This window comes from Macrotis lagotis, chromosome 1, assembly GCF_037893015.1.
Source record: "Macrotis lagotis isolate mMagLag1 chromosome 1, bilby.v1.9.chrom.fasta, whole genome shotgun sequence".
Taxonomy (NCBI): domain Eukaryota; kingdom Metazoa; phylum Chordata; class Mammalia; order Peramelemorphia; family Peramelidae; genus Macrotis; species Macrotis lagotis.
The window spans coordinates 163,925,412-164,069,590 of record NC_133658.1 but is presented as its reverse complement, the minus strand read 5'-3'; the positions used below and the strand labels follow the sequence as shown (position 1 = coordinate 164,069,590).

The following is a 144,179-nucleotide window of genomic DNA, read 5'->3' as shown; positions in this document are numbered from 1 at the left end:
ATTTACCTGCCTTAATCACTGAGAAACCCTGAGGGTTGTTGACCTCTTTGCTTCATCCCTTTCTTACTTAGCCTTAATCAGTGAATGGGTTTTGTCTCAAACTGTAACCTGGAAAAAAACTTTAGCTTTAAAAGGCCAAGGTCTCCCACTGCATCCAGAGCTGTCTCAAGTTTTCCTGATCCATATCTGGCCCAGATGGCTTTAGAGGAGAAAGTGAGCTTGGTGATTTTGCAAAGCACCCCTTCAGTTTTGTATTACAAAACAACCTTATTACTTAATATTAGCCCAGAAAAATGTGAAAGTTCTAGGGAATTTTCACAATTATTTTAATTACATTATTTCCTTTGGAAAAAATCTGGTCCCTACTCACTGGTTTCATTACTTGTCGAGTTTTGAAAGAATGATGAGTATTGAGAGGTACCACACTGTATTTGTTCCCATCCCCTAGACATAAAAAGAACTTCTGGTAAAACATCTAAGTGTTAAATTCATCTCTCTGGGAGATTCTCCCTTCTGTTGTCCTCCCAACTGTATCCCTAATAAATAAATAAATACATTGCTGAGACAAATGGTGAGATTAAAAATGTTTAAGAAAAAGTAAATGTCTCAAACAAAATTGGGTAAACAGATTTTTCTGTGCCCAGAGGAAAAAATGAGAGAAAGGAGGTCCAGGATTATTGCCTTATAGTGTGTGGTACAGCAGGAGTTTCAACAACAGAGCTTCTGCCCTGATACATTTTGTGCCAGTTGGCCCAAGCAGCCTCAGGCTGAATGTCACCTCTGCCGGTTTTTGCTGCCCTAGCTCCATGCATATTCAGCTTATCCTTTTAGAACCTGGTTTCCTCTTTAAAAGTCTGCTTTCTGGACTCAAAGAACTAGCTTTTAAATGTTACCCTATAGAGTTGTTTCCTTTCTGATTCACTGAAGAACCAATTTCCCATTTCCAAGGGATGCCTGGTGTGGCTGCATCATTTTATTGGGTCTATCACTTCAGTGTTAGTCCTTTTTTAAAATATGTGAATAGGTTCTGTGTGATAAAAATACAGTAAAGAAAAATTTCAGAGACTGGGTCTGAGCAAAGAAGAGTTATTTATTTACTTTTCTTAAGAAAAGGGCAGACTCACAATCCCACACCAAAGTGGTGAGAGTTTGAGAGCTGTACCCAAAGTACAGCAAGTTTGGTTTTTTAAAGATTCTAACTGCAGTTGCCCCCCTTCTCCTTAACTTCCTTTGCCTTCAGCCCATTAACTGGATTTTGAGGGACTACAGTCCATTCACAGAAATCTATCCTAGCAACACAAGCAAAGAAGAATATGTAATATTTTCAAAATATATTTCTCACTAATGATGACCTTCATACTATTTTGACTAGGAAAGATAGGGATTCTCCTGGTCAGTGCCTCAGTTAGCAAAACAGTCTTATGGCAAAAGCAGGATGTCCTGGGTCCCTTGGAATGCAAGGATTTTCTTGACAAAAAAAAAAAAAACACTCCTTTAACCCTCAGAGGACTTCACCAGAAATTTTCCACACAGTTCAGAACCTTTTATCCCTTCAGTAAAATATTTGCTGACTCTCACAAATCAGTCAGGATATGCTGTGCATATTTGTCCTCAGTCCTAAATTCTGTCATGCAGGACTTATTGTGGAAGTGAATGCTAAATAATACCAGGACAAGTATCTACAGTATTTATTCACAAAAAGGAATCCTTTAATAATTGGTTTACACAATAATAACATATATAAATAGTAATATGTACAAAAAGACAAACAAAATTATGTATAACAGATAAATTCTTCTAAGGTATGCAGATATACCACATGCATCAGTTGAAGCAGGGAAACTAGGCACAGAGAGATGCTGTAACCCTATAGTATTGAAAACAAATCTTGTAATTTTTTGTACTGTTGAAGTATTCTCATTTCTGTATTGGCTTTTGTAGATCCCATTTAGCAGTAAACTCTATGTCTAATCCTAAAGCACTCTGGATTTAACAAAAGGAGGCCTTGTGGGAGATCTGGGTCATGCCCTTGGGGGCAGGTGCAGCAAAAAATCACTCTTGCTCAGTAAATGCATCTTTACACTAGATGTTAATTAAGCCCCACCTTTGGAGTAGACTACCATTCATTCCCATACTAGGTGTTAACCACTCCTTAAACATTGCCCCTATTCTGCCTACCACAGAAGTATATTTAAAGGTTTGACTCTCTGGCCCACCTCTTATCCTATAGGACTTGTTTGGGCAGATCCTGCCCAGTTTCTTTTCCCTTTTCTTTCTCTAGTTTGGATCCATGTGGTCCCAGCTCTATGAACCTGAATTCTGTCTTTTTTATTTTCATTCATTGGAACATGCATATTTCCATGTTACAAAATTTCCCTCCACCCTTCCCCACTCCCATCCCCTCAGTAGGGAACAGTCAGGTTGGCATTTTACATACATATTTTGTTAAACATATTTACAAATTAGTAATTTTTGGCTTGAGGAATTAGGATTCAGGGGAAGAGATACATAAAAGATAATTTTTATAAAGTGTTCAGATGCAATAGGGGTGTTTTTTTTCCTATATGCTTTGTTTTGTTTTGTTTTTCTTCCTCTGGTTGGGGATAACATAGACTATTACCAGTCTAATACAGCTGTCCTACCAGTCCTATCTTCTTAAAAATTCATTTTATTTAACTTAACTTGTGCCTAACTAATTTCTGTGCTATTCTCCCTCAGCAGACTCTTCTATACTTAGCTTGACTGGAAACTCACCTTCTTTCCCAGCTTGTAACTGCCTATTTTTGTTTAACCTTACTGTGTTCTTAGAGACTCATCTTCTTTATCTCTAAAGAACCAAAACCATATAACTACTCTTCCTCATTAGAGATCAGTAGTTTCCTGTCTTCACTTTAGCCTTTCTTTCCCTCAGCTTTTGCTCATCCCTGTCTGCCTCTTAGTCTCTCCCTCCCTTTAACTCCCAGCAGTACTGAAACTTACCATCTTGTTGCTCCTCCAAAGAATCTAATTTGTGGACTTTTTTGTAGTAACTTGTATACCTTTTGTGCAACCTGTGAATTAAATTCTAAATCTTTTTTACCTCCCTTGAGAGTTTGGTGATTTCATCACCCAAAATAAACCACAGATCTAGGGCAACAAAGGAACATATATAATTGCACAAAAGGCACACTTTTCATAGGTAATTACTAGCATTATCTGACTACATAATGTAATTACTGGTTTCCCCTATAATATCAAGTTAGTCTCTTCATAATTTAAATAATTCTAAATCTCCTGTGACATGCTAATCTTTCTCTATTCTGCTAGTTGATGAAAATTCTTATCAGAATTATAGTTGTGCATCCTCAACCTCAATCTGTGGAGAGTACAGGGTAGCTGGACTCCACAGCTTATGTTCGATCAGAAAAGATACTCTCTCCGGAGTTACCCACCCCATTTCCATTCTCAAGGTCTCAGAACTCATCAAGGAAAAAGACAATTTTAACTATACATCAATAAAAATGGTGCAAATCCTCTGGTGTCATACCTCATTGAGTTGCATATGTTTACTAGGTATGCTTTGTGTTGACTTTACCAAGAACCCTAATCTGGTTTTGGTGTTCTGAATATGTTATAAAACTGAATAATATAGTTAAAATGCTAAGGGTATAGGATCCTCTTGAAGGATGGTTAAAATAAACTTTTGGCTGTCTAGGCAATTAAGTGAGTATAATATAATGGTGGTTAGAATGTGGGCTTTCCAAGCTCATATTATTCTGATCAGGCACAGTTGAACACATTGTACCTTAACCCCAACATAATGATGTTGTTTAGTCCTCTTCAGGTACAACAATTGATGACAACCATTGTTGAAGAGGGCATTATTTTGAGATGGACTAGATGGTCACTGAGCTTCATTTCAACTATAATACTTTGTGTTGTGGTTTGATTCATATAGAAATTGACTACATATTGACTTAGTATAAATAATATTATTATATAATTTTCTATCATATTTTTATTTACTTTGTTAAATACTTCCCAATTATATTTTAATGTGATTTTGCAAGTTTGCTATGGTTGATACCAAACCTAGCATTATCAATAAAATTTTTGAATTACAAAAGATTAAGTCATAAGATAACCCTCTATATAACATTATTGATATCACTGGCAATTTATCTAATTTATTCTCTTGTCTACATCAAATGAAGCATTTATATATAATTTGCTTAATTTGCTTTGTCATATAAATCTATATTTAATGATTCAGTAAATATACTAGCAGCTGCTACTCAGAAGGAAAAATTTTTGCCTGAAAAGTTTGTGAAGCTCTACAAAGATCTTGGATAATTTTTCTAAAGAATGCTAAGGTCACATCACTCTATATCAAGCAAATCCTATGTAAAAACCAAACTGACTGGCCAAAGTAGAGAATAAAAGCACATTTATATATCAGGTTAAATAACAGATATGTACAACCTTCTTCCAAATTTCCCTATTTCTGTTGATGGCATCATCATCATCATCATCATCATCATCCTTTTAGTCAACCAGGGTTGCAACCTCAGAGTCATCCTTGACTTTTCCCTCTCCTTTATTCTTATAGCCAATGAGTTTCTAAGAGTTGTCTATTCTACTTCCATCCCATTCTCTCTGTATACAAAGTCATCATTTGAAGATATTTATCACCTCCTGTGTAAATTATTACAATAGCCCCCTCTTTGATCTCTCTCTGCTTTGAGTTTCTCCTAAATATCAATTTGAACGAAACATAGATCTGATAGTTCTATTTTGTTTCCAGGATAAAATTAAAACCCTCAGTCTGGAGCTTAAAAATCCCACACCTTTTCAGTCACAGTGAGGAGTAAAATAAGAAACAAAATATCTAGGGTTGGTTTTGTTTTGTTTTATTGGTTATGAGAAGAGAAAAGGGGAGGAAAATGGGAATATATTATTACCTAAATCGATTTTGAAATTATTTAGTAGAATGTCTTGTATATATGCTCTCTATCACAACCATTCTGGTACAGTACCTCACACCTGGTCTATTGCCTTTTGATTGATATCCTTGTCTCAAGGTTTTCTCCAATCCAGTTCATTCTCCATCTGTCAAAGTGATTTTCCTAAAAATAAGAGCAAACTAAGAACAAGGTAGTTCTGCTTTCTCTCAATGCTGTTTGTTTATGATACTATCTACTATGAGCATTCCTTTGTCTTTTTTTTATCTTTTTCTCAACATCATTAAAAATAATAATAATAAATCAGAATTCACCTTTTTTGTTGTTTTTGGCTTTTTTTTGTCAACCATAGCTCATTCTGAGCTGTAGTGCTCGTGATAGCATTCTTTTAGGACTTTGCTACACTTTTGTATTCATAATAAGTAACTTGCCTTTCTGCTAAATGTGATTTTTAAAAATCCAAATTATTTTGAGTTCACTGTATAGCTGCTGTATTGATCTCTTTATATAACTTCCTTTCTTCCTTATGAGAATTTTCCCTTTGTGTTCTCAGAATTTTATTTATAAGAATTTCTTTTCCCGCTTAGGCTAATAAAATTTTAGGCCATGTAATACTACTAGTCCTTTTTCTAAACCCTCTGAAATTGGATCTTCCCAAACTAAAGTGCACATCAGATTATACCTGACTTTTCCCCCTAACCAAATTCTAAGACAGTGAACACTATCTCTAATTCTTTTTTTTTTCTTAATAAATCAATATTTATTTACAAACATATTTGCTATTCATTATCAAACAAGACTTGGGCCTGTGTTTCCTTAGTCATTTCTTTTTTTTTTTGTTAGGTTTTTGCAAGGCAAATGGGGTTAAGTGGCTTGCCCAAGGCCACACAGCTAGGTAATTATTAAGTGTCTGAGACCAGATTTCAACCCAGGTACTCCTGACTCCAGGGCCAGTGCTTTATTCACTGCACCACCTAGCCGCCCCCATTTCTTTTTTTTTAAAGAAGGATTTTATTTATTTTGAGTTTTATAATTCTCCCCCTAATCTTCCTTCCCTCCCCCCACCCCCCATAGAAGGCAGTCTTTTAGTCTTTACATTGTTTCCATGGTATACATTGATCTAAGTTGAATGGGATCAGAGATAAATCATATCCTTAAGGAAGAAAAATAAAGTATAAGAGATAGCAAAATTATATAACAAGATAATGGGTTTTTTCCCTAAATTAAAGATAATAGCCTTTGGTCTTTGTTCAAGCTCCATAATTCTTTCTGTGGATACAGATGGTATTCTCCATCACAGATAGCCCCACATTATCCCTATTGTTGCACTGATGGAATGAGGGAGTCCATCAAGGTTGACCATCACTCCCATGTTGCTGTTAGGGTGTGCAACGTTCATCTGCTGCTCATCTCCTCAGCATCAGTTCATGCATATCCCTCCAGGTTTCCCTGAATTCCAATCCCTCCTGGTTTCTAATAGAACAGTAGTGTCCCATGACATACATATACCACAGTTTGTTAAGCCATTCCCCAATTGAAGGACATTCACTTAATTTCCAATTCTTTGCCACCAAAAACAGAGCTGCTATGAATATTTTTGTGCAAGTGATGTTTTTACCCTTTTTCATAATCTCTTCAGGGTAGTGTAAATATACCCAGTAGTGAAAAGGGTATGCACATTTTTGTTGCCCTTTAGGCACTATCTCTAATTCTTAATTACTGGAAAAATCAGATCCAGAGTAGAAGTTCTACCTTTGGAAGATAAGATTATCATTGAGGCAAGTCAAGAATTCCATAAGCATTCTGATTTAACAAGCCTTTAAAAAGCATCTTTTAAATATCAGGAAATAAAAAGACAAAAATGAAATAATCCCTTTCTTCAAGAAGGGGGCAGGAGAGAGCAACATGTACACATAGACCTAACTAACTAAATAAGCTCCTCCTTTTACTCCACAGACTATTGATCTTCTCACCCTCCAAGGAAGTAACACCACTAAATTCATTTTAATGATTATTTTGGAATTTCATGACATGATGGGATTTGGTGATAGAAACATGAATCTCTGAACTTTGCTTGTTAAAAGTATTTTATTTATATTTCCTAATTACGTTTTCTACTTCAGCTCTGATAAATTAGGAACTAGATCGTGCTGGTGATTTTATTCACATTTTTCAGGTTGAGGAAACTGAAGTTTATATAGATTAGGTCCCATAATTAGGAAGTGACAGAACTGGGACTTAAATCCAGGTCTTCTTACCCCATTTCCAATTCTGTTACTCTGCATTATGTCTGTGTTAATGTAACCACTACACTCAGCAAATGAGTCCTAAAAGGAGTAATTAGATTTTTAGAAATAGTTAAGTCATAGAGGACAATCCTTTATTGTTTATTCTCAATTCTAGCTAGAAATCAACCTTATATAATAAATTTAACTGTCGGACATTTCCTCTACCGGTTATATCACCTTTTTGGTAGAGATTCACAGAAAGCAAACTGCCTAGCAAACATGCCTGTTCTTAGTATAGGCAAAGGACTGTTTATAGTAGATAGTATCATAAACAAACAGCATTGAGAGAAAGCAGAACTACCTTGTTCTTAGTTTGCTCTTATTTTTAGGAAAATCACCTTGACAGATGGAAAGTGAACTGGATTGGAGAAATACTTGAGGCAAGGAAATCAATCAAAAGGCAATAGACCAGGTGTAAGGTAATAAAGGACCTGCACCAGAATGGTTGTCATATAAAAGGAGAGAGAAGGGAGCTTATATCTAAGACATTCTGCCAAATAAAGGATTTTAAAACTTCTAAGACAAGTATGTAAACAATTGTTGGCCTTTTATTTTTGACAGGCCTTTATCTTCTTTCAAGTTGATTTGTGTTTCATGTTTCTCAAGAATTCTGTTTTGCTAAGAATATCACTAAGGTCATATCACAAGGCTGAGATTATCACAAAGGCAGCTGGGTGGCACAGTAAAAGTCTGGGCTTGAAGTCAAGAAGACTGATCTTCCTGAGTTCAAACCCAGCCTCAACCACTTCTAGCTTTGAGACTCCCTGGGCAAGTTACTTAAATCTACTTGTTTGTTTCCTTATGTGAAAAACAAACAAACAAATCAATAAATAAAATCAGATGAAGAAGAAAATAACAAACAACTCCAGAACAAAGTCAGAAACTACTGAAACTGAAAAAATTGCACTCTTTTTCTTGCTAGTTCTAAAATACTATAATACTTTTGATCTCTTTTCCCAGCTTTCATCTAATAACTTCTGTATTTCTTGTCATAGGTAGCAATTCTGGGCCTACTGTCAAGTTAATCTTTTTTATTCCATGTTCATTTTTATATTTAAACTTTGTTGTTGATCCAAGCTGGAACCTAATACTGAATTTTGATTACATTTGTGTGTATAGATATCTACTTATCTTTTATATGATGCCCAACATAGGATCATATATCTAGAAGTGTTTTATGGAATTCTTGACTTGCTCAATGATAATCTTATTTCCCAAAGGTGGAAATTCTACTCTGGATCTGATTTTCCCAGTAATTAATATCTAGAAACATATATCTAGATTATAGATAGAATCATATATCATAGATCTAGATTTTAAAAACTGTCCAACTCCCTCATATTACTAAGGAAACTGAAACTCAGAGAGAAGTGTGTAAGTTATGCCATCATTCATTTGATGGTATGGTCTTCAATTACAAAGGACAACAACAATTTTTCCAGAGTCACACAACGGTAATTAAGGCAATATTCAAACTTGGGTCTTCCTATCTTCCTAAGCCCAAGTCCATTATTTTCTCCACTATATCACTTAATAGCCTCAGTGTAGCATAGAAGCTTCATTAGATTTCAGAAGAAACTAAAGATTTAAAAAAAAGCAAAATTGCTTTTCAATTTATTGTTTGATATGTTTCAAATTTATACCAGGTAAATTTAGCTTTGTAATAGTTACTAACATTAGTAACTTCTATGAGGTATTTCTAGCAACAATTCGTATGACAAAATGGTGGAGTGATTTTTTTGGAAATAAATTTCCCCATTGTCAAAATTAAGCTTTTCCAAACTCTACTGAGCTAATTTTAAAAACAGATAACTGAAGAATTTGTTGACATGTATAGCAAGAGGTGGGAGTCATTTGTTTTTATTACATATAAATCTTGAAGAGCAAAGAAGCTTTCTGAATGGTGGGTCAAAGTATCGATTCTCTATATTCACTTTTGGGTGGGAGTTTTTGTTTTTGTTTTTTTATTAACACTTGTACATATGGATATAATGCTGCATTGAGCAAAACATCTGAATATGAAAATACATAAATCAATTAAAAGAGCATTTATTTATGTGATAGTTTAGACAAACAGTTTTAAAAGTTAGTAGTATATGATTAAGCAGCTTATGATAATCCTGACTTTTTATAAAAGTATATAGGACTTATTCTTAGCAAATATTGTTTTAGTATGCAATTATAGTATACTCTTTAAAAATGAATTATATTTAGGTATTTTTTATGGTGTGATCAGAGAGGGGTTTAAGGAGAGATCCCACCAACCTGGAAAGGCTGAATACTGTCCTGATTACGAACTATATCAATCCAACTAAAACGACCTAACTATGTTCAAATGGGTTCATTTCCAAACTGGGTACAGAGTAATTATTTTTTTGGCCATAGCAACTTGTGAAGATTGTATACTGAATTATATATGTTTCATTTAAGACATGTTAGTAGAGGGAGATATTGATGAAATCATAATTCCTTAAGTACTAAAATGATTGATATTGTATGTAGGCATTTTATTCAATGAACTTTTAAAATGATGCTGCCTAGAAATCTTTTGAATTAAAGGCAAAAAATTAATTTCTTTCTTGGTAGTGATAATTCTAGATAGTGGTAATAGATCACACCTCTTTGAATTTCAGAGTTTTTTTTTCCTTAAAGTATAAGGCATTAGACTAGATTATAAGGGCCTCTACACTATAAAATACAATGATTTGGTGAATACAATATTTACTTAATACATTGAACCATTATCTCAAATGAATATGAAATGGTATAATAAAGGAGTACTAGGCTTGGAGTCAGAAAGTCCTGAGTTCAAAGGCAGCTGTGGATAATGAAATCTCATTTTTCCCCCAGATTCTTTATTTGGGCAACAGCACTGTCAGACATGGCTTTAGAAGCTAAAACCTCCCTTCCTGTTATATTGGCACAATTATAGATAAAACAAGGTGCACTTAGTCATTCTCACCTTGTTTTTTTCTGAGCTCCAGCCCCAAAACACCAGCTGCCTATGATACATTTCTTCCTGCATATCCTCTAGTGTTTTCAAATTCATTATGTCTATAGGAACTAATTTTTCCTCCTCAAGCACAACCTTCATCTAAACCTAGCAATCTCTGTTGAGGTGTCTTACTTCTACCTCTTAGAATCCCTCATTCCTTTTAAGGCTCAGCTCAAGCACTACTTTTCTAGTCCCAAATCCTTTGATGTACTAAAATTATTGTGTAACTATTTTGTAAATACTTATGTGTGTTCATGGGTTTTTTCCTTGTTATAGGCTCCTCTTGTATTTCATTTACACCTGTGTAAGTACATTTGTAACTTAGGTAACAGTAACAGTAACAGTAGGTACTTAATAAATACTTGTCCAGTTAATGCTTTTATGTATTCCTTAATATCAACACCCCAAAATATGATCAACAGTAAATTTAGCTAATATTTGTAACACTGATAATCTTTATATAAAACTATTTCCTTCTAGAATTATACTAAAGCCTAGGTGTTTGTGAGTATATTTGACAATGGAAAAGTAACTAGTTTCAATCTCATGGTCATCTAGATGGCACCTCAAAAAGAACAGTGAAACAAATATCACTCTGGCAAATAGCTTCTTCTAATTGTTTTCTCTTTTTTCCTTAATAACAGAATGGAGAAAAAGAAAATCTTGGTGCGATCTAAAGTGGCTGCTTCAAATCTTCTGAGTGCCTTGCATTCTCTCTATCAGTTTGGTCATTTCTGTGATGTAGCTGTTCATACTGTACATCTTGGAATCCAGGAAGAATTTTTGGTACATAAAGCAGTGTTGGCTGCTTCAAGCAACTACTTTAAAGGCCTTTTTCTAAATGATGAAATGTCAGACATTAAGAGGTGCACTGTTGTTTTAGATGACATTTACACAGAAGAATTCACATCCTTTCTGGAATTTATCTATACTGCAAAAATTGAGATTGAACCAGAGAAATTGCATCGAATGAGAGAGGTAGCAGAGAGACTTGAATGCAAGGACCTACTTGACATTTGTGAGGAAATAAAGGCAGAAAATAAAATGGATGGCTTGGATATAAGTCTCCATTTGAAAACTCAGGTATGTGAAAATGGTAGGGCTTCTTGGGTCTGTGATCAACATGCTCATCAGACCAAACTGAATGATTCTCCACCAGTCATAGTGACTCCTGGGAAGAGAAAACTCTGGGATATGCAGAAACATAGAACACTACTAACAGACGGTTCAAATCAAACTTGCATGGTTGTAACTGATGTGAGAACTGGACTAACCAAGATAGTGAAGCAGCCCAGAAGAAAGTCCACAGAGAGCCACACCACAGATGTAATCAGTTCAGAAAGGAAAAAAAAACACTCTCCTCTCTGTGGATTGGAGGCCCAAGAAACTTGTCTAGTCATCAGAAGAAGTATGTTATCTGAGCAAGATGAGGATAAGAATTCTCATATTTCCCAGCCTCTGAGCTCAAATGAATCCAGCAACTTAAGGCAGGATTTGCCTCAGGTGTCTGCAGAAGCCTATGAGTGTGAAAAATGTGAACAGTCCTTCCCTTTCATCAAATCATATCAGTCACACATGGAGACTGAACATGGGATTAATGTTGTCATCAAATATAGCTGTAATGTGTGTGACCAGCTTTTTTCCAATCGCCAGAACCTACGGCAACACCAAGTCACAGTTCATAATGAAGATCGGTGCTTCCCGTGCCTGTTTTGTGACAAGAAGTTTAAACGTCAAAAGGATATAAAATGTCACATACAAAGAGTGCATGAAAAGAAAAGGAATCCTCAGGCTTGTCCCTACTGTGACAAGGTTATCAGCTCCAAATGTGGCCTGACTGTTCACATTAGAACTCACACAGGAGAAAAACCTTATAAATGTGGCTATTGCCTTGCAAGTTTTGCCCAGAGGTCTGCTTACAATACTCATGTAAGGTACATTTTGTGTATGTATGTCTGGACACAAGTGCTGAAAAGTGGACCCAAGATTATTTAGTGATCTTTATTTTCAATTTATGTATTATTTTACTTGATCATGAGAGATTTGGGGTGGGAAAGTTAATGATGATTTAAATATCAGACATACTTTTTTTGAGAGTTAGAGAAAAAGTCTTTATCTGTCCTTGATATAACTAGGTGATGGTTTTAGAGTCAGGAGGACAGGAGTTTGAATCCAGCCTCAGACACTTAACACTCACCTGCTGTGTGGCCTTGGGCAAGTCACTTAACCCTGTTTGCCTCAAATCCAGGGCCATCTCCAGTCATCCTGATTCATATCTGGTCACTGGACCCAGATAGCACTGAAGAAGAAAGTAAGGTTGGTGATTTAGCATAGCTCTCCCCCCACTCAAATTCCTTTCACATGCTTGTCATGGCATTATCATCCTGATGTCGTCATCATCATCATCATCATCAATCACAAAATCTCACAACTAGAAAGGACTTCAGATGTCATCTAGTTCCATTCCATAACAGAAGAATACTTCCTAAATCATACTCCATAAGTGCTCATTCAACTTTTTCTTGAACTGAAATGATGGATAATCCACTATTTCTCCATACTTTTGAATAACATTGTTAGAAAGACTAAATTTGCCTCATTATAACTGCTACCCATTATTTCAAGTTCTGCAGGGCTTAAGTAAAACGATTATAATCCTTTTCCACCTGATAGCATGTCAGAAACTTGAGGACAGTGATCATATCCTTACTAAGTCTTAATTTCAGGCCATATATCTTCAGTTTCTTCATCTTCAGATCTCTTGAACTCTGCTCCTTTTTCATTCTCCACCTGCATTTGTCTGTTTTTAAACTTATTCGCATCTATTATAAAATGCAGTTCTCAAGAGTTGAACAAAGCAATGGAGAAGTAATCTAATCATAGCGAAGTACATTGGATGTATCACTACTAGACTTGGACACTAAGCCTTTCTTAAATGTAGGCTGTCATCATGTCATACTCTTAATTCTTATTAAGTTTGTAATCCATAAATCCCTCTGACCTTTTTGAACAAACTATTTAAATATACCTCTCAATTTTTTGAACCAAGTGTTAGACTTTATGAAGATAGAAGGGTCTGGCATGCTATGGTACATGGAGTCATGAAGCGTCAGATATGACTGGATGACTGAACAACAAGAAGAAATTTTCATATATAATTATATTTGGCCCAGTGTTCTTTAGCCTTTCCAAATCTTTTGAATCTTGGCTTATCTAGTGTATTAGCTTTTCTTACTGACTTTAAGTAATCTATAGATCTGACAGATATGTATGCCTTTAATTTACTCAGAAAAGATGTTAACTAGTACAGGGTCAGGTATATATATGTGTACACACACACACACACACACACACACACACACAAACACACCTCAGACCCTCTAGTAGAGATCACAATCCAAATTGGATTGAACAATTGATAATTAATTTGGAAATGGTCAATAGATTCATTATAGTGAATCCATTTCACTATAATATTCATTTATTCCATAAGAATAGTGAAAGAGATTTTAGCAAATGCTTATTAAAAATAGGTAAACTATCTATAGCCCTCTTCTGATCAAAAGAAAACAAGGTAGTCTGGCATGATCTAGTATTTTATTAGGAATCAAAGTCAAGCCTATGTTTTGGAAAAATGGGAAAATAGTTGCCCTTCTCTAGTGTTCTGCATTGGTCACAGTACATCTGGAGTGCTGTGTTAAGTTTGGAAGACTAAATTTTAAGGACATTGGTGAGCTAGAGATTATCCAGAGAAAAGTGAACAGAATGGCAAATAGCCTTGGAATCTCAACATCAGCTGGATGATTATGTTAGGCATGTCATATAAAAGAGCTCTTGGATAACAGTTAGACCTTATCATTGCTGAGGTCCAGTCTAATTCTAAGATTCTATGATAGTTCACAGAACTTTTTACATGGCAAAAAAATATTGTGAGGAATGTAGTAAAAGTTTTATTCCCATTTTATAAGTGAAGAAACTGAGACTCAAAAAGATTAACTGCCCTATCCCAAGTCATATGGCTTGTAAATATCAGTGGTAGAACTCAAAATTATGTCAGACAACATATTACATCCACAATGTTGTCTTTATAATCCAACTATTCTACTAATGGATTTTGCTTTAACTTTTTCTTTACTTTCTCAGAAAAGTGTTTAAACCCTTTCCTTATCTGAATTGAATTAAAGGAAGGTGGGTTCAATGAACATCTGGCCCAAAGAGTCTAGGAGTTTTCATTCAGGCTTAGGTTACTAGCCTTAAGAGAGAGAAAAGGAAGTAAATCCCTCTCTCTAGAGTAATTATTTTCCTCATATAGGGTTATTATCACCATTTTTGTAAATGAATTCAGTAGATGATACCCTTGGCCCTGATACTTCAGAATTGTAGAGAGCAGAAGAATTTTATTCTCCTCACATACACTATATATCCTTCCAGAAGTTGAAAGCTATTGTAGTGCTAATTGATAGCTTTTCTTAGTTCCTATCCTGATACTGCCTACTAAGGTAGATAGCATATTAAAGGGCTCAAGATCCAAATGGATGGGGAAAGTGTGGTAGTACTGGAGGGTGTTATAACATGATTAGGAAGGTCAGAGGTGTAGGATGGAGGAATTATGAGGTAGATCAAGAAATCTACAGAGAATAAAAGCTTTAAGACTTGACAAAAGGATTTCTTTTTTCTTTATCTCTTGCCATATTCCCTTTTCTAGACCTTCTAAGAGGACTGTCTAGTCATTGCTTCTCATTCTGATCTTGTCTTATAGTACACTCCAAAACATAGTGTTCAGATGTGGTGTTAATAAATAAATAAATAATGAAACCAGCAGGTAACTAACATCTTTGTTAAATAGAATGAATTCTAATTTGGTGAGGATTTATAAACATGTGTATCATTCAGGATTTTTTGTTTAATAGAACTTGTGATACATAAATCAATAAAATAATTAGCTATAAGTTAGTATTATAGAATTTCAGTGATACTTGTTCTTTTAAAAAAAAATAGCATCCTGCCTCCATATTTCCAACCAATACAATATAATAACCCTGGAAGATAAGTACTGTTGTATCCCCATTTTACAGTTGAGGAAATTAAGACAAACAAAGGTTTAAAGTAACTTGCCTAAGATCATAAATCTGATGAGGCATATACAGATTTTCTTGTAAACAAGGAAAGAAATTCAATGTTGATATGGACTAGATTTCTTAAGGAAATTTTAGCAAAAGTTAAGAGAGAGTAAGTAAAGGTAGTTGCAAGGTCATTACAACTAGTAATCTATAGAGGATAAACAGCATAAAAAGAGAACAGCATAGAGAGAGAAAATAAAGGACAATTGCAAATGATTGCAACTGGACTGATCCTGGGGATAAGTAACTTAATTACTAAATCGAAAGATCTTTTCTCAATGCTATCAATTTTGAGCTCTTTGACACTGTTGATCACCTCTCCTCTTATAGATTCATTATTCTCTAGGTTTTCATGACACTGCTCTTTCCTGGTTCTTCTTTCACCTGTATAACCTCTCCTTAATCTCTTTTATTGAATTTTCATTCATGTTATATTTCTAACCATGGGTGACTCTTAAAACTCTGCCCTTCTTATTCTCTTTTTTCATTTATACTCTTTCACTTGCTGACTTCATCAGTTCTCATAGTTCAATTGTCATCTTTATGCTGATGATATCTACATTTCCACCCCAGTTTTTCTCCAAGAGTTCTAACCCAGTTGGAGGATCTATATATGGCTTAACCTTAACATGTCTAAAATAGAATGGTTTATCATTCCAAACCTTCCTCTTTCTGTTCTCTCTCCTAAGGAAAAAAGTCTAGCAAAATATGTTCAATCCTGGCTCTGACCCTCTGCAAGGGGAACTGGGCATCTGGCTGGCACAACTCCTACAACTCCCCTCCTGCCCCCCCCACTACTCCCAGACCCTTTGTCTAAGATACCTCCCCAGGGCTCGGGCTCTGACTACCTCCCTGGGGCTGAGGACAATGTAAATTATTGGGGATTTCAGTTTACTTTTGTAATAAACTATTTTTGTACCGTAAAAAATATATATATATATGTTCACATATTGAAAATATCTGACATGATAGAAAATGCTCCATACCTATGAACACCCCATCTCTGCAAAAAATTTTGTAGGAGAAAGATATCATTTCATTACTCTCTTGGGCCAAACTCATTTTTTATACTTTCATAATATTATGTTGTACTTTATATTTGCATTATTTTAGTCTTTGTATATAATCTTCCCTCAACATTAGGGTTTTATATTCATGGCTTGGGTTATTCAATGGATGGCTATCTAAATTAAATAGGAATTTTTTGAGATTTGTGGCTATTGGGGGGAAAATCACATACAATACAAGTATGTAAAGAAAACTAAAAAAATTTAGTAAGTCATAAATTTCATAAATAGTGCAAATTTTATCATTTATTTCTATAAGCAAAGATACATAAATTTATTTCAAACACTTGCTTCAGCATACTGGGAGCCACAAAGTCTGCATAATATATGAGAAAGTAATCTGTCCTGAAATAGTAGAAACTGCAAATTTTTCAATGAGTGCATTGTTGTTTTACTTGTTTTATGTTAAATAAATATGATCATAATTATTAAAAAATAAAGGTTTGGAGTGAGTCCTAAAGCTAACTCTCCTAACCCCTACAAATGTTGAGGGATGATTGATTGAATGTTGTTTTTCCTGGCTCTCCTTACTTTATTTTCCATTGTCATATTAATTTTCACATAAATCTCTGTGTTCATCATGTTAATTATTTCTTACAATACAATTATTTCTCATTTCATTAATGTACCACAATTTATTTAGCCATTCTCCAGCTGATGGGCATCTACTTTGTTTCTAGTTCTGTGTGTTACAAAAAATGCTGTTATAAATATTTTGGTATGCAGCCCTATTTTTGTCAGTGACCTCTATGGAGTATATGCTTAGCAGCAAAATCTCTGGGTCAAAGGCTATAGATATTGTAGCCACTTAATTTGCATAATCTCTCATTGCTTTCTAGAATGATTGTATCAATTGACAATTCCAAGAAGATGAGTCTTTCTGATTCCAAGCTCAGGGCTCTATCCACTGTACCACCTAGCTGTTCAAGATTACTAAGATTTGAACCCAGCTTGTATGATCCAAAATTCAATTCATACAACTAATCAATGTCAGAACCAGTATTTTAGAATCCATTTCACCAGATTTCTTGTCCATTCTTTTCACTATACCAAACTACTTCCTGAATCCAACCAAAGATTTCTTTAGAGGAATTATTGCCATACTTGCCCAATGATCCCTACTAGTTCTCTGAAGAGTACTGGTTTTTCTACTATGCCATTGTTATGTAGAAATAGAAGAATCTTAAGGCATGAGATAGTGTCTTTAAATTGGGAGAATCATAGTATACACACACACACACACACACACACACACACACACATATATACATAGTATATACATAGTGTATATATATGTATGTTTATTTAGGGGAAAGATTAGAATCAAAAAGTTTTGAACTCTTATGGTCTCCAGCTGCACTGAGTTAGAGAAAGCCTACTTCACAGGATGTATTTTAAATGTAAGTTCTTACTGACTACAAGCTGCATTTTGTTTTTCCCTACAGAAAAATACATGAATCAAAGCAAGATAGAAAAACTATGCCAATATACTGGATGGTTGTTCCACCTACTAGCAGAACAGAGACAACAGACTATGAAATAGATTTCACTAAAGAAACATGGGAACAGTCCTCAGAGAATAGTTTACCAAAGGAAAAAAGTAGTAAAGACACCCTCAATTATGAAGATGCTGGCAACTCATCTAATGCAGTTGACTCTAGTAATGAAGCAGAAGAAAAGGAAAATGAAAAAAATTATGTCAAAGAAACTGAAGTGAATAGAAAAGGGTATGAAGATGAAAAATCAAGTGTTAAAGGGGAAGAAGAAGGAGATTATGATGCTGGTTTTTCTGAAGTAGAAATGAATGATAGCAAAGATAATGAAGCTATCTACACAGATGAATATTTTTCAAATGAAAAAGATGTAGAAGATAATGAATCAGATGAAGATTTTAAGATAAAAAAAGTAAATAATATGACAGTGATGAAGAAATCAACTTATGTTATTACTTGTGATAAGTGTGATCAACAATTTGTATCACGGAAAAAATATGTGGATCACAGCAAAGATGTACATCAATCACGTCCTGGGAAGGTCTATCAATGTGAAATCTGTAGCAAGTCCTTTGCCAGTTACAACAGCTGTAAAGAACATCGAGCTTGTGTGCATACAGAAGAGAGGCAGTTTGCTTGTACTCTCTGTAATGCTACTTTCAAACGAAAGCGAGATGTAAGAACCCATTACATGCGGAAGCATGAAGGAAGAGTAAAACGACCACTTTGTTCTGTATGTGGAAAAATTTTGAGTTCTAGAACAGCACTAGTATTCCATATGAGAACTCACACAGGGGAGAAACCTTATGAATGTAGTGTCTGCCATGCTAAATTTGCTCAACCATCCCAACTTAAAATTCACACAAGGTTAGCTTTTGTTACCTCTTAATTCTCTCTAATCACCTATTCCTACCCCTTTTTTCACGATTGTCTTTCTTGAGTTAACTTTTAATAACAGAATAATATTTCTATTAGTGCTAAAAATAATTACCTTTGTTTGCCAAATGTAACTTTAAAGTAATTTATTGTTAATAAATTCTTTCCATCTCTAAAAGTGAATCATCTAAACATGTAATTTTAAATTGTTATTATATTTTCTTAAGTATTCCACTTTATAATGTAATTATAAAAAATTATGTTTAAAAGAAAAACTTTAGGAATGTTTTGCATCCCATATGTGCAAGGGAACTTTCTATGAAATGCAAAGATACGAATCACATGGTATTAAGATTGCATTTAATGTGGTAGAGCAGATTTGTTTCTTGGTATGCAATTAAAATTTGACATTCAGTATATCAGTCGATAGTTTTAATTTCTAGTCATTTAAAAAGAAGAGAAAGTATGCTTTTAATGAAGAAAATGAAAAAAAATACCCAAGAATTTGACTTTCTAATATAGGCATGTTGGGATTATGGTTATATTATCTTTAACCTTTGCCTGTGTTTAACACCTTCTTTTGATTCATCCTTGATTTCCTCAACCTGCAAAATCAAATGTAGGACCATGAAATTCTGAATTGCTTGTAAGATGGAGGTATACTTAGTCATAGGATTTAGATCTGTAAGGAATCTCTTATGTCAATCTAGCTCATCCCTTTTGTTGTTGTATACATGAGGAACTGAGGCCCAGAAAGGTGAAGAACACCTCCAAGGTGAGATAAGTAATGATCAGCAAAACCAGGATGTGAACCAAGGTCCTCCAGTTTCTCTTTACTGTATTAGCAATTATGCTGCTCTCCTTAAGAGTTTGGCTTAACAGTCTAAAGATGATGACTTATGGGTTGTCTTACTTTTATTTACTCATTTACTTTTATATTTTAGTAATTTTTTTCTTTTACATTAGCATCATATACAAATATGCAAATTCCTTCTCCTACTCAGGAAGCCATCATTTGTAGAAAGAAATCAATAAAGAAAAAATCAAATCAACAAAACTAATCAGTTTATTATCAACAAAATTTAATATGTGACATTCCACATAGTAGTCATTTATATCTACAGAGAAGGAAGGGTGAATATGTTAGTTTTATAACTCCCTTATGAGCTACTTCCACAAATAATACATATATTTTTCTCAATAAAATAAGCTCAAGATCAATTATCTATAGGTTTCTTTATGCTATTACTAAATCCACATGCTTACTGGATACAGGTCTCATACTGGAGAAAAGCCATATATTTGTGAGGACTGTGGAGCAAGCTTTGCAGATAAAGGAAAACTAAATGGCCACAAGAGGACTCACACAGGTTTGTATTTAACATCATCTTCATGTATAGAATAAATTCTTTTTTGATATTTTAAATTAAATTCTCTATATATTCAAGTGACTAGATTATAAATGATTTTTCCTATATAGAGATATAGATTGAGGTATTATAGTATACTTTGCCAAAAACAAGATGTTATTTACGATAAAAATTCTGTCTTCGGAGGAGCTGAAAATTCTTGGTCACAATTAAATACAATTTAGGACTGGAAACTAGATTTTCAAGATCCTTGAACCCTAATTTTAGGACTAAATCAAACAGTTTTGAGTGCTACTATGTGCAAGAGATAGTAGTAAGCACTCTGGAGAACAGAAAGAAGTAAAAGACAGGATCACATGGCATAGGATAATCTCCTTGAAGGCAGGGGTGTCTCTCTTTTGTATTTGTAGGCTTAGTACCTAAGTCTAGTACATAATAGGTATTTATTAAATACTTCTTGGTTGATTCAGGAAGTTTATAACAAAATTGGTGGAATATTGAAATTACCTTGGGTTTTCCATCCCTAGAGTTAAAGTGATGTTTTAGTGTAAAACATTATTAAAAATGAATAGAATTCACTTTAGATTCATCAAATATAAACCTTTTTAAATAACTTAAAACACTTTGTAAAAAGGCAAAAACATTTCAATTATGAAACCCCCCTCAAAAAAATTTTAAATGCAAGAAATCTCATTTTATAATGTAAACCAAGAGTTTAGTCAGATTCTATTTGGATGAATTGTCTTATTTTGCCTTCAAAAACTTTCAAAACTCCTATAATGACCTTAAAAATTCTTCCCTAAACAAAGACCTGCCTTCTTAATACCAATATTTTCCTAGTTTTACAAATTCACAATGATTATCACACAGAGGGCAAGAGAGAGGAGCATGTTGGATGTGAGCAGGGTATAACATATAACGAACTTTAAAGAAAAATAGAAGTAAAGAGTGTTATCAGGAAAATGTATGCTACTAAAAAGATTAATTAGTAACAAGATTAATAAGTAAAAAGGATGATGGATGACATGTGAATAGCCTGAGTGCTTTTATTATGAAAAGAAAATAAGAAAGGCTTCCAATATATTGATAAATTCCTGTGGTGAATTTATCTGGGGACCCAGCTGAAAAAAAAATAACATCTATAAGAACCACCTCTCTAGTTTCAGATACTTATTTCAAAGCTTTTAAGCTGGTGACTGACATGTGTCTCAATATTCCCTTCCTTTAAAAGTGATTAAAAAGTATGTGCCATTTATCTCCCTTACATATTTACTGCAATAAATACATTGTAATCACAAATAATGTCCTTGAGAAAGTGTTTATCTAATAAAGTATTAATGATTTGTAATGAAAAAAGGCAATTTTTATTGATGAATTAAAAGGTTGTGATTATACTAGGTAACTAGAATTCAATTTTATTTAATTAGAAAAATGGGTAGAAATGAATGTTTGCAGATGGCAAAATGATCATTCAATCAACCAGCACTTCTTATGCAACTGTTACACGCCAGGAATTGTGCTAAGCACCGAGGGTACAAAGAAAGGCCAAATATTGTCTCTTTTGTGATCCCCATTTTAATGAGGGAGACAAGGTGCAAGCAATCATGTACAAGCAGGACATATATAGGATTAATTAGAAATCATCAACAAAAAGAAGACACAACTATGAGGAGGGATCAGGGAGGGCTTCTGGCAGGTGAGTTTTTTTGCCAGGACTTGAAGGAAGCCAGGGAAACCAGGAAATGAAAATGAGGAGGGAGAGAATTCTAGGGATGAGGGACAACCTATGATAATTCCTGGAGTTGGGAGATGAAATGTCTTAAGGGAGGAGTTTAGTGTCACTGGTTCACATACTGTTGGAGTGAGAAAGGTCTAAGAAAACTGAAAAGCAGGAAGGGAGTAAGTTATGATTGAATTGATGCAAAAAGAGGATTTTATATTTGATCCTATTCAAGATAGGGAATCACTGGAATTTACTGCAGTGGATGACATGGTAGACCTATGCCTTAGGAAAGATCAATCTGACAACCAAGTAAAGGATGGACTGTGGTGGTGAGAAATGAAATGTGGTGACCAAGCAATAGCTTTTTTAGGCAGCAGGTAGGAATGAGTTGCTGAGTTTCTACACCAGGGTCATGGCAGGTGAGATGAGAGATAAGGGATGGGGGTTTATGCAAGAGATGGTAACAGATTTTGGTAAGAGATTGAACATGGACAGTGAGAACATGGAGTGAGGATGATGCCTGGATTTCAAGCTTGAGCAATTGGGAGGATGATGGTCTTGACAGTAACAGGGAAGTTAAGAAAAGGAGACAAGTTAAGGCATTTTGCTTCAAAGCATAGTATATTCTTTAAAATTTAAATATAAAACCCTTTGAGGAAATATTTTATAAATCAGTCTAATATTAAAAAATGATTTAAGAATACATATATAAAAGTAATGTCATCCTCATGACTGAATAGAGAATGAGATAGAGAAACATGGACAAAATGGCAGTGTGCAAATTTAACAATGAAGGGGACAGTGTTAACTTTCAATATAAGGCAAGAGAAATGTATCTAATATGTGAAGGTTAAAGATATTCACAATTGTAGTTCTTGAATTATGATGAAAACTACAATGAAAAAATTGACATTAACACATTTGCAAACCCTTTATGTTTTTAGGAGAACGGCTATTTAAATGTGATGTCTGTGGAAAACATTTTGCTACCAATGAATACTTAAAATGCCACAAACGATGTCATATGGGAGCTAAGCCTTATAAATGTGACGTATGTGGGAAAACATTTGGATTGAGGGCCTCATTAGCTCAACATAGCAATGTTCATGCAGGTAAAGATATACTTAAATAGAGCAAATAAGGCATTTATGTTGGAAATCAACAGACTGATATTGTGAAAGTTTTTGAAATTATTTATTTAAGATATTATTTGAGTTTTACAATTTCCCCCCCCCAATCTTACTCCGCCCCCCACAGAAAGCAATCTGTCAGTCTTTACTTTGTTTCCATGTTGTACATTGATCCAAATTGAGTGTTATGAGAGAGAAATCATATCCTTAAGGAAGAGACAAGAACAATAAGATACCTGTTGGGGTTTTTTTTATTTTTTTCAAAATTAAAGGGAATAGTCCTTGAACTTTGTTCAAACTCCACGGCTCTTTATCTGGATACAGATGGGATTCTCCTTTGCAGATAGCCCAAAATTGTTCCCGATTGTTGCACTGATGGAATGAGCAAGTCCTTCAGGGTTGAACATCAGCCCCATGTTACTGTTAGGGTATACAGTGTTTTTCTGGTTCTGCTCATCTCACTCAGCATCAATTCATGCAAATCCCTCCAGGCTTCCCTGAAATCCTGGTCCCTCCTAGTTTCTAATAGAACAATAGTGTTCCATGACATACCTATACCACAGTTTGCTAAGCCATTCCCCAATTGAAGGACATTTACTTGATTCCCAATTCTTTGCCACCACAAACAGGGCTGCTATAAATATTTTTGTACAAGTGATGTTTTTACCCTTTTTTATCATCTTTTCAGGATATAGACCCAGTAGTGGTATTGCTGGGTCAAAGGGTATACATATTTTTGTTGCCCTTTGGGCATAGTTCCAAATAGATCTCCAGAAAGGTTGGATGAGTTCACAGCTCCACCAACAGTGTAATAGTGTCCCAGATTTCCCACAACCCTTCCAACAATGATCATTATCCTTTCTGGTCATATTGGCCAATCTGAGAGGTATGAAGTGGTAACTCAAGAGAAGCTTTAATTTGCGTTTCTCTAATAATTAATGATTTAGAGCAATTTTTCATATGGCTATGGATTGCTTTGATCTGGTGAAAGTTTTGATATTCACTATTGCATTGAAATTTTTGTTATACAGGGGTCCTAAAAGTTTTTGTGCCTTTTTAAGTGTTAATAATTTAAAATTGGACTGATACTTTCTTTAATTAAAGTAATTTTTTAGTTAAGGTAACTTAAAAGTCCTAATAACTTAAGACTTCACTAAACCTTTGGAACACCTTATTTATCTTCCTTAACAGCAGCACACATTTATTTATTTGTTTGTTTGTTTGTTTGTTTGTTTTTACAAGGCAGTGGGGGTTAAGTGGCTTGCCCAAGGCCACACAGCTAGGTAATTATTAAGTGTCTGAGGCCAGATTTGAACTCAGGTACTCCTGACTCCAGGGCCGGTGTTCTATCCACTGTGCCACCTAGTCGCCCCAAAGTATGACTGGGGTTTTTTTTGCAAGACAATGGGGTTAAGCTACTTGTCAATGCAGCACACATTTTTATACATTTAAGTACCACATAAAGCATTTTCAAGTTCCTTTGTTTTGTTTACTAGATTATAATCTACATTAGATTAGGGACTGAGATTTATCTAAACTTGAAAATACTCCTACTGCCTAGTCTGACACTTTTTAACAAAGGATATGTTAAAAAAGTTTACCATATTGAATTATCATAATGACCCATGAGGTAGTTATTAGTACAACTATTATTCTCATTTTACAGGTCTGGGAAACAGAAGCTTTGAAAGGTTTTATGAGTTGCCCCAGTTTGTAATGGGGACTCCTAAACTAATTTTTTTTATTAGTTTTTGCAAGGCAATAAGGTTAAATGACTTATTTAAGGTCACAAAGCTGAGTGATTATTAAGTGTCTGAGGTTGTATTTGAACTCAGGACCTCCTGACTCCAGGACCAGTGCTCTATCCCCTGTGCCATCTAGCTATTCCATGAGCTAAATTTTCTGACTCAACTCCTATGATATTACTACTACTATACTGTATCACACAACACTATACTACCTAAATTTGTTGTTACTAGACTATTAAAACCAATATTAAAAAGGTAAAGTGTTTAACTTAGAGATTTTACCTTTTTTTTACTCTTGTTCTAAAGATGGAGACATACTTCAAGTACATCAAAAGTATTTACTGAATAAGTGAATATAAAAGAAATATAACACTTGGCCCCTGTCCTCTAAGAATTTGCAATCTTGTTATAGAGTCAAGATATAATCATATAAAACAGTCAACAATGCAAAATTCCATATGAATGGTATTTTAACACTTTACCACTTATATTCTACAAGAATTCAAATAGCAGTATCAATGAGGAGGCATTATAGCATTTTTCAGAAACTCAGGACACCTGGGTTTTTAGTTCTGGTTCATGACACTAACAAGTTGTGTAAGGCCCTAGGCAAGTTACAGAGCATTACACAGTTTAAATTCCTCATCTTAAAAATAAAGAGGATAAATTGACAAAATTATCTCCTAAAGCCCTACTACCTCTAAGATTCCATAACTGTCAATATATACTGAATCATATGTAGCAAGATCTTATTGATAAAGTTGTCTTAGTCAAAGTTATCTCAGTGTAGATTTAAACTTAACATACACACAAATATTTCTGTCAATAACATTTCCTAAGTTCCCATGATTTAATAATAAATTTTATATGCCTATAATTTAAAATTGTACCATATTTTCATTGTCTCCTAACAAAATATTTTTTAACAAAAAATATTGCATTAAACTTTAAAATAAGATGAAAAATAGTGGATAGTAAATGAGCTGTAAGCTACTCTAGCTGAGTTGATGATAATGACAGAAATTTAGTAAATATGGTTTAAATCAAAGCTGACAATTTCTTAGTTGTGTGCCAAAGTTTGAGGGTCTCAAATTATTTAAATTGAGAGTAATCTTTTGTCAACCTAATTCATAGGATTGTTGGGAGTAAAGGGTTTTATAAATTGTAGTCTAGTATACAGTTAAGAGTTGTTACCTTAATTTTTCTCTTAATTGCAGATTTTGAACAAGGCACAAGAAGAAAAATACCAAATTTTAAAATGTCCTGTCAATTTCTGTGCAGTTGATTCCTTGTCATCCATATCTCCATTCATAAAATAAAACTTAGTTACCTTTCCCGATCTGAGAAATAAATAATGAACTAGAAATCAGTTATTAAAATTGTTCAGTTGCATGCTACATTATTATTAACAAATACAATTATGGCACTATAGTACACTAGGAACAATGTATGATTTGGAATCAGAAGTTTAAAACAGAAATTATCTTTGACATTTTTATTTGGAAATAATTTTCCACTGGCTATTTTTGGGGGAAAGTACTTCTAGAATAAAAATTTTCCATAGTTCAGATCAATAAAAAATTTAATAACTTTGGTTTTACGTCAAAGTCATCAATTCCCTGTCTTGCCCTTCTTTCCTGAGGCTTCTCTTGACCAGGAAAAATAGTTAAAAGCAAAGACAAAATTCTGCACCAGACATGACCTGTAGTCTCCCACCTTTCTAATGAAAATATGGGATATGTTTCATTAACTACTAGAGGAACCATTATGCATCATTTTGTAAGAGCTTTCTCAGGTTTTAGTTTCTCATTGTAATAACAGTTTGATTAGCCATTCGGCAATTGATGGGCACCCAGCTTGCTGACAGTTTTTTTAGGGCAGTACCCAAGTGTTTCATTCACCTTCTAAAAATCTTGTTTTTAAAAATTGTGTTATGAAATAACTACACTGATTTTGACACATTTCCAGAGACTCGCCCATATTTCTGTGAACAATGTGGGAAAACTTTCACTCAGCAAGGAGCTCTTAGACGCCATCAGCGTATTCACACAGGAGAAAAACCATATAAGTGTCGTGCTTGTGAAAGAACCTTTACAGACATGTCGACATTGAGGAGGCATGTGTCGGTAGGTTGATTCTACATAGCTTGAATGTATATCCATTAGCTTGAAATTAGTATGAACAGACATTAAGAATTTCATCAATTTATTTTTCTTTTACCCCAAATATTTTTGGCTCTTGTTCTTAACAAAATATGAAGACAATAATATTGCAGTAATTATTTCTCCAATTGTGGCTAATAGAGTTTTACTCTTAGATCCAGTCATCCTTATGATGAATAGCACACATTTATGAGTTGGCTGGCTGAGAAGTAGCCTTTGTCAATTGAACAGAACAAAGTTAATCCTTTACTTGGCAATCATACTTCATTAGCACACACTGAATAACTAATGGGTGACTGGCCTTAGATTCTGGGAGAGCAGTGCTTCCTGATCATAATTCTAGTGGGTTTTTAAATAACTATGAAAAACCATTTTTTCCCTTTTCTGTCAGTTGGCTAAACTAGAACATGCTTAAATCAAGTATAAAGGATTAGTGCAGGGAAGCCAATAGATTTAGCTTATTTCTCTAATCTGTCATATGAGGTTGCCAGTTGTATAACTATTCAACTTTCCCTAATTTGCAAAATGATGGTATTTGAAGAAAATAAAATCCTGTCCCTTACATGCCACACAGGGATGTTTTAAGGAGAAAGAGATAATATTTGTACAAACATTTTGAAAATAAAGCTAATATTTGCACCTGACATTTACCTAGTATTTTATATACATTATCTCAATGAACTTGAAAATAATCATATGAGGTAGATATTACAGTTATCATCCCTGTCTTATACATGAAGAATTTGATGCGTAGATTTAGCTAGTAATTGTGAGAGATTTGTGATTTAAACCCAGGCTTTCCTGACTACATGCTGATCACACTATCCATTGCTTGATACTGTCTCTATATAAAAAATTATTTTCTTGCTTTACAGTCTTAATTATTTTTGATGTTTGATATTTTTTATTTAACAGTGAGTACATTTTACTATATAGACCTCAGTATTTAATTAACTCACATATCAATGGTCCTTCCTTGATATTGCTAAGTGTAAAAGAAACAAATATTTCTATTAGTCCAAAGCTAATTCTGGATTGCTGATTATATAGAATATAAGGGGTATTAATATTATTTGCACAATTATGTCCTAAATTTTTTTTATTTAAAACCTATGTGTGATATCATGAAGAATACTATTTAATCAAATATTTTTGAATAAGTAATATTACCGAATGGACTAATGTTTGTAGGAGGGCTTGGCAATATCAAATATTATTTTCATAACGTTCATTAGGATAGGATCATAGAAACATTTTTTAAAGTATAGGGAACATAATTTAAATCTATCATTTGACGGGATCATGTAACTGAGAAGAGTTACATGATTTACCAAAGTTATGGGGCTAACATCAGAGATGGAAACTAGAACTCCTTACTTTTACTCCAGTACTTTGTAATGAAACTTAATTTAAAAGATTTTTAAGAATATTTTAACTAAAATAAATTAAAAAATGAAGCTTTAGACTTTATTCAGTAAATTTCAAAACTTAACATTGGAGGCAACTGAAACGGGCCTTAGCTCATGAGAGTTAGCAGTAGTAAATAGTGAAATCAGTCTTCTTTTTATAGCATGGGTAGAATTTTAGTCAACATTTTGATATTAATAACTCACTGCTATTTAGAAATGTCCATTATCATGATTTAGGATACTTCTGATTTCTACACTGGTTTTTCTTGAGTATTTTTAACCAGTGCTCTTTTTTTCTCCTGTTCTATTAGATCCATGATCGAAATGCACATTGGAGAAGTTTCCTGATAGATCTTACTACCAAAAAAGACCACAACTGGTCAAAAATTGAGACCTTATCAGATGTATGTATGAGTGAGGAGCCAATACCTGAAATTTGGTCAGGTGACCAAGGCAGACTATAGAAACCAGAAAATGCAGTTGTGAAAACTGCTTGTCACAGCCACCATAGTACTAATAATCATTCGTGTGTTTGCGTGTATGTGTGTGTGTGTGTGTGTGTGTGTGTGTGTAAGTGAGACCTGAATTGACAAAGCTTTTTACATGGTAAAAAAAAAATCACATAATGAAACATGATCAGGAATTTTAAACTCCTAATTCAACTGAAGATGGCTCATTTTGATGCTATATATAGCCATTTAGTTTTGTTTTGGGTTTTTATTGTTTGGGAAGTGATATGACTCCCATCAGTAATAACAAATTTGTTTTAATAGATTTTATTTATTGGAAATTATATTCACATATTATAAATGTATTATGCCACTAATCCTTTTATATTCAATTCCACATACCATTTTTAAACTATTAAATTTATGTTTATATTAAGTTAATGCTATAGTATCCGTGACTAATTTGTGTTTGCTTATAGAATGGTTTTTAGAAGCTTTCTGAGTATAAAAATTTGAAAGAGTCAAGCAGTAGTTGGATTTAGAGATTTTTGAAATAAATAAAAATGGCAAGTGAAATTTTATCTTTTGCTTGATTGATATTGATGTGGTTGCTTTATATTTTGTAAACATCTTAGCTGAATCGTATGATATGTATTAACAGTTCTTATAATGCAAATTAATATTATATAATAGAAAGTTATTTGGGGATCTATATGGTTTTTAAAAACTTACCAGCAGTTTAGGAAATCACCAAAAAAAACCCAAAAGGAAACTACAATTTTAGTGTCATGTTTGTATTTTTAGTATTTCTTTAAAATAACAAAACCTAGATCATATCTCATTAAGATTTATCTTATTTAAGCAGAGAAACTGTGACTTAGAACCTTGCCAAAGGTCACAGAACCTTGAAACATATATGTAATCTATAAGCATTATGTTCTCAGTATTTGTGTTGATCATATTTAAAGACTGTTCTTTTATTTTTATAAAATCATTCTGCTCTGACTACCTGTTTTAAAACTTTTAGAATGACCCTTCTCTATTTTACTGAATAAGATATTTTTCTTTAAAGCTACAATCCAGTAGTATTCTTTATGCATAATAAGAAGTCTACCTTTAGGACAGTATGACAGTAGCAAATGCCTCCATTTTCTAGCTAGGTGATAAAACATTTCTTGAAATGTACTGCACTACCACTAGAGGCAAAGGATCAGACAAATGACAGTTTACTGCTTTTGTCCAGAGGAAAAACTTTAATCAAAATGAGTTTCATCCTTTTATACAAGTAAAACTTATTCACTGCATAAAAAAGTAACTTTTCTAAGCTATAATTAGTGTTCACTATGGGAATCAAGTGTTTAAAACAAATAAAACATCTAGGTAAGATGCAAAGCCATTGATAGTTTGTTGTTCGGTCATTTCAGTCATATCCCACTCTTCTGACCTCATTTGGGATTTTCTTAACAAAATGATTTACCATTTCCTTCTCATTTTTTACAGATGAGGAAACTGAGACAAGCAGGGTTAAGTGACTTACCCAGGAACACACAGCTAATATCTGAGGCCAGGTTTGAAGTCTATATCTATTATTACTGCCCCATCTAGCTGCTGCTCCTAATGACACAAACGGGGGACAAATTTATATACATTTTTTTAGATTGAAAAAAGTTTTGCCTGAAATATCACTACCTTAAATACTAAGGTACATGCCATTAGCACTGAAATAGCCAGGCATGTGGTTATGGGGAAGCAGGATGGATTAGGCCTCCTTCAGACTAGTGTGGATTCACGATCTCGGCCTGCCAACCATTTTGTCCTTGGTATTCCAAGAAGGAACCGCTCGGTGCAGACAATTTCCCCTCACGTCAGCCGGGTTCTGCCCCCGTGGCCCTGAGGCTTTTTGCTTAAAGGCCCCTTAAGGTCTTCCGGCATTTTCTGTTTTCACTGATCTTTCACGGATTTGCGTGTCCTTGTATCTAAACGCTTTGAGGCCCCGGCGGGGCAGGACTGGGCGCGCCGTGCGGAGAGGCAGGCCAGCCTGCAGGCCAGGCCCGGCGAGGCCCGCCGGACGCTGCCGCCGTGGAGGCTCGGAAGGAGGCCCGGCCCGCGCGCCCGCCCCAGGCTCCGGGGATGGAGCGGTGGGCCCGAGGGAACGGGAGCCCCGGCACCTGCGTCCGCCTGGCGGGAGGGGGCGCCCCCGGGCCGCTGCATCGGCTCGCGCCGGGCCCACGGAGCCGCCGCCGAGGGAGCGGCTCCGGCGAGCTCTCATGACGCACTCGCGAAGCGCCCGTCACGTGACCCCAGCGTGGTCGCGTCACGTGACCCAAGATGGCGTTCCCGGAGTCACTCTGGTAGTTACCGTGGGCGGGCGCCATAGAAAAGGAACTGTGTAAGCGCGTCCCCCAACCCCCTCCTCGGAGAGGGGAGTGGGGCGAGGGAAGAGGCCGGGGCAACGGTCGGGGAGGGCCGGGCGCGTGCCGCGGAGCGGGGGGAGGGGGCACCCCGGCGGCCAATGAGCTGCGAGCGCCAGGGGGCCGAGCTGCCGGGCGGCCGCCTCCGCCTCCTTCCCCTCGGCCTGCTCCCCGCGTCCCTGCTCCCCGGACCCTGTCCAGGCGGACGTGCGGCGCCGGGTGAGTGAGCCCCGGCCCGGGCCCGGCCTCGGCCTCTAGGGCAGCTGGCAGCCCCGCGGCCCCCGCGGCCCGCCTGGGTGGTGGGGACGCCCCCGCGGGCCCGGGCTCGGGCGTCGGGGGGCGGGCGAGGGCCCCGGAAGGACGCGCGGCCCCGCGTGGGGGGCGCAGGAGGGGGTTGGGGCAGTGCCCCGGGGCCCCTGCCGGGCTTCGTGCAGCCCGGGGTCTGAGCCCGGCAGCAGGTGCAGAGCCTGGGCAAACAAGCTGAGGAAATCTGGGGCCCTTCTTTCACCGGGTTCCCCAGCCGAGGGGACTTGAGCAGATCGGGAAGCCAGGAGGCAGGTTCCTTCGGGATGGATGCAGGCTGCTTTTCGAGGTTCTTCTAGCAGCCAACCGGCCAGCCAAGCCTTACCTAGGACTTTTTCTTGCCATTTGTTTTCCTGTTAGGGCCGCCCGGTTTCCAGGCTTCACATCCACAAATAACATTAATCTGAATATCTGCTCATGTGTAAGGTTTTAACAACGCTGGGTAAGATGAGGACCTCGCACTCCAGGAGCTTACAGCCTTCCTGGGGAAATGAAACACAAATATGTCTGTGGGCGTTTGTAAAGACACAAGTAACAAAGTCTCAGGCTAAACGAGCGTGTATGACGATCAGAATACGGCATTTAAGGTGTGAGATTGGAATTAGAATTGAGGGACTAATACCCCAGAAGTCTGGGAAAGAGTTGCATGAGCATTCTAGTAAGAGCAGAGAGGAATGTTGTGGAATGTTGTAGAAACACAACCACCTTGGGGGAAGTAGGGAGTGTCTCTTAGAGAACTAAGATAAATGTTGACCTATGATTTCCGAAGTACTGAGTTATGGAGGAACAGGAGTGCCTGGTTAAGGATTTTCATTGTATGCATTAGTGTTAGGAAACCAATGAAAGTTGTTTTAGGAAGATTAATCTGACATTGTTTGAAAAAGACTCGGGAGACAGAGTAGTGGAGGGTTGATGATGAAAGCCTGCAATTGAGTTGAGGCTAACTAGGAAAAATGATTTCTTGAATAATCTGAAGGTGGAAATTAGTTTGGAGAGAAAGATTGTATTTTCTTCAGGGTATTGGAAGTAGAAGTACCTAGCAAGCAAAGAGAAATATATAACTGGAATTCAAGTTTGGTGTGGGTGGTAGAGATGTACCAAAAGCATTATTAAGCACTTATTGTCAAACAGGGATGCTTAGTCCTACAAGAAGTTTGCCTTAAAGTAGGGAAAGACAAGGATAAAGCTGGAGCCCACTTATCAAGGCCCAATATAATTCCAGGGGTGGAGATGAAGTTTTCATGGAGTTGAATCTCACAGTAGTCATTCTACTTAGTCAATAATTAAAATACTTTAGAGCTCTCAGAGAGAATAGAAAGAATAAAGGGAGCTAGTGACCTGACTTTGAATTATGCCTACATTTAAGGGAGCAGCAGGAAGAAGAACCCTTGAACTTATATCCTCTAACTTTTTTATTTAAATTTATTTACTTTGTTAATATTTTAATGTTATAATGGATTCTATTAACTATTTTTTTTTTCCTTTTAAAGCTGTTTTCAGAAAAAAGAAAGATGGAAAGTGGTGCAGTTTTGCTACAGTCCAAATCATCTCCAATTAATCTTTTGAATGAAATGCATCAGTTACGTCTCCTTGGTCACTTATGTGATGTTACTGTCAGTGTGGAATATCAAGGTGTACGAGAAGAATTTGTGGCTCATAAAGCTGTACTGGCAGCCACAAGCAAGTTTTTTAAGGAGATGTTTCTTAATGAGACGACGATGGATGGAACAAGGACAAATGTATATTTAAATGAAGTACAGGTTGTTGACTTTGCTTCTTTTCTTGAGTTTGTCTACACTGCAAAGGTTCAGGTAGAAGAAGACCGTGTGCAGAGAATGTTGGAAATGGCTGAAAAACTAAAGTGTTTAGACTTATCTGAAACTTGTTTTCAGTTAAAGAAACAGATGTTAGAATCAGTACTTTTAGAGCTTCAGAACTTTTCAGAGTCTCAGGAGCCAGGAGAGAATAATAATTCTCAAACTAATGATGTTCTACTTGATTCTAAGGCAAGTATAGTAGTAGAAGTCCCTACTATTGATAGCCTTTCTGATTCTTCAGATTACCACGTAGAAAGAAATAGCAATGGTTTAATACCACAGACACCACTGAGAAAGTCAAAGGATAAAGTAGATAAGAAAAAAGAAATTATGAAACCTCCTTATCCTAAAATTAGAAGAGCTAGTGGAAGGCTGGCTGGCAGGAAGGTATTTGTAGAAATCCCTAAGAAGAAGTACACAAGGAGACTCAGAGAACAGCAGAAAAATGTTGCAGATGATGTTGGGGAGAACAAATCTCCAGAAGACCAAAGCATACTTGATGTGGAAATGTTAATAGAGCCAGTGACAAAAAATGTGGAGCCAAAGAATGAGGAATGTGAAGCCAGCTTTGAGTTAGAGGAAGCTTTGAAAAAAGCTGAGGAAGAGGATGATAAGAAAAAGAGCAACTTTAAGTGCACCACCTGTGAAAAGGAGTTTCTCTATGAGAAGAGTTTCCTGAAACATATCAAACATAACCATGGCATTGCTGCTGAAATAATTTATCGCTGTGATACATGCAGCCAGACATTTGCAAACCGATGTAATTTGAAGAGCCATCAGCGCCATGTACATAGCAGTGAACGCCACTTCCCCTGTGAACTCTGTGGGAAAAAATTCAAAAGGAAGAAAGATGTTAAAAGGCATATTCTTCAAGTTCATGAAGGTGGTGGGGAACGCCATCAGTGCCAGCAATGTGGCAAGGGCTTGAGCTCCAAAACAGCTCTGAGGCTTCATGAACGAACTCATACAGGGGATAAGCCATATGGGTGCACTGAGTGTGAAGCCAAGTTTTCCCAACCTTCTGCACTGAAAACACACATGAGGTATGAATAGACTTCATTGTACTTTTGGAAAGGTTAAGGGGTGGGTACTCGGACAACAAACACTTCTTGACTTCAGAAGGAAGCAACTTTTATAAATTGCAGTATTTTTTATTTCCAGGTTTTATGCTTGAAGAAAGCAAGACCGAATTATGACTTTGGCCAATTTTAACCTATTTGAATTCAAGTCCTAATAATGACTGAAAGAATGATTAATTTATGGTTTCTGGATTTGAGAGTCTGTGGGAGGACTACCTTTTTTCAACCTAGGGATTGCCAGAAGTAACTATCATTTCCACAGGTTTAATGTAAAGCAGAATTTCTTAACCTCAGATCTATGATTTTTTTAAAAAATATTTTGATAAAAATTTCAATGCAATTGATCTCCTTAGTTATTTTGTATATTTTGTTTTTTAAAAATATTATTCTGAGAAAGGTTCCATTGCCTTAACCAAACTGCCAAAGTATTCATGACACAAATAAAACTAAGAACATCTGATCTAATTGGTTACATTTATACTATCTTCTCCCATCCCAACTGGAAAACTTAATCAGTATTTTCAGGAGAGGGCACTTGTCCATAACCCTGCATTGCATAAAAAAAAAAAAATCTCTAGTGGTTTAAAGGGCTGATCTCTCTCTCTTTGTTGAACCTTAATTCTTCTATAATAATTAAATGGAATCAAGGTTTAGAGACAGCATTAGGCTTCTCAACCTTTAGGACACCAAGGTACCTAGGAGTTGGGATACCGAACAGTTTGAGTACACTTTTGCATTAATTCCTCCTTTGAATTTTAAAATACTATTAGTTCAAAGCTTGGCACTTAAAAAGGGTTAATAAACATTTGATGATCGCTTAATTATGTATTATCTATAACTGAGGGAGAATGAGATAGATTTTTGTTTATTTTTTGACTATCATCTAGTTGACCTTGCATTAAAGAATCTTAATAAATTTCTATGACAGTCTCTAAGCATTTTTTAAAAAATGATCTGGAGTCTTTTCTAATTTCTCATCCAAAAGTAAAATCAGTGACAAACAAAACCTTATAATTTCTCTGGTCTCTGTGTCTACTGCTGAAGCAGAAAGAACAGACTTTTAAAGAAGGTAGGCTGGGCAATATTATTTTTCTCAGCCTTTTCGGGATAGAGATGGTGGCAGGAGGTAAAAGTATGATAGTCTGAGTCTTAATGCAGACATCTTTATTTGCTTTCTAGTATTGGGTTCATATATCCTTTCGAGGACATTTTCCCAGTTTTGATTGGTGCTATAACATAAAAATGACATAATTTTCCATCATAAATTTCTTATATTGCAAAGTACATTGACAGTTTATCAAAAAATGGTTCCTTAGAAAATGAGATATACTGTCCTAATATTTTTTTTAGAATTAGAAAACTGGCAATTAAAAAATGGTTCCTTAGAAATTTATGGTTGGTTTTGCTATTTGGGGATTTTTAATGAATATAATTTGAGTTAGTGGTGATTATTTTGCACTTTATGAAAGTTTATTAAAACTTTGTTAAACTAGAAATATATGAAGATCTTTTAATATGAATCTGTAGATATAAATAAAAATTCATAGAGCAGTGTTCATACAATTATATCAGATAATCATTTTAGTATCTGAGGTTTTGTAGCATCTGAAAATTTAGTATCTGAAGATGATACCTCCATTTACTTGACCTTTTCATTGTCTGTTAAAAGATGGTTTTGAATTAAATTAATTTATTTCAAAAATATTGGAATGGGGGCACTGTAGTTGGAAAAAGACAAATAGGCATGAACTTTGAAGTAAAAAGCATTCTGAATTATGCTGGAATGTTGTAATTTCAGAATTCATACTGGTGAAAAACCTTTTGTCTGTGATGAATGTGGTGCAAGATTCACTCAAAACCACATGCTGATATATCATAAAAGGTGTCATACAGGTAAGTGCTGTCATCAAAGTCGCAGAATCACTTTGTAAAGGAATTTAGAAATGTGTATACATACACTCCTTAGTTTTACAGATGTCCAAATAGGGCAAAAAGAATTAAATGAATTGCCTAAAATTAGACAGATTAGCATCAAGATTCAAACCCAGATCTTCTGATTTCAAGTATTCTTTTTTTTATGCTATAGGCATCTCCACTTACTTAGGAGTTTACATCTTGATTATTTAAACTATAGTTGCAATTAATTTGGAACCTTTTCTAAAAAGGCAATTTGAAGTATACAAAATAGAGAATTTAATTAAAATGTTAAATGTCTCTAGGAATGGTCTATAATATTGCGCATTTCCTTGCTTATAAAATCACCTAAGTCTGATATAAAACCAAGTAAAATGAAATATAAAAAAGCTGAGATTTCTATTTAGTTTGTTTTTTTAAATAAAGGAACTCGATTATATAATTTCACAGCAAGATTCTCTAAAGTGTCAAAAATTCAGTTAGACATGGCTTATTAGGGGTAGGGATAAAGGACATGAGAGGAAAAAGTAGGTGGATAAGATCGTTTTGTTAAGAAAACGAAATGCCAAGTGTACGTGTTCCTATTTACTTTTTATTTAATGACAATTATAACTTAAAAAGCAATATTCATTTATAGACATGTTAGTTTGGTTACTGTTTTGGAATTTCATTTGTTTTATGAAATCTCAAATCTGACTTTATTTGAGTTGAAGGATGAACTTTTAGTTCTAAGTTTTCATATATAAATATATAAATATATATATATATATATATATATATCTTGCCTTACTTTTGAATATATGAATTTATTTAATAAATTCAATGTTTGACTACATTTCCTTCTAACTTTCTGTTCCCAATGAATTCCCAGATGTTTTAGGCATTCTAAAGTTATTTGTGATGAAATTTTTCTATCTCATCCAGCTAGGTTTTGTTGGTAAAATACAGAAATGCAGATGCTTATGTTTTAAAAATGTTTCTTTCCTCTTTTTTTCCTTTACTCTTGTTCCCTCTGACCCCACCCCCAAAATTTCCACTTTTTTTCTTTCCCTTCTTTCCTCTCAAGATTTTTCATTAACATATAAACCTATATATGTGTATATGTGTGTGTGTGTATGTGTGTGTGTGTGTGTGTATCTTCAACATAAACTAAAAATAATGTACATAATTATATAACAGTAAATAGAATAATAGCTAGCATTTTATAGTGCATGGAGATTTGCAGAGTGCTTTACACCTATTAAGTCATTTTATCCTCAGTCAAATGGAAGATCAGTGCTAATTAATAGAGCCTTCTTTTTACAGATGAGCAAACAGCTTAAGTGAATTGTTCATTCACCAATAGTAAGTTTCTGAAAAAGAATTTGAACTCAGGTCTTTCTTACTCTATGCTATCTATTGTACAGCCTAGCTCCTATGCTCATAATAATGTGTTGGACTGGTATTTTTGATTGATTTTTGAAGATTTCTCAGAATATGGTGTCTTTGACATTGCTACTGCTAATTCTTTTTTAATCACTTTTTTCCCCCTCAATCTGCTTCTGTTTTGTCCCTCCAATAAGAAAAAGGGGAGGTACCCTCAGTAGATACTTGCAAAACAAATCTCTATATTTTCCATGTCTGAAAAATTTATGTTTCTTTTTTGTTATTTTTAAATTCATAACTTTTCTGGCAGAAGAATGGTGTGTTTCTTTATTCTTTTGAATTTGTGATTTATCATTGTATTAATCAAGAGTTCTTTTAAAAAGTCTTCTATACTCGATTCTTTCTATAATGTTTTGTATAAATCACATTCTGCTTATTTTCTCTATATCAGTATTTAGAATTATTCCTGGTTTCCTCTTAAAACTTGACATTTCATCCTTTCGGCACAGTGATATTTCATTTTATTCATATACTCCAAATAATTTTAACCATTCTCAAATTTAATTTTCAATTTTTGTTAACAAAAAGCTCCTTTTTTTGTACAAGTAGATCTTTTTCTTTCTTTGATTTCTATGGAATATAGGCCTTGTAGTGCTATTTCTGAGTCTGATGGTGTTTTCATAATATAGTACATATATGATCATAGTTCCAAGTTAGTTTCTAGAAGGGCTTACCATTTCACAGCTCCACCAACATTGCCCCTCCCATGTTTTTCATTTTCCTCTTTTGTCATCTTTGCCAGTCCACTTAGGTTTATGGTGGAACCTTAAAGTTGCCTTAATTTGCATTTCTATAATCAATAGTGATTTGGAGTACTTTTTCAGGGCCTTGTTGATAGCTTGAATTTCTTCAAAAACTGCTTTTTTGACTAATGTCCTTTGGGAAATGGCTCTTGGGGTCTTATATTTGAACTTGTTCCTTGTATATGTTGAATATTTGACTTTTATCAGTTAAACTTATTGCAAGTAATTTTTCCTAGTTAACTGTTTGCCTTCTAATTTTAGTTATATTGATTTTGTTTGTGAAAAAAATTTGTTTTATATAATTGAAATTGTCTATTTTATGTGATCCTCTTGCTTGGTTAGTCATTTTTTTCTTCTAGTTTAAACTAATTTGGAGGGAAGCTAAACTCCTATGATCCATAGATCTGAAAGATAGCTTCTTTCTTGCTCCTAATTTGCTATTATAACTTTTTTATATATTCACTTGTAATTTATTTTTGGATCTAGTATGAGATGTTGGTCTAAGCCTGATTTTTGCCAGATTCTGCTGTCAAGTGTTAGCAGATACTAATCTGCTAATTAATAATGGTTATAATTAAGGATCCAGACAGGAGATACAACTGTATTTTTTTATATGCATAGAATAAAGAACAAACCTGAGTTGGTGAAAAATTAATAAAATTGGTTATAGATGTGGCAACATCATGGGGGTGAGGACATGATTTGATTAAGCAGAGTGGGCTAGCAACCCCACCCTATTTCTGCCTTAGATTGATTTATGGGCCTCACCTACATCTTGAGACAATTACTAGTACATGAAGGATAGCAAATTCCCCTGGGAGATAGAACCTTCCTTAATTTTACAAGGTTAGGCAAGGATAGACAACATATTTTAGTGCTAATGTCAGGCCCTAAAGATAATGCCAGAGGTCTTTGTAATTTCCTAGAAACTGAAGGTTTTCCCCATTAATAATAAGTTTAAACTAATTTGTAGGGAAGCTAAATTCCTCTGATTATGAAAGTTCATGTTTGAGGCCATTTTCATGGTTCAGGATAGTGAACTAGACTCTGCACCCTCAAAGTAACAGAATTAATTAGAACAGTGATTAGGAGAACTGAATTTCTAAACTTAACTCACTACAGGCCAGCTAAATTTGTGAACTAAGTTCAGAGACAAAAGACCCAATGAGTTGGGCAATTACAGGCAAAATCAATTAGCTATAAATAGATCAATAAAGCGATAGGAATACATTTAATTTCTTAGGTCATTTTCTTTTCTGTCATCTTTGCCAGATTGATCAGTGTGAAATGAAACATTAGGATTGTTTTAATTTTCCTACTGAGCATGTTTTCCAGTGAGACTGTTAATTTTTTTTTGTATGTCTTCCTTTGAAAATTCCTTGTATTCCTTTGATGATTTTATCATTTGGAGAATAGCTTTGGTTTTCATAAATTTGTATCAGTTCCTTAGATATTTTGGATATGATACCTTTAACCAAAGATATTAGCTAAAAAGATATTTTCCCATTTATTATTCTCGTGTAATTTCATGTAATAAAATTAATTTTATATAATCTAAAATGCCCAATTTTTCTTCTGTGATTCTGTTTATCACTTGTTTGGTCATCAATTTTTCTTCTGTTCATAATTGTAGAAAGCATTTTCTTCCTTGTTCCTTTAATTTGCTTAAGATATCATTTATGACTAAGTTTATAGATATGTTTAAAGCTTATTTTGATTTAAGGTGTGAATAAGATGTTCTATGCCTAATTTCTATCAAATTGCTTTCTAGGTTTCTCATAGATTTTTGTCAAATAGTGAGTCTTTTGGTTTATCAAATATAGGATTGCAATTTTTTGTTTGCTTCTATATATTGTATGTTGAATTTTGTTCTCTGGAGAGACATTTCTATTTAACCTCTACCAAATGCTTTTGATGATTACTGCTTTTAGTATAATTTGAGATCTTGTTCTTCAAGGTTCCCTTCCTTCCTACTTTTTAAAAAAAATTCTCTTTGATCTTTTTGATTTCTTCAGATGAATTTTGTTATTTTTTTCTAAGTTTGACAATCCTCTGGTGGTTTGATTGGCTTAGCAAATGAGTAATTTTAACGGTATTTATTTCTAGTATTATTATTATTAATTATCATTGTTACGTTACCATGACCTAACCACTATTAATTAACAATACATCTCCAAGTATTTTGTTCTGTCTTCATTTGTATACAATGGGTGGTTTGTAGGTGCATTTATGAATACAGAAGAATATGTCTCAGTAAATAAACTTCCAAATAGTTTATATATTCTGAAGTTATTTGGGATGGGATTTTTCTGTCTTTTTTTTTCCAGCTAGATTTTGATAGTAGTCTACAGAAATTCGGGGGTGGGGTGGATTTATTTTACATCTTCCCGTTTTGTTGAAATAATTATTTGTTCCATTTTTTTAATTTACAACTTTTGTGACTTCTTGAGATAAAATATAGAACACCATCTGCAAAAAGTAATGAGGTATTTTCCCCTATACTTAATGTCTTGTTACTTTACTAGAACTTTATGAAGTTTTGGTGATCATAATGGATGAAAGAATAAACAGTCATGTACCAGAATGCCCTAAGAAGAAAATAAATATTTTAACATGACGTTTAGGTGAAATAATACTGAGTTTTCATGACTACCTAGTCCAGGGTGACTAAGCTTTATCTTGGACATTTTTCTACCTTTTTTTAATAAAAGAATTGTTGTTCACATATACTTTGCAAAAATCTTTCTCTTCTCAAATCAGTTTTTATGTTTCTGAGAAAGATTCATAATAATCCAGCAACTCCTTATATCAGAAGTTTGTAATTCTTTTTAAATTTAATTTTTTTTTGGTATATTTTAATGATCTTCCTCCCTCCCCACTCCATACTATAAAAAAAAAACACCATTTGGGGTGTGTGTGTGTGTGTGTGTGTGTGTGTGTGTGTGTGTGTATGTGTGTCTGATCTTCCTTTATGGGTTTTTTGGTAATTGAATGACTAGTTGTGCATTTCCTTCCATAATATTTTTCTTACTGTTTATACTCTTTTTTTCCCTTGTCAGACATCTAATTTACTTCTGATCACTGTTTCCCTAATCTCCTCTTCCTTTCTATTGTTCATTTGCATGCTTTTCTAAGAATCCCTCCTTTTCCTATTCCCTTGCCTTACTGTTTCTCTATAAATTAAGAATACCATTTTGGATGTATATTTTATTCCCTCTTAAATCCAGTTCTAATGAGAATAAGGTTCTAGCACTACCAACTCTCCATCCTTCTTGCTTTCTACTGTAATAGTTCTTCCATTGTTCCATTTTGCCTCTTCCACCCAAAGATATTTTTTTAGGATCATTCCATCAGTCAACTCAATTCTAAGCTCGCTCGCGCACGCTCTCTCTCTCTCTCTCTCTCTCTCTCTCTCTCTCTCTCTCTCTCTCTCTCTCTCTCTCTCCACTTTCAAACTACCCTAGTAATAGTAAAAGTTACAAATAATGTTTTGCCTATAAGAAGTAAATAATATGACCCGGGGTAAAATTTGTAGTCTTACTTTTTGTTTCTCCTGATTCTTGTAGGTTGTTTTCTGTTCAGTTCTGGTCTTTTTCTCACAAATATCTGAGACTTTTAATTCATTAAATATCCATTCTCCCCCCCCCCCCCCCCCAATGATTTAGTGCTGAGCTATTGGTTGCAAACCCAGCTCCTTTGCTCTTTGGAATATTATATTCCATATCCTTCAGTATTTTCATGTAAAAGCTGCTAAATCTTGTGTTTATCTTGACTCTAGCTTCATAGTTTTCAGTTGTTCCTTTCTAGTTGCTTAAAGTGTTTTCTCTTTGACCTCTGAGCTTTGAAATGAAGTTTTAATATTCCTGTGACTTTTTTTTCTTCTAAGTGGTGACCAGTAGATTTTTTTCAATTTCTATTTTACCCCTAGTTCTAAAACTTCAAGGTAATTTTCCTTAATAATTTTTTGAAATATAGTGTCTAGATTTTTTTAATCTTAACTTTCAAGTAGCCCAACACTTCTTATATTGACTCTCCTTCATCTGCTTTCCAGTTGTTTTTCTAATAAATCTTCATATTCTCTTCTATATTTTCATTCTTTTGATTTTGATTCATTGTTTCTTAGCAACTTATGAAATAACTAGCTTGCCCTTGCCCAAATCTCAAGTTTTAAGGAGTTATTTTCTTTGGCAAGCTTTTGGATCTCTTTTTCCAATTGATTGACTTAATTTTCTTCGTTTACTCTCTTCTCAACCTCCCTTGATTTTAAAAGTCCTTTTCATGCTCTTCCAAGAATGCTTTTGGGGTTTGGGACCATTTTACATTTTTCTTTGTAGCTGACTTCACCATTTTCTTTAGTTTAAACCCTGATCATTATTATCACCATAGTAATTTGCTTGAGTAGTTTATTTCTTGGCTGTTCACTTTATGTTGGAATGAGGTTTTCCTCCCAAGGTATTGGGGGGGGGTAATATTTAAGGCTTCAGGTTTTTCATGGTGTTTTCTGAACTCTCTCTGGGACTTTTTCCTCAGGTACTCCTCCTTAGCTATGATCAAGACCCCCAGCAACAATGTCACTCCAATGTCCTTACTTTCTATGGTCCCTCCAGGGACTACAAGCTTCATTTCACTTCTCTGCCCTGGAAATAGGTACGCTGGTATCTTCAGAGTGACCATAGACATCAGTGCCTTCACCCATGTATTCTCACACCTCGCTTACGCCATAGCCTCAGACCATGTCTGATCCACACATACCTGGGCCTCAAGGCCAGTCCCCACCCCCATAAACCATCAGATGCCCCACCTGTTGTTTATTGGGTTATCTGCCCAGAAGTATCTACTTCAATCAGGTGGTCTGATCTTTCATAACTTCATCCCAAGTTGGCTTAGGCTGGAATTCTGCTTTAGCTCAACTTTTAATGGCTTCTGCCACACTGCTCTAAGGTTGGCTTTGAGGCATTATTTTAAACTATTTGTACGGGAATTTCCTGCCTTATTCTGCCATCTTCCCAGAATCTTATAATTCTGATTGTCTAGACAGTACAAATACTCTAGTGCAGGAGGAAGTCTAAGAACTTTTTTTGGATACTTGATAATTGAATTTTAGTATAATTAGTTTCCTTTGTTGATATAATTCATTTAAAAACATTTGAAGAACCCATAAGTCTTCAAACTGCTAATGGAGTGCATAACACAAAAAAAGGTTAAGAGCTCTTGCTTGTAGACTCTTGATTAAGTTTGGGTAACTGGTCTTCTCAAGTATCAGTTCTGTTGCTTATAGTTGGTGTTATTGAATGGCATAGGATATTATAAATGATGACTTCCAATATATTTATATAATGATATTGAGACCATTTGTTTCTATCTTTGCTTTATGTATATTAAAAGTTTTTTGTTTAAATCTCTTATTTTTCATTTAGGGGAAAGACCTTTTATGTGTGAAACATGTGGCAAAAGTTTTGCTTCTAAGGAGTATTTGAAACATCATAATCGGATTCACACAGGATCTAAACCTTTTAAATGTGAAGTTTGCTTCAGGACATTTGCACAGAGGAATTCACTTTACCAGCATATTAAAGTCCATACAGGTATGACTTGAACAATGTAGAAAAGGGAATTGTTTTGCAAGAAGAGTGTCTTCACTTTTTTTTTCTTTTGGTATCTCAGAACACTTTCCCCACAGAAAGCAATGTTCTTAGCTGTAGAATGATTTTCAGTCTAACCACCAATGTACTTGTACCAGAAGCATAGTACTTATACAACACACACACACACACACACACACACACAGAGGTCATGAGGGTAGAGGAATATTTTTAGAACTTGGAGCTGCATACATTCCTTTCTCTATAAGTAGTATTCTTTTTCCTTTATCCCTTCTTATATTCTGGAACTAGTCCCAGGTTCTGTCTAAAATTGTGGAAGGTTAGGGAATGATAAGTCTTCAAAGCTTCTTGGGTTTCCTTTTGCTCCACTGGTGCTACTCCTCTTGCACTGGTTTCTTTTGACACTGTCTCCAGAGCATAAATGATCACCTGTTTAACCTTGTCAGAGTTGGAAAATGGTCTCTCTTGAGTTTTATTGCACCATCAAAGGTTTTGATCCTTTACTATTGCAAAATCAATTTGATTTACAATAAAATTATTATAAAATAAATGATGAAGATTAGACTTTTCTAGGGATGGTGGTGGGATGCTAGAATCTAAATGACATCATTATTTGAAAAAAAAGAAAGGAGGAGGTGAGTTCCTGTGACAAGCCAGGCTTGTCAGTTATATTAATTGTTATAAATCAAGTTTATATGAGTTCTCAGCTAATGGAATGGCCTGTCCAGTTTGTAACCTGAACAAAAAGCTGTACTATTTCAGTGGGAATATTGATTATGGTTTTGGTCTAGACAAATGATTTCATCAGTTTAAAGGATTCCCAGTGTGAAAGCTCCCTCCACATTTTACAGATCAGCAAGTTCATTAGAAATTGAAAGTCTTTGAGTGTAGCTCAAGGGCACTGAGAGGCTGTGAATCTGGTCAGACTTACATACCAGTGTGCCTCAGCGACAGGGCTTTATGTCTTCCTCACTCCAATGCCTTTCTCTTCCTGGGGGTAAAGGGTATTGAAATGCCATTTTTACATTTTATGTTTCCTGACTTCTGATGTGGGAGGAATTGGAAAGAGGAATTAGTCAAAGTTGTAATTAATTTAACCTGGAGACAGGATGTGAGATTTTATACTCTTAATGTGTCTGAGGTTTTTCATCCAGGGTCAGAATATGTGGGATTTTTTTGAGTAGGCATGGACAAGAAAATACTAAAGCACTATAGTTATGACTGTATCCATCTCTCTCTATCATCTGTCTACCTATTCTTCTGTCCGTCCGCCTGTCTAGGGTTTGGACTTGCAGCACCTTGATGAGTAACTTCCTTTACCAGGACTGGTTGTACAAAGTCTCTGAAAGGGTTAGTGATTTCCTCAGTCACACAGCCAGTATACTGATGAGAAGGATGGGGTTTACCTTTAAAATTAGTAACTGGGTTCCTTTTGTTAGATATATGAGCATCCATGGTCTAGTGAAGAGCTGTCCTTGGAACCTCTAAGGCTTGGTTCCGCTGCATCACACTTCAAATGTGGGATTGATTGAGCTAATGTTAGTTGCAGGAGTGCTGCCGCTGGCACTTGTAGCCTTTGTTCAAAATGGTTGGTATAATTTTATTTAGAAATTTAATTGGAATTGATGAAAATCTTATCTTTATTAGGTGCCACTTTTGTCCTTTCATTCTGTTCATTGTTTTTACGTTGGCTATAGGTTTAGAAGATACTTCTTTTCTGGAAATTGAGTGCAGACTTCTCCTTTCTCCTCTCTCCCTGACTTTGAGCTGAACTGCAGGCTTTCTGAGGTCTAGCCCCAAATAACAACTTTCTGTCTAAGCTTATTGAGACCCCAGAAGTGGGACTTTTGTGACTGAGGAGGACATCACAGAGGGGTTGCTTTCATTTGCCCTTTTTCCTAAGTTTCCTAGAGAACATCAAGAGTTAGAAAATAGACCTTGAGGAGTGTGTTTGTATATTGTATCTATATTTGACAGTAGAGACTGCACCAGTAAACTATATTTCTTTTTCCAGGTGAACGTCCATATTGTTGTGATCAATGTGGTAAACAGTTTACACAACTTAATGCCTTGCAGCGACATCATCGAATCCATACTGGAGAGAAGCCATTCATGTGCAATGCCTGTGGACGAACATTCACAGACAAGTCCACTCTTCGGCGACACACTTCAGTAAGGAGGAATATATGATTTCTATGTTTCCTTTCACCTGCTCCCTTCCCATCAGTTCAGTGCCCAGAGCATTATAGTTAAAATTAAAATCAAAAAATTTTGTAAAAATTCTTTTACTACCAGTCAGTTTTTTTCCAGTTCTCTTATTTTTTTTTAAAGAGACAGATAATAGTGATGTGATAAATTGCAAAATCTAGAATTGGTTCAGTATAAGCTGCACCCCTGTAATGAAATATCTTTGAAAGGGAAAAAAAATATACTTTGAAATAATTACATAAAAGCACCACATTAAATATTGGTCTGTTTGAGCTCTTATTTTGCCAAAAATAATAAATGAGCTCTTATACTGAAAAATGGGGAAATTTAGAATAGTGAATATCAGAAACTTTGAGTGTGAAAGTATAAGAAATACTTATAATTCTGAAACATGTAAAACAAAAACAACTTACTGACTTTAAGAAAACAATCTTTAAGTTTCATGGAATATATAACTATTAAATTCCTCTTGTTCCCTCTGTTAGCAACTTCCAGAAAATGGTGGTTTTTGAGATTTCCTAAATTCTTTCACTTTGAACTTCATTTTGATCAATGTTCTACCTTGGGAACATTGTGTTCAGATTAAGTGTAACAATTTTTTATCAAGTCAAGGGGATGTTAATGTCATGAGCTTTGGGGAAGGAATATCTTGCCAGTTCTCCCTCACTGGTGGCCCCACATGTCATTGCAATGAAATTAAAAAATGGTACTTTCTTTTCTCCTCTCTACCATCTTTTCTTTATCCCATACTATCCTTTCATTCTGTTAATCTATTTTCACTATATTGTTTTGGCTGTAAGTTTTTAAGTTATTTTTGCTCTGGGAATTTAAGTGCAAACTTTTCCTTTCAGTTCTCCTCCCTTACCTTGAACTGTAGTGCAAACTTATTAAGTCCTACCTTGAACTAACAACTTTCTGACCAAGATTACTTGGACCCCAGAATTTTTGAGGTGGTGAATACAAATAGGTCATTCTTACTTGTTCTTTCTCCTCATATCACCTCTGCCTCTCTGTCACCTCTTTGCGTTTTGTATGACATTGAATTACATTTCCCTAGTTATATACCTTCTAGCAGCAGCGTCAGGAATTACAGAAAAAGGAATTAGTTTCTTTGAATAGGAGTATTCCAGGTCTCCTCCCATCATCCATCCCTAATTTTTTTCTTTTAATTTTCAGGATCATAAGGGAAAGAGATGTTGTAGTACTTGCAATAAGATTCCTATTTAGGGGCTCCTATCAGAAATGTAGTTCATCACTGGGTGTGTGCAAACTGGATTTATCTGCCTTTTCTGTTTTGCATCACAAGCAATAGGATCATCCAACTTAAGTTCCTCTAGCATATATATGTTCGAGATTGTCAGGACAAAAAAGACTGATGCTGCTAGTGCTTAAAAATAAAGCTCAAGTAACATCTAACAGCTCCTTACAAGCTATATTCAAGATTTTTATGAGCTAAAATTTGCAGAGGGGGAGAGGGATGGCAGATTACCTGTATTTGAACCAATAGAGTAGTAGTAGTAGTATTAAGCAAAGCATAATATATGATTAGTGACTTTTTTAAATTAAATTTTGTTTTCCAGAAACAAGCATTTTTTCTTTCCCTCTCACATCCTACTTAAGAAAAATCTTTATAACAAATATCCATAGTCAAGCAAAAACAAATTCTCACATTAGCCATGTCCAAAAGTATGTCTCATTCTGAACATTAGTCCCTCACCTCTAAAAGGAGGTAGACATACTTAAAAGCTTTTTAATAAAGTTGGTAATAATGTTAATAGGTTGATATATTTATGTTCATGCTTAGGTTCTTGGCTTATATTTTAGGGCTATTTGCTCTTTCTCCCCCCCCCTTTTCTTTTTGGATAGATGAGTTTGGATATTTGGTTTCACCTCAGTTCCCATTTGACCTGGAGCAACTCGTTTAGATTTGCCCAAGCAAGTTAGCTATTTTCTTTCCAAGAATTCCTATTTACTTTCCAGTTATACTAGTACTAGGTCCTGTTTTATAGAGATAAAATTAAAGAGTTCAGAACCCCAATTTAAGCAGGAGACACACAACTAGTTTGAAAGGATGGGTGCTTAAAGAAATCAAATTCAAGAAATTTTATTTGTTCTATTTATTCCTTTAATTACTTAATGATATTTGTGTTTCTTTGTAGATACATGATAAGAACACACCGTGGAAATCTTTCCTTGTTATTGTAGAAGGTTCACCCAAGAATGAAGACAGCCATAAAACTGAACAAATGGATGAGGACTATCCATCACCCAAAATATCTGAAAAGTTGCTCTCATTTGCAGAAAATAGCCACTTTCAAAACTTGACTTCTGTCCAAGGAGCTCTGACTGCTTTACATGAAAACAGTCCTACTACAGATATGGACTGTAAATCAGATGATCCTGTTGTCCCCCAGGAAGCCCTCATAGCTACCACATTAAGTGATCTTACAGTACTTCATACACAGACAGATTCAATTCAACCATCACTTCATACTTTATCAAATATAGAATGATTGCTTCAAGTTGTTTGCTGAGAAAATTCAACATAAGAAAGACTGAATACACATTGCCTGTGCCCAGAACCATGCCAATAACATACTTAAAATTTTCAGCGGGCAAAGAAAGAAAATATGGGCTTTTATGAATGATATCCCCAGATTTTCCTGAAATCCCTGGTACTTGCACATCTTTATCAAAACATTTTAAAAAATTTTACTTTCCAGACCATGATCTGCATGATCTCAGTTATACTTTCAACAACAGTTTTGATTCTACTATGTTTGAGTAGATCTATTGTACTTATAAAGCTTGATTATTCTTATTTTTAAACAAAATTCAGATAAATTCTTTTGAACCTAGTTTTTACATTGATTACAATTCAGTTTCTTAATTTCCTGTGAAATTTTCTCATTGTCTCAGAATGTTCTCATTGTCTCAATCCACCTAACCTTCTGGATGAATTCTTGTGATAAATTAGAATGTTTTTCCAGTTGAGTTGATTCCTTGATGAAATAATGTTGGGACCATATTTTGCCAAGTATCTTCCCTGATAAATCAAGCCAAGTAATTGAAGCTTTGGGATCATTGTAATTCAACCCTTTTTCATATTGAAAAAGTGTATTGTTGAGCTCATTTTTAATAGCACTTAGGTACAAAAATGGACCAATTAAGTTTTAATCATAAATTCATTGGCTCTATAAGTAAGACTACAAATACCTTAGTCATTTCTGAAATTCCAAGTGTAATTGTTACCAAAGAGTCCAGCAATAGTGCAATTTTTTTTTGTCAGAAGGAGCTGAAAAATTATGTGCAAGAACTTGAGAATTTGTTGAGGACTTAGTAGTTTTATTCCTCTAGCAAAATGTAGTGATTGTGGGAATACTTAAAGAGTTCATTGTGGTGGCTTTGGCTTTAAACGTACACAGACATCATCATCATTAGGTATAATTAGCTTGACTTCCCTATTTAAGATCAGAATGTTTTATGACACTATAGAACCCAAATGTTTACCTGAGGTGTTTCAAATGACCATGACTCAAATGTTTAGTACTAGGTGTAATAAATGATTTCAGTAGGTATTTAAAACTCTTCAGTATAATCTTCTCATTTCACTTCCAAGATGTTTTAGTTTTTTCCTTGAGTTTTTTTTTTTGTGCTTGTTGCTGGTGCTCCTTTAAATAACAAAACAAAGATGTACTTTGCCAAGTTTGAGCTCTACAGTACTAATACAAGTCTTCCAGTTTTTTAATTTGCTATATTTTGGTGAAGTACTTTGGTTCAAATATGGTCCTTGGTGTAAATCCATATATGTTGATGTTAGGCATATAGAACCATTAAATATTTTAGCTCATAACTTGTTTTTCCTTTAAGTTTTATTTTGTTAAATTTTCTAAGAACAAAAATTGTGATAGTTTTTTTTTTTCATGAAACCAGTGGCAAGTATTTAACCATTAGGTTTCTCTGGAGAAAGTCTGTTTTATTCATTTTGCCAGTAATATTACCATTTCCTATACTAGCATTGCACATTTAACCTATTTTTAGTAAAATATTCAGAGTGACTTAAAAAGTTTCACCACCATAACTACAATTTTTGAAACTGCATTCTGTATCTATATCCAGAGCAAAAAATTGCAGGCTGTTTTCCTCCCTCTAGTAGGGTTTGTTTTGTTTGTTTTTTAATTTCTTGGAGAAAGGGAAAAAAAACCTTCACATTCGGAAGGAATTTGGATACTAGATTTTTATTTAATGGTAGTTTGGTGGTCTTAAATTTTTGTAACTTTTCAAGGAATAATAAAATTTTACCTGTTTGATCTTTTGATGAATGGATGATTCCTTTCGGTTCACTGTGTTATAGCTATATAAGTTCTTTATATCCAGTATTTAATTATATCTAGACTCAGACAATACCTGAATAGTTATTGTGACTAAAGCACAATCAACTATCTGATTGGTAATCAACTTTTAAAATCTAGAGTCTATAAGCTATTTTATGGTATACTGTTGAAATTAAAATACTTTTAAAATAAATTAAAATGTTAAAATAGTTTTTTAATAACTAGATTCCTTAATTGTAAATTTCTAACTTCAATACTGAATCCGTTTTTATAGATACAACAAATTTTTTTGAAACTCATGTAGAAATAATTTGTACATCTTAATTGTGTTTGTTATGTTAAAGTTAAATATACTGCAATGTCTTAAATGCAACATTAAAGTTAGAACATTTTATCATGATAGTATTGAGTCCTATAGAAATCTTGCTGGTAATAACCATTATAAGCATGGAGTTGCCAAGTTTGTAGGATGACCTTTGTTCCATTAGTAACAATATTTTTATCTGAAGAAGGTTGTGGGAATTGTATATAAAAAGCAGGAAGAGTGCTGTATCTACTCGTTATAATTGAACAAATTGTAATTACAGGACTTTACTTCCACACTGGAGATATAGTTAAGAAAATTGAGGAAGCTTTAGTGTCCTATGAGCATCTCAAACTCATCATTTCCAAAAATAGATGTCAATACCTTTCCTCACCTAATGTTATTACCCCTTCCCAATTTTCATCAGGGCACCATCCTCCATCTTCCATTTGCCCAAGTTCAAAACTGGTATAATCATTGGGTGTGATTAGGAAAAAAATAGTTGACTGCTTTCAACTTTAACATCTTGCATTAGAACCCTTTTTGTTTGTATTACCTTTACTCATCTGGACTATTATAATAATTACAATTTTTATTTCTCATTCTAGCCTTTCTACTTAATTCTAATATTTCCCTTCATGAATCCATTTTATCACAACAGCCAAAATCTTAAAAGGGAAAAAAAAATTTCAGTGGCTTAGTGCCTTCCTTTTAGATAGGCTCTCTAGTGATAGTAGATGCTTAACAAGTATTTACTAATTTGTTGTGTACCACTGAATACTTGAAATGTTTCCAAAATAGCTGTATGTGTTGATTTTAAAAGGTTTAGATTGTCAATGTTAGGAAAGAAAGCTTAAGGGCTAAATTCGTTTTAATACCTTTAAAAATAACAGGATCCTCAATTGCCAGTCAGTCCACAGATATGGGTATGTTAACTTTAAGAAGTCCTTTGAGACTCTGATACAACTCTCACGGAAAACCAGGGACATTGAGGCCAGGTATGAGAAGATAGGCCAGTAAAGGCATTGTAACCATATTTAAGTATTTGAATAGGCTATCACTGAATGATTAGATTTCTGAAGAATTGTAACTATCCAAAAGGAATTCTAAGCTGCCCTGAGAGAGGTAGGCCCTCATTAGTTTTCCAAGCAAATGTTGGATCTGCTGCCTATTTAGGGATGGATTAGACCAAATGACCAGAGGTAGTTTCTAATTGGGAGTTCAAATTTCAATAGTCTTTGTGACCCTGTGCCCTGCACAACTCTCCTATTTACTCAATTTCCTCATCTGTAAAATGAACTAGAAATGGCCAATCAAGTATCTTTGCCAAGAAAACCCCAAATGGACCACAAAGAATTAGACACAACTACCAAATCTTCACAACTGAAATGTGAAAATGTCCAGGGGCTTTTTCAAGTCACCAGAATTCCTATTATTACCTTTATACCAAACTCACATCGGAAAAGGGGAAGAAGGGAACAGACTGTTACTAAGGGCGTATCAGGCCAGACACTATGCTAGACTTCTTTACAAATACCTCAACCGATCCTTACAACCAGCCTGGGAAATAGCGACTGCTATAATTGAAATTGAGGGGGCAGAGGTGAAGGGCCTTGCCCAGGGTCACACAACTAATATGTACTAGAGGCCAGATTTGTACAAAGTCCCATGGATTGACTAAAAGCATGTTGCTATATTCATTTTAATACTGTTTTATTGCATTTTGGCTGAATTAACACTAGAATAGATATATCAGTTGATGCAACTTTTTTGAACACTTGAAAACAACTTCGGTAATTCATACTTGATGGATACTTTTCTCTATTTGTTAACAACATTCCTTAGTATTCAAGACTCCAAATAAAAGGTGCTTCTACTTATGAGGGCCAGATGTATCAAATTGTGCCTATGCTTAAAAGTTTGATACCTTTGTTGTAAAAAAGAACCGATCCTACATTTATTTTTATTGGGTCATGTCTTTGCTTAATTAGTCATTTCTGTCTGGAGTCTCAAAAGACTTCATCAAAAGTTTATAGAACTTTGTGAAAAATGTACTTACAGAGTAAAATAAAATTTTATTTTTGTGTGAAATTTCCACCATTTTACTTATTTCTATTTTTATGATTTTTTCAAATTTTCATAATTTATACTTTGGTTGTCATATAGCTTTGCTTACATCCTTACTGATAAAATATCCAAGATTAGTCTCTGAACCGATTTTAGATCTAAAAAGTATCCCAGTTAGTGAATTCAGATGTAGTAATTGTTACAATGGCAATGTGTAAGGCAGAGAAAGTATACATCAAATTCCAGCAATAATAAAGTCCATCAGTGAAGTTATTTTTTTAAAGGACTGATTTGGTAGTGTGCAATTTGGCTCCCTAGATCCAAATTCAAAGCAAAAGAGATAAAGACAATGTCTGAAAAGTAAAGGTGGTACTAGGAAAGGGCTGCAGCTTCTCAAGCAGTGCAAGAATATTTCCAACAGCTAAAATTCCAACCCTGTGTCTACAACCTATATCATCTGTACCAATAGGTCATTATAGATCCTTGGTGGAATGGGTACGAAGGAAATGAAAATTTGTTTTCAAATTTGATAACTTGGACGCCTAAATAAAAAAAAAAAAATTTTGGTCAACATCTGTCCATAGTACTTGTTTATAACCCTCCTGTGATAGTGAAAAGGGGACATTGTGGGACATTGGATAAGTGATTAAGTATTGCTAACAGTTTCTCATTTGTAAAATGATATTTGCACTGTACCTCAGTTTTATGGAGAAAGTGCTTTTGTAAGCCCTGAAGTCCTGTGAAAACATTATAAAACATAAAGCACCAGACAAATGAACTGGTTCACACAAATATTACTTACCTGATTCAAATTGAAATCATTTGCTCAGAATTTGATAATTTAAGGGTTATTTTTTAAAATAATGTTCATAATATAAGTATAAAGCAACAGAGTTGACTATAAAAGTGAAACTTGGATATAGCACTTCTTTTTAAAGGGAATGAAAATGATTGATGCTCCCAGGCTAAGGGAGCAATATGATAGTAAACTGCAACTAATCTAGAAATTAAAAGGCTGCATATTTGAGTTCATATTATAGAAGACAAAACAGTTATCCCAAAATGATCTATGAAGGTTTCACATCTCAAATATGAAAAGTTAGGAATGATAAATTGGGGGAAAAAGAACTCCCATACTTTATAAAAATTTTTTTAAATGTTTTGTTTCTTGTAATTTCCTAAGCAGAATTTTTTTTTAGAATTCTAGAAATGTATCAGTAGAAGCCCTCAGATAACCAATTAAAATTAAGTGACAGCACTTAAGTTTGAAAGCTCAGTAACCTAACTACCTAAAAAGAGATCATCATCATGCACCTTAACTTACATTTTCAGGTTTTCAACTTAATGGGTATATTATGTGTGGTAAGGAAAGCTACCTCTCTTGTAAATCAATAGTAGGAGTAATTACTCATAATATTAATCATAATTTTGACTTTATTTACTATACAAGTTCACACAAAACATACAATCTGTTCCTGCTAAGGCAGAGATGTTTTTAAATGATTTTTATCATAAGTTTTCTGACCTAGAAAGTGACAGGAGGAGGAGGAATTTCAGCAGTTTTATTCTCTGTACTTTACATGAATTGAAAACTGCTGTTATGACCATTTAAAACACAAGCTAATTACATTATAGTCGACATGCTAGACTGCCAAATCTACAAAAATCACAATGTTTTACATTTAGACAAATATGTGCACAAAAAGCAGAGAAAACACTGTTAAACACCACAAAAGCTAGTGCATATAGTTAGCTATACTATCAGAGATCATTATGCATATCACAATTGTGCAAAAATACTGTTTTCATATCATTGGATAAATAAAAAAGTAACCACCAAAAAGAAAATCTAAGAGACAAATTGTAAAAACATTTCCACAAAAGCAATGCTTTTCTGTAAGAAATTTTACCTGTGACTCATCTTTAACCATGAATAACCAAGTGTAAACTTTCTCAAATAGCTTGGTTGATCCATGGAAAAATATTTACCATAAATGAAACTCAGGCTTGCAAAAAATATAAAAACTTCAACATAATTCCATAATTATTACTGTTGTTTGTAAAGAAAATCTTACTGAGTTTTGAAAACCCAACTCCTTAGCTTTTGTTGAAAGAAATATGGCATGATTCCATTATACTGGGATAGCAATTCAATGGAATTAAATTTATATTCACTCAATTCTAGTTTGGGATTTTTGTTGTTGGATGTCTGTGTGTGTGTGTGTGTGTGTGTGTCTGTGTCTGTGTCTGTGTCTGTGTGTGTACACACACACATAGACACACATTTACATATATATATCTATCTTTATCCTCTGGCTAACTTGACCCATCAGTAAGTTATTTTTCTATGTTTCTGGGCTACAAATAGCTATGAGTTCTTAAGCACTGATATTGTGTTGAAAGAGTATTTGCTACAATACAGATTGTGAGGCTGACCTGAATCCTTAAAACAAAGTCTCATGTCTCTTATTTAGTCTATGATGAATTAATTGACAGTGTTGGGGATTGATAAAGGTCAATAAATTTTTCTTAAAAAAATCAATGATTAAAATTATCAGATCTTAAAGAACAGAAGCTTGGAGAAAATGCATATGTTAGCAAGCAAGGGGAAAGGAAGCACAGTTCCTTTAATAAAATTCTCCAAGTAAAATGAAGAAAGCCAACCACATTGGCAAATGAGTAACAGCCTTCCAAAACTGATAAAATTTTGACAAGTACCATACTATCAGACCATCATGTTGAAATGTTTATGTATATTCTCTGAGGTTAAAAGCATATTTTCCCACACAACCAGGTATTACAAGAACCTGACTGTCTTCTTTGATTATCTTGCCTTAGTGCAATGTGATTTGAAGATCTTTTTTAAAGCTATTTCAAAGGAAAATGACAATAGCTACTTGAAATACTGTGTTGGGCTTCATTTCAATTTTTAATTTATATTTTACTCTTCTAAAAAATTAATTTTCTGGTTTCATAACCCAAGTGAATAAAAGTCTACCTTTCTCAGACCTAATTGAGTATTTTATTTTGCAACTACAGTGTACTTCATGTAATATTATATAGTATATTTATCTATCACATTCCCAACCTATTACACTATTCTGTTCACAGAGGAGGTGTTTAGGAAATGTTGGTTTAATATTTAACTAATAATTGTATTTTGTAGAATTTTAGAACCAGAAGGTTCTTTCAAAGTTCAGTGGTCAGCCCAGAAAAGTTGAAACTTCTTTTTTTCCTATCATCCTATTTCACTAACCATATGACTAGCTTATTAGATTCCAATTCTACAGGCCACTGCCAAACAAATAGTAAAATATTATTATTTTGATCATTATTCATTCCCAAATTCAAAAAACTTTTCATAACATCTTATTGCTTACCAATAAAGTACAAATGTCTATCTGGTATTAGATGTTCTACAGTCTGACCCTAATCTTTCTCTTCAACTTTCCCTCTTGTTATCATCCTATACATATTCCACAATTCAACCAAAATGGATTGTTTACCATTTCTTGAACATGACTTACCCTTGCCCTGTCATTACTCATTATATGCACTTTATTTCTTCCTTTCTTTCCATTATCATATCAACAGCATACCCATCCTTCAAGTTCTAGTTCAAACACTACTTTCTCTAAGCATTTTTCTATGATCACTTTAACCCAAGGGAATCTAGCCAATCTCTGAACTTTGAATCACTTTCACAGAACTATAACATTTTCCCTTATACTGAATGTAAACGCAAACATGAGACTGTATAAATGCAAAGAGAAGTGTTTCTTTCCAAAGATAGAAATGGTACTACATCAAATTCTCACAGTAGCCTGTAAATAAATCTCTTGATGGCTCTAGCACACGATTTCAACAATCACTACATAAACATTTCATGATGATATTTTTAGTTTTCTAAAAACTGAAAAAGAACTGGCAAAATAATATCTGAAAATCTGTTAATTCAGGGTTTATTTTTCTCACTTTCTCTTCTTCAGCATATTTTGGAAAGGGCAATCCACTGGACTTTCTGGTTACAGATTCCCTGTAATATATAACCAATTACAGGTGAGGACTAAAGGGACTAAAAAAGCCCAGAAATGGTATATAATTGGTTATAGCTAAAATCATGACAAAACCAATCAACCTTATTCTTTACAACTGGCAGGGAAAAGTTTATAAAGTAAAAAACACTAAATATTGCTATGTGTAAAAGCTGTTCACCACCATGATTTATAATCAATTTCATTTTTTCTTACATCTCCAAATAATGTCCATTTTTTATCTTTCTGAGATTAATGCATCATTCTAAAATACACAATAATTTTAATCCAAGAAAAATTATTCTGTTAGTTCTTAAGGAAAGAAATAGAAATTATAAAGAGATCTCTTAAATTAGGAACATCCAAAAAATAACATCACTTATTCAAATTTCACATTATCATTAGTACTTGTGATTACTCCATTGTCATCTAAAATATTTATGTCTTTAATAGGGCAATATAATTAAAAACTAGCTGTGGAATGCCTCTTGGCATTTAGTCTTACTGTCTAAAATTATCAACAAGTCTAAGAAATATTAACAGAGACAAGTGATAGGTTAAAGACATTACTATATCTACATATAGCATCTGTTTAGTACCCTAACAGCTGGGATAATTTTTGAAGATTGAAAATATAAATAACCTAAAATAACTTCACAATGAAACATTTCAAATATACAATCATCTGCTGAGAGATTCTTCATGGTCCCCTAGTAAGTTGATTTGACTTCCTAACCAAAAGAATAAGTATAGAAAAAAAAGAATAACACCTGATTTACTAATTAAACCAAATGAATGCATGTAACTCATTGCCAACAATCCTAAAAGACCACATTTCCCTTATATACCAGAAGTGTATAGAAAATAGTACAACATATTCAAAGAGTTAAGTGACATTGACAAAGTCAGAAAAATATATTCCCTGATCAATTATTTGTGTGATTCTAGAGATGGAAGTAATTTCTACCATAAATAAAAAATGAGAAAAATTTCCTTTTTAACCAACTATTTCATATAGAACACACATATACTTTGTGTATACACAGTAAGGAAATGAAATCTTACTATACAATCTACATATAGCAACTTGTACAATAAATAACAGCTAGGAATATGAATTTTTTCTGAGTCCATATAAAGATATTTGTTTAGAGGGTAGTGGAATATTTCAATTACTATCACATGGTAAATACAATGCACTTATTTTAGTTATTTGAAATATATTCAAACACTTCAAACCAGAAATAAAAGGAAAAAAATTCCATAACAAATTTTCAAATACAGTTGCATGGGTATAATACTAATACTACTACTACTAATAATAATAATAACAACAACAACAATAACTGATCTTTAAATAGTAATTAAAAGTGTGCAAAACAATTCTTATATATTATCTCAAAGTCTCACAACAATAGTGTAAAGAAGGTACCACAGGGTAGAATCACCATTTTACAGGTAAGGAAACAAGTTCAAAGATATAATTAAGTGACTTGTCCATAGTCACACAGCTAATATGTGTCAGAAACTGGGTTTGAACTGAAATTTTTCTGACTTTTAAATTTAGCATTTTATCCATGATGATTATAGTCTCTAAAAGTCTACATGGACTTTACTTCATGTTTTATTCCTCATGAGTTTTTCAGCAATATATATATTTATATTTGATTTTAATTTCCTGGCATGAGAAAAATACATTATTAGGTGTCCCTATATTCATGACAAGTAATACCAACAGATCCAGATCACTACATAACTTTTTATATGCCCATAAACAGGTTATAAAAGCAAAGGAGCTAATCACTAGCACCAGTAAGATAGAGCCTTAAATTTGTTTCTAACAAAAAAAAAAGGATAAACTCATCCCTGACAACTGTCTAGTACACAAACGTTTAAAGCTAATATAGATTTAAATGCTAATATGTGTATCCATATGCACAAAGCATATGTTTACATGATTAAATTGGTGCTAAAATCTAAGGCACCATACAGAAACATCAAGCAAAAATAAAACCTGGGTTTTTTGAACACTGAAAAGGAATGAAAAATATGTCATGAAGTATTTTTTCCAGAGATCTTAGAAATTTGACAAATATATACTATTTCCAAATCACATACAAACAACATTGTATGACCCTTATTCACCCATTTCATCATAACATAGACACGGGGATCTTAAACAATATGCAGTCATCTGGTTTATATGCAACAAAAAATGAAGCCATTAATGGGAAATGGGATTATCCCATATTGGTCACTGGCCATTAACATATATATATATATCTCTCTATATATAAATAGGAGTTAGGCTGCATGCCACAAAGATTATAGACAGTTCACTTCAGGTCTCCATCCACTTCTCCATCCCCTTGAATTGACTTTTTGATACGAAGTAACATAGTAGTAAGCCACTGATCCAAGCGAGATATTGAATCAAATTCTTTAACCTAATGTAGAGGAGTTAAAAAATAAAATTAGAGTGATAAATGAAGATATAAGACACATTCTATAAAGCATTTTAATACATGGTGTACTGAATCTATTCATTTGAAAAAGTGTCCCAGTGTCTTTGCACAAAGAACCAAACAGATGCCATCATAGTAGAGTGTCAAATCAGTCAAGTGCTACCATGCTAGAAAGTTTCAGGTACAGTTCTAATGAAAAAGCATGTCACCAGAGGCTGATCATTAAGTGATCAACTGAATTGAAAATCCATGAAATAAAAGCAAAAATAAACCTTAGTCCTGTTTGGTTCCTTCCACTTCTGCAATGATGATAGCCAAGCCTTCTAAAATTTGTGCAGAGGGTCCTAATGTACTTATTTAGAGGGTGCTACTATTTTTAGAATGTCTAAAAAAACAACTTAAATATTGTTATTCTAATTGTAAGATCCAAAACTGGGTATTATATTTACCCTGAATTCTGATATCATTTAGCATTGTTTTCATTTACAGCATGGTAGGAACAGTGTATGTTCTTCTAGTTTTGGTTTCTTTACTCTCCCTCCAGTTCATAAATATATCTCCATGCTTTTCTTTGTATTCTTAATATTTATACATTAAGATAAAATAATGTATCGTTTTATTCACAAGATTTAATCTTTTTAAGTTTCTCTGGAATTCAAGAATACTATCTTCCTTGAGTTTATTGTGTCACTACAAAAGAGTACTACAATTGATACCAGGATGTTTATGAGTCTTTTCTTTCAATCAACCAAGCCTTTATTCAACACCCACTAAATGCCAGTTATTTTCTGCCACTAACCTCCTTAGAATAGTTCCGAGTCTTGGTATTAATAGGTCAAAGGATACGAAACATTGACTAGTTTTCATCACAAAATTCAAAATTATTTTCCATACTGACTCCAACAACAGTGTATCAGAGTGCCCTAACTTTCCAGAAAAATCAATACAATACCATTTTTGCCTTAATGTTTTTGCCAATTTGGTAAACATGGTGAAGTCAAGAACTGTTCTGATTTAGAATCCATTTTTGTTTTTTTTTAAATTCTGTTAAAGTTATCACCTTCTACAGGAAGTCTTCTCTGATTTTCCTGTTGCTAATACTAGCATTCCCCAAAATTTACTCTGAATTTATTTTGTATGGAGAATAATTCTAACATACTGGGCAGAGGGCTGGCCTATGAGCCAGGAAGACATGGCTTAAATTAATATAGTGGATTTTGTCACCCAAGGCAAGTCATTTAAGCTCTCAGTTCTCTAGACATTTCTAAGTCTCAAATTCCAGAGAAGATGTTGACATGCATTAGGAGAGGGGGGCTCCTTATATCAGAAGCAATTAAACTGCATGTTTGGTCCCTATTAGATCACATGTATTTTGTTTATTTATAATATATTTATGTATGTTTTATCTCCTCCAAGAGAATGTCAACTCCCTGGACATGCTGGGTTTTTTGGTTGTTGTCATATCTGTAGAACCCAATATATTAGGTACTCATTCATGTTTCCTGATTAATAAATTTGAATTTCTCTTTATTTTAGTGATTTGAGGCATTTTTCACATTGTTATCAATAATTTGTACTTTGGCAAACTATTCATGATCTTTAGAACACTTGCTTATTGGGGAATGGTTCTTAGATATATATATATTTTATATATATATATATATAATATATATCAGATTTTTATATCAGTCATATAGTTTAATCAAAGACATTTGTAGTAGAAGTTCTATCCCCAATTGACAGTTTCTTTTCTTTTTGAGAGGCAGAGAAATTGATCAAATGGTCAAAACATGGCACTAAAGCAGTGGGGCTTTGTTACTGACAAATACATACAAAAGAAGCAGAATTGTTAAAGTACCAGAAGAGGCTTCAGTTTCCTCACTAAAAAGAAAAGGCCAGACTATAGGGACTAAGACTTTTGCAACTCTAGATTTATAATCCTGAAATCTATGATGGTATATATAAACAAGAATTAGGTAAGAGAGGACAATGGCCCTACCTTTTGAGCTTACTTTTTGTTCCAGCTTTTATTTTTCATAGTAAAAGAAAAAGAAGTCTAACCCCTAATTCAGATCTCTGATTCTAACTACCAAGACCTAGGACAGAAAAGACAGTCTTAAGGGAACATTCTGCCTATATTTCTCTGGGTAAGGCTTTATCTGTTAAATCCTAGCAGGTTAGGCATGAGATGGGGTGGATGGCTATGAAGATGTAAGACCAGAAGCTAGAGGGAAGAAACAATATCCCCAAATTAAGTGACAGTAGTTATCAGTAAACAAAATAGGTTGAAAAAGAATTAAACAGGAGTCCAGCAGACTACTCAACTGAGAAAACACCATAAAACCAAGGAAACAAAGACACAAGAATGATGGGACCCGATGGAGATCACCCAAAATCAGTGATCCTTTGGCCTTCTATAGCCATGTTTCTGTGTAATCACTATGCATACCCACTCTTCCTACTTATGATATGTGCAAAAGTGAAAAGACTGCCCTGGTAGAGGGATGAGAGTGAGGAATATGATATTGCAACTTTTCTTACTATTATTTTATTAAATGCTTCTAATTGTGTTCTTTACATAGAGAAAAAGCAAATATATTAATGGTGATTCAAGAACTGTTCTGGAGGACCCAGAGGTACTTTAAGTTAACTATTCAAGGAGTCCTGCATGTAAAGGGGGAATACTACTTATTTTTATTCTAATTATTCCTATTCTATTTATGTAAGAGTTCTAATTCTATATAATTAAAAACTGTCTTTTGTTTTGTTTTCCATCCTTTGATAGGTTATGAATTCTTCTTTTAGCCACAGTTATGAAAGGCACCTCCTTCCATTGTTCTTCAGTTTGCATGTGACTTTTATTATTTTCTTGGAACTTCCTCTGATATATTGTATAACTTGCTAGTCTAAAGCTATTTTATGCCAAACTGCTGGGGGGGGGGGGCTTTTCCTTAGTTTCTCTTCTTGAGTTTACTGACCACAAAAATACTATATTCAACAGTTTCCAAGTTTTTCTTATCTAATTTCTTACACTAACTGACTGCTCTATTTTTCGGTCAGTACCATTAAGGATTAAGGAATTTGTCTTTCATTCTTGAAGGAGACTATGACATCAAGCATGAGAATTGGATTTGAGTGAGGGGATGCTGTGCTAAGTCACCAGCCTCACTTTCTCCTTTAGAACTATCTGGGTCCAGTGGCCAGATATGAATCAGGACAACTAGAGATGGCCCTGAATGTGAGGCAATCACACAACTATTAAGTGGCAAGTGAGACTGGATTCAAACTTCTATCCTATTAACTCCAAGGTTAGTACTCTATCCACTGTACCACCTAGCTGCACCTAGACTTCTGAGGACTACTGCCTTACAATATAGTTTGAGATATGGTAATGTTAGACCCTTCATTCTTTAAAAAAAAAAAAAAAACTTTGTACCTTTTATTCTTTTGAGTTTAGTTATTATTTTGTCTAGACTCATAAGGAACCCTTGGTATAGTCTGTTAAAACATTAAAGCTCCAAATTATTTTAGCATCATTTTTATTATGGCATGATCTAGAATGATATAAATCTTCCCTTATTTTAGTAATAAGTGTTATATATTTGTATTTATACTCAAAGTGCATCTTCAGTAAATCTAGTTATGTTATACATTTTGTAGCTATTTTGAATGGATTTTTCTCATTTCCTCCTTTTAAAAATTAATAGTATAAAGGAATATTGATGATTTTTGAAGACATTCACAAAAAAATACAAGTAAGGCTTCTTGAACTCCAAGCAACATCTTTCGATTTAATTTTCATTATCTTCTCTTTTGTCTACCCTTGCAATAAAGATTCCAAGTATTAAAGAATATGAGGATTTAATCTGAATGTTTTATCAAGCTCTTTCATGGAATTTATCTACATTCTCATCCTTTCCAGGAGATAGTATACAAGTTGTAATTGTAATGGTGCGAGTTTTGCTTCTCATTATGAGTACTTCAATGAGAGGTGAGAAAATGTCAAATGAAATTATGCTTTCTGGTCCTTTTAGAAACAAAGTAAAACCAACGCTACCAATTTCTTTAATTTCCATCATTAAGAAATTGTGAGACATCCTTCCATTTATCTTCAACTTCCTTATATCTCTCTTGATTTCACTTACAGAATGTCAGTATTAACCTGTTCAATTCTTTCAGCAGTACATTCACTTGCTAACTTAGTTACCATGTGAGAATCATAATTTGGGAAAATAACATTCAGATTAATGTTTCTAAACAGAATTAAAAAACCTGTGTTTTTCTAAGCATTCTTTGCCACTCTGCCAATATTACTGCAGAAGCAGGAAGAAGTTAAAAAAAGACTGAGTAAATTTTTTTTTTCCAAGGGCAGCCATGATCAAAGAATTTATCCTCTAAAAATTATCCTATTGATAAAGAGCCTCTCCCTTCTAAGTTGACTGTTCCCAAATGGCAGACCTAGTGTGACACTAAGATTTTATTTTAAACCTTTCTAGCTTCATAGAAATTTAATAAAATAGATTGTTATACCCTGATGGCCACACCCTAAAGAACCATGGGTCATTTTCATGGCATAAAAATGACATTTATGGAACCTAACTGAATATATCTACCAATATATTAGGCATATACTGAATATTTCTACTAATATCATATTAGTCACATAATATACAGATATACTTTAAGAAATCTGAGAAAATAAGGACATTTACAACCTGAAAACATGAAAAAATACTGCAAGTCAAATCTTCAAAAACTATTACAATTACATAAATTTAAAAAGCCATGTGTCACTTACTGCTTCAGTATAAGCTTCACTGTTTTGTTCCTCATGAGCTTCTAGTAGTTTCTGACAACATGAAAATATGACAAAAGATATTGGGTTATCTACCCCAGATAGAAAAGCATGAGATCTGGGTTCTAGACTGGTGCTTGCCAGTAATCTTGGGCAACCTTTCTGGGGCTTAGTTCTTTCATCTATGAAATTAAAGGACAATACTAAGTAAACTTATAGAGGTTGCTTCTTAAAGATTCAAATATACCAACATTCTATGTGACAGTCTAAATAGTTCTTCAGTAAATCTACGAAAACAACATTTAGGGCAACATTCAACTATAATCTTATTTCCAGCATTTTCATTTTCTAATGTCTTACAAGTCCAGGATGTTTTTGCTTGACTATATTATAGTCAGCAAAAATGACTATGAAAGTAGCAGGGTCTCAGGTCTCTGAGATAGTGAATAGCCTAGTGAATTCCATATGCTATAAGTTATAGACTTCCAATACTATAGGATCAACATTTATATGCTATCTCAAAAAGAAAATGATATTCTCTAAAGTTTGCATCACACTCATTCACATCTTAGAGGTTATTTACTTGATAAGGATGTTCTATAGTAAAGAGAATTCTAAACTCAGACTTAACAAAAACCTGCAAATCTCAGTCTCAACAATTACAAGCTATGTAGTTCTGGGCACATCACAAATCTCCTTGAGGTTGATTCCTCATCTGTAAAATGGGAATAAAGATATATTTTAAAATTCTAGTTTGTAGGGTTGCTCAAATGAATTAAAGTGCTTTAGATACCTTAAAGTGATATATGGGGTCAGCTATTATTATTATTGTTAATAATACTAATTTTACTTACTTTTAATAATTTGCATTCCCTCGAATCAGTAAATGCTGGAAACATTTCTTCATATTTTTCAAGAGCAAGCTAAAATCGGAAGACTTTTATACTTCAGTCACAAAAATTTTCATTTTATTATGAAATTCAATAGCATAATATTTTCCATTCTTTACATAAAGATTTAAGAAATATAAAACCTAACACTAAACAGATGTGACTATGTCTTTTATAACATGATCATAGCAATAAATGAAAACACAGAAATTAAAATTCCTACAAGGATAAAATGTGAGCTAAGACAAAGGTAACTTGAAAGTTCTCAAGCTAAATCACTTTTATTCTCCTTTTTCAAACATGCAAAACTGAGGAGGGGAATGACTTAGCTGCAACATTTTTTGACTAGGGAAAAAAAGAAAACATAAAAGCTTCTTTCTCAGGACAGTAGCTACTATCTGTGTGTGTGTGTGTGTGTGTCTCTCTTCCCATATATACATACACACACATATGCTATATCTCTCTATATATCTATATCTCTCTAGATATAGATATATAGAGAGATAGAGAGAGATAGAGAGATATAGATAATAGATATAGATATAGATATATAGATATAAATATAGATGTATCTCCTCTTCTTCAGGGGCTTTCAAATAGGACAAGAACCAGATGAAACTCTCTTATGAGACTCTCTTGAGAGAGAGAGAGAGAGAGAGAGAGATAATTTAATCTAATTCTTCTCCCACTTAAGAGTCCATGCAGAACAGGGACTTAATTCAGGGTGGTAATTGAGTTTAGAAGACAGGGTTACTTCTCATGTAAGTTCCTTACTTTTGCTTCCCAAATATGAGCTGGTACAAATTTGTCTAAAACTGATGTTCTGATATTCTGTTCTCAACCAATTCTTTCTGTTTCTTACTGACCTCAACTTTCCCTAATTTTCATTCTCAACCAAATTCAAACACTGTGATTAAGCAGTTATGGATTCTGGTCATGATTCATGAGTTAACAGTTCTATTGTGATTCCTTCTTGTTCTCTACTAAAGTCCTAGTTTATACATGATAAAAGCTTGCTTTATTTTTTAATAGTCAAGACTAAAATGGAATAACTTAGGGATTTAGTAGCTTTTTAATTTGTAATTTGTTCACAAGCAAAGAGATTTATTTATATATTAATAACAATAATATGAGCAAAGTGGAAGGAGACTAAAATTTGTTTTGGTTATTAGAAAATGTCCCTTTAAAACTACTAACCTTAGCATTCAATTCATCAACTATGAAGTGACAAAGGGCGGCTTTAAAGAAGTAATCTTTTGCACTGTACTTCAACAAAGGATTGTCCATAGTGTTTGCCCCAACCTGGTAATAGAAATTTGGGGGTTAGTAATATTGATACTGACATAATCTATGCAAGTGAAAAATGTTTTATAAACTAATATACATTATCCGTAAGATTAAAGATCCACAGCAGGAAAGGAATATTGAAGCGTAGTTCAGTTCACAGATGAGGAAATAAAGGCTAAATGACTTACTGAAAGTCCTATTAGGTTTAGAATGGTCTATTAGGTTTAGAAAACTTTCCAGCTAGGTTATCTTTGTTCCCGTTTAGTATAAAGAAATATTACTAGACATAGAGACTAGTATTATTGATTTATAGAAAATCATCAGGTAATTCAATAAACATTCTCAAAATTTAAGAATGGTTAATTTTAAAATGATCCAGAAAAGCTTACACTCTAAAGATAAAGGCACTAACCTGCTCATAGATTTCAATTGCTTTCTGGTACTGTTCTAGTTGTGCAGCATATGCTGCCACCTTCAGAAGACATTTGTTGGCTGAGCTGAAAATCAAGAATAATAAAGTTAAAAATAGAAAACATTCCAAAAAGAAAAAGGGAAAAGCTGAAGTGATTTTTTCCAAGAAAACGTTTTATTTAGACTTTTAAAACCAAGCAAAACCTAAACATTTATCAATTCTGACACATGCATCAAAAACAAATTATTCATTTTTAAAAGAAAACTTGCCTGTTTGATTCTTCTCCTTTATAATAGTCAGCTGATTGCTCATAATGTGCAATAGCCTAAAAGCAAAACAAATACTTTTTTCTTAAAGATCAATGTTTAATCATGACATTTTAACATTCTATCTTCCCTTAGTTTATGCTAGAAAATTTTTTCTGGTATTTTTATAATACCATCAATGAAATAAGTAGCATATTCTGGTCCCATTAAAAAACTTAAGTTTATGTTATGACACCATTACATTTTCCAAAAAAGAACGTATGTTGTTAACACTTTAAAAAATGTTACATTGCTACATTTTGCTTTAACTCCATTATTTCTTAATGATTATTTCCTCATCACTCCCATAAAAAGCCAATGCCAAGTGTCAGTGAATATTCAAGATCAATAGTTCAATCATTACTTACTATCATTCCAAATTTACTCTTCTATTAAGGTAGTCAAAAACTAAATTAGTTTTTTGAAGACATATCAAAATGTTGACTCACATTCAGCTAGTACTTAATTAAAGCTTCTACATTTTTTCACATAAAACACTGTCAATAATGCTGACAACAATAGTGGACAAAAGGCAGATAGATATCTTGGATGGGAAAAGATAATGGATTCAAGGAGGGTTTATTCACATGTAAAGGCCTGGAGAGAAAGTTGGGATTTGCCAGTGCAGAGGTACAGCAATTACTAGAAATCTCAGGTCTCAATGGAACTGGAGTACTAGACTCAGATACTGGAACATCAGACAGTAATAAAATTTTGAAACGAGTACAAGACAGAGATTCACTTATAAAAAATAAAGCAATGGGCAACTATATGGTGCAGTGGATAGAGCACTGGTCCTGGAGTCCAGAGGAAATGAGTTCAAATCCAGCCTCAGAAACTTAATAATTATCTAGCTGTGTGACCGTGGGCACATCACTTAGCCCCATTGCCTTGCAAAGACCAAAAAAAAAAAAATGAAATAAAATAAAATAGATAAGGCAAAAAGTCAGTTCTTAAAAGTGGACCATAGAATCAGAGTAGAATTAGCACAAAGAATTTGCTGATGAGCCACTGACACAAGAACCAAGTACTTGTGTGCCCAAGCAAGTTTTGAAAATTATATTCCTGTTTTTACTGTTCACCAGAACCAGAATCAGCCTAATCAAATTTCCTTATCACAGGATACTTTTGTTCCTTGGAAAATGAAATCTTTAGATATTAAATATATGCATTTTTTAAAAAGTATGACTCATATCCTTCCATGGGTCTTGATCTATCTTCCCTAATGATGTTTCAGAGTGCTCTGATGATCTTTCCCAGGCACACTGGGGCCTCCTTTGCCTCTTTCTTCCTCTCATATTGTCAGGCTTGGTCCCTAAGTATGTGTCTACCTACCCAAGAGCACTTGGCTAAAAATATGGGTAAGCATTTATCAATCTAACAACAAACATTTATTAAGTGCCTACTCCAAGTCAGGCCCTGTCCTAAGCGGTGGGCTAAAGACAGACAAAAGATTGTCCTTATTGGGTTCATTAAGTTCCTAGTCTGATGAGAAAGACAATAACATACAAACAGCCATACAGTCAAATGAAGATACCTAGTTGAGGGATGCTGCTAGCCTTAGGGAGGATTGGGAAAGATTTCCTGTAGGAGAAGAGATTTTAACTGGTTTTGAAGAAATCCAAGGTCCAAATAAATAGAGAAGAGGTGGGGAGAAAATTCTAGGTCTGGGCACCAACAAATGAAATGCAGTCAAGAGACTGATTGTGATCAAGAGTGTCACTACATTATAGAGTGTCTTGGGGTGAAGAAAATTTTTTTTAAAAAAATTTTGTAAAGCTAGGAAGGGGCCAGATAGTTTTCTATATTTATCGGTTTTGTATATTTTATAACCACAATGAAACCTCACTGTAACATTGTTCCATTTAACAGGAATTGGGTAAATTGGATTTAATGATTTCCTGTTTATCTTTATCCCCAGTGCTTTAGGGTCTTAAATTTCAAAGAGATAATATTATGACTATTTTCATTTCTATGGATTACATTATTTGGAACTGGAGGGGTGCCTTAGTTATCAACTTAGATTTCCCTTCATTTTGAGATGAGAAAAATGAGAGGTACTGATTCCTCTTTCTCCCAAACTGAGTTCAAAATAGTATAACAATATTAAAAGTAGATAATGAGCTATGTGTAGTTTACAAATAACTTACATATGAGGTCTGGACCTGTGATTCTGATAGCTTAGGGCTCTTCACCTGGTGTAGAAACATCTACTAAGGCAGTCAAAGTCTTATGAGTTACTGAGGTGATTAATAACTTGCCTGGTGTCACAGCTGGGACTTGAACCTAGATTTTACTGGAATTAAGTTTGACTTTCTATTACCTATGCTACACTGCCTCTTTCTTTACATATAGTATCATTTAATTCTCATTGCAATGCTGTCAGGTAGATAGAATAAGAATCATTAAGGTTTTTCTGCCTTATGGGAAAATGTACCTCAGAGAGGTTTGAATGCTTTGCCTTAGACATAAGGCAGTTAGTGCAAGAGTGGGACTCAAGCCCAGTCTTCTGACTCCTTTTTTATCTCTGGACTTTGGAATGCTCTTATGCAATATTAAACATAATATTATTCCATATTAGTAAGACTTTGAGGATTACAGTAATCAATTTATTTTGAATCTTGAAAATTCAGAATATCTTCAGTGGTGCTGAGTAGGAGTATAACACCAATAAGATTAAAAAATGCTTAATCGCTATTTTGTAAAGTTATGCTTATGAAGAATCCTGAAAATTTTCAATAAATTTTCAAATAACGAGTTACCAACAATTGACAAAAGGGTAGGACTACATTAGAAAGTAAGACTTTTCTTAAAATCACATGTGTGTTCTCTGAAATTTTTGCTTATTTGATAATGAAATCACAAACTGTTATAACTGAAAGGAAAAACTGAAATCATCTTATTCCACCCTATGTTTTTCTTTAATGTGCAAAATATAAATTGCTGTTACAGATTAGAATATGTTTATGTTTCAGTTTGGGCCTATAGCAAATCTTACAAAAGTCAAAAGCCATGGGGGCAGCTAGGTGGCACAGTGGACAGCACCAACCCTGGGGTCAGGAGGACCAGAGTTCAAATCTGGCCTCAGACACTTAATAATTACCTAGTTTTGTGACCTTGGGCAAGTCACCTAACCACAATGTCTTGCAAAAACATAAAAAAACCAACCAGAAACCAAACCAAACCAAACAGCCAATAGCCTTCATTGTTAAACAAAATTAAAAAAAAAATACTTTTAAGTTTGTTTTTTTAAGTTTTTTCTTTTTTTGCAAGGCAATGGGGTTAAGTGGCTTGCCCAAGGCCACACGGCTAGGTAATTAGTAAGTGTCTGCGACCGGATTTGAACCCAGGTACTCCTGACTCCAGGGCCGGTGTTCTATCTACTGCGCCACCTAGCCGCCCAAGAAAAATACTTTTACAGTTTCTCAATGTTTCCTTTAATATAAGATGTAGGTGAAGATGGTTTTTAAAGATCATTTTAAAAGGGGCAGCTAGGTGGTGCAATGGATAGAGCACCGGCCCTGGAGTCAGGAGTACCTGAGTTCAAATCCGACCTCAGACACTTACTAATTACCTAGCCGTGTGGCCTTGGGCAAGTCACTTAACCCCATTGCCTTGCAAAATTCTTAAAAAAAAATATCCATTAAAGTTGATCTTATTTTTTAAAAAGGAAAAAAATAACAATGTAATAAAAAAATAAAAGATATTCACAAATAGAGAAAATAAGACATCAGAAAATATCCAATTATATAACAACAAAACTGAAAACATAAACTACATGGATGCATTTTTCAAAAATATGTAATACTCGGATTAACAAGAGGAAATAGAATCAACAGTGTGATCTCAGAAATTTTAGTAAACATAAGTATATTTCCTTTCCCTCCCCCTCATAAATCTAGATGTATGTACAACAAAATTCTATCAAATATTTAAAGGAAAAACTAAACATAAACCATTCACAAAATCAGAACGTTTGGATCTTTGTTCTTTATTTTGTCAAATGGTCCTTATGAGTTCATGACCATGTCCTACACAGAATATGTCTTACAGAGCAGTGGACTTTATAAGCGTAAGTTCCTGTTTTATATGGGGAAGGGAAAAAGTTCAGTAAATCTAACAAATTAGCCTTGGGGGTAAGTAGATTATTCTTCCCCATTCTTTTATCTCTCCTTCATTCCTTCAACTAGTTACAATATTCAAATATCCTAAAATATACCTGGAGTTTAGGTATCAGATAAAACTTTATTTCTTCTAATCATACTCCTCTCCCCTCCAAAAAAAAATTGGGGGAAAAATGGAAAATTGGTGAAATACCAGTGATGCACATCAGAGTTGAAACTCTCCTGCATAAAAAGTTTCATCTTTGCTACTGCTTCCTTCTTTCCTCACCACACTCCCTAGATAACAATAACCCATTTGCTGATAAACCTAATAGATACCAAATAACTTGCTTTATTCTGACTTCAACTTTTCTAAGGCATCAATGAGCCTTAAATCTGAAATCTAAGTGTTTTACAGGTATTTCTTTTTTCCCAGTCTATTGTGGATAAAATTTTACTACAAAAATCAGTCTTTTGAAGAGATATTTACCACCAAATGTAGGAAGTAAAATAGGCAAAAGACATTTTAAGAAGAAATCTCCCAAGTTAATCTCTAGATTCTAAATCATACCAACTGTCTCTCTCTAAGCCTCTACAGGTGAATAAATCCTCCTAACTCCATGATCTTTTCTCTTCCAGGATATCTATCTTCCTTAAGCCCACTACTGCATTGTTCTGATATCATTTGCCCATGCTACTTCCTCCTGCATTTATTCCTGCATTTGGAATATCTCCTGATTCCTTCCCATGACTCTTTAGATATGATTTTTAGGATCTTGCCCATTCTATTGCAGTCATTCCACTCATGACAATGATTATTCTAGATCAACAGTTCAATTGTTACTTACCATCATTCCTAATTTACTCTTCTATTAAGGAAGTCAAAAACTAAATTCGTTTTTTAAAGACATATCAAAATGTTGACTCATACTGAGCTAGTACTCAATTAAAGCCTCTAGATTTTTTCCCATAAAATATTGTCAATAATGTTCCCAATCTCTTATAATAGATTATTTCAAATCCAAGTGAAGGATTTCATATTTATCCTTATAAAATTTCACTTTTTTAATTCTGATATCTTTCCAGTATGCTTTTTTTAAATCCCAAATCAATGTATTAGCTCTCTTCAAGTTTTGTATCACCCACAAATGTGATAAACATCTCTTCTATATATTCCCAAAAATTATTGACAAAGATCTGGAACAGAATGTTACCAAAGTGTAGAGTACTCTGGCACAACTGGAGATTTCCCTTTAGACTAGCAATGATTTGTAGCAAGCACTGCTTAACCACAATATCATTTAGGCAGCACCTCTCTAATTTTCATATATATATATATATATATATATATATATATACATACATATATATATACACATATATATATATGAATATAAGGATAGGTTTGATCAAATGCCTTTCTGATGTTGAGAATATACAGAATCTGAGACAGTCACTTGATGTACTTATCTAGAAACTCTAAGAAAGTTGGGTTAGTTTAAAATAACTGGATTTAGTGAATTCAAGAAAACTCCTAGTAATTATTATTTTATGTCCACAAACACATTAAATAATCTATTCTAGCATTTTGCTTATTTTTAGTTTCTGTCATCTATTGGTTCTTCCTTATCTGAAACTCAGAAACATTCTTTGCCCACTTCTAATCTTCTGGCTACTTTCCCATTCATTATGATTTCTCAAAGACAATGATCATGCAATCTTCAAATTCTTATGTATGAAAATGGGCAAATATCAAATAGGAATTATCTAGATATGAAGAAAAGAAAAAAATTTAAAAACTAAATATTCCCTTACAGATATCAATTTCTTCTTAAACATGTTGCTTCTATATACCTTCCAATGTAAAGATCATATTATTTAATGGAGAAGACAGAAGACAAAATGAAGTGTTTTTTCCTTTTAGTTCTGAAAGTTATGAGTCCCAATACTGGTCTCATATTCAAATAGTTACTTGGGCTAAAATGGCATTTTCAAGGAGATATAAAATGAAGCTTACAACCTAGCTGTCCTTGAAAATACCACCTGTTGGCTTCCATACTGCCTTCCCACGTTTGCTGTTTAAATGAAGTCGTTAAAGTCTGAATACCCCATTATCAAGCACCTCCTGGGAACATGACTTTTTGTTACTTCCTTGAAAGAAGATTGATAGAAGTCAATAAGATAAAAGATCTTTTCTTCTGGGGTTTCCAATCAAAAACAGAAATAACAATAAGTCATCTTCATTCAAGATCATTTTGCAGCATTTTTCCTTTTCACTGATAAAATGAGTTGCAAGAGATTCTTAGCAGAGTACAGGATTAAATTCAAAAAATTATTATTTGAATGACCTTACATTAAAAGATAAAGGACATTTTTAGAAGTGATCAGTGAAAACCCTGATGAAGAATAAATAATTAGTTATTACCAAAATGTAAATTGGCTTTGGAAAATATCCTTTAGTAAAATTTTAACTGGCTAGTAAAATGCTTTCTTTAAAAAAAAAAGATTAAGGATAATGATCAATCTGGGACACTAACACGTTGTTAGTGGAGTTGTGAACTGATCCAATCTTTCTGGAGAGCAGTTTGGAATTATGCCCAAAGGGCAACAAAAAATGTATATACCCACTACTGGGTCTATACCCTGAAGAGATGATAAAAAAGGGTAAAAACATCACTTGTACAAAAATATTCATAGCAGCGCTGTTTGTGGTGGCAAAGAATTGGAAATCAAGTAAATGTCCTTCAACTGGGGAATGGCTTAACAAACCTTAGTTTATGTATGTCACGGAATAGTATTGTTCTATTAGAAACCAGGAAGGATGGGAATTCAGGGAAGCCTGGAAGGATTTGCATGAACTGATGCCGAACAAGATGAGCAGAACCAGAAAAATATTGTACACCCTAAAAACAACATGGGGGTGATGATCAACCTTAATGGATTTGCTCATTCCATCAGTGCAACAGTCAGGCACAATTTTGGGCTATCTGCAATGGAGAATACCATCTGTATCCAGAGAAAAAATTGTGGAGTTTGAATAAAGACCAAAGACTATTACCTTTAATTTAAAAAAAAAATCTTATGTAATTTTACAATCTCTTAATACTTTATTATTCTTCCTTAAGGATATGATTTCTCTCTCATCACATTCAACTTAGATCAATGTATCCTATGGAAACAATGTAAATAAAGACTAACAGACTGCCTTCTGTGGGGGGTAGGGGGAGAGAAGTGACAATAGGGGGGGAATTGTAAAACTCAAAATAAATAAAATCTAAAGAAAAAAGATTAATTATATCTGTCATTCTTTAGATCAAATTCTGCAAGAAAAATTACTGCAAACTTACCTTTTCAATATCTACCAGCTCAGTTTCATATATCTCAGCAATAGTAATGTGATGCTTAGCTGCAATTGTAAATCTTCCCTGAGAATAAAGAAATCAAAACAAAGGTTCATCTATCATATTCATTTGTTTTCTCTATAGAAGTAAAGGATCAGTTTGGGAAAAAGTGAAAAAAAGAATAAAACTTCAAGACATCTCACTGATTCCACCCCACAGCCGCTCAAGCAATGCAGTTTCTTACCATGTCTGTGTAAATATCGATGGCTGCATTTAAGCAGTTGATAGCCTCTGAAGCGAAGGCATTTAAGAAAAACAATGAGAAATCCATTCAGATAAGGTTAAAGTGAAATTTTCTTCACGGCTCTTAGAATATTATTAATTAGATATAATTTGGAGATGGAAGGTGGACAGGAAGTTAGTAAAAAGCAAACACGGTCATGCAAAAGTCCAGTTGTAATAGCTTGATTTTGTTCCCAGCCACTACAATGTAAATTAGGGAATTATAGCTTGAGCTAGCAGTATTTAGCTTATAACCTTTAAATGAGGATTCCATCCAGATGAAAGACTGCATCATAAAAAAAAAGCATGGGTTCATTAATAGTACTTGGGCCAGTTATAATTTAAAACCATAAGTAGCAGGAAGGATTGTCCTGTTATGGTCTCATATGAATCATAAATAGAAGATATAGTATCATTTCCTTCTACTGAAGACACAAGAAAGGTCAGTACTTTAAGTTCTATTCTTCTTAGAGTTCTCAAAAAAAATTTTGATGAAATTCCTTAGGTCAAGCCAACATTTTCTAGCATACTCAAGAAAGTGCATGTCTATCATTCTATTAAACATCTACATAAAAAAACTATGGAAATTTATTTTAAAAATTCACAACTTCGGGGTGGCTAGGTGGCATAGTAGATAAAGCATGGGCCCTGGAGTCAGGAAGACCTGAGTTCAAATCCAGCCTCAGACACTAATTAATTACCTACCTGTGTGGCCTTGGGCAAGCCACTTAACCTCAATGCCTTGCAAAAAAAAAAACACACACACTAAAAAAAAAAATTCACAACTTCCTTAATAAAAGGTATCAAAAAACTACCATGGCATAAAAGTAGTTCAGCAACATAAAATATACTGAGTCAAAAGTTAACTCCATTCTAGGATATTATTTTAATAACTAAAAGTGAAAATTTCTGATAAACACCAGATAATTTGGCAATGTCTTTTTTTTCACTTCAAAATATATCAATGGAATGAATAAATGATTGTCTAGAGGACGTCTGAAGGACATTTCAAACAAGAGGAAAAAGTGGAATCAAAGAACTTTTGATGAAAAAAGGATGAAATTGAGCATATATGAAATTTTTTAAATTGTCACATATGATAGATATCTTTCATTACATAGTACATGTATATGCACTATGTATGTATTTATGTATACTGTAGATATATATTTATACATATATACACACATGTTGGTATACACATGCACTGTGTGTTATTAAAGCTTTTGGGATACCCTGTACATATTCTTTTTTATTTAATATTTTAAGGTGAGAAACTAGCATTAAAAATATTCTGATTAAATCTCTAGTTATTTCTTGAGGAAAATAATTCTCTATAGAAGCAAAGGAAATTACCATTAAAAGTACAATGGTGGCAAAGTGAAGAAAGCACTGGGCCTGGAGTTAGGAGGGCCTGAGTTAAAATCTGGCCTCAGACATTTAATAATTACCTAGCTGTGTGACCGTTGGCAAGTCAATTAACCCTAATGCCTTAAATATAAATTAAAAAAATAAAAATACAATGAAAATCCACTGTGCCACCTAGCTGCCCCAGCATATTCATTCTAAAAACTTTTCCCTAAGCATACTAAATAAAGAAATCAAAATATATTGAAAAATCCTTTTCCAAAACTAATATATAACTACTATACATTCTTCCAAGTCTCTACCCTACCACTTCACAACCTCATTCTATAACTGGGAGGATTTCTATAAGAGTTACAAATGAGTTTTTAAATATATTTTAATCTTACATAAAATGTAATCTTCTAGAAGAGAGAATAATATCAAAATGGAATTAAAGCTCCAAACCAGTTCCTTCTTATATATATTCAAAATGTAAACAGCCTTAAAGCTTCTATAAAAAAGACAGTAAGTATATACAAACCATGTATACAATCAATATCACCAATAAATTTGTTCGTAACTTCACAATCAGAATCATTTACTCTTTGTCCATATACTACTTCCAAATATTTGGATAAATAAGGGTCCCCTGAACTCAAACTATTCTAAATTAGGTTACAGTATTCCTTTTTGTAAAAAGGATCAAAATAAAATATTCTTGTAGCCTATGAAAAGACTTTGCTAATGGTCTACCTAAAGAAAGATCTGAAAATATGCAAAACATTTACCATAGTTAAGCAAATATTGCTGAGGACATAGTATTCTGGATCTTACCTTGTGGATCGGCCTTTTTGTAAGCATTTCCAGCATCCACAAAACTTGTAGCAGAATCATGCTTGCTCTGTAGCTGCATATGCAGTTTGGCAGCCTGACAAAAGGCATTTCCTGCAGCTAGAAAAGAAAAAAAAAGTTATATTTCTCTAAGTCTACTTAATACTGAGTAGTCTGAAGTTGCATTCAAGTAGAATGTTCAGCAGCCTGATCTATTTTTTTTAAATCAGAATTTCTCTGAAACAAAATATTCCAAGTCATAAATAAATTTATTCAAGAATATGCCCTGCCAACACTAATACATTGTTGGTGGTGCTCTGAAATCATCCAACCTTTCCTGGAGAGCAATCTGGAACTACGCCCAAAGGGCAACAAAAATGGCAACAAAAATGTGCATACCCTTTGATCCAGCAATACCACTACTGGGTCTATACCCTGAAGAGATGATGAAAAAGGGTAAAAACATCACTTCTAACAAAATATTCCTAGCAGCCCTGTTTGTGGTGGCAAAGAATTGGAAATCAAGTGAATGACCTTCAACTGGGGAATGGCTTAGCAAACTGTGGTATATGTATGTCATGGAACACTATTGTTCTTTTAGAAACCAAAAGGAATGGGGATTCAGGGAAGCCTGGAGGGATCTGCATGAACTGATGCTGAGTGAGATGAGCAGAACCAGAAAAACACTATACACCCTAATAGCAACATGGGGGCGATGTTCAACCTTGATGGGCTTGCTCATTCCATCAGTGCAACAATCAGGGACAATTTGGGGCTGTCTGCAATGGAGAATACCATCCATATGCAGATAAATAACTGTGGAGTTTGAACAAAGACCAAGGACTATTAACTTTAATTTAGAAAAAAACTGTTATCTTATTGTCTGATCTTGCTATATCTCTTATACTTTATGTTTCTTCCTTAAGGATATGATTTCTCTCTCATCAAGTTCAATTTGGATCAATGTGTAACGTGGAAACAATGTAAAAGACTGGCAAATTGCCTTCTGTGGGGGATAGGGGGAGGGAAGTAAGATTAGGGGAAAAATTGTCAAACTCAAAATAAATAAAAATCTTTAAGTGGGAAAAAAAAGAATCTGCCATGTCAAACTTACTTCATTCTCCACATAAAAGAATGTTAAGTGAAGCGAACACAATGTTTTAGTGGGGTCATTAGTCCAATAGGAACATTACCAGCTAGAGTAGAAGCATATATATGTTCTCAAGGTGGGAAATGTGCGGAAATGACTGGAAAGGGAGAGCTAGGATTTCTCTGTGTCTGATGGGGTGTTATTCTGGGGTACAAAATAAATCATAAATAAGTAAATCATATGCTAGGGGAACTGGACAGAAAGCAAGTAAGCTGGTCTCAGAAATATTCTACCTACAATGAATGTTATACTGGATTGCATTACAAATAACTTCACATAGTTGTTGTGAGGATCAGGCAACAAAATGAAATAAAATGTATTATTAACTTTAGAATACTATAAAAATGTTAATTATTATGATATTGTGGAAAGAACAATAAATTTGGAGTCAAAGACCTTAGGTTTGAATGCTCACTCAGCTGTTTACTTAATACCCTGTATGAACATGAGCAAGTAACCTGCTCTGTTCTCAGGGTCATTGTTTATAAAAAAGGAAGGGGTTGTCTCTATTAAAAAAAAAAAAAGGGAGGTGTCTCTTCCAATTCTGTATCTTTAATCTTATGATTTTAATCTTATGATTACTGTACAAATGGCATTACTGTAAAAATGTATTTATGGCTTTGTGCCATGCCATACAGGTATACCTGTATGAACTTTTATAGTTTTGAAGGCCCTGTCCTTTTAAGTATGGCAGCTCACAAGTAACAACCTTTATTTAAAAAAAAATTAACTTAATTCCCTTGAATTCAACTTATTTTTAAATATGATGTAGTACTAGAAAGCCCAGGCACTAGGGAGGATACAAAAAATTATACAAAATATTTTCTATCTGTCATCAAGAGATATTTTTAGATGATTTTATGGATTACAGAAGAGTTGAAAAGACTCACAATACATGACACTACACAAGAAGAGAACAAAAGGGACATAATTATGTGCCCAAATATGTAGGAGAAATACCACACAGGCCCATGGGATACCACGAAGAGGTTTCAATTCAAGAAACTGCTAGGAAAGGCTTCAAGGAAAAAGTTGGATTGGTGGATGGACTGGGAGGGATGAATAAGATTTATATAGTTATATAAAGTTAGAAAAGGTACTTTCTATGTAAGGGGCAAAAAATAGCATAAAGTTGTACATATTGAAAAAAATGATTTAGTCAAGGAACAATGAAAAGAGTACCTGGATTGTAGACCCTGTATACTTCTTTATGTAATAATTTAACACTTGACTATCTAATTTATAGCTAAAATACCCTCTCTCCTCAAGAATAAAGAAAAACATTCAAATAAAAGAACTTTTACAATTAAAAGCAATAATGACAAACACCTACAGAATGTTCTCAAACTATGAGTAATATATTCAATTATAGATGTCTGAATACAGTCCAACATCTGGGATTTTTCCATCTTTCTCTGTTTCTCCAAAAACCCAATAAAATACTGACTCTAAATTCTGCATATTTGCCTTTCTACCTTTAAAAAAGATTTACTAAATTTTGTTGATTATTTGTAATCACTGATATAAAATGCCAAGTGAAATCTATCTAAAATTCTGAAGAGTCAGAAACTCAAAATTATCCAGCTTATCTAATTTCTTTAAATATAAATAAGTATAGCCTTTAAAACAAATGAATTTTATTTTCTTTTAACATGGTTTGAACCTTTCAGGTTCATTATACATTAATATTATGAATTAAGTGATACATAATATGTAGTACATTCATTATCTCAAAAAGTCTATCTTTTCTTGGAGGCAATAATCCAAAAAAGTCTCAAGAGTTGGGTATGTAAACATCAAAATCATCAATTTGTATGAATATCAAATATATGAGATGTAATGTTTGTAATTTAATTAAAAGACAAGTTAAAAAGATAAAAAAGTTTGAGTGAGAAAATAAAATTAAGTCTGCAGACAAATAAAATTAAATAACTTGCTTTCACATAAATCCATGTTTTGACAGTATAGTAAAACAAGGTACACAAAATATGTGGGCAGAATCTAAAAGCATTCAATCTAAAATATGCTACTATGATATGATTCAGGATAAACCATGTTTAAGAAAAAGACATGGTAGCATTTTGCTCAAAAATAATAACCATTTAGGGGTGGCTAGGTGGCACAGTGGATACGGCCCTGGAGTCAGGAGTACCTGAGTTCAAATCCAGCCTCAGACACTTAATAATTACCTAGCTGTGTGGCCTTGGGCAAGCCATTTAACCCCACTTGCCTTGCAAAATAAACAAATAAATAAATAAATAAATAACCATTTTGTTTCTCCTTTGTTTTTTAAGGTTTTCATAAGGCAATGGGGTTAAGTGTCTTGCCCAAGGCCACACAGATTGGTAATTATTAAGTGTCAGAGGCAGGATTTGAACTCAGGTACTCCTGACTCCAGGGCCAATGCTCTATCCACTGTGCCACCTTAGCTGCCCCTTTGTTTCTACTTTTAAAAAAATACCTACCTCCCCTTAATACGAAGACATTAAAACTTGCTTCAGGAGAGAAAAATTTAGACTCCTCACCACCACTAAGAAAATTAGTCATTCATTCAGAAATGATAATTCATTTTTGGCAAATGAAATAGTTTTTTTAATTCATTTTACTATTATTGAAACTGTCAATGAAGGATTGGCTTAAGGAAAAAAATAGAGGGCTGATATTTATTTCTGATCAATAATTCCCAAAGAAATACTTGTCCTAATGGGAATTGACAATGATCAGAGACCACTGTCATTTAGTTCATAGAAAGTAATTAGATATTCTTTTAATTGATGACAAAAATGCTTTTTTGATTATCTGTTCTTACCCTATTTGATACAATATGACTACAATTATGATAGTTATTCTTTTTTAACTTAATTTTTGTTATAATTATTAGTTAACATTTACTGAATGCCCACTTAAATGGTTTGGAGAAAACAAAGTAGCTGCAGTTTTCAGGTCTTGAACAAATAAACTTAGGGTTACTTTTTTATTTATTTTTATAACTTTGCTAGGTCTTTTGGCTGTCATGCTTGTATATGACAACTGACCATCTATGGCACTTTCATGGCATTTACAATGGGGAATTTAGTGGGCATACACTCTTTCTCTGAAAAGAAATTAAGATGTGTTATTTCTTGCTTTGAAAATAATAATGTTTTTAAAAAACAAAAACCCCATACATACCACTCCAATTTTTGGCCATCTTGAACATGTTTGCAGCTCTTGTATACATTTCACAAGCCTCTTCTATTCTTGTATTTCCTCTAAGGAAATTAAAAAAAAAAAAGACAAGATTAATTCTTGCCACTGCAATTAAAACCATCATTCTTTAATGAACAATTCTTTCCTGAAACTTCTCTTCCACCCTACTCTGTCCCTAAAATCTTTTTCATTTGGGAAAAGACTGAGTAGCAGTGGATGAGAAGACAGGGTTGGGTATTACATAATCTTTTTTTTCCTTCCTCAACTACCCTTTCATCCAAATTTCCCTAACTCTGCTGAGAATACCATTGTCCATTCAAGTCTCTTGAGCTCACAGTTATTACCTGACTTCTCACTCACCTGAAACTTTCCTTCAAAGCTACTCATGATCACTATATTAACATATCATTATTAACAGAGCACAAAATTTAGATATGAAATTGTATCCAGAGAAGCAGTGACCCTGAGAAAGAGAATAACTTTTGGGAATTCAAAAATATAGAACCAGAGAAAAACTGGTAGTAGAGAAACCAAAAAGAAATATTAAAAGAGCACATAACTCAAGCCAAAAATGACTGACCATTAGGAAAAGATTCACAGAAGGAATATAGGTCACCAAGAACAAAACTAATTTAAAAAACTCAGAAAACCAAAAATGAAAAATAAATTATCAAGAAAATATCAATGAAATTAATTCCTTCATGGTTTTAACTTTAAGACATCACTTTAATGATGTTATTGGTCCTCTTTGGCCACAATAACAATAACAACAGTAACCCAGATAGGTGGCACAGTGGATAGTGCTGGACCTAAGTGTTCAAATCTGGTGTCAGACTTATATGACACTGAGCAAATTCATTTAACCCCCAATTTCCTCATCTTTAAAATGAACTAGAAAAGAAATGGCAAACTATTCCAGTATTTTTGCAAAGGAAACCCCAAATGGAGTCACCAAGAATCAAACATGACTGAAAATGACTGAACAACAACATCCCTCCCCATATAAACTTAGATAAAAGAATAAGAATTATCATTGCAGAAAAATATCTAAGTAAAGGAATAATTTAAAGAATCTGGAGAACTCAATTAATGGATTTATCCCAGGACTTACAGTGAAACAATATTTTGTGTGTGTGTGCCTGTAAAGGAAAACAAAGTGGGAGATCAGGGTGAGGAAAAGCAAAAGTAACGATGCACTCCTAAATTCAAATATGAAGAGTAAAGGGTGGAAAAATTGGTACAGCTAAAACTCTATCCTTAGAAGAAGATAATAAGACTCACTCAACTATGACTATTATGATTGGGTTTACTTAAATGTCTTTCTAGTGTTACTCCTACTCATGAACTGCTTGTTTATTTTGCCAGAGACTGGGTTCTTCAGTCTTAACCCCCTTGTTAAACTTCTAATTAACCTAGTCAATTTCTGTTTACAAAAAGTTGGTCTTATAAGAACTATGTTTTTTTGCTTGGTACGATGTTGACACTGCCTGCTATGAGAGAGAAGGCATAAAAACCTCAATAGTCATTTATTAATCCAATAACAGAGAATATCCTGAGAGATGGAAATCCTGACAAATCTTCCCAGTGGACTTCCCATGAGTTACATGGCTCAGTCTTGAAGGAGTGGGCAGATAAAATCTTCATCTATATTGATTCATGGGTACCCACACCTCCTGCAGTCACTTCTTATTTTATCACTGTATCAAGTAATATAGACCCTGAGATTATTTATTCCCTCACAAGGGTCTGTGGTCTTTACTTAAGTAAGGGAAATGTGGATTCATTTGGAAGAAAGGGTATTCTTTAGCTGATCCAGTATTATCCTGAGATGAAGATTAAAATTAAGGGAGTCACAAGAATGGGAAGCCCTTCAGGAGAATCCTCTAAGAGTACAAAGAGTTGGTATTGTATGCAATAAAAATCCACTAAGAAAATTTTCAGAGACTTGTTAGGCAAAAGAAAGTTTATTTGCTTTTCTCAAGAAAAGGGAAAACCCCCATATCTCTCACCAAAAATGGCAAGGATCAAGGGGTTGCACCCAAAAGAGTCAAGCAAGGTTATATACGTCCTAACACAGGTCCCCCTCCCAAACCACCTTCTCCTTTAACCCACTGACTGAGTCTCTGGAGGCACAATCTTAATCACAGAAAAGTTACCCCAGCAACAGACACAGAAAAAAGAATGAAATGTTAATCAAATTTTTCCTACCAGATGGTGAGGTAACTTGGGACCTTCATCACTATCTTAATGAAGTAATGTCCTCCCAGTTTGCAAAAATAGTCTTTTCATAAAGCATGTGTCTCTGTGCCTCTTTTGGAATGCAAGGTTTTCTTGACAAAAACAGTTTTTAACCCTGAGAGGACTTCACCAGAAACTTTCCCACACAATATCATCCCCATGATGAGAGTAGAAATGGTGTTTTGCTTGATGGGTTGTTTAATAGTGAGTAGAGGTAATTTGGATAGCTACCCTGTCATAGATAATTCTGACCCATGAGAGGTACTATCACTGGAGCTGTGGTCCTGTTGTTCCTGCTATAAATTCTTTCTAATAATACTACCTTGATCCAGTAGAGCCATTATGAACTATCCAGAATAACTTTCTCCACCAACCTAATGTTAGTTTTGATAATTACTGACATAATGCAGTTTGCTAGATCTCATTCTTTTACAATTTTTCATTAATCCTTTTAATATTCTTAACCTTTTGTTTTTCCAAATGAATATTTTTTCTAGAGCAATAAAATAATGTTTTGCTATTTTAACTGAGATGGCACTGAATGTAGATTAATTTAGGCAGAATTGTCATTTTTATTATATTGGCTCTGCTCATCCATGAAGTTTTCTCCAAGTATGTAAAATTATGTATAAAAGGTGTTTCATAATTATGTTCAAATAGTACTTGGTTTTGTCTTAGCAGGTATACTCCCAGATATTTTATTTTTTTAAATTTATTTTCTAATTACATGAAAAGATAGTTTTCAACATTCATCCTTTGGTAAGCTTTTGAGTTTCACACTTTCCCATCAATCTCCATTTCTAGCTCTCTCCCCATGACAGCAAACAATCTGATATAGTTGTACAAGTAAAATCATGTTTAATATATTTTTACCTTAAACTGTGAAAGAACTAGAATTAAGGGGAAAATATAAGAAAGGAAGAAAAAATATAAAAGAAGTTTTAAAAAGTGAACATAGTTGCTCTGCATTCAGAATCCGATAGTTTTGGGGGTTTCCCCCACCTCTGGACGTGGATGGCATTTTCCTTAACAGGTCTCTCAAGATTGTTCTTGAACTGTAAAATGCTGAGAGGAAATATATCGATCATCTTTGATCATCTCACAATGTAGCATTAGGGTATATAATGTTTTCCTGGTTCTGCTCACTTCACTCAGCATCAGTTCATGTAGCTCTTTCCATGCTTTTCTTAAGTCTAAAGTATGAAGGCATCCTCTCAATTTCCAATTGTTGGCCACTACAAAAAGAGCCACTATAAATATTTTTATAATGTCTTTGGGATACAGACCCTGTAGTGATTTTGCTAGATCAAAGGACAGGTTTATTGTCCTTTGAAATAGTTCCAAATTGCTGTTCAGAAAGGTTGGATCAGTTTACAACTCCACTAATAGTGCATTAATGTACCAGTTTTCCCACATCCTCTCCAACACCAAATGACAAAAATGACTAAATAACATCAAATGACAAAAATGGGAAATGATCAATATGATGGGTGTATGTGGTACCTCAGAAATGCTTCACTTTTTATTTCTCTAATCAATCATATAACTATGGTTTTAATTTCTTCATCTGAATACTGCTGGTTTATATCCTTTGACCACATCAATTGGAGAATGACTTGCATTCTTATAAATTTGATTTAGTTCTCAAAATATTTTAGAAATGAGTCCTTTATCAGAAATACTAGTTGTAAAAATCATTTCCCATATTTCTGCATTCCTTCTAATCTTGATTGCATTGGTTTTATTTGTACAAAACCTTTTTAATTTAATCAGTCAAAATTGTCTATTTTGCAATTTATTATGTTCTCTTATCTGTTCTTTGGCCAAAAACTTCTCCCATTCCATAGATCTGACAAGAGAGATTATTCCTTGTTCTCCTAATTGACTTTATAACTAAATCCTTTACCCATTTCAACCTTATCTTAGTATAGGATATAAGATGATGTCCATGCATAATTTTTGTCATTATTTTCCAGTTTTCCCAACAGTTTTTGTCAAATAATAAGTTCTTACCCTACAAGCTACTGTCTTTGGGTTTACCAAACAGTAGTTTACCATAGTAATAATTTACTCCTGTTTCTTTTGTACCTAACCTACTTTACTGATCTATTTCTCAGCCAGTACCAGATAATATTGGTGACTGTCACTTTATAATATAGTATTAGCTCTAGTATAGCTATGCCACCTTTCTTTGTATTTTTTTTCATTAATTCCCTTGATATTCTTGATCGCTGTCCTCCAGATCAATTTTATTACTATTTTTTTTCTAGCTCTACAAAATAAATTTTGGTAGTGGCCTAAACTAAGTAATTTATATAGAATTGTCATTTTAATTATATTTACAGTTATTTTAAATGAACTATTTCTTACTATCTCTTCTTGCAGTGTTTTATTGATAAGATCTAGAAACACTGATGACTTATGTGCATTTAATCCCTATTTTACTAAAAATTGTTTCAATTAGTTTTTAGTTCAATCTCTAGATTCCTAAGTATGCTATCTTATCTACAAAAATAGTTTTATTACCTTTTTTGCCTATTCCTTCAGATTTCTTCAATTGCTTTTACTTCTCTTACTGCTACTGCTATACTGAATAACATTTGTAATAAGTGGCATCTTTGTTCTATTCCTGACCTTATTCTAGCTTATCTGTTACAAATAATGCTTGCTGATAGTTTTAGGTAGATGCTTATCACTTTAAGAAAAAATTTATATCGATACCTTCAAATGTTTTTTAATTGGAATGTTATATTCTGTCAAAAGTTTTTTTTAATACATTTATTTATAGAATCATGTAATTTTTGTTATTTTGTTTTTGATATGATCAATTTTGTTAATAGCTTTCCTTATATTGAACCAGTTCTGCATTCCTGGTGTGTGTGTGTGTTTGTGTGTGTATGATTTTTCTCCCTGGTCATTACATATAATTTTTGTGATATAGTTAACATTTTATTTAGGATTTATGTATTAATATTTGTGAAACTGGTCTATAATTTTGTTTCTGTTTTTTTCTCTTCCGGTTTAGTTAACAGCACCATGAAGGATTGGAAGGACTTATTTCTTTGCCTATTATTCCAAATAATATATTTAACATTGTAATTAGTTTTGATTCTTAAAAGTTTGGTAGAATTCACTTGTAATAATTATACATATAACCTATATCAGATTACTAGCTCTCATGGAGAGGAGAGAAGAAAGGGAAATTGATCAATGAATATTTAAAACTATCTTTGCATGTCATGGCAAAAATAAAATAACATTTGAAAAAAGCCAAACAAAACAAAAAAAGAATCCATTTGGTTCTAATACATTTTTCCTAGGAAGGTCAGTTATGGCCTGTTCCATTGCTTTTTCTAAAATTGGCTAGCTTTCCTCTCCTGTTAAACTGGACAATTTATTTTTTATAACAAATTATTAAATTTTCCGGCAAATAATTAGGCAATTTTATCTTCATTGGTGATAAATTTACATTTATATTTTAATACTACTTTTTTGGTTTCTTCTCTTCTTAAAATCATATTAACCAATGATTTATCAATTTATTTTATACAATTAATTCCTAGTTTCATTTATTAATCCAATGGCTTTCTTAACATTCAAAAAAAGAGGATCTAGACTATGTTTTCCAAGTCAGTTGGTTTTCAATGAGATATATCAAATTCTCTTCTTCTTTTCATTCTTTTGATATTATTTTAATATTTCTTGGTATCTTAAAAAGTCACTAACTTCCCCCTTTTTTAAAGAATTTTAAGGAGTTGGCAAATTTTTGGATCTTTTTCCAAATTGGTTTTCTTTTCATAATTTTCTTACACTACTCATTTTTTCCCAATTTTTTTTCTCAACCTCTCTAATTGATTTTAAAGTCTTTTTAAAGTTCTTCTAAGAACTCTTTTTGGGGCTTGTGATCGTTTTACATTCTTCTTTGAGATTTTAAAGGAAGTTGTTATCATTTATTATTTGAAACCTGTTGAAATTGAAACTTATACCTATCAATGGTTGAATTCTTTCTCTTTTTTACTTTTTTTTTTTAACTGTCTGTCTTTTGACTGGTGCTGTTAACTTTACCTTAGAGCAGGGCTCTGATCCCAGCATAATGGAGATATCTCAGGCTTCAGGTTTATCATGTTATTTTCTGAACTCAGTCTAGGGATCTTTGACCTCTTGATTCTTCTAATGAGCTTTAATCCAAGACCAGGTGTGGCCATTGCTTCTCTGATTCACTCCTTGGTCTCCTACCCACTCCTGAGCCATGATTAAGGCTGCTACTCTTGTTCCTTGTAGTTTCTCAGGTGGCTTTAAATATCAGCAGGCCCTTCTGTCCTGCTCTCCTATCAGGGAGCACAACCAGCAAGACCCTCATTCTTCTGCCTGAAAGCAACCACAGCCTGGGATCTGAGTACCTGGACCTCCCATTCTCCAGGGGAGGATAGTTTTCCCAGACCAACTGCTGAACCATTTACCATCGCTGAAGTGAAAAATTCCGGAGGAAGGCTATGGCCTGCACAGCTACCCCAGGGCTTGCTCTTTGTTGACTGAGTCTACTGGAGGTTTCTACACTTCAATAAGACCAGATCATCACCCTGGAAGGTCAGATCTCTCCTAAAATCCTCTAAAGCAGTCTTAGGCTTGACTGCTTTACCCCAATTTTTAATTATTTCTGGTGCTCTAAAATTTACTTTGAAGGATTATTTTAAGTTATTTGAGGGAAAATTTGGAAGAGTCTAGGTAGTTTCCTGCCTTATTCCACCAATTACTCACAATTCCTTCTGTCTTCACTTTTTGGCAATCACTTTATGTTATTGGGTTCACAAAACTTTTTCACATTCTTTAATTCTTCATCATGAAACCATTTTTTTCCATCAATTGGAGTAGCTTTGACAAATACTCAATTTTCTCAAAATTAACATTGATTATTATAGCACATAAATTTTCAGTGGGATTTAAATCCAGGGAACTACAAGACTCTTAATTCTATCACTTGCACACATTTCTTAAACATTCATATTACGCAGCAATTGTGCAACATCATACTGCAGTATTTCCTCTCTATTCATGAACTTAGTTCCAGAATAATTTTGCTTTTCAGTATATCAACTATTAATCAGTTTTTTTATTCCCTGATAAGAGCAAAACTAGCAGCCCTACTGTAAGTGAAAATCCCCAAAAGATTTTTTTAAGGGGATGTTTTACAATGGGATAACTGCCCAAATCTTAAAGATTTACCTGGATTTATTCTAACAACAATTTGGGTATACTTTGAATGAAACAGTGAGTTCATCAGTAAAGATTATGTATTTTTCATCTTCAGTATTCCAGTCTTTGTATTATTTTGCGAATAGCAAGAATATTTTTATTCTTAATTTGGTGTTTTGTTTTTTTAAATTAATCTTGTTCTTTCAACTTCAAGTTCTATGCTTTCCTGTTTATGAACCCAAATAATCCCTCCAGTTCCTTGGTCCTTTGAAGGACTTTGGGTGTTCTCTGAGATTGAAGCAATAGTTTATTATTGATGCTTTTGTTTTCAACTACAACTTTCATGTGCTTTTTGGTGGGACTGATCCTATTTCAACATGGGCATGAATGATCTTCAAAATTACTTTCTCACAACAATATCCTTACCCTGCAATATCGATAATAGTCATTCAAGTGTGCTCTTTAAGAGCTATAATTTTTTTTAAATTTCCTTGGAATAATATCTATTCTTAAAAAGTCAACATTAAAAGCATAACATAAGAGACTAATAAAATGTGTGCAGGACACAAAATTCAGTATTTAGATCTACATAAAGATGGGGGAAAGCAGCTCAATTTGGTTTTGAATTGTTAAAGATCAATATTTTGAGTTAGCCTAATTCAAAATGAAAACATATAGGGGTGGTTAGATGGCGCAGTGGATAGAGCACCGGCCCTGGAGTCAGGAGGACCTGAGTTCAAATCCAGCCTCAGACACTTAATAACTACCTAGCTGTGTGGCCTTGGGCAAGTCACTTAACCCCATTTGCCTTGCAAAAAAAAAACCCTAAAAAAATGAAAACAAGGGGTGGCTAGGTGGTGCAGTGAATAGAGCACCAACCCTGGAACCAGGAGTACCTGGGTTCAAATCCAACTTCAAACACTTACTAATTACCTAGCCATGTGGCCTTGGGCAAGCCACTTAACCCTATTGCCTTGAAAAATCTAAAAACAAAAAACCTATCAAAAGTATTGCTTGTCCCAAGTAATTCATATAGTCTTAAAAGTAATAATTAAATTCTTTAAAATCTTTTCTTTTTAGTAAACTTATTTTTATTCAATTTGATGGTCCACATATGTTTCCTGGCATTCCAACTGAGCCCAAGACATATACTGGCCTGGCCCAGTCCCAGAAGAGAAAACACTATCAAAAAAGGTAAATACAAAGAATGAAAGCAAAATGAACAATATAAATAAATTTAAAATAGGCTAGATAATTGTGACCATGAAGTGAACCTTAAAAATAGACTGACATAAGAATTATAAGGAAAACTGAAGACTAAGGGGGGGAAAAAACATTGATTTTTAAAGGGAAAGGGGATAGAAATCAATACAAAAGAAACAAATCTAGAAAAAAATCCTAGCTTTCTTAACCTTAAATGTGAATGGACTGAACAAGGAGATAAGACAGTTACTGAATGAGTAAACAAAACCTGCTGTTTTTCAAAAAATACATTTAGAATGAAAATCTGACTCTGCAACAAATTTTACTACTACAATTCAAAAAATATCCGAAGTTGCAATCAAATAAAATAAAAATTCACAATTATCAAGAGATAAAGAAGGAAACAACATTATGCTTAAAGGAGCTATTAGAGCCAATAATGATATTAATCATATAGGAACCAAAATACATATAGGATCTAAATAGAAAGGGCTAAATTATTAAAAGATATTATGGAATAAAATAAGACTCCCTTAATTCTAGAAAACCAACAGAATGATAAGGCAAAATGTGAACAAACTTTCAAATCTGAAAATCATGGCATTTGATAAATGGGAACATTAAAGGACACACATATTCCTCAGTACTACATGATTTATAAAAACAGGCCATAAACTAGGGAAGATATGAGTGGGATATTCCCTCTTAAGAATTATTCCTAGTCCTCTCAGGGTTAAAAATCATTAAAACAAGGACAGACTATTACTCTTAGACTATTCTTAGGGGCAGCTAAGTGGCACAGTGGATAGAGCACCAATCCTGGAGTCAAGAGTACCTGAGTTCAAATCCAGCCTCAGACACTTAATAATTACCTAGCTGTGTGGCCTTGGGCAAACCAATTAACCCCATTTGCCTTGCCAAAAAAAAAAGTGAATGGCCTAATGTGATCCCCTCCTCCTCCCTCTCATCCCTCTCTGTCGACTCATTGGTTAGTCTTCAGAGTTACATTCTACTTGTGAAAATCTACCCCAGCAACTAAGAAAAGAATGAAAGGTTTTCATAAAATATTACCTCACCATCCAGATTGTGAGAATAACCTTCAGGATTATTACTATCTTATTGAAGTAATGTAACTTGTTTTGGAACACAAGGTCTAGGAACACTACTTATCATCAAACAAGAGGAGTCTTATGAGCTTCGTTGGAATGCAAGGTTTTTCTCATGGGAACAGTCTACTGTTCTTCCAGTTAAGATAGTTTCATTATCAAATATAACTAATTAAAAAAATACAAGGTCTCTTTGGAAATAGTCCACTGTTCCCCCCCCCCCCCCCAGCAGAATTGGGAGAGTGCCTTACTTGGAATTCAAGGTGTCTCTCACCCTCTTTCTTCTAAGAATAGTCTTTTTTTTAATATTTTTTAATATTTGATAATAGACTGGGAGAACAGTAGACTGCCTTCTCTTGTTTGATAAGTACTAAACTAAGAAAACAGTAGAGTTCCTTAGAAGACCTCAGACAGTAATTCATTTAGACAACTAAAGGTCATTATGGAAACATTCTATTCTTCTCTTTGTTACCAGGTACATTTTTCATGTAAAGATTATAGCTCTGAAAACCTTAGCCAATCAGGTTGGAAGAGAGGGGGGCTAGGGAGGGGGAAATCACACTAGGCCATATAATCTTGCTTGACTGTCACCTCGGGGGGCAGCTCCTTCATCTTCATTACCTTTACCTTTGTGAGACTTGGAGTATGCCCTTTTCTCAAGAAATGACAAAATAACTTTCTAAACTTTCTTTTTTTGCTCAGATAAGTCTCTATAATTTTTTAAAGTGTATTTTTATCCCACAGACTTAACCTCTATTTGCCTTAATCCACTGGAAAAGGAAATGGTAACCACTCCAATATCTTTGCCAAGATTTGCCAAGAAGACCTTATGGGAAGTATAGTCCATGGTGTCATGAAGAATTGGACACAACTAAACAATGATTGCAGAAAACACTCTTTAGTATTGATTGGTTTGACTGAACTTTTTCCCCCCCTTATCCATGGAAATAAATGTGATATAAAAAAGATAGCAATAAAAATAAGATAAAACTGAATATTCATCACCAAAAACAAAACAATAAAATTCTTCTTCCATCACAATTCACAGCTTTTTAAAGAAAAAAAAGGGGAGGGTGTTTGTTTTTTACCCAAGGGTGTCGTCATGGAATAGTAAACAAGAAGAGTTAAAATAATGACTGTCAAATTTTCCCAAAATATATAGTAGTAAAACTTGAATTTCCCCTTCCTCCCCATAAGAATCCATAAAATTTATATAGCACTTTAAGGATTGTAAAGCACATTACAAACAGCAGTTCATTTGAGCTTCACAACAATTCTGTGAGATAAGTATCATTGTTATCCTCAATTTATAAATTAGGAAAGGTTAATTGTGTGCTAGGGACCATATATATAACTTAGTGTTTAAGGAAGGATTTGAATGGAAGTCTTGACTCTAAAAGCAGGGGTGGGGAACATTTTTTCTGCCAAGGGCGATTTGGAAATTTTTAACATTATTCACAAGCTATATTTAGTCAAAAAATTTAATTAATTCACCCTTAAAAAGCTCCTAGATTTATGGAATTTCCAGTCTTGCCTATGGTTGCCTAGGCAGCACCAGACCAATATAGCCCACGGGCTAGAGGTTCCCCATCCCTGCCCTAAAGTCTTACCTAAAAGATAGTGCTACTGCCAGGGATTTTCAGGGTTACTGGTAGTGGCCTGCCACACTCTGCTCCTGCAACCCTCATCTCTAACCTTCTAATTTTCACTGACTGGCAGGTGTGCCCCTGAAGCCCATCCTCAGTGAAACGATGTCTCTATCATTCTTGACAGAAGAGACCCCTACTTAGTGGCAGCCCTCTAAATGTCCAAGTCCGGTTGTGACTTTGGGCAAGTCACTTCATCTCTCTGTGCCTTAGTTTCTTCGATTGTAAAATAAGAGTTGGACTAGATTTCAATGTGCCTTCTAGATCTAAAGCTATGGATCTTGTTAAGTTTCCCTCATCAGGAGGATTCTCATTTAAACCAAATACTGCTTTAGCAACTTTTAACAAAAAAGAAGCATATAGTAAAGTCTTGCAGTAAAAATAAACTTTGATTATATTCCAAATCTCAAAAATATTTTGCACTCCTAAGTTTGCTATTATATGAAAATCAAAAGGTGAAATTCATAAGTATATTTTGGATTCTGAATATATGAAGTCATCTTCCATAAATTTATTATATATGTAATTTAAATCAGTCTTTGTGTCTATAGTTTGTGTACCAACCTGTTATAATTCTGATTCTGAATTGAAAACAGCAGAATACCACTTTGCAAAAGCCTTACTAAAAATATTTTTTCTTTTCTTGAAATTAGGACTATAAAGAAATAATTTAGTTGTTTAGGGGCAGCTAGGTGGTACACTGGATAGAGCACCAGACCTGAGTTCAAGTCCATCCTCAGACACTTAATAATTGCCTAGCTTTGTGAACTTGGGCAAGTCACTTAACTCCATTGCCTTAAATTTTAAAAAAAAAACTAAGTGAGAAATAATCTGGTAGCAGGAGACATACAGAATTTGGCTAAATTACTGAAATGAAATTCTAGATTATAGTGGCCCTATTGATATAAATAAAGTTATAGGCAATACCAGGTTTATGGGTCTCCAGTTTTAAAACCTTATCTTTAAAAAAAAACTAGCATTTATGTAGCATTTTGAGGTTTCTAAGATACTTTGTATGTGTATATAAATGTACACACTCACATGAAGCTCACAACCTTGTAAGGTAAGTAGCACAGGTGTTATTACTGTCTATCTTATAAATAAGAAGACTGAGGCTCAGAACAGCTAAGTGACTGTCCCCATGATCATTACCCCAAAGCTATCAAATCTCAGAGAAAAGATTTGAACCCAGGTTTTCCTTACTTCAAATCCAGTACCATTCCCCCACTAGACTCTGCACCTCTTGAGCAAGCAATGTGGCTTAATTATCTTTGTAAACCCTAACACAATTAGCTTAGGCTTAGTGATTCAGTGGCAAATATGCTGTAATTAGTTTAAAGACCAGTATTCAAACCTTACCTCCATCTCTAGCTATGGGGTCTTGTGCAAATCACCTTATCTCTTAGAATCCCAGTTTCCTTATTTGGTTTTTTAAAATATATTTTTTTTTTACCCAATAACCTGTTAAAACAATTTTTAAAGTTCCAAAATCTATTTCTCCCTTCTTCCAACCCTCCTCCTTCCCTCCATGTTACAATCATGTAAAATATTTCCATATTAGTCAGTCACTTTGTACTGGAAGACTCAAATAAAAGAAAAATAATTAAAGTAAAAAACATAGCATGCTTGTTTGTATTCAGACATGATCAGTTCTTTCTCTGGGGATGGTATTTTTCAACATTAGTCCTTTGGGATTTTCTTGGATCATTTTAAGTCAAGTCTAACATAGCTGATCATTGCATAATATTGTTGTTACTGTGTATACTGTTTTCCTGGTTCTGCTCACAATGCTGAATATCAGTTCATGTAAGTCTTTCCATGTGTTTTCTGAAATCTGCCTGCTCAACCTTTCTGGAACAATAGTATTCCATTAACATTAATATACCATAACTTGTTCAGCCATTCTCAAATTGAGGGGCATTTCCTCAATCTTCAATTCTTTGTCACCACAAAAAGAGCTGCAATAAAGTATTTTTTAGTGTAGGTCCTTTTCCCCTTTTTATGATCTCTTTGGGATGTAAATCCAGTAGGGGTTAGTGCTGTACTTTGAGCATAGTTCCAAATCATTCTCCAGAATGGCTGAATCAGTTCACAACTCCACCAGCAATGTATTAGGATCCCAGTTTCAGTTTTCCCACATTCCCTCCAACAGTCAACATTTTCCTTTTTTGTCATGTTAGCCAGTCTGATAGGTATAAGGTAGAACCTCAGGGTTGTTTTAGTTTGCATTTCTCTAATCAATAGTGATGTAGAGCATTTTTAATATGACTACAGTTTTAATTTCTTTGTCTGAAAATTTGTTGTCACAGTGAAGATAGTGCCAGCATGTCTCACAGAAAAACCAAACCTGAAAATGGAAACCTTACTAGTTCTAAGAAGTTAATGCAAGTTCATTCTTCCGGCTGTATTATAATTGATGATCTATTCATAGTCACACTACTTAGAGAAATCAATGTGAGTGACTCACATAAATTCAAATAGCTTTGATAACATCTACAAGTGCAATAGTCACTCCTTTCTTAAATTCAAACTACCTCTGCATAGTAAAAAATAGTCTTAATTCCCAAAATACTGCATATAAATTTTATATTTATATAATAAATATTGAACAGAAAAATGAAGCAGAACTCAAAATGCCACTATCCTGAGTCACAGACTATTTAAACATCTAACTTGAATCTGAAACAAACAGAAAAAAAAGGAAAATTACACATAAAATAATGAATGTAGTGGGGGGGAATCTGCTGAAATCAGTCAAATCTTGGTTAAAATCCCAGCTCTCCTACTTATAATATGGATAAGTCATTTAATTTGTCTGGAATAATTTAGTTTATATTCCAAAATGAAGTACAATAATTCAATTTAAAACCATAAAGTTGGGGCAGCTAGGTGGTGCAGTGGATTGAGCACCAGCCCTGAAATCAGGAGGACCTGAGTTCAAATAAGACCTCAGACACTTAATAATTACCTAGTTGTGTGGCCTTGGACAAGCCACTTAATCCCACTGCCTTGCAAAAATTAAAAAAAAAAACCATAAAATTTTGAAATATAAAGAAATGTTATACACATTAATGATCAACATATAAAAAAAGTAAATAAGAAAGGTCATGAAATTCTAACAAACTTTTTAGAGGGAATGATTTTTAAAGTTATGACATTTCCTATTTTTAAATGACTGTAATCATAAATGGTTATTAAGCAATTTTAATTGTACCCACGTCGAATAAAATTTCTAATAAAACATTTAATAGATAAATTTCAATCAAGTGGCTGGACTATGTATGATCTTTAAGGCTCTGACCAGTTGGATAAATCCTAATATATTATAACTTACTGAAAATGGAAATAAACACAGTTTTTCAAAATATATTTTCCAAATCTAAATCACTTTTTAAGAACCAAAAAGATAAAATATGATACTTGACTTTGGCTCAACTAACTGAAAACCAACTCATTTAAGAAAATTAAGAATTGCAAAGGACACTAGTATACTTTAACATAACAATCAAGAAATGAAAATGTTTCATCTTCTTTTGTCAAAAATTAATTGTGATATTCATGAATAAAAGGAACGGATAAAGCAAGAGACAGAAAAATTCAAGACAGCTTTATTAGGGGACATACAATTAGAAAGAGCAGTCATGGAGGATATAAATAGACCAAGTCTGCTAGGTCTCGTGAAAATGAGTACTACATTAGAGTCCTGGACTGAACTGAGTGCCAAATCCAGGAAAGACTGGTGGTTTTTTATAGGGTCCTTATCTGAATCAAGCAGAAACTTGGCACTGGAGAAAGGAAATAAGGAACCTGTATCTGGGGGCTGGTGCTGATTCATGCTTGTTGAATTGGCAGCCTAGTTCATATCAAAAAAAATCCATACTGGTCCAGGAAGGGGTAAAAAAAACCATTATTGTTGGTCTTATTTTGAATTCTGAGCTTCCTGGTGCTTTTTCATTTAGGGGTTGAGGTAGTTAATGAGGTCTTTACATTAACACTATAATTTCAAATTGCTTTCCAGATTGGTTATAAATATTAACCATTCCATCAACAGTATATTGCATTTCTTTTTGCAACTCCTTCAATCATAATTATTCCTTTCATCGTCTTCACCTTTTCAAGGTACAAGGGAAAGTTTCAGAACTGTTTTATTTCTTTCTATTACTGATTTAAAGTTTTCACCAATTTTCTTTTTTGGTTTTTACAAGGCAATGGGGTTAAGTAACTTGCCCAAGGTCTCACAGCTAGTATCTGACACTGGATTTGAATTCAGGTCCTCCTGACTCCAGGACTCTATCCACTATATCATCTAGCTGCCTCCACCAATTTTCAAGATGTAATTTTAAATTGTTTTAATTGGTTTTCTTTTTATTTTGAAGTTTTTCACATGGTTATTAAATTAGAAAATTAAAATTATTCTCTATCACTTAATAATTGATTCTATTTTGTAACTGACACTATTCAGTATTATTGTCCCATTCAAGTCACATTTTTCTGTTCTTGACTTGGACTCGGGAATGCAGACTTTCCTTTGAGTTAGTTTAAAGGTGTGGTAAAAACAAAAGTTGTAATCATTCATATCATTAGCCCCTGGTATATCTGCTTATTGTCTATGAGACCCAACTGGCTTAATCTGTTGTTGCCCCCCCCCCAAATGATATATCATTTGTATTTGACTGTCCTTGTACAATTAGGGGAGATTTGATCTCCTCCAAAAGAAGACAAGCCTGATATACTGATCCCCTAGAAAAGATTACAAGAGGTAGATAAGACCCATAAAACAATTAGTATTCTTTAATTGTCAGAGAGGGGCATGATTAGCCACACCAAAAGTGTCAACTCATTTTTCCTAGTATAGCTGATTGTATTGTCTTGAGACCCCCTTCTATCCTGCATGACAATAAAGAGGGAAGGTTGCTGCCCTTCTTGAGGTGGCCAGTCTGATTAACTTTGTTAACAACTATATGTGTCATTATTAATAAGATGATTTTGCTCAGTGTGTGCCTGTTTACTTTTAGTAAATTGATCTGCAACACTGACATTTTACAATTCTTCTTTAGAGAATTATTTATTCATATCCTTTGACCACTTATCTATTAGGGTAAGGTAATGTCATATTTTCTCCAAAATAATGTAAGTTCTACAAAAATAGGAGTTTTTCTCTACAAAAATAGGAAATGTTTCATTTTTTATCTTTGCATCTCCAATACCTAGAATGTCTTTGGCAAGAATGTCATTAATAAATCCTTTTTTAATGAAAAATTAGAAAACTGGATACACCTCTTCCTTTGATATTTTGCACATCTAAATAATGAACATGAAGCAAACAGTAAATAGAGAGCTGGTCTGAGTTAAGATGTCCTATGTTCAAATATCACTTCTGATATTATCTACATTACTATATATAAATTATTAAATTTCTTTCAATATCCTCAATCTGCTCTCTAAATCTATTAGTCTAAGAAGGTGTTAATTTACATTAGTAGAGGAAATTACTTATAGGGACCTACCTACGCCTATGAAATCACACAAAAAAAAGGAAATAAAAAACAAAGGAAAGGAAAAGAAAAATTAATAATATACTAGCTATTTGTGACCATTTCGAAGAATATTCTAACATTTTAGTTACTGATCTGAATTTGTTTATTTGTAAAAAACCTAATTTAATAAATCCTTTGGCATTTCTGGATCTAAGTTTTCTCATTCTAGCAATAAAATGTAATGTCTTATGAAAATATTAAATGAAAAAGTATTGACAAACAGATGTAAAAATTCTTATTGATTTTACTGGGAAAAAAAAAAAAGACCAGCAGGCTGAAATGTTCAGATGAAGGATTTTGGGGAGGGAATCAAACCTGTGATTTCTTCAGTGGAGAGAATTCCTTCCAGGACTTCACATCAGTGAATAGTTTGTGATTTAAACTTGGTTTTTTGCCTGGTGAGATACCTAAGTGTGCTTCAATCCCACGAGTTAAGCTTAGGAGCATTCCTGATTCCAAGATTAGCCCACTAGCTAACATATTATGCTATCTCTCTGGTCAATATGATTTTCTTCACACTAGTTACAATATTTGAAATATTATATACAGTCAAAAGAGCTAATAAACTAGATCTGTTGTTTTTCTACACATTAGAGAGCCTTACAAGAAACAGCACAAGGATACATTTATCTTATCAAGAACATTATTATTTCATTTTAATGTTTAAAGAGCAACTTCCTTGGAGTATACTGTGTACAAAGTACAGTTGTAGTATCCTAGCAATGAGACAGAACAGCCATGGAGAGAAACCTATATGTTTCAAAAAATCACTATAATAAAGAGAGCCTGAATACAAAACAAATTTGCTGACTTTAAAATAAAATTTTAAATATATAAATATACATATTATATATATATATATATATACACACTAAAGTTACCTATAATATCCAAAAATGTATTTAAAAGCATTTCATTTAAACATATATAAGATATATTCAAGAACTAAGTTATCATCAAAATTCCACAATTAAATCAACAAGTAACTGTTTACACTGAAAGTCAATCAAAAACACTATAATGATAAAAATTATTTCATATAAATTCAATACAACAGGTACTTATTAAGCATCTACTTTCTGCGAAGCACAGAAGAGATGGGGATATGACAAAAAATGAAGAACTGTCCCTGCTCTCTAGTAGGTTACATTCTTCTGATTAAGGTATAACATATATTCATTATTATATGAACCTTCAAGTTAAAGCCAAATTCTGAGGCAGAATGAGGAAATCCATTCCATCCATGAATGGCAGTATGTGGAAAGCTGTAAATAGGAATGTCAAGTTTGAGAAATTGTAATTAAGCCAGCTGTGTTGTAATAGTGTAGAGAAGTAATGGGAAATAAGCCTGGGGGTAAGATGGAGCCAGACTGTGAAGGGCTGAGGAGTTAATCTTTTATTTCTGATGAATTGAACAGGGAACCACTGAAGATTCTCTTAAGTAAGAGAGTGATGATATGATCAGACTTATGTTTTAATAAATTTATTTTTGCAAATGTATCATTTTGGATGGAGTAGAGAAGTAAAATGTAGCAAACAATAAGTTCCAATGGGAAAGTTGCTGCAATAGATCAGGAAGGAGTGATTGGCTCCAATGGTAGCCATGTGAGTAAAGAAGAGATAAGATATGATGTAGAGGGAGAATTGAGAGTTGGCAAATAGCTGAATGAGGGGATGAAAGGAACATGAAGAATGAAAGAAAATCAAAGATTTATGCTGACATTTTAAATTTAAATAACTAAGATATGGATGGCCTTTAATAGTAAAAGGGATGTGTAAAGGAGGGGTGCCCTCCCTTCCTAACCACCTCCTATGTATTTATTCTCTATTTATTCTATGAATGAATTGAAAATCTTTCTCAAGTTTTAGTATATTAAAGCTTCTTTAAACCAGTAAAACAATTAAAAGACTTTTGAATCACTCTGTACTTAGATATGTACTTGTTTTCCCTAGTAGAACACAAGCTCCTTAGGAGAAAGGATCGTTTCATTCTTTTGCCTTTGGCCCTTGGTGCCAGGACCTAGCACAGTGCCTGGCAATAATAAGTGCTAAATAAATATCTGATTGATCATGAAAATGATGCTTGTTAAAAAAGGGACACAGGCGAGATTTAGTGAGGACACAAACTACCAGAAACTACCCTGACTAATGCAGATTAGCCCCTTCCCTGCATTATCAGTCTTAGGCAGCAGGGAGCAGCGACATGCCCAACTTCACAGTGTCAGTATTTTTCAGACTTAAGCAAAAATACAAAGACAAAAGAATTCCTTGTCATTTTGAAGTTTTCATTTTGTCAACCTTAAAGAAATTCAAAGTACTCATCTTCTCCGTATTCACCCTGTATATGAAAATGAAATCCTCCACTGAGTTAATAAACTCTAAAGTTAACTTAAATCAGTGTCCATATTTTAATAGTTATATGTAATTGAATGGAAACCCCCACAAGCTCCACAGATATACACATAATGCCAAAAGATTAGAAAAGTTCCACCAAACTGGGGAAACCCTCTGCAAAGGATTTAAGGAAAAGACTCACAGAAAAGAGTAGCACAGAACATGCATGGATAGTTTACAATCTCCAACTCTGAAGTGAGTATGCATATCAATTAGATTTGAGATACCTCTAAGTGATTAAAGTACATTTGTTATCATGTAACATTAATTACTTACACTGTGATCTTACTCAGACTCCTCATAATATAGGGTGGTGGTATGGGCAGATTTGGCAGGTCTGACTCAGTTTGCATGCAGCTCACAAATACAAGCCCAGTACTTAAGTATGTAACTATAATCTGAAGAAACATTTACTTCTAGAAAACTGGCCACAAAAGAATCAATTGAGGGTAGTGAAAGGAGGGGGCTCAAAGCATCTCATGAATCTATTAAGTTATGGTGAGTGAGTGATTTGCAATCTACCCAAAAGAAAAAAAATGCCTTCACCAATGAAATTATGGATCTTGAGGTATTGGTAAACTAGACATTACACAGCAAAATTTGCACAATTATGAATAGCATCATAAAACCATTTGCCAGCTTTTATTAAGAGCTTACTATATACAAAGTTCAGTCCTAAGCTAGGAAAACAGAGAAATGTGGCACCATTATTGACCTTTATTAAGTCAAAAATCAAACAAGAACTATGAATGAATTATTAAAGGATATGAAACAACTACATAATAAATGAAATAGGATAGAAGAAGTAAAAACTAATATGCACAGATGAAGAAGAGAAAGAACATCTCTTGGAAGTGATGAGAGGGAGGGAATCAGAAGTTTTCAACGAATAGGTGTTACTTGAGCCTCATTTTTAGAGATGGCTAGCATTAACTGGAATGAAGATTAGGAGAAGAAAGAATTCTTTCATAAGCAAAGGCAGAGACAAAAAAAAATCATTGGATTGTACAAATAACAGCATGTGGTCTATTTCAGTTGAAGTAAGCAGCAATAACAAAGTCAATTGTATGAATTTGGAAGGTACCAGGTATAAAAAAATCATTGAATGCTATACTAGAATGCTATATAATAAAAGAATCTGAACTTGAACCAGAAGAACATTAAGTGATCAGATTTATAGCCTAATAGTAAGGGATGAACTGGAATAGGTAAAGTCTGTAGGCAGGAAGACTAATTAGGAAGCTGTCATAATATTCAGTGTGAGGTTCTGTACATAGGAGGGTAGTTGCAGTAAGGAATGAGGAAATCAGTGGCGTTTCTAGAAAGGACTAAATAGTAATCTAATCCAACATTCCATTCCATGGGGGGAAAAAAAATCTCTAACATCCTTATGTTTTCACACATACTGTGTTTCAAAATTCCCATGAGTGACCTCACAAAAGTATGACATAGGACACTGTATTTTTGATAATTCTATTATTAATTTCTTCTTTATAATGTACCAAAACCTGGTTCCATGTAATGTGCCTCTACTAAATTTACTTCTCCTTTCGGATCTACCACGAATAAATGTTTTGTTTTCATTACTCAAGAACAAAAGTCAGAGATTCTATATTGTCGTGGTTTCAACCATAAATGATGCTGACCAGTGATTTGTTGGCATAATTCCTACAACCTGCTGAGCAGCTTCCAGGAAACCAAATGGCAATTTCTTAAGAAAGCATGGAAGAAAGTAGGTCTGAAAGGCTATACTGAAGATCAAGAGAGACAGGTTTGGATATACTGGGCTGCAGCATTCTTTCACTAGAAATCATATCCATATCCTTTTTCAAATCAAACATTCCCAGTTTCACCAATCATTCACAAGCACTGAACTCAAAACACTGTTTAGCAACTATTTATTACATGCAAGAAGCACTACTCAAAACCATTCTTCATCAAAAATACTCCCTTCACTAGACAAGTGATTATGCTATAGATCTAATTCAGTTTGTTACTGTTCCTCAAAATGTAAATCTTCAAATAAAAAATACTCCAGAAGTAGTCTCTGTAGAGACTATAATGAATGGGACACTTTCCTCATTATAGGGAATGGTATACTTCTATTAATATTAGCGAAGGTTGTATTGGGTGTTTTTAGAAGCCAAATTATTCCACTAATTTATATTGAGCATATATTGTCAATAAAAATAACCAAATTATTTTTCAGATGAATAGCTGTCAATTTTATTTTCCCAAATCCCTATTTGTGTTTAAAAAAATCAACTGCACAAGTATAGTACTTTGCATTCTTATTTAATTTCACCTTATTAGAGTGAGCTTCAGCCTTCAATTTTTTGAGTTCCTGAATCTTCTTCCATGTTTACATGTTAATGTCATTCTGAAATAAAAAATTAAGGACATACCATCTGGCTTTAGAGAAAACTAGTGATTGGGGGACTTAATGAAAATCACTCTAATCTCTGTATTCTTCAACTGTAAAAAGTTATTTTAACTTGCCTGAAGAAATGGGGTCAGACTCCAGTAACTTTTAGAATTTCTTTCAACTCAAATATATGATCCTAAGGTTTACTGACATAGTGAACTTTAGGAAAATTTATAATTTTGTTGTTTTTAAGTTTATGATCTTCTAAAGCTGTAAATTAAGTAGGGACAACAAAACATGATAAAAAGAAAAATGTAAACCTGTTCTTTTCTTCAAACAAAAGGAAACCCTCTTTTTAAGAGGGCTTTAACTGAGAAAAGTAAGAAAAAAAACAAGTTATGAATAAAAGTATTATTTAGGGGGAAAAACCCCTCCAAAAGTCCCTTTAGGACTCTTTTTTATCTTGATCAGTAATTAGCTTATGGGCAGCAAGGTGGCACAGAGGATAGAGCACTGGCCCTGAAGTCAGGAGAACCTGAGTTCAAATCCATCCTTAAGACACTTAATAATTACCTAGCTGTGCAACCTTGGGTAAGTCACTTAACTCCAATGCCTTACAAAACATACACACACACACACACACACACACACAAGAATTAGCCTAATTCTTTTGGGAAAAAAAAAATCTATGAAGAAAAAATATTCTTAAAAAACCTTAATGATAACACTACTTTCTTCAAAGAGAATCCTTTTGCTTTTAAAAGTAGATACAAATTTAATATAAAAATGATTTCTCATACATAGGGTGATATAGATGAAATTAATAATTATCTTAACCTTTCTTTTGAATGAATTTTATTACATTAATTAAAATTAATCTGGGCAGTCTGAAAAATGACACAGCACTTTGTAAAAGAAAAATTATCGATTACAAAGTACCCTACAGTTTTAAAATAGTTGTATACATATATAAAAAGTGCATTTGTATACATAGTATATTATATCATACAGCCCTCTAAGCAATTCAAATATTCTCTTCATTTTCTAGATGAGGAAACTGCCTTCAAATTCTTCTAACTCTATTCTAATGCTGCTTCTGTTACATTATGCTGCTTTTCAAGTATGCTTTAACTGCTTGTTAAATATCAATAATAGTTAAGATCATTAGAATTTCAAAATGTGTCAAAAGTAACAAAAATATTTAACATTAAATAGAAAAAAATAAAAGTAAATGATAAATACCAAAGAGTAAATCTCTCAGGGACAAGAGCAGAGTCTAAATGAATTCTGGTTTCTTCCAAAAGCTCACTATTCTAGGACCCTTTCGTCACTGAAATATGACTCCATGAGATTAAAAATGATCTCATTTTTTTAAAAAAAAGTTGGCTCAACAAAAAAATGAACCTGTTACTTTTTCTTTACTAAGATTCCTGAAAAAAAGAAAGCAGCATAACAGAGTGCTATAAAATATACCTTTAACAGGAAGCAGAATTTTTAGAAGGATTTTCTAGAATTAAAAGACACTGAGGTCTTCCCTTCCTGAATAAAGGGAAGTGAATTTTCACTTTTAACAAGGCAGGAGGAAATTTCACCTCCCCCCCCCCCTTAAATAGCTGACTCATTCACAAGTTCAAAAGCAGGTGAGTTCAGGAAACAGCAAATGCTGCTCTGCTTCTAGTTCTTCACGTTGAAGTGTTGTTTCCTGATTAAATTTCCCAGAGAAGCTACGGAAAATATAGTATTCCCGATACTGGTTTTTAAAGACACTATCATTAAAGAAATGAGCTACTTTTGGCTACGGAACAGATCTCTACCCATATTCCTCAAAATGAAGCGCCTTCGCATGGCCCTGGATCATGCAGACACTAAAATCCGGGGGGGGGGGGGCGAATCAGAAAACCCCGGAGGGGGAATCCATCCGGGGCTCCCGCGGAACCCCCCGGGGAGACCGCGGCCACAAGCGGGGGCCACAGGAGGATTAAAGAGCACGGGCTGCGTCTCTGGACTCCGTGATCAGGGGCTCCCACCCTTCCCCCCCAGACCCCGCAAGGCGACTTCACTGGGTTTTTCCCGTCTGGGTTATTTAATCCAACCTAAAAGTCAAAATGGTCCCCAAATTAGCATCCAGCCGGGAGCATCCCGCCGGCCGCGGGCGGGGGCGGGGCGCGGCTGAAGGAGCCGGCTCAGCGGGGGGAGGGGCGGGGAAGCGGGGGAGGGGACGCCTCCCGCGGGGCCTGCAGCCCCGCGCACCTGTCACTCCTCTCGGCTCCCGAGAGGCGCCAGGCCCCGGAGAGGCTCCGGGAGATGACGGAGGGAGGGTGGGGGCGGGGAGAGGAGGAGGAGGAGGAGGAAGGCGCTGCCCCGCAGGGCTGGCTCTCACCCAAACAGCCCTCTCAAGAACGAGTGGGAGGACTTCACGCGCTTCTCGGCCTCCGCCATCAGCTGCACCGCCTCCCGCTCCTTGCCCGCGTTGTCCATGGCCAGTCGCCTTTGGCGCTCTCCGGGTCCTGGGAACCGTGGCGGAGCCGGACGGAACGGAACTGCCGGCTGGGGAACGCGCCTCTGGAGTTTCTCCTAGCGGAGGGGCGGGGGCGGGGGAAGGGGGCGAAGCGCAGGCCCGGGTCCCAAAGCATGTCGGGATCTGTAGTCTCTCTCCCCCGCTTCGGCCTTGAAGTCCAAAGAGGCGGAAACTACATTTCCCAGAAGGGAGCCGAGACCGGTGCGGTGTGCGGACTTGCTCCTTCCCGCCCCCTGGTGGGCTAAGCCTGTACACAGGAGATGCTGCATTTGGGGGGCGTGACCCGAGGGAGGAGGGGCGGGGAGGAGGCGAGGCGCCGGAGGCATTTCATCCCTTCATCCAGCCCGTACTAAGGGTCGGCTTTAGTAGTGACGCGTGGAACGAGGTAATAGATTGGAATAAGGTCGTGCCCTCCAGAAAGTTTAATGGGGAAAGCGAGGCCCACACGCAGATAGCAGGACCCGACGCCAGGCTTTCTCGTAGTCCCCGGGGGACGTCCCCGAGGCCGCCACGGGGTCGCGGGATTCTGTCAGCAATTGGCACCGGCAGGTCACACACCACAGGTTGGGGCGGGGGTAGCTGCGAGGTGCAGAAGAGCGAGCCCTGGCGGGAGCTGGCCCTGCCCTGGTGGCCCGCCCCGGCCCGGCCCCGGGGCGCAGGTGGAGCTGGACCCACCTGGCCAATCTCAACCAGACTCCAGGCCTCGGGGTTCCCCATCTGTAAAAGGAGGCTGTCTGTCTGTGCGACTGAATGATCCCTTCGACCTGCTTTCCATATCTGCAAAACAGATCCTGGCTCCTGATTCCCTCCAGACTTGCCTCTATCGTGGGGCAGCAGCCTTTTCTTCTTGCAACTTCACCCCATCCCGCCTGAATTCCTACTTTTCACTTCCTTTTTATGCAGTCTTTTCCCAATTCATGTGCAGACTGCTTGAGGGCAGGTGCTGGCTTTATTTATTTATACAGTCATTCGTTTTGTTTATTTTTGCTTATTTATATTCCCAACATTTAGCACAGTGCTTATCATATAATAAGAGCTTAATAAATGTTTGTTGATTTAATTTGATTTGACTTAATACCTACCTCACAGAGTCCTCGTCATGAAATCATTTTATAAATAAAAATAAAAGACATCAAGAAAACATTTTTTTTCAAATGTTACAGAGAAACCAGAACAGCACTTTGCCAGATCAGTCTAGAACTTTTAGGATGTGATTTTATAAGATGTCCCACAAGTCCTAGTGCAGTTTTATGCTATTAAGATTTTAGATTGCACTAACTTTTGGAATACTATACCCACACAACCTGATTCAACAACATTCACACACTCACACATACATATATTGTGTATTTAAATATATAGAGAGATTTATAGATGTAGTATAATTTCAGTAGGGCATTTCTCCATTTGGCAATGCCTAGGCCCCAAATGGAAGCCTCTCTTCACTCCCAACCCCCTTACCAGTTATTTAAATGGTGATTATAGAAACAACATCAATAAGTCTGCCCCTGGGTTTCCCCCACAGAGTATTGCCACAAGTTTTTCTATTATGTTACATCAGGTAGAAGAGGAAGTAGCATCCCTCCTAGCATGTCTCTGAATAGCAGCTGCTTACCAGCACAGTACAGATGAACAATTACAACCACTCTTGGCTGCTAGATTGAAGCTAAATAATAGCTTAAACCATTGTGAGTGGTTAAAGGAAGAAAGCCTAGTCTCCTGGACACATATTATTAGTGTGTTTTGTTGGTATAAAATTCCTGCACGCAACCGTGTATGTTGAGATATCTAATGAATGTCAATGTAATAGAGAGGTAGTGGGTAGTATATCTGGAATGTCAACATGTTAGCAAATAAGCTAAAAATGTATCTTATTTCTATTCTCTCTTTTCCAAAAATCATTTGATGTCCACCTACCTTTCAAAGGAAAAGCAATAACCAAAAAAAGTCACATTTATTTCTTAAAAGTGTTTTGATTTGGGGGACAGCTAGGTGGTACAGTGAATAGAGCACCAGCCCTCAAGTCAAGAGTACCTGAGTTCAAATCCCGCCTCAGACACTTAATAATTACCTAGCTGTGTGGCCTTGGACAAGCCATTTAACCCCATTTGCCTTGCAAAAACCTAGAAAAGAAAAAAGTGCTTTGATTTGATGGAATATAAGGAATAAATCACCATTTCTAAGCAAAGATCTCAAAGTTTATATTTATCTACCGCAATCTTATTTTCCATTACTACCCCAACTTTTTTGTTTTTCTCTTGCTTATTTAATGTAAAGAATTCATTATTTAATAACCCTAATCTTTTTATGGATTAGTTTATGTTTCATTCACAAAGCTGCTATGTACTACACTGAATTATTTACCAAATCTCTTGTTTCTTGTATAGTGCTTCAGTTTGGAACTTTCTGTCAGGGGAATACAAATTATAAATAGTATTTTTTTATTGCAAAAAACTGAAAATAAAGTTGGCATCCATCAACTGGGGAATGGCTGAATAAAATGGTTCATGAATGTAATAAAAATGCTATTATTTCTAAGAAAAAAATGTCAAATTGAGGAATTTAGAGAAATAATGGTAAAACACAGAGACTGATGTAAACCAAAATAAACTGAATCATGAAAACAATATACAGTGACTACAACAATGTAAATGATAAATACAATAAAAATTAATTTGAATCCCAAGTAATTGAAAGATGATAATTATTCTAGAGAACAGATAATGGAATTTATTTCCCCTCTTCTCAGAGAAGTTAGGGGACTATTTCAACATAATGTTGTATACTTTATCTGACAGTCATTGCAGAATGTCAATTTTGCTTGGGGTGGGGAAAGATTCCACACATCACTGTGAAATAAAAATAAAAGGCACCAAGAAAACATTTTTTAAAAATGTTAGGAGAAACCATAACAGCACTTTGCCAGATCAGTCTAGAACTTTTAGAATCAGAGACATTCCTATATTCAGGTGATATATTTATATATGTAATTTCCTGATAATATATAAACTGATCTGTGAGATAAAGTACCTCTCAAGAGGCTCTTGCTACCCTCTCTCCTCTGCCCTACTACATTTACAGTGACATCCCAAAGAGGGGTATTCTGTGGGGACTCCTCCCCACTCCAGCTTTTCTTCATCTTCAATGAGCCACTGATGCCATTCTCTGTGAGTATTCCTTGTATATATGTCGGTCCCAAATCATCCATGCCTTCTCATCCTTCCAAATTCTTGACCTCATATTTATCATAACTAAAATCTGGAAATTTGCATTGACCAGGGAAGGTTTAAAGGTTTAAAGATCATAACACTTCCCTCCTGTTCACTCTCTTCTTTCCTTAAAGTTAAATTGACACCTTATAGGTACTTTCCCTCATCTCTACCCCCACCTTTCCTTTGTAAGAACAATAATAGTAATAGCAATAAAAGAAAGTATAGCACCTGCCTTATGTCAGGCACTATTCTAAAGTGCTTTATTTGTTTTGTTTTTTTCTACAAATATGATCACATCTGATCTTCACAAAACCCTGGGAGATGTTTTTATTATCCCAATTTTGTAGTTGAGGAAACAGACAGCTTTTAAGAGACTTGTCCATGGTCACACAGCTAGTAAATGTCTAAGGTAGGGTATAATAATAATAATAATAATAATAATAATAAACATATATATATATATATATAGTGCTCGCTATCTATCAGGCACTGTGCAAAATGCTTTACAATTATCTCATTTGATCCCCCCATAACCCTGGAAAGGTAAGTGCTATTATTATCATCACCACTTACAGATGAGGAAACTGAGACAAACAGAAGTTAAGTAACTTGTTCAGGGTCACAAAGCTAGTCTGAGGGCAAATTTAAACTCAAGCCTTCCTGACAATGCTTTTTTTCAATTGTATCAATAATTGCTTCAAAAACAGCTTAGCAAAGTCAGCTGGCACCTGGGAGATTTCCTGGGAAGCACCAGCTTTGAAAGTTGGTTTGTGAATAATTTCCAAATTCAAGACTGATTTTGAGAATTCAGCCAGGAGAGCTAGAGAGTTATGATTTCCTAATACATCATGTGTCTTGGAGAAGGAAAAAAGACCATACATATGGATCCTACACAGTCTCCTAATTGGAGAACAGTGTTACTTGGACAGAAGAAATCTGATGAGAAGGGGTTTACCTGGTTCAGTAAACTCCAAAACATGTTTGATTTTCATAGGATTTCTAAATCACAGAGTAGAATTTCAAATCTTGTTGGGGGGGTGGTGGTGGATGGAATTAGGCAAAAGAAATTCATTGTCATAATAAAGAGTAATCCTGACAGTGATCATGTTCCATTCCCCTATGGAAGAACTAAAAGCCTATGGGCTATTTCAATATTTTTTAGTTCCTTTTTTTGTTTACTTGTTTTTGCAAGGTAAGGGGATTAAGTGACATGGTAATTATTAAGGTATCTGAGGTCATTATTAATTATTAAGTATCTGAGGCAAGATTTGTCCTCAGGTCCTCCTGATTCAAGGGCCAGTGCTCTATCCATTGTACCACCTATCTGCTCTTATTTTTTTTTATTCTTTATAAATTTCTTTGAATCCTTCAGTGTCTTATAACTTATTTGAGAGGTGAAATAAAGACTGTTTCATATTAAGCAAGCATTTAAGTATAATGAATACTGGTGCAGGATTTTTGAGACCCCCTATTGTTTTTAACTCTAATTTCTATTTGAATGTTCTCAGTCTCCATGTTTGTCAACACAATGTATAAACATTCATAGCTTTAAAAAATAAGGTGAATCCTTTTGCCCTCTGGATGAGAGGCAAGACTTAAAAACCTGAGTTGGACTCCACCTCAGGGTCACAGTCTTCTCTGACTTTCTGTGGTCTAGACAACATTGCTTGGCTGTTTCTCTCTCTCTCTCTCTCTCTCTCTCTCTCTCTCTCTCTCCCCCCCTCTCAACCTCCCCCTTTCTCTCTCCCTTTCTCCCCTTCCTCTCTCCCTCTCCCTTCCTGTGTTGTAACTTCTTTTAATATATTTTGGTTTTTTTCCAAAAAAACTAAATAAGGTGAACATTACTCAAGAGTAAAGTCTTTTATTTATCTTTTAAATAAAATCTTGAGACTTTTCAAATCCAGTGGTTCATAAAGCAATATAATGTAATGGAAAGAATCTGAAAGAGGTTTTTTTATTCTGTATCAGGATCTAAAGATCTCTGTTCTATATTGTCTGGTCACTACTTCAATATGTGATCTTCATCAAGACAGCACCTCAGTTTCCTAATGTGGAAAATGTGGACGACTTCTTGAATTAGGGTATATAGATATTTTGTAAAAGTAAAATGTTAGATATGAGTATCTTTAAACATGTAATGGCCCTAAGCAAACATAAGGGTTTATAATGAATTATCTCACATACTAAAAATGAACCAAAATTTCAACCTATTCAACCCTTACAAATTAGAAAAAGGGTGTGACACAAAGTGTTTGAAGGATATTCCAAAGAAGAACTTTTTTTTATTTTATCATTCGGTGTCTCTGATGCTGGACAGCTCTCTTGAGCCAAAAAGTGCAACTCCTCAAGGTCAGTCAAGTTGTTCTCTTGCAGCAGCCAGGATTTGACAGTATAATTACTTTGGCAATCTCTTCTGCAGTCTGGCCCTTTTTCTGGGAGACTACCCAAAGAGGAAACAGACTTATAGGTTGAGGGTTGCAGCTTCCTAGGCAAGGATAGATTGTAAAATACAATACATTGAAACCTTGTAGCAAGGTAGTTTTAGATAGCAGAAAATTTAGAATCTTTTGATTTAGGGAAAAAATATGATTAGCACAAAAAGCAAAGAGGACTAAAGGAAAGAGTAGTGTATATTGGTTTAAAATAGGAGTATTTCCCTCTCAGTGGCAAAAGTTCAATAGCTAAGATTGTACTCAGTAAATGAATAGGTTTGTTGGATGAATGAATAAATTTTAGTACGATATAAGGTAGGATCATCATCATAAAAGAAGCAGCCTGATACAGTAGAGGGAAAGCTAGATTTGGAGTCAGGAACCTTGTATTTGAATTCTGACTCAATTACAGTTTAAAGTGTGACCTTTGGAAAGTCTTAGGACCATAGGTTTAAATCTAGAAGGGATCTCAGTGCTTATCTAGTCCAACTTCTCTTATTTTGCAGATGAGGAAACTGAGACCTCTTTTAACCAGTGGAATATCATTTTCTTATCTATAAATGAGAAGAATATTTGCATTATCTGCCATTAGAGTTGTTTTGAGCATCACATTTCACAAAACATAAAGTTTTGTATAGACATAATATGTAATCTGTAGCTCAAAATTTGGTGTAATAAGACTCTCCTTATTGGAGGAAACTGATTATAATACTCCACAAATATTCCAAACTTGTATGGGGATCAAAGTTGGCAAGAGCTTGGGAGAAGAGAGATCCTAGGCCTAGGGCTTCCAACTTCAAAAGAAAAGACATATGGTTCTAAATTCTCTTTAGAGAGAGGTCCTTAAAAGAAAAGAGTGGGAAGAAGCCAACATATGAAGGAGCCAACACCCAGATCATGTCCCTATTCTCTGCTTACTATACTAAAATGTTACTAAAATACTAAAAAATTCAGGGAATTGCTTCTTGGGGGATCTCTCTTTCTCTCTCTCTCTCTCTCTCTCTCTCTCTCTCTCTCTCTCTCTCTCTCTCTCTCTCTCTCTCTCTCCTCTCCTCTCCTCTCCTCTCCTCTCCTCTTTTCTTCTCACCTCTTCTCTTCTGTTCTCTTCTACTCTCCTCTCCCCACTCCTCCTTTCCCCTGCCCTCCCCTCCTCTCTTCTCTTCTCCTTCATCCCTAAGATCTTGTTAGAGAGTCAGCATCACATAATTAATAAAAGTCAATTTTGTATTTCAGTCTAAGTACTGGCTCTAACTAGAGGCAAGTGTCTCTCTCTCTCTCTCTCTCTCTCTCACACACACACACACACACACATACACACACATGTATGTACCATTTATGCTCAGAAATTTGACTATTGTACTAAAAAGTTTACTTGTATATATCTGTATGTATATGGACATGTATATACACACATATATATTTTTGGTATTTATATATTTGTATATACATATATATATATATAATATATATTTATGCACCTTTGCAACATATATATTTATATATAGTTGTAATGGTCAGGTCAAGGGTAACCTTGAAAAGAAAAAAAAAGATATATGAAATCACAAAGAGAACTAAAAGGAGTATAAGGAAAGGTCAGAACAATCTTCTTTGACTTGGTCCAAGAATTTATAAATATATTAGTACCCACCTCATTGGGTTATTGTAGAATTAATTAGATAATGTATAGAAAATGCTTTTTAAACAGTTTTCTATTTGATTCTACTCAATCAAAATCCTGATCACCATTGTCTACAGACCTCCAAGGCATTTTCTTTTCTTCCTAAATTCAGGACCTGGTTTACAATCTATCTTTTCCCTAACTCCTGACTACATACTAGGGGATTTCAAGATACATATTGCAACTACCTCCAACACCCTGACCATTCTGTTTCTCAACCTACAACCTTCTCAATAGTTCCCATAACAAACTTCACAGTCTCATCTGAACTACAGACACAAATGGTCAAACCTTTGATGCCCTATGCTATTCAAGTTCTTATTCAAGGACTCTGTAATCCTTTTATCTGACCACAATCTCTTGCATTTCTACCTTTCCCCCTGCCTTCCCAAACCAAACTTTATTCATACCATGTTTCCTCCAGTCCCTCTAAATCTTAGTTCTCCCTCAGGCTATCACTTTTGAACTGCATACTCTCTCATTTTTTCCTCATCTTGACCCTCTGGTGCATCAGTTCTTAGACTGTCTTCTCTTGAGTCCTTGATCTCCTTGCCAATTACTGACTGTGCCCTGCTAACCCTCAGCCTTGGATCATTTCCATTATCTGGCTTCACTCCTACAAATCAACTACTGAACAAAGGTGGAGAAAAATAATGCAATCATTCTAGTTGTAATGTAGTGGACTGGGTCTACTACAAATTAATCTTACCCAATCTAAACTGGGCCCTCACTGTTGCTAGGCAATCCTTTTACACTTCCCTTATCAATTCATTATTCCACTCCTCAAAGTGCCTTTTCCAAATTTTTCCATCCCTCTCAAATTTCTCATAGCTATCTTTCCCATAGCCTCTTAGTTGAGAAACTTTGCTGATATTGAACAGAAAAAAAATTAGGCTACTGTAGAAGAATTCCCTCTTTTCCCTCTTTTTTTCATCTCATATTACTTCTTTCCTCTCATTCTCTTCTTAATTCCCTACAATCATGCTTCTGATCTCATTAATCCAAAAAATACCCTATTCTTTCTAAAATTACCAATGATCTCTTAATTGCCAAATCCAATAATCTTTTCTTAATCTTCTTACTTCTTGACCTCTTTTCAGCTTTTGACATTATTGATCTCCCTCAGCTTGGTACTCTCTTTTTTCCTGGGTTCTTGGGATGCAATCCCTTCTAGTTCTTAGAACCTGTCTGACCTCTCCTCAGACTATTTTACAGGGTCCTTAACCAGGTCATGGCTACTAACCATGGGTATGCTATCAGATTCTGTTCTAGGCCCTTTTCTTTTCTTTCTCTATACTATTTCACTTAGTGATCTCATCAGCTCCCAATGTTTTTAGTTATAATCTCTATGTTGATGATTCTCCATTCTATCTGCTCAGTTTTAACTGCTCTGCTAACCTCTAGATTCATTTTCAAATGTCTTTCATACTGCAGACTAGATGTCCCCTAGGTATCTTACTTAACCTCAACAAATATTGCTATCATCCCCAGTAAACTATCCCTGCTTCTAAACTTCTCTATTACTGTTGGGAGCACTGCCATTCTCCAAATCACAGAGGTTTTCAATCTAGTTGCCATCCTCAATTCCTTGCTATCTGTTACCTCCATATCCAATTTGTTGTCAAGGTCTATCAGTTTCACCTCTGCAACCTTTTCTTTCTCCTCCTCCTTTGATTCTTTTCGCCATCCTCATGACAGACTTTCATCCTGAGACTATTGCAATAGTTTTGGACTGCAAACCATAAACCTCTTGCCACTCCAGTTCATGCTCTATTCAACCACCAAAGTGATTTTTCTAAATTGCAGGTCTGATCATGTTACCCCTATACTTAATAAACTCCCTATCATTTACAGGTTCAAATACAAAATCTTTTATTTGGTGTTCCAAGCCCCCCAATCCTACCTTTCCAATCTTCTTACATCTTACATTCCTCCATCCCTCAATGTACTCTTTGATCCAGTAACACTGGCCTTCTTGATATTACATGAATAAGACCTCCATCTCTCAGCTCTGGTCATTTTCCTCTGGCTCTCCCCCATGTTTAGAATGCTCTTCCTCCTCATCTCTACCTCTTAATTTCCCTGATTTTTTTCAAGTCCTAACTAAAATCCCACTTTCTAGAGGAAGTCTTTCTAATCTCTTCATTTCATTATCTTCCCTCTGTTCATGGTTTTCTGTTTATTTGCTATATAGCCTATTTGTACACATTTGTTTGCATGTCATATTCTCCACTAGATCCTTCAGGGCAGGGAGCATCTTTTGCCTATCTTTGTATCTCTAGAATTTAACACATAGTAGACATTTAATAAATACTTTTGATTATCTGACTTAATGAATGTCAGCCATTAGTACATCTATCATTATTATTTTATAATATGAATGCCCCCAGCACTTTTAGCATCAACTAGAACATCTATTTCCTTTACCACTTCTTCCCCATATACTGTCTTTCTGATTCATTCCACAGTAACTGAGAAGCTCCAATGTGGGATCCATATTTTCCACACTCTAGGGTCATTTGAAGACATATATCTCACACTCCCTCCCAGCCAAATGATAATCACAAAATATATTTCCTTTGATTCAGAAGTGAAAAATGGAAGCTCTTTAAAATAATATTCCAGGGTGGCTAGGTGGCGCAGTGGATAGAGCACTATCCCTGGAGTCAGGAGTACCTGGGTTCAAATCCGAATCTCAGATACTTAATAATTAGCTAGCCAGGTGGCCTTGGGCAAGCCTCAACCCCATTGCCTTGAAAAATCTAAAAAAAAATATTCCAATCACTCAGTCAATAAGCATTTGTATAAAACTTCTGCTTAAAAAAATGCCCTCAAGGAATTTGCATCCTATCAGGTAATTAATTGGGGAAATTGTGAAATACAATCCCTTCACTATAGAAAAACTCCAGACCCTTAATTAAATCCTATTTATTTTTTAGTAAGAAAGCCTACATGTTGAATGGGAAGGGGGAATTCTTTTTTAATGTTATAAAATATCCTTTCAGAAAATGTACTTTTTTCATTTAGACAAAACAATGGGATAAAAATTTTATTTCCTTCTAAAAATGTGATAAGACAGCAGGATTTAACTACCACTAGCACTGGAATTAGGACTAATAAAGGGTTGCTAAGGCTGAAGAATCAAATACAAAATAATCAATGGTGCTTTTCCTGAGCAGATGAATGAGTCATCACTAATGCCAAGGGCCCAAACAAATCTGGAATTTTGATGCTAATGTGATATGACATGGGACAATTATGAAACAGTATTCTGGGGGTGATTCTCTTTTCTGATTTAACTTTACATATTTTTTCTACTTTGGCATTTTCCAGAAAAATTTAAATATATATTAAAATTTAAACATTAATTCTCCATTTCTGTACAATAAAGAGATCTGAAATAAACACATAGGATTTTCAATTAAGGACAGAGAGGAATGAAATAGGGAGATGACAGGATATCAGATCTGCTATTCTGAGGGAGAAAGACCCTCAGAAGATAGATGGCATAGGAAAAGTTTGTGATTGTGGATATAAAGATCACATTGGAAAATGTCATTTAAGGCTACCTCTTTTTGATGCTTCAGATTATCCTCCCTTTAATAAAAATTGTATCTATCTTAATAGTTCAGTCACAGCATAACTGGGACTCAATTCAAAATAACTCTCCATATTACACATCAGGATTACATATAAGCAGTTGTTCATAATCTTATACTTTAATGTCAGATATGATAATATTAAAAATAAAAAACCATTCTGAAATATGCCTGCATTATGTTTCTGGAATAGCAAATAAGATTTATTCAGAGTTACACACACACACACACACACACACACACACACACACACACACACACACACAAAGAGAAAACATGAAAATGAAGATAATAATGAAAACATGATATAAAATAGAATAAGAATTATACAAAAATAGAATAAGAAAATAAATAAAAGACAACAACTATGCTGTTTGGTGTGAACTTGATGGGATTAAGGCTGTACAAAAATAGTAGAGTCTTGGAACAATGCTTAGTACAGAGTAGGTGTTTAATAAATGTTAATTGATCCTACTCTCCCTAGAGACCAAGGGGAGAATATATTAATCGATTGGGGGGGGGAGTAATATATGAACTTATTGCTAGATCTTCAAAGTAAATTTCCCTTTGTTAAATGAAACTGGAATGCTAGTCATTTGTTGATTAACAGAAAGGGAATACTTTGAAATTGGAAGTTTGACTTGATAGTTCTAAAGAAGAGACATCGCCAAGTCAAATATATTTAAATATATCTACTACCCTGAGGGAGAGATATAGTTGACCTCATTCTGGGAGAGTGAGGCAAGAAAAGGAGGGCATTCACCGCAATTGAAGAGGAAATTAGGAGCTATTTTGTTATTGATATAATTATTCTGTTTTCCTAATATTAAACCAGCTCTGTATTAGTGGTATAGATCCTACCTTGTCATAGTGCATAATTTTCGTGATATATTACCACAATCTCATTATTATTTTATTTAAAATGTTTGCATTGATGTTCATTAAAGAAATTGGCCTATAGTTTTCTTTCTCAGTTTTTGCTCTCCCTGGCTTGAGTATTAAAATCACATTTGTGCCATAAAAGAAATTTGGTAGAACCTTTTCTTTGACTATTTTCCCAAATAGTTTATTTGGCATTTGGCATTAATTGTTCTTTAAATGTTTAGTAAAATTCACTTGTAAATCCATCTGATCCTGGGGATTTTTTTCCTTAGGAAATTCATTTATGGCTTGTTAATTTTTTTCTAAGATAAGAATATTTAAGTATTCTACTTCCTTTTATGCTAATATGTACAGTTCATAGTTTTTATAAATATTTTTCCATTTTACTTAGACTGTCAGATGTTTTGGCATATAGTTGAGCAAAATAGCTTTTAATAAATGCTTTAATTTCCTTTCATTTGTGGTGAATTTGCCTTTTTTTCATTTTTTGATGCTGATAATTTGAATTTTTCTTTTATAAAAATCAAATTAACCAAAGGTTTATCTATTTATTTAATGTATTTATTATCTATTTTATTATCCATATTTATTATTATCTATTTTTCACAAAATCAACCTTTAGTTATCTTCAATGGTTTTCTTTCAATTTTATTCATCTTTCCTTTCATTTTCAGGATTTCTAATTTGATATTTAATTTGGGGATTTTAAATTTATTTTCTAGTTGGTTGTTTTTAGTTATATGCCGAATTAATTGATTTGCTCTTTCTCTATTTTATTGACATAAGCATTTAGAGACTATTTCCCATAAATTTTGGTATATTTTCTCATTTTCATTTTTTAAAATGAAATTGTTGATTATTTCTGCAATTTGTACTTTGGTCCACTAATTCTTTAGAATGATTTAATTTCCAACTAATTTCTAATCTATGTTTCCATAACCCTTTATTGAATTTAATTTTTATTGCATTGTGGTCTAAAAAGGGTGCATTTAATATTTCTGTTGTTTTACATTTGTCTGTGAGGCTTTTGATGCCCTAATATGTGGTCAATTTTTGTGACTATGTCATGTACAGAAGAGGAAAAAAAAATATTACTTTCTATTTCCAGTAAATTTTTTCCAGAGAGCTATCATATCTAACTTTTCTAAGAAAAAAAAATGTATCTCTTTAACATTGATATCTTTCTTATTTATTTTATGGTTAAATTTATCTAGTTCTAAATGGGGAAAGTTGAAGTCCCCCACTAGTATAGCTTTAATGCCTATTTCTTCATTTAACTATTTTACTTTTTCCTTTATAAATTTGAATGGAGCATATATGTTGCAATATACAATATGCATATCAATATTACTTCATTGTCTAAAGTACTTTTTAGCAAAATAGAGTTTACCTGATTATTTCTTTTGATTAGGTTTATTTTTATTTTTGTTTTCTCTGAGATCATGATTGCTACCCCCTTTTTAACCTCAGCTGAAGCTTAATAGCATCTGATTCAGCCCCTTATTTTTACTCTGTGTGCATCTCTCTGTTTTAAGTGTTTCTTGTAACAACATATAGTTAGATTCTGTAATCCATTTTGCTATCCACTTCCATTTTGGGGGTGAGCTTATCCCAATCACATTCATTTTTATGATTACTAACTGTGTATTTTCCTCCATCCTATTGACTTCTGCTTATCTTTCTCACTCTTTTTATTCAGTCACACATCTAAAATCTGTTTTGCTTCTGACCACTGCCTTCTTCTATCTGCATTTCCTTTTATCATCCTTCTCCCCCTTCTTCCCTGTTGGGTAAATTAAATTTCTTTTATCAGTTGAGTATGTATTTATATTTTCCCTTTTTGAAATAATTTAGATGTGAGTGAAGCTCAAGCTCCCCCCCCATTTTCTCCTTTTTTGCACACCTCTTCATTTGCGATAATCTTCCCCATTCTTCCTCTTCCTTCCCCCTTCTCTCAGGGCATCCCTTGGTCTCACCCATCTACTTTTTTAACACCATCACAGAGCATGTGCTTCTATTTTTGTTAGGTCAATTTATTTATTTGACCTAACCTGGTCAAACTAAAACAATCATGCCTAAATAGAAGAGCTTGTTCTTTTCAGAAATGAAAATTCCGTGTTCTGTTCCCCAGGATATTTACACCAGGAACTGTAATTGAGCTACATCTTGGCAACCAGACACCTTCCCTGAATTATTTGCAGGAACAGTTTCTTGTGTTCAAGAACAGAATATGACCCTGAATCATGAAGGAAATAACTAGACCATGGTCTGGTTCCAAAGGGTCAGATCGTAGGCACAGACTAAACCTGGGATCCTTAGATTAACTGTAAGATTCAGTGTTTAGATGAGCTCAAAATGAAAGTAGCCCTATAAAACCTGGTACAGTATTTTCAATCTATGACAACACCCTTCTATAAATTTTAACAATATGTTTCAGGATTGTCTCAGTCACTTGATGGTTGCCTAGCTAGAGAGCATGTTGATCTCTGTGAAATTGGCAGAGTATACCCATCATATCTGTTTAATCCTCAAATTATTCTGGGAATACTGCCTCTAAATAAAATTAGACAATTGTACATTTAACTGAGAAGAACCTGAAATTTTCAGCTATAATCTATATCCCTTTCACATTCCAAGGATGAGACCCTTGGGGAACTATTATTTCCAAATGTGCACCATCATCTACCAATATCAAGGTGGTACTCAGATTCTTATATACTGTAAACTTTTAATGATGAATCAACCAAGGGTTCTACACCTACTCAATCATAATATTCTTTAAAAATGCCCATTTCAAGGACTTTTTTGGCCTGTGCTGCTTTGAAGAATTTAAAATAACTCACTACTACAAAGAATAAATATTTTTTATATTTTATTTTTAAATTTTTTCCTTCAGCTACATGCAAAAACCTGTTCTAGCATTTACTTCCAAAACTTTGAGTTCCAAATTCTCTCCCTTCCTCCCACCCCACTCCCCCTCATTGAGAAAGCAAGTTATTTGGTGTAGATTAAAAATGTGTAGCCATGAAAAGTATTACTACAATAGTCATATTGTAAAAGTAAGCATAACCCCACCCCCACAAAAAAGAGAAATTTCAAGAAAAATAAAGTGAAATGAAGAAAGAAAGAAAAAGCATGCTTCAGTCTGCCTTTGGGATAGATAACCTTCTTTATTATATATACTTCAGAATTCTTTGGGGTCATAGCATTGCTGAGAAAAGGTAGGTCATTCATAGCTGATAAACCTGCTGTTAGTTGTTACTTTGCTCATTTCCCATTGCATCTGCTTGTGTAAGTTTTTTTTTTTTGCTGAGAACATCCTGTTCATCATTTCCCATAATAGAACAGCATTTCATCTCAATCACATACCACAATTTGTTCAGCTATTCCCCACCCGCTTTGGCACACCCTCAATCTCCAGCTCCCCACCACCAGAAGAGAGCTGCTATAAATATCCCTATACAAAAAATACTTTTCTTTCCATATTGCATCTTTTCTGGAATATAGACCTAATGGTGGGCACTGCTAGGCTAAAGAATAGGCAAGGTTTTCTAGCCCTTTGGACAAAATTCCAAATTGCTCTACATAATTGTTGTATCATTTCACAACTCCAACATTGCATCATTACTTTAATTTCCCTACATCCCTTCCAACACTTGTTGTTTTCTCCTTCTGTCCTATTAACCAATCCAGATGGTATAAGGTAGTACCTCAGAATTGTTCCCACCCACATTTCTCCTATCAATAGTGAGGTAGGACATTTAAAAAATATTTATATAGATTACATTGATAACCTCATCTAAATACTGTTTATATCTCTTGATCATTTATCAATTGGGGAGTGGCTCTTATTTTTAACAAATTTGATTCAGTTCACTATGTTTGAGAAATGAGATCTTTATCAGAGAAACTTGATTCAATGTTTTTTCCCATAGTTGCTATTGCTAACTATATTTTCCTCCATCCTGTTCCCCCATTTTTATTCTCTCATTTCACCTTGCCCCTCCTCAAAAATATGTTGCATCTGACTACCCTCTCCCATGATCTTCCCTCCTTTCATGATGTACACTCCCTGCACCCCCCACCCTGTCCCCTTTCTCCCATTCCTTTTTCCTCTAGGGTAAGATAGATTTATGCAATTTAATGTCTATGCTATTCCCTCTCAGAGTCAACTCCGATAGAATGATGCTTACTTACTTTGCCTCACCCTCCCCTTCTTCCATTACACTGCAAATTTATTCTTACTTCTTTTATGTGAAATTCCTTTTCCCTTTCTCCCAGTGCATTCCTTTTCCCCTTATTAACTCCATCTTTTTAATAATTATATTTTCAAGTTCAGTTCCCTCATATGTCCTGTCTGTATATACTGCCCTAGTAAATGAGAAAGTTCATATGAGTTATTAATATCATCTTCCTATACAGGAATATAAGCAGTTCAACACCATTAAATCCCTCATAATTTTCCCTCCCATCCACCCTCTTTATGCTTCACCTGAATCCTGTACTTGAAGATCAGACTTTCTGTGCAGCTTTGGTCATTTATTCAAGAAAATTTGAATGTCCTCTATTTCAATAAATGTCCATCTTTTCCCCTAAAAGAGTAGGGTGATTGATTCTTAGTTATAATCAAAGCCCCTTTACCTTCTGGAATATCATATTCCAAACCCTTAAAGCCCTTTCTGGCTGCTTGCAATATTTTCTACTTGACTTCAAGTTATGAAATTTGACAATAATATTCCTGTAAATTTTCATTTTGGGATCTCTTTCAGGAGGTGATTGGTGAATTCTTCTAATTTCTATTTTATGCTTTCCTTCTAGGATATCAGGGCACTTTTCCTTCATAGTTTCTTGAAAAATGAGATCTAGACTCTTTTTGGTCATTATTTTAAGATAGTTCAATAATTTTTATTATCTCTTCTGGATCTGTTTTTCCAAGTCAATTGTTTTTCCAATGAGATATTTTCTTCTGGTTTATCATTCTTTTGGTTTTGTTATATTGTTTCTTGATTTTTCACAAAATTATTAGCTTCCCTAAACTCCAATCTACATTTTAAGGAATTGTTTTCTTCAGAGAGTTTTAGAATACCCTTTTTCATCTGGCCAGTTCTACTTTTTAAGGCATTCTTCTCCTCATTGGTCTTTTGGATTGCTTTTTTTTCCATTTGATCCAAACTGGTTTTTAAGATGTTATTTTCTTCAGTATTTATATCTCCTTCACCAAGCTGCTGACTCAGTTTTCATGATTTTCCTGCAACATTCTCACTTCTCTTCCCAATTTTTCTTCTATTTCCCTTACTTGATTTTTCAAAAGTCGTTTTTGAGCTCTTTCCATAACCCGAGATAAATTCATATTTTTCTTAGAGGCTTTTTCGATGTAGAAGTTTTGACTTTATTTTCTTTTGAGTATGTATTTTGATTCTCCCATAGAACCAAAATCATTGTCTATGTTTGGATTTTTTTTACTTCAGTTGTTTGCTCATTTCCCTAATCTATGACTTGATTATAATTCTTTGTTAAGATGGGGTTCTGCTTCCAGGGTGGAAGATGTACTGTCCCAAGTTTTTGAAGGTTTTTGCAACTGTTTTCAGGGACACTACACAGGAACCTGCAAATTCTCAATTCCTTCAAGGTCTTAGGAGAGTCTCTGATTGCTCCCCTGGCCTGTGCTCTGGTCTGTGAATGACTGCAAGTACTCCCCTCTGCCCTGGAACTGTGAGGAGGGTTCCTGCTCTGCTCCAGACAGTAAGCTCTATTGTGTTTCTGCTCCTTTTCCTGAGACTGGGGCCCCAGATTGAGACCTGGATCTGAAAATGGACAAAGCCACAGAGTCCTGTCTCAGGGATAGCAAAGAGACCTCTGCAATCTCCCTTGACCCCCTTACTGTTCATAGGCTAAGCTCTCTGGAAGCAGCTGCCTGGTGGCTTTTTGCAGGCCTGCTCCTGGTCCCCTGGGGCTGGGTCTGTGCTGAGGTCTGGCTGGGCTGGGCTCCCCTCTCACTTTGTGTGGCAGAGTTTTCCTGTTGACCTTCCAAGTTGTCCTTGGCAAGCCCAGGGCTGAGAGGTCTGGAATCACCACCACTGCCAAGAACCCAGCTACCCCCAGGGGCCCAGGGGCCCCCCACAGGTTGTTCCTAGAAGGCTAGAGACAATTTGTTCTGCCAGCCAGGGCTGTGCTTTGGGCCCTTTCTAACCCTGATATAAACAGACCCTTCCTACAGATCTTCCAAGTTGGAAAATTGTTTCACTCAGTCTTTTATTGGTTTCTGCCACTCTAGAATCTGGTTAGAATAATTATTTAAAGGTGTTTGGAGTAGTTCGGAGGAGAACTCATGGTAGTCCCTGCCATCTTGACTCTGCCGCTGCTATAAATATTATAGAGCATATAGATTCTTTTTTTCTCTAATCAACTTTGGAAATGAACTTAATAATGATTCAGCAGAAATATGTTAATTTCTTTGATTATTTTTCTGTTTTTGGCTTGTGACTTATACTCATTCACATCTCTGTGCCCCTTTAATTATAGGGGTAATTATAGCCTCCCATTTTCTAGACTACCTCAATTTTTCTCTACAAAGTTCCATCCCAGTGCTTCAAGGTGGCATGAAAGTGACCTTGTTATTCAGGAGAGCATAAGATCTGATAGGTTCTACCTCAATGGAAAGGTAGAGCATATGATCATACATAGTCTTGGTGACAGACTGAGTGAATTTAGAACTTAAAAGGCACATCCACAGATGGTTGGCCACCAATAATTCTTTGGTCATGGCAACTCAGGAGACAGAGAAAAAAATCAGCCCCTGAAGTACTTTTCTATTTCAACAATTAAAGCTTCATATGAGACATTACACATCTCAGGCACCTAATAAATACTTGTTAGTTTGGATTGAATTGCTTATAACTGTTGTTGAATTGTTTATAACAAATATAAAATAATTAATATTACTCTGGTGTATTTAAGCTACTCTCTAAAAATGGATATTTTAAATAAACATTTAACCTACCAAGGAATGATGTGGTCATCTGAGATTACTAAATAATAAGAATCAGGTATTAGAAAATATCATGTTCACTCAAATGGCTATGTATTCCATCCAATATGAATGGGGTTTTGTTGAGGAGATAATTAATCTATGGCTGTTAAGCAGATTTATTTAATTAAATTCTTGTTGATTTTGGCCCCATCATTAGGTAAACTCTGAATTCTTTTCTCTGCCCTTGTTGCACTTCTCTTCATTGGGTCATACAATCATAGATTTAGAATGGAAGATAACTCAGAGTTCTTTTAGCTGATCTTCTCATTTATAGATGAGGGAACTGAAATTCAGGGAGGTTAATGAGGACCAAGTTCACCTAAGGAATAAGAATCAGAACTAGGGTTTGAGCCCAGGTTCTCCTACTGCAAATGCATCATTCTTTTCACTGGACTACACACTGGACTACTACTATTCAATAGACCTGATCATGTGAACAAGGCATAATGGGGTTGATCTTACAAGTATGTCTTGACCTCTTAAGTATTTTTACTTATAGCCAAAGAGGTAAAAGAAAAGGAATAAAATTATCTTGTAGAACAATTACCATGTAGGCATGCCAATGGATTTTTGGAGACAAGTTGTTGCTTGGTTATTTTTCTGACTCTTTGTGACTCCATTTAGGATTTTCTTGGCAAAGAGACTGGAGTGGTTTGCTATTTCCTTCTCCAGCTCATTTTACAGAGGAACTGAGGCAAGCGAGGTTAAATGACTTGCTCAGAGTCACACAGCTAGTAAGGGTTTGAAATTGGATTTGAACTTAGAAAGATGAATTTTATTGACTTCAGGCCAACAATCTAGTCACTGAGAAACTTAGCTGCTCTTTTCTAGTCAAAAGCAATAACTATCTATATCTGCCCAGTTTCCTATTTTTGTATGGTCTGTGAGCTAAGAATAGCGTTTGCATGTTAAAATAAAGTTTTCTTATACTTTAAAGACCAGTCCTAGCTTGTAGTCTACACAAAAACAGACATTATTTAGCCCATGGTCTACAGTTTGCTATTCTCTGATTAACTACACTATACATCATTCATGTAACTATTTATTTACATGTTGTTTTCTCTGTTAGACTGTAATGTCCTAGAAAGTAGGTAATACTTTAATGTTTCTTTTCATCCTCTGCACTTAGCAGTGTGCCTGCAAAATAATATGATTAATAAATGCTTGTTGACAGACTTAGCCAACTGACATTCCAAGTATGGTCTAAATGAAGACAGGAGCATTGTCTCTAGAGTATTAATGGAAGGGATTATAAATGCTCTCAAGGTACCTGGTGTGTGCTTTTTTTTTAATTGGGAGAGTGTTGTTCTAGATTACATAATTGTCCATGATGGAGATAAATCAGGGTTAAGAAGTAATAAGACAAATGGATCAATTTTTATATTGCCTTTATTATTGATTTTTCCTTTGTTTTAAAATATTTGTTTTTATTGATAATTAAGTTCATAAATTTTTAAACAATTTAAAAATTTTTTTACAAATACAAAAAGACAAAATTTTTTTCATGTACACAGTATAACCTCCAAAAAAAGAAGATTCAATGTGAAGCCATGAATTTCCATTTTTATTACTTTTTTTTAAAAACTATGTAACAAACACTATACATTGTTTTCAGAGCTCCCCTGCTTTTCTGTGCTTCCCTCTGAGTTTTATTTTTTTATTTTTTGGTTGTTGCCTTTTCCCCCTACCTCTTCACTTTGTGTATGTGTATGAGTATATCTAATCATCATTGGATGATGCCTAGAGGGGGAAATTGCTTTCTGAACTTTAGTATAACACATATTTTCTTTTGCAGATGTCTTGGCTTAACTGATGAGGCCTAAAGATCCTGGGATTGAGAAGAGCCATCCCTCCTGGCATGTCCTCCTGGATATACCTCTTAATAGATGTGTCCTAAATTGAGGTCCACTTCCTTCCTTGATGAAGAAGTAGATTTTCAGATCTTGCCTTGTGAGTGTGAATTGCATAAAAAACCCTTTTCAAAGACGTATTGTTGGGGTCTGCTTCTTTAACCAGACTCCCCCATGTATACTTGCATAATCAGCAAACCTAGAGAAATATTAATAAATGTGTATGTTAACCTAATTCTGTTTTGCTCTTTCTGTAGGCTAATGTTTGGCCCTTTTAAGGACAAACTCTGAAGGTTAACATAAATTTAATCTAGTTATATCAAACTCATGGAGGTCTTCTCTCTCTCCATGTCTCTGTCTCTGACTCTGTCTCTGTCTTTCTCTCTATATAAATATATTTGCATGTATGATTGTATATGTAGTTATTTATGTATAAGTAAAACTATACTATACATGCATTTTTTTTTTATTTCTTTCTTGGGAGGTTCCTTCATAGATTCTTTGTAGTTAATTTTTTATTTGATTTTAATTGTTCTTGGTTGTTCTGCCAATAATATTGCTTTTATTGTATACAACTTTCACTTGGTTCTGCTCATTTCACGCTTCATTATTTCATGCAAATTCTTTATGTTTTTCTAAAACCAACCAGTTAATCATTTCTTATAGCCCAGAAATATTCCATCCTAGACAAATATCACCATTTGTTTAGCCATTCCCCAATTAATGGACATCCCTTCAATTTCTAGTTCTTTGCCACCACAAATAGAATTGCTAGAAAAATTTTTGAACGTATAGGTTGTTTTCCTTTTTCCCTTACTCTCCTTGGGAAATAGACTAATGGCAGGATTAATGAGTCAGTATAATGAGTATGCACAGTTGTATAACTCTTTGGGCATAATTTTAAATTGCTCTTCAAAATGGTTGGATCAGTTACAGTTCTATCAACTGTGTATTAGTATACCATGCTATTGATTTTTTGTTGTTACCAGTGCTACTGGACTGCACATATGTGTGGAAGTACACTTGAGAACTGTTCAAATTAATTTTCAGGAAGGTATACTCATTTAATGAAGGAACAGTAGACACTTCAAAGGAGCACAGGATCAGCTATAGGAAGGGGAAAAACAATCAGTGTGTTGAGAGGAAAAGAAAGGGGAAAAAATACTCTCTGGCACATGATTCAAGATTGTCTTTGCCAAGTTTTGCTATAATGACCTTTCCTTCTGGAACCTGGGTTTGAATCACCTGTTAATTAGAGGTAGGTAGCCTTTACAAATTACTATCTATTTCAACCAATCTTGGTAATTTGGGGGTTTTACTTTTATTTTTCTCAAAAGGAATTCACCTAGGAATTATTTTGGCTATGTGACATGGTGATAGCAGCTCTAAATTCTGCCTGCTGGAGATTGCTATCTCCAGCAAAGTTGAAGTTTGGGAGGGTGGGAGCAGCTGTACTGCCAGGATTTTAGCCTCTTCAGAGTGAAGCCAATTATAATTGCACATTGAGGTGCTCTACTAGAGATGGTGTTTCTATTCTCAATTCTCTTTCCCCTTAACAGTCTCTCAACTGAGTAGAGAGACAACCTTTTGGGATCCCCAAAACAGTAAGAGGGAGAATTGATATGATGCTGTTGAACATATCCAGAATTGTACCTCCTCAGCAGATGATTATAAAACCTTCCTTTAAAAATGAGTGTATGAGTGGGAGGAAGGGAGGGGAAAGTGAGAGAAGAGGAAAGTAAACCTCTCCCCCTGAACCCTTGGGGGGGGGGAGGGAGGGAGAGAGAGAGAGAGAGAGAGAGAGAGAGAGAGAGAGAGAGAGAGCAAAAAAACAAACTACAGACTTCCCACACCCGATTTAGTAAATCTATTTCTGATTAAAAGCAGCCCTTTTCTCCCTCTGATGGGAACAGTATCTTAAAATCATTTAACATTACATCAGGAAAATTTCTAGGTTGAGAATAGAGTATTGGATACTAACAACATTGTTTCATAGTCAAAATGACAAAAGAAATCATTCATTAAAAAACATTCTCCTGGGGTGGCTAGATGGCACAGTGGATAAAACACCGGCCCTGGCTGGAGTCAGGAGTACCTGGGTTCAGATCCGGTCTCAGACACTTAATAATTACCTAGCTGTGTGGCCTTGGGGCAAGCCACTTAACTCCATTTGCCTTGAAAAAATCTAAAAAAAACAAAACAACATTCTCCTATCTGGTTTCAGTCACACAGTATTTTCCTCTTCAGTTTTCAAGGTCAATAACAGGCTTTTTGAAAATGGAAACAAGAATTTTGAGAGAAATAAACTACTATAAGCTAATCACAATCTGTTAATGAGAAATTACAAAGTTAGTTTAAAAATAAAATATCTATTATAACTTTAGGTCTAGGCAAGGTCTTTGAGCATCCTTTATAGTGAAAAATCTAAATTTACCAAATTGTTAAGTCCTAGGAGGAAACATTGAGAGGGTTTATATCTCTGGATGCCCAATGGGTCCCTTCCTACAAAATTTACACTGAAAGCAGTTCCTTCCATAGCTTTTTCTACTAAACTAATGTTTAGTTGAAACTAGTTTAACAGGTATCTTGTGCAACCAAAACAAAACAAAATCTTTTTTTAATAGAAAGGATATCAGAACATCATGAACAATGCTATCCATTCCCAGAGAAAGAGCTGATGGTTTTTCAGAATTCAGATTTTTTACTTTATTTTTCTTGAGGTTTCTTTTGGTGGGATTATTTTATGTCACTATATAACTATAATTAAAAAATAAAAAGAATAGCCATGTATTAAAAAAAAAACTCTAAGAAAGTCATGAATATGAAATGTAGAGTTTGAGGAAGAGTATTTGTTTGAAGATAGAAGAAACAGAAATTTTAATGCACTTTGTTGGATTTTTGGACCTTAGTTTCTTTATCTATAAAATGAAGGTCTTTGACTAGATGACCTGATCCTAAAATGTGCCAGTATCCTACTTGACTAGATAGAGAATATGGATGACGCTTTCCTTCTACAAATTTAAAGCTATTAGAAAAGAGAACAGCTCTCAACTCTACAGACAATAGCTATAAATCAAATTTCAAAAGCAAATATCTGATAAATCCTTGACAACTTTTAGACAAGTGCATTTCTTAGAAGGGAGAAGATTGAAGGAAACAACTATGTTTACTTAATTCAAACCAACAAGGAGGGTTAGTACTACTAAACTGGGGGGAAAGTGCTCATGCCAATGTAATAACTGAAGTTTATAATAGCTACAGAAGGAGCAGACTTTAGGGAAAAAAGATTTCAAAGACATCACATAAAGATAGATATCACTCCAGGCTTAGAGACTCTCAAAAGAAATGTGGACAACAAGAATAGGAGGTTTTTATTTGTTTTTATTTTTTTAATTTAATATTTTATTTTCCTCCAATTATATATAAAAACAATTTTTAACATTCACTTTTAAAACTTTGAGTTCCAAATTCTCTCCCTTCTTCCCCACCCTCCTTATTGAAAAGTGAAGCAATTTGATATAGGTTATACATGTATAGTCCATGTAAAACATTTCCATATTAGTCATGCTGTGAAAGAAAACATAGAAAAAACCCCAAAACAAAAACACTCAAGAAAAAGAAAGTTAAAGGAAAGTGTGCTTCAATCTGTATTCAGAAACCATCAGTTCTTTAACTGGAATGGACAGCATTTTTCATCTTAAGTCTTTTTTTATTTTTTTAGATTTTTTGCAAGGCAAATGGGGTTAAGTGGCTTGTCCCAAGGCCACACAAGCTAGGTAATTATTAAGTGACTGAGACCGGATTTGAACCCAGGTACTAGTGACTCCAGGGCCAGTGCTTTATCCACTGCGCCACCTAGCTGCCCCTATCTTAAGTCTTTTAGAGTTGTCTTGGATCCTTGTATTGCTGAGAATAGCTAAGTCATTCACAACTGATCATTTTAGAATATTGCTGTTATTTTGTGTACACAATGGAAAATGAAGCATCAGCTCATGTATTTCAAAGTTTTTTTCTGAAAACATCTTGCTCGTCATTTCTTTTAGTAGAATAATAATGTTTGCCCATTTTCCATCTTTCTTTTTTTTCTTTGGCAAGGCAATGGGGTTAAGTGGCTTGCCCAAGGCCACACAGCTAGGTAATTATTAAGTGTCTGAGGTTGGCTTTGAACTCATGTACTCCTGACTCCAAGGCCAGTGCCACTGTGCCACCTAGCCGCCCTGTCCTTTATTTTCTTATTTTATTTTTTTTTTTAGGTTTTTGCAAGGCAAATGTGGTTAAGTGGCTTGCCCAAGGCCATACAGCTAAGTAATTTTTAAGTGTCTAAGACAGGATTTGAACCTAGGTACTCCTGACTCCAAGGCCGGTGCTTTATCCACTATGCCACCTAGCCGCCCTGTCCTTTATTTATTTTTTATTTTTTATCTTTTACATTTTTGCAAGGCAAATGGGGTTAAGTGGCTTGCCCAAGGCCACACAGCTAGGTAATTATTAAGTGTCTGAGACCGGATTTGAACCCAGGTACTCCTGACTCCAAGGCTGGTGCTTTATCCACTACGCCACCTAGCCTCCCCAAGTCCTTTATTTTCAAAGAAGACCATAACATGAATTGGATTTGAGTGAGGGATGTTGTACTAAGTCACCAACCTCACTTTCTCCTCCAGAATCATCTGGGCCCAGTGGCCAGATATGGACCAGGATGACTGGAGATGGTCCTAGATTCAAGGTGATTTGCCCAAGGTCACGCAGCTATTATGTATCAAATGTCTTAAGTTGGATTCAAACTCCCTTCCTCCTAAATCCAAGGCCAGTGCTCTATTCACTGAGCAACCAAGTTGTAGAATATTACTTCATCATAAGCACATACCAAAATTTGTTCATCCAGTTGATGAGCATCCCCTCAGTTTTCAATTCTTTGTCACCAGAAAAAACCCGCTATATTCATCTATCTATATTTATATCTATACATATATGTATAGATATATTTACACACATATAAGTTACTTTGTACATAGAGGTTATTTTCTTTTTTTTCCCCCTTTATCTCTTTTGGGATAAAACTTAGTAGTGGTATTGTTAGATTAAAGGATATGCATGGTTTTATAGCCCTTTGGGCATAGTTCCAAATTGTTCTAAATAAATGGTTGAATCAGTTTACAACCTAACCAATAATGCATCAATATTCAATTTTCCCACCTATCTTCCAACATTTGTCACTTTCCTTTTCTATTCTGTTAGAAAATTTAAAGGTATGAGGTAGTACCTCAGTATTGCTTTAATTTTCATTTCTTCAATCAATAGTGAGTTAGAACATTTTTGCTATGACTATGGATAAATTTGATTACTTTACCTAGAAACTATAACTTCTGATCTTTTATCAATTGAGGAATGGCTCTTATTTTTACAAATTTGACTCAATTCTCAATATATTTTAAGAAATAAGACCTTTAAAACAGAAACTTGCTTCAACTTTTTTTCAGTTAGTACTGCTAACTGAATTCTCCCCATCCTATTTCTTTGTTTATTCTATCTCTCACTCTTTTTTAATTTTGTCATGACTCAAAGGAGTTTTATATCTGACTACCCCCTCCCCCTGTCTGCCCTCTCTTCTATCACCATTTCCTTACTCTTTTTCTTCCTACTTTCCTGTAGATTAAGATAGATTCCTATACCCAATTGAGTTTGTAAGTTATTCATTCACTCCTTCCTCTTCTCCTTCATTATAAAACTCTTCTTTTTTCTTTTATGTGAGATAGTTTACCCCCTTCTACCTCTCTATTTCCTTGAGAAGGAAATGTAAATCATTCCAGTATTTCTGACCAGAAAACCCTAAATGGGGTAACAAAGAGTGAGACATGATTGAACAGTAAGATGAATAGGTCCTAAACCTAGGACTTCATTGATTATAGGGGAACTTAGTGAAAAAATTCCTTCTATCAATTCAGGGCAACACCTTTTAATCTTAGCGTTGGCTAGAGGTTAAAGCAATTTGCTTTGGGTCAGGTAGCCAGTATGTGTTGGAGATAAAATTCAAGTTTTCCCAACTCTGAGGTCAACTCTATCTTTTATGAGAAGCTGCTTGTCATAGCTTGATTAGTATGATACTTAAATCCGACAGGTGTAAAGATTATAAGGGAAAACTTCCCCACCTTTCTACAGGGCTCTGGAGGGAGAAACACTAGAAAAAAGCCAAAATATAAAGGATCTGTCCATTTCTATCCTCAGCATACAACACTAAAGAGTTGGGAAACTTATTCCTCTAGGATGAGATGGAAAACTCTCTCTTGGTTAAGCAGTTATCTTGTTCCCAGTGGGAGAACTCATTTACTATGTATGCATTGTCTAGTGCATATTCTTCTATGTATACTTTCTCTTATTTCTGTTTTGTTATCAACTCAGATAAATGAATTTATTTGCTATCTGCTATGTGTGTTTGTTGTAGAACTGGTATTTGGTGAGAAGGGGATCAAGCCTTGGATATATACAGTTAGGGATACTTCTTTCTGATTAAGGAATAGCAATATGAAATGTAGATTGAACTTAAAAAAGTTTAAAAAATGGTTTCCTTTATGCTAATAATATTTAAGTTAGTAGATAAATATAATTCTAGCCCAATATTCTTTCTCTGAGAAAAAGAGAATGGTCAAACTCTAGCCACAATTTTATGCTTTCTCACCTGGCAGGCATAAAAGCGTTTTTTGGAGAAAGGGGATGGAAGAGAGATACTAAAATATCTCTTTTTGCCTCCTGTGAATGACATCAAGGGGGGGGGTCACACATACCCTACTTGGATGAAAAACAACACAGTAAAATCACAAACAACATCTTCACAATATAAGGTAATTTTTTAGAGGGACAAGTGAGGTGGGAGTCAAGAAAGGCCTGATATAAGAGGTAGTTATTGAATTGAGATTTGAAGGAAGTTAGGGGTTTTAAAAGATGGAAATGAAGGGAGTGAGCATGCCAAGCAAGAGGGCAAAGCTGTGAAAAAAACCAAGGAGATGAGAGACATAATGTTGCAAGGGTGTACTGGAACCAGCTCCAACTGGCTCAGGGAGTCAATTATTAAATTTTCAGTGTAAGGATTTACCATTTGCTAATCAGCAAATACTACAAATCAAGGCATGATTTTTTGGTTATTATTAGCAAGTAATAAAGAAAATATTAATAACACAGGATAAACATGTTTGACCTCTGTTCATCCAACATTGTCTTCATTTTTGGAGAGCAGGTTGTTAAGTATTTACCACCATATTCCTGCATGTGAGGAATAATGAGGTCAGTTTAGATGAACCATAAAGTGCATAACAAGGATTAATGTGTAATTGAGGTCTGAATTAAATCAAACTCAAAATAGAGAAGAAAAGTATCTTTAATTGAGAGAAAGAGGGTTGCAAACCTGGGGCACCATCATGTATCAAAATACATGAATATCCACAGTGAAAACTTACAAAAAGGTTTTTATACATTCAGGAAGGAAAGAATGGGGGAAGGGGGGAGGAAGGGGAGGAAATCTTATGTGGAGCAAGGACTAGGAATGAGTTTCTAGTCATTCTGAGTTTCTTTGCCATTCTGAGCAAGCAAATCCACTTTATACTGCTTGTTTTATCCTTTATAATTCAAGTTTCTTCAAACTTTAAAGAGAGGGACAAGACATTTGGTCACTTTCATAAACTAACCTGTCAGTTTTTATTCATAGGATAAACAGAGCTTACATTCCCAGATGGATCCCAGTTCAATCTAGTTGATCCAGGCCTTAAGAGCAGCAATACAAGGTCTTTTCTTATTGTTTTGATGACCTTTTGGCAGAGAAGGCAATATTACATTTGATATTAATAAAACATTTAATAATAATTAAGTTAAAATTAATTTTCTTGTCAATGTAATAAGCCTGTAAAGACAGGTTGTGAAGAGTTTTGAATGCAAAACAGAGTAATTTGTATTTGATTCTTGGGTCAATAGTGAGCCACTTGAGGGGCTAGTTTAGGGTTACTCTGTTGCTCCCTGCCTATCTCCCTACCATTTCTTCGAAATAAAAATGCATCTTCATAGTTATATCACATAGTTCCCTATCATTTCTAGAAGTAAAGACACATATAAAGAAAGAGAATTATTTCATTTTTACCTTTGTATCCTTGCACAGTGCCTGGCCTAGTAAGTATTTAATAAATTAATTTTGTTTGAATGGTTTCAGGGATAGCAAGGAAATGGTAGATCTAGAAACTAGTACTTCTTTCCATAAAGAATGTGCATAGAAAATAACTGAGAAAGAAGGAAAGGAAGTGTAAGTGAATTAAGGGAATTGATAGATCCAAACTCTGAGGCTCTTGAAGGAAATGTGGGTTAAAAAATCTAGTCCTTAAGCGTCTCTTAAAGGGGTACATATAGTTCCATAACTTCCTTTGGTAAAAAATAGGGACAGATTCAACCTGAGCTTCAGTTTGATTTCTTTTGCTAGTTCTTAATTTAAAAAAAGATGGAATAAGCTTTGAATTTTTATTCCTCTCTTAATAATAAGCCTTAAATCAAGTCTATTTGTTGCTTTTCATTTGAATATGAAACCCTCAATTAATTTGTTTGAGAGAAAGAGGGAGGGAGTTGGGGATGGGTGGAATGAAGAGCATCTTGACTATCAATAGAAAAAGATTCTTTCCATTTTTAGTATGGGAAGAATGCTAAGGTATATAGAAGAGAAAACTATGGATAGACATTTTCCTGAGTCTCTATGATCCTGACCACTATGAAAAGGTCTTCATGGTTACTTGCTTGTTTGTATTTATTCATAGCAATATTTAGTGTCTGTGATACATACAAGACTTCAAGACATCCTGGTAATTTGTCAAAATATTCTTGGCTTTCATCGCACTGACCCCTGTAGCCAGGAAGGTTGTAGAAACAGTGCTGTCTGACAGAATTTCAGTCACACAGCCAAAGAAACACAGAGCTAGAGTTTGTCTCCTCTTCTGGGATTTGGCCAAAGAAGGGATATTGGCAAGAGGGATAAAGTACTATGGAGATGAATGGCTATAACTCTCCCAGTCCCTTCAAATATCTCAACAACTTTCCCAAATGCTAGTTCTAAACATAGTAAAAAGACTCTTGCTTTGAAGTCATTTAAATTCCTCCAACTCCTCTTTTTTCTTCCCAAAACATAATCAAATCAAGGGGAAAGAAGCATCAGAGTCATTTTATTTAATACTGAGCACCCTATCCATCTCAAAGTATTTTAAATTCAAACAATCTGCCAATCTCAGACTCCCCACTAGTAGGCATCAATCAATCAATCAACATTTAAGTACCTACTATGGGCCAGGCATTATGCTGTATTGGAATTAGAAAAATTGGCAGACAATCCCTGCCCTCAAGGAGTTTACATTCTAATGGGGAAAACAACATACAAATAATGTATACAAAGTAAATAATGTATAGAATAAATAGGAAGGTACTAGAATTAAGAGGAGTGGAGAAATTCTTCCTGCAAAAGATAGTTTTATCTAGGACTTAGCTAGGGAAGTCAGTAAAAGTAGAATTGATGAGGGAGAGCATTCCAGGAAGGTTTCACATATCTGGGTCACCAAGCCCAACATTGGTGAAGATTTTAATCATGTTTTGAGCTTTCCTTAAGCCTATGGTAGGGTAGGACAAAAAAAAAAAACCAATAAAAGAAATATTGACCAAGGAAGATATTGAAAATACTGAGAAATGAAAAATGAGAGTAAATCTGCATAAATATTCATTATTGACCAGGGTATCAGGATTGGGGTCAGCCACTTCAATCCCAAGAAGAATAAAGATCTAAGTGCCTTTTCTCCTTTCTCTATAGTTAGTTTCTCTGTGTGACTTTTTCCTTATCAAGAACTGTTCCCTAGAGTCCTAATTATGTTTAGCAAATAGAGAACAGAAATAACTTTAGTAAGCACAGTATGAATTATTAGAAAACATTGGGAAAGTAGATGTTCAGGTTAAGGAAACTACTGAAAACAACCCAGAGGCCATTAAGTCCAACACTATTATTTTGCAGATGAAAAGACTAAGACTGAGGCAAATTAAATGACTTTTCCAAAGTCTCTCCAGTAGTTAGAATAGGATCACAGATCTAAAGCTGGAAAAGCCTCTGGAACCATCTAATGCAATCTCAAATATTTATGGATGAAGAAACTAAGGCCAAAGGAAGTTAAATGATTTGTTCAAGGTTATATAGATAACTCTCTTCAAACTCAAAACCTTTAACTCCTCACTTTGTATGATTTCTACCATCACTCTGCTTTTTCTTTTATTTTAATTATTTTTCTTTCTAAAATATACCAATATTTGAATACTCTACATTACTGATAAATCTTTTGTGAATGATTCAAAGTCTTCATTATTAAATTGTTCTATGGATGTGACTGTAAATGATGGTGTGACTGAAAATACCCTAAAATTTACTTATTTGAAAAATATCTTCAATGTCTACTTGCCTTTCGGTAGCTTAACATTTTCTCCTAAGAATGAAGAAAAAATATATAGAGTTTTAGGAGCTCTATGACTGAAGAGAAAAATGAATAATCACAGGAGGGAACAGAAAAATGGATAATCATAGAAAGGAACTGGGGAAGGGAGGGACTAGAGAATGAAATGGTAAACTGCTCTGTGGGGGTAAAAAAAAAAACCCAAAGGGAGTCAAAAAGAGTTTGAAACAACTGAAAGAGAAAACAAAGCTCCTCTCAACTGGTTCATCCTTCAGAAAATTATTTTCTTCTCTGTTGCCATCAATATTTTACTTGCTACCATTTGGTAAGTCACCTCATTTCTTCTAAACCTCTGAAAATGAAGGGTTTATGATCTCTAAGATTCTTTCAATTTCTAAATCTTATGATTTGTCAGCTTCGTATCAATCTATATCAAGCAATAAACATTTATTAAGTGCTTACTTACAAGATAGACACGTGGAAAGACATGTTGCTAAATGTGAGACTTACAAAAATAAAGATTATGATTTCTACCTCATTAATAGGAGACAACAGTCTTGCTCAATTGGCAATCACTACACAGTCTCACAAGTATTTATTTTGTTTTATTCTAAAACCTCCATATTCCTCACCACAAAAAAGATGATAATTATACAGACAAGACACCAGGCCACAATTTTTTTTTCACATTCTCCTTAAAACTTACCTTTAGAAACAATTCTAGGCAAAAGTAAAATTAAAATTTGCATGTTGAGTGGCATGGAAAGATTGTATTCAATTTTCTTAATGATGGCTCACTTTTTTTTTAAATCTCTTTAGCAATACTATTTATCTAATCTGCTAAGTAGCCTGGTTTATAGTTTGAATCAAAAAGGAAACAGGGGAAAAGAGGGATTTATTTTGACACTAATTCTACTTCCTTAGGAAAGGATCTATAATTGTTTCGGAAAGGATTCAGTTAAACCCATGAAACTAGAATGATTTTTTTTATTGAAGCTTCAGCGTAAAAGATGCAATCAGTCTGAAAGCATTTTTTCCCCTTCACATATTAACTTGTGGTCAATAAGCAGCTTAGCTCCGTGGCTCTGTGTTATCAACAGTGGAATCATGATGCTTAGATGAAGCAAAGACTTTGAATCAGGAAGAACTGGGTTTGAATGTAATCTCACATATTTATGACCCTTCAAAGCTCTCAACCTGTGTTCTTATCTGTAAAATGGAAATAACAATATTTTCTATTTCAGAGGGCTGTTGTGAGGCTCAAATAACATAACCATCTTTAAAGCATTTTAATAAATAAAGCCAGTTATTTTTGTCATTTATTTTTTCCTACCTCATCGAAGGTTTACTAATAAAAATGGCAAATTCTATTTTGTACTAAGAACTCACCATATCCTTTGGTCCAAATCATATTCCAGTTTGGCAAAGAAACTTTTCTCCTATTTGGAAGTTAGGATTCTGCCACAATCTACCCACAACTTTCTTCTTATTGCTATTACTGCTTCTAGTAGCTAGTATTTATTTATATAGTTCTTTAAGGTTTGCAAAGCACTTTACATATGGGAATATATATAAAGAATAATGTATGAATTATTCAAAGCATTACTAAAACCTTCAAATAATACTACCAGTGTGATGCTAATAACAAAATCAAGTTGCCTAGTTCTCAAACTTAAGTGGATTTCAAATATCATGATTAAATGATGCTTTCCCTCTACTCCAAATCCTCCTTTTTTTTCTACCAACTCCAGTGTTCTTTTCCTTGACCTTCTAACCTTATCCATTTCGAACAACTGTCTCTCAAAGTAGAATGAAATTTTTAGTTTTTAACCTCCTTGTTCTCACCTGGGGCTTCTAGAGACAGAGTGGGATAATGAAAAAGGCCCTGTTCTGGTGGCTCTGGAGGTTCAGATTCTGCCTTTGTCACTTAGGACCTGGGCAATCTTAGGAAGTCATTCCTTAGCTTCTCTGAGCCCTAGTTTTCCTGATTGTAAAATGAAGAGTATGAACTAGATCTGCATTTTCTCAGCCTTTTTTTGTGTCATGGACCCTTTTGGCAATACAGGAAAGTCAATGAACTGCTTCTCTGAATAAGGCTTTAAAATGAACAAAGTAAAAGAATTATAAAGAAATAATAATAATAATAATAACAACAAATATTTAAATAGTGCTTAGTAGGTGCTGGGACTATGCTAAGAACTTTTCAATTATTATCTAATTTGGTCCTACCAACAATCCTGGGTGGTAGATGCTATTATTATTCCTACTTTACAGATAAGTAAACTAAGGCAAACAGAGGTTAAGTGACTTGCTCAGGGTCACACAACCAGTATCTCTCTCATATCTCTCCTATAACATATGTTATATCTAATCATATATTAAAAACCCTTGCACTAAGAAGCCTCTAAATCCATGATACTATGATGAAACACATCCAAAGAAAGTAAAAATCATCCCTGGGCTGGACCCTGGCTTCAGAGTTCATTAAGGTTTCCTCATTCTCCTGTTTACTAGTCCTCCTTTTGCTCCCCACCTTAATGAAATATTGTTGTTTTCCCCTGAACTCTACTAATAGCTTGCTCTTTTCTTCTGAGATGTACAGAAGGCTTGTTAGCTATTCCTTTGTCCAATTATTCTCAGGTCATTCTTCTTCTTCTGGTTTCTCTTCTGTTTGCACTTACATCTGGTATTTTTATGCCCTTGTGACTACTGGCTATTATCAAGTTACCACAATCTTTTTGAAGTAATCCCAGCATCTCTCTGTCTTTGCATGAGTCAAAGGCAGGCTCTTGCCTTCCTCTTTACAGTTAACACAGATGGGCCAAGGGCTTCATGCAGAGAGCAAAAGCCTCTGTGAGCCCCTATCAGCTGCCCTAAATTCAGATCTCTCATTCATTTGGCCTTTGCAATTGGGTTTCCACTTAACTTTAAAGCTGACTATCAGACACATAATTCCCCTTTCTGGGCTCTATGTTCAAAGCTTAATACTATTCATCCACCTCATGAAATATTTCATCCCTCCCCTTTCAGTGTCTTTATATTTTGTTCTCATCTCTGCCTTGGAGGATTTCTTTCTTCAAAGATCAACATGAGGACTCCCCATTTTCACCCCAGCTGGTAGTTTTTCCTCCATGAAAAAAAAAGAATGTTGTCTTCATTTTATATTTATTCACTCATGCAGAAAGCTATTGGGGGGGGAGTGGAGGGGGAAGGGAAAGTAGTTCCACAGGCATAGCTGAAGGAGTCAAAGGATTACTTTAGGAAAAGTGGTGAATAGGGTAGAAGTTGAGGGAAAAATCTCTACTTGTAAATAGCCATTTTCCTCCCCAAGAACACCATGAAAGGAATAATAATTAATCCTAGGGTGGTGTTGAATATTGGCTGCCATAGCTCCTGTTCATGGGAATCCACTGAAAGGCAGATTCTACATCAAATGTTCAATAGTAGCAACATCTGGTCAGCTACTAAGGGACATCCATTCTAATTGCTCCCCAGAACACTTATTGGGAACTAGCACTCCCCCCCCCATATAACTGGGCTAATTTTTCCATGAAAAGGAATAAAACTATTCCCCAATTCTGGATTGGACTAGGACTTCTGATTTTAGCTTCCTGGTAGCCTCTGACTGTATAGACCATAGCTTCCTGATCATCTAAGGGCACAAAAAGATCCATCCATGTAGAATCTGGACTTTTCAGACTTGGCAGACATCCCAGGACACTGGTCTTGCCATATTCTGTCCTACTGACAAGATGCATTTTCATACAGAGACAAGGTAGGCTGAGAGGGACTGAAGCTACCCAAGCTAAGTGCTGGAGCACCTTTGTTGAATATTTTAAAAATTCCTCAAAATTTCTATATCTATACCCTTTGGCTAACTGTTTGATCCCCTAAGAATGCCTTATTTCTTTTCAACATTGATTTCAACAGGATATCATCATAAATCAGACCTGTTTTTTTTAACAAGGACAGTCCTGGCCAGAAAAATTCATTTAACAAAGCCTGTTTTATAAGGTTCTGTGAGATTATAACTTGAGAGGGGGATAAGAAAAGACTGGTTCTAAGCAACAGAGAAGGATTTTTGAAGGGACCAAAGTGGATAATTTTCACCTGAAAATGAAAAGTGAACAAATGTACTTCTGAAAGTCTCCATACTACTTGCTTTGGTCAAAGAATCCTGTGAAAAATCAAGATCAGAGTGAGGGTGTTGGAAATGTGGACAAGGAGTACTTATTTGCCTATGCTGTGAATTCCATCACCGTTGAAGGTAGCTTTGGAAAGGAAGAGTTCTTTCCAATGGCACTTTTGAAGGACTTTTGATCCTTCTCTTGCCTTACTCAAGTCAGGGTAAGAAATCTCACAGAAAGAATGGGGGGGGGCAGAGGGGTGGTAATGATGATTCATTTTCAAAGAAGACATGGCATCAGGGAGGTGATGCCATAAGTCATCTGGAGCTAGGGTGGCCAGATATGAATCAGGATGACTGGTGATGACCTTGGATTCTAGGCAGTCAGGGTTAAATGGCTTACCTAAGGTCACACAGCTAGAAAATGTCTGACAGATTTGAACTCAGTTCCTCCTGACTGTAGGGCTAGTGTGGGGCACCATATAATTGCTCTGGGGGATTGGAGGTGGTAGTAAAAAGGTGATTAGTAAAAAGAACTGTCTGAACTCCAGACTCCTGAACACTCTGATTGAAGGGATGGATATTTGAAAAATGACATTTTTGGACACAAAAATCCATGCTCCTAGAACTAGAATTGTATATTAGAATTGAGTTATTTTCAACTGTTCTTGACCTCATTTGAGATTTTCTTGGCAGAAATACTGTGGTCTGCCATTTTCTTTTCCAGTTCATTTTATAGATGAAGAAACTGAGGCAAATAGTTAAATGACTTGCCAAAGGTCACACAGTTAAAAATAAGCTCACTTATCTAAGCTATTTTGCTCAGTCCTAAAATTTATTTATTTTTTAACTCTAATGGCTTTAATGCTAAGATTTTTGATTTTCAGTTCTGGAACACATTATTTTAATTCATATCAAAGATCTGTGATTTTTTCCTATATCTTTCCTTCATTGAAGTAGTTCTAGGAAATGATTCAAGTTAGTAAAGAGAATGTCATTGTGGTTGAATTGTTCTTAAATGGCTAGTTCATTTTTGAAGGTCAATTTTTGTTGTTTGGATTCAGTTTTAAGCCACCTTCAATATTGCATAATGTCAGAGGGAGTGACTTAGCTCTCAAAGATAATCTTAAAAGACATCAAGCCCTGTAAAGTCTGGTCATTGCTAAAAAGCTCTAGCTTACTGGCCCAGGATATGATATCCAAGGACAAGACCACCTATGCTCAGTCCTAATAATTTTCCGAGACCATTTACTAAATTTAAGAGGAAGATAAGGAGTGGGAGTGAACACTGCTACAGTGAAGAAAAGACTCACTGAGAAAACCTGCTGGTATGCTATCCAGGTTTCACAGGTTTAAAACAATGATGTCAGAACAATGGCTCTGTAGACTTTCAGTTTGGCAGTCACTTTTCTCTCCCACATTTCCTTTGGAGCCTCTCAAACACTGAACTAGTTCTGGCAAAGTGTGTAACAACCACATTAGCAATGCTTATTCCTAAAAAGTATACTGCCAAGGTAAGTAAACTTATCCTCACTATTCAAAACTTTTCCATTTGCTCTAACCAGTGGTTCTACATATGGATAGTATGATGCTGGTTGGTAGAGACCTGTGTTTTCTTGTTAATTGTTAGACCAAACTTAACACAAGCAAAAGAGAATAGATCCATACTTTGCTGCTTTTCAGCTTCAGAAGCTGTATTGAGTGCACAATTATTTACAAACAAAAAGTCATGTACCAGCACTTCCACCATTTTAGTCTTGGCTTTGTAGACTTATCCTGTTGAAGAATTTACCATCACTGTGGTGCCTGACCTTCAGTGAGGATGATAGAATGATTCATCATATACAATCTGGAATCAAAGTTGTTCATTGCATTGATCAAAGTTCTTAAATTTTTCAAAATTGGTGGTTTTTATAACGTTGATATTATCACATTATTTTCCTGATTTTTGTCACTTCATTTATGTCATATAAGTTCACACAAGTTTTCCTAAGTTTATCTGGAATCAACCCTTTCATCATTTCTTATAGCATAATAATGTTTCATTATATTATATGCTACCATAATTTGTATATCCTTCCCCCAATTAATGGATACTTTTTTTAGTAAACAGTTTTTTTGTCATCACTAAAAAGATAAATATTTTATACATGTAACTTATTTTTTTCCTCAGGGGCATAGATCTCGTAATAGTATTTCAGGGTCAAATTAAGGCATGCACAATTTATTAATTTTGGAGCATAGTTCTCAGTTCCAAAATGACAAACCAATTCACAGAATTTTGCATTCATGTGCCTGTTTTACCACAGCCCTTCCAGTATTTTTCATTTTAGGAGTTCCTTTCCTCAAGTGGCACATTTATACTTGACAAGGTTTGACTTTTGAGAAAAATAAGCACAAGATGGCTTCCATGAGCATGTTGGAGGTACTCAGCTCCATGTTGGATGGTGAATTGGGCTGAAAGGATCCCTTAGCTAATTTTAATAGAACATTCTAAAAGTCACTGATCTACTACTCTTGGCTAGAAACTCTGAATTCACCACCTCTAATAGGAAGCACTTTTTAAGATCCTCACTGGAAAAGAATTTCACTTCAATGTCAAGGTCTTCTCAGTCTCCTGGTTTCTGGTGCCTTCTTTAGATTTTTCTGACTACGTGGAATCCTACAATTTTCCCTGACCTCTGATAAAACCATATGACTCTTTTCATCTGCCTGCCTACTGGATTTTCTTTGATTATTGGTCTGAATGGTATGAACTCTTCCCTTGATTTATTACTATCAGATCATATCTTCCCATCTAGTTAAAGCCCTGTGTTTGTCCTGACATTGGTTTCTTTATCTCCTTTCCTTCTTGTGCCTGCTGTCTGGTTACCATTCCAAGAGAGTCTTTGTGAAGTAATCCCAACCTCTCAAGCTCTACTTCAATGAGAAGTAGTATTTGCCTGCACATTTCTAAGCAATAGTTAGCATTTGTGGACCTAGGACAGGAGACTTTCATTCAAAAGACAACAATCAATGGTATCAATAGCACTTGATATTTGCCCTATCATCTAAGCTTATATTTGTGAATATTAGAACTCAAATACATATTAAGTGTACCCCAAGGTTCTAATCTGAATGGCCTCATCTGATGGCCTCATCAATGACCTAAATTTAATTAGTATCGCTATACAACTCTAAAATCTCTCTTCTGACCTCCACATTACTGACTGCTAAACTATACATATTTTTTAGTTTTTTATTTTTTTTTGTTTTTTTTTTTTTTGCAAGGCAATGAAGTTAAGTGGCTTGTCCAAGGCCACACAGCTAGTTA

The 144,179-nt window shown here is 34.6% G+C and overlaps 3 protein-coding genes across 8 annotated transcripts in view; 2 read left to right on the top strand and 1 right to left on the bottom strand.

Annotated features, from left to right (window-relative positions):
• The window catches only part of LOC141504365 (uncharacterized), a 32,562-nt gene extending 3,367 nt beyond the window's left edge, over window positions 1-29,195 (top strand). The window contains exons 2-7 of one of the 2 annotated variants that reach the window (XM_074209320.1): window positions 10,868-12,157; window positions 17,856-18,770; window positions 20,055-20,149; window positions 22,817-22,984; window positions 26,719-26,876; window positions 28,633-29,195. In XM_074209320.1, the coding sequence (XP_074065421.1) occupies window positions 10,868-12,157; window positions 17,856-18,770; window positions 20,055-20,149; window positions 22,817-22,984; window positions 26,719-26,876; window positions 28,633-28,785 (2,779 nt within the window). In that variant the 3' untranslated portion in view covers window positions 28,786-29,195. The remainder of the gene's footprint in view (window positions 1-10,867; window positions 12,158-17,855; window positions 18,771-20,054; window positions 20,150-22,816; window positions 22,985-26,718; window positions 26,877-28,632) is intronic. The other variant, XM_074209321.1, reaches the window with a different exon arrangement.
• Window positions 29,196-30,261: 1,066 nt separating this feature from the next.
• GZF1 (GDNF inducible zinc finger protein 1) lies at window positions 30,262-50,589 on the top strand. 4 transcript variants are annotated; one of them, XM_074209324.1, is made up of 6 exons: window positions 30,262-30,338; window positions 32,975-34,344; window positions 36,179-36,273; window positions 43,880-44,047; window positions 46,080-46,237; window positions 48,433-50,589. In XM_074209324.1, the coding sequence occupies exons 2-6, from the start codon at window positions 32,996-32,998 to the stop codon at window positions 48,784-48,786; spliced, it is 2,124 nt and encodes a 707-aa protein (XP_074065425.1). In that variant the 5' UTR covers window positions 30,262-30,338; window positions 32,975-32,995; the 3' UTR covers window positions 48,787-50,589. The 4 variants fall into 4 exon arrangements, with proteins under 4 accessions (XP_074065425.1, XP_074065424.1, XP_074065423.1 ...); XM_074209323.1 differs by lacking the exon at window positions 30,262-30,338 and adding an exon at window positions 31,058-31,121; XM_074209322.1 differs by lacking the exon at window positions 30,262-30,338 and adding an exon at window positions 31,074-31,157.
• Window positions 50,590-54,394: 3,805 nt separating this feature from the next.
• On the bottom strand, window positions 54,395-105,644 carry NAPB (NSF attachment protein beta). Of its 2 annotated transcripts, XM_074209327.1 has the most exons (11): window positions 105,472-105,644; window positions 81,392-81,471; window positions 77,074-77,190; window positions 74,855-74,901; window positions 74,617-74,694; window positions 67,131-67,186; window positions 66,862-66,946; window positions 66,360-66,464; window positions 65,127-65,195; window positions 64,276-64,326; window positions 54,395-59,459 (listed from the first exon to the last, which is right to left on the bottom strand). In XM_074209327.1, the coding sequence occupies exons 1-11, from the start codon at window positions 105,567-105,569 to the stop codon at window positions 59,349-59,351; spliced, it is 897 nt and encodes a 298-aa protein (XP_074065428.1). In that variant the 5' UTR covers window positions 105,570-105,644; the 3' UTR covers window positions 54,395-59,348. The 2 variants fall into 2 exon arrangements, with proteins under 2 accessions (XP_074065428.1, XP_074065427.1); XM_074209326.1 differs by lacking the exons at window positions 74,855-74,901; window positions 81,392-81,471; window positions 105,472-105,644 and having other exon boundaries at window positions 77,074-77,133.
• Window positions 105,645-144,179: the final 38,535 nt, after the last annotated feature.

What these genes read in the sequence shown, in the direction of transcription:
- GZF1 (XM_074209324.1), top strand. Translation starts at nt 32,996, where the DNA reads ATGGAAAGTGGTGCAGTTTTGCTACAGTCCAAATCATCTCCAATTAAT. An exon ending in GCACTGAAAACACACATGAG is followed by an intron (nt 34,345 to 36,178) that starts GTATGAATAGAC and finishes TTGTAATTTCAG; the next exon opens with AATTCATACTGGTGAAAAAC. An exon ending in GCATATTAAAGTCCATACAG is followed by an intron (nt 44,048 to 46,079) that starts GTATGACTTGAA and finishes TTCTTTTTCCAG; the next exon opens with GTGAACGTCCATATTGTTGT.
- NAPB (XM_074209327.1), bottom strand. Translation starts at nt 105,569, where the DNA reads ATGGACAACGCGGGCAAGGAGCGGGAGGCGGTGCAGCTGATGGCGGAG. An exon ending in TTCTTGAGAGGGCTGTTTGG is followed by an intron (nt 81,472 to 105,471) that starts GTGAGAGCCAGC and finishes TAATTTCCTTAG; the next exon opens with AGGAAATACAAGAATAGAAG. An exon ending in GGGAATGCAAATTATTAAAA is followed by an intron (nt 64,327 to 65,126) that starts GTAAGTAAAATT and finishes TCATGTTGTCAG; the next exon opens with AAACTACTAGAAGCTCATGA.